This window comes from Pyrgilauda ruficollis, unplaced genomic scaffold, assembly GCF_017590135.1.
Source record: "Pyrgilauda ruficollis isolate IOZ18807 unplaced genomic scaffold, ASM1759013v1 scaffold58, whole genome shotgun sequence".
Classification (NCBI taxonomy): Eukaryota; Metazoa; Chordata; class Aves; order Passeriformes; family Passeridae; genus Pyrgilauda; species Pyrgilauda ruficollis.
The window spans coordinates 4,009,806-4,153,984 of record NW_024527488.1 but is presented as its reverse complement, the minus strand read 5'-3'; positions in this window follow the sequence as shown (position 1 = coordinate 4,153,984).

Genomic DNA, 144,179 nt, shown 5'->3' with positions numbered 1-144,179 from the left:
GACTGAGCATCTCCAGAAGCTGGGCTATCACACGAGCCTGATATACTCATCTCAGGTCTTGCCAGTGCTGGTTGTTTGTCTGCAGAGCTGGGTCTGCTTCAGCGTCAGGGCCAGCAGCTGTTGGGCTCCTTCCTCTGCTGTCACCAGCAGATACCAGGGCAGTGATGTGGAATTACTATCAAATGCCTCAGACAGTGACATGGGCATATCCTTTGTTCTTCCCTGGCAGCTGCCCAGAGGCCATTAGTCCATGATGGAAAGGAGGAGGACTTGGCAGTGATTTGAATTGTATGTTGACAGAAGGCACATAAACAACTCTTTATTTCCAGAGTCTTCTTGGGTAGCTCTGAATATATCCTTCCTGTCATGAAAATATAGCTGATTATGATCTTGAATCTAGGGAGAGAGGATGCTGCATATTGATGTTTCTAAGTACCCCTCTTCACTGTTTTGCCCTCTTTATCAAAAATAAATGTAATTTAAAATTAAAATGCTACATTTGGGTTATTTTATTAAATTTAATTTGATTTAATTTAAAATAAAATTGCTGAAAAGTTAGATTAACATTAAAAAATGCATAATAAAATATTTAAACTGCAGAAGTCCTTAGGGAGAAGTACTATCATAACCCGCCTTTTCCTTCTCTTCCACCCATCTTTTCCCCAATGACTGTATCTTGTGTACTCAGATTCTTTAAGAAATTATGCACTTGAAAGGGTAACAGGCTTTTCTGAATGCCAATAACTGTAAAAACATGCATTTAAAAATGAGGAAACTGATATGTAAAGGTTCAATGAGTTCTTCAAAAAACAAATTAAGCTGGTGTTAGTCATTATGTATCATTGCTTTTACCCATGGAAGTGGGTGTATCTATCATGCTCCCATTCCTAAATAAATGTATAGCTAGACACCTAACAGGATCAGCTGTAAATGCAATATTTACAGTTTAGGTTTTTTGGGGGTGAAAATCTGCATATCACAGACTTCCACAAATGTAAGCACAAGATAATCCTTCATCAGAATTAGTCATAATGATTGTGAAGAGATCTGAATTTTTATATTGCTCCTGTCCCTGTTGTGAGTTTCTTTTGAATGAGTTGATAGTTTCAGTTTTTAAATGTGTCAGGTCACCATTTTTTATACTAATGAGTAACAGAGGTTTTTCTCTGGCAACAGTTACCTTTATCTTTCAGGGCATATATAGGTTTGATGTGCCATTAACTAATATTCTTGAGGTGAAAATTTATTTTGCTGTTATGTAAAGCTTTGAGTATTTTAAAGAAAATTTCTCTAGCTGTCTATTAGATGAAAAAATGCTTGGTCAACATTGTGTAATACATTTTGATTGTCAGTTATTTAATAATTGCATTAATATTGTTAAAATTATTTTAGAGCAGATTTAGGGTTCTGCCCTTACAATCCTGCTTGTAAAAAAATGTGAATCAGTCTAAGGAAGGTCTGGCATATTTTTGATGTAACTGAGCCTACCATTCATTCTCCCTTGGTTGGCTTAGGATAATTATTTGGACCTAGTTTCACCACAGATCCAAGATGTGCATAAAAGTTCATAACAACGTGTGACAGACTACTTTAGGACTGTGAGTTAAACTTTCATTCTATGTTTTGGGGATCTGAAGGCTTCTCTGTCCCAAATAAAATCACTTTTAAGCAAAATATAAAGTAATCATGCAGCCATTAGTTGAACTTTTAAAAGTAGTGGTCAGAACTTAAGACTTGTGATTTAGGAGGAGCACTGGTTATTAACTTGAGGTCAGGAATCACTTATAAGGCTTTTAAAAATTCAAGAAGGGGTGAGTAAGGGAGATTTGAAAATGAGAGCATTATTACCTTCAGTTAGTTTATATATATATATATGTATATATGGTATTTCTATTTTCATGTGGCTGATGTAGCCAAAACATCGTAGGTTTAAATCTTAGTTCTTGCTTTTGTACTGAAGCACAGTGTATAGTGCACAGAGCTAGGTTCCTTGCTGGCTCAAACTGAGCAGAGTCCAAAAACATGGCTTTTCCAAGGCAATAGAAAGGGAAATCTATGGCATGTCATCCAGTGGAACTGCACCAGAGGAGTTTACAATGAAGGGATAAGACTGGAGTTACTGTCTGTGCTGTATGGCAACTATCTGGGATCCCTGGGGATGTCCAGGTATTGGAATTACAGCATCATTTACTTCTTCATCATCTGCTATTGTCTAGTGGATGCTGCCTCTCTCCTTCTGGTCCCCATCTCCTTTCAATAGATGTTTGAATATTTCAGTTTGCCACCAGCAGCCTCCTGTCTAATTGTGTGGAGATAGGCAGTCTAAACAAGTTCTGCTAGGAAATCCATCTCCCAGCTGAACTACTGAGCCAATAAAAGACTTGGCTCTGGTTCCCTCTGTGCTGTTCAATGTATGAACACAATACTGTTCACTTTGGTGGATCCGTGAGGGATAATCATTAATTTCCTAGCCCAGTGTTTTCCCTGAGTTTGGGAAGAAGGAGTAAGAAAAATCTACCCTCATCTGAAACCAAGAGCAAACATATTCCCATGTAGGAAACAGAAATATTTTTCTTATAATTTTAATTTTGATCATTTTAATATTAGCTAAGAAATCTTCTTTATCCCCCTTTTTTTGAAAAAAAATTACTTGAAATACAGGATTTTGTGGATTATTTTGAAAATATTCAAGTGTTCTTTTAGCTTTTAAGCTTCCTTTGTTCTCACTGTCCCAGTTACCCTGACAGTAGCACTGTATTCCATTTATTATTTTCATTTTAGGATGGTTTTTTCATAAGGAATAAGTTCAAGGTTTACCAACCGTTCTTTATCCCTACATCTGTTTCCTTCCTCAAGTGAAACAACTGGTAAGATTTACATGCCAAGAAGACAGTTTGGACATAATTGCATCAAAATGTGCCCTTTCATCAAATCAACTAGTTAAAAAAAATTAATCATGTTTAAGAAAATCAGTGTCAAGCTTTATCTAACTTCTGTAGCAGAAACAAAACTGAATACTAAAGTTTGTTCATTTATTTTAAACCATGTTATTGTGATAACTGCTCTGCAAAGTGGTTTGGGATATCAGTTTTGTCCTCAGCAGCCTTAGCTGTATTGCTTTCTATTTGGTTCTTAGTGTTCAAATATCACAACACAGATTACCATCAGTTACTGTCTCATTAATGCCTCCTGATTGGATACAAAGTGATGCTGCACTGAGGAGTACAGAGGTAGACCTTGCTTTAGATGCTTTATTTATATTCTTGCTTTCTTTGGAGAATTGGTGGATACCAAATACTTGGCTCTCAAATTGAATATACAAACTGTAGCTCAGAGGAGGCAAGGCTGGAGCTGAAATGCTTCCCCTTGGTCCTGTGCCAAACAGGCGTTTGGCAAAGAAATTAACCGGCAAACACTTATTTTAGTGAAATAATGCTATTCTGAATCAGAACTTTCTTACATGGTGCTGGAAAGAGTAGCTTGCTTTTTACTTTTTGATTTTTACTTTTCGACTTTTTACATAGCTGTGCTTGTATTCTTCTGCCTTTGTGAATTTAGAGAAGAAGATACAAATCTCCACTTACACCCCTTATGATAAATCAGAGCATATTGTAGAATCATAGGATGGTTTGAGTTGGAACGGACCCTAAGGATCATCCAGTTCCAAGCCCTCTGTCTTGGGCAGGGACACCTTCCACTAGGCCACATCTAATAGACTAGTTTGGAGAAATGTCTCAAAGGTGTCTCTGCTTCTCATTTGTTTTACTGGAACTGTTTTGTTCTGTTTCTGCTCTACACTAGTGCTTTAAGAATGCTCAAAGTGTTTTGAGTCCAGAATGGAGAGATCTTTCCTTCCTATTCATCTGGTGCTGTTTGAGGTGTAAATGAGCAACTTTCAGCCTTGACTGTTGACAGCTTTTCATGTAGGTATAACTTCATGACTGTAAATTCATGAAATACAGGGACCAGAAACCATAGTCTTACATCATAAAGGAAAAAGTTTTCCAGCAAAACTGAAAACATGTGCTTTTGATTCTTGGAAAATGTTAAAATAGTGGAAGGTACAATTACACTTAAAAGATTTTAGGGGGCTTTTTGAAGAAAATTTCCAAGCTCAAATGGAGACTTGAAAAGTTGCAGTCCTTTTACAGAAAAGGCTCAACATATGCATAGAAAAGTATTCCTTGTTAAACATAGCAAGACCAAAGAAATAAACCATTATCTTGTGCCACTGTGTAAGATGCCATTACATTATGCTTCAAGAAATGACAGCAGATGAATGGAAGGAAAAAATTGGAAGAGCTAGAGATGGCAGTCCATAAAAATTGTGCAAGGGAAAATGGAGTGACTGAGTTAAAGAGCAGGGAAATAATTTCTTCTGTAAGCTCATGCATTAAAAGAGAAAAAGAAAATCTGAATTGAAACTCAACTGAAGCTTTTCAGATGGCATAGCCTGTTTTACCTTTTTCAATCCAGACTTCAAATAATAGTTCAAAATGAAACATTCTAAAATGCTGTACTTTACATTTTTGACTAAGGTGAAAGCAAAGGATGGAATTTCTTGCTGTTATCTTGGCAGCTCTGCTTGTTACAGCTCTGACTGTGTTCTCATGTTAGATGACTATTTTGAGATTGCAAAGCAATGTGGAATGAGGAGATAACTTGCCTTTCACAAAAAATTTAAGGAAAGCACATGAGACAAAGTTTTAAAACAACATGTTGAAAATTGCAGGCCATTTCAAAATTGGAAGAAAAAAATGAACAATATCAGGGTAATTTTTCATTAGTTTTTCAGAATTACAAATACCTTTTTTTTTCATTTTTTCCTTTTTCTTTAAGGAAATTTAAAAAATAAAACTTGCAGTGCTCTTTCAAGTGTATCTTCTGCTTTTACTTGCAGGTCAAAATTGAAATTACATTGAACAAGATATTTTGTCATGAGCTAGAGGCCTGGATAACCTTAATAAGAAGTGGTACAGTTTAATAGAATAAATGGTCTTTATTCTTCAATCCGTCTGTTTGGAGGGAATAGAGGTTATCATTTCAATGCAATTCCTACATAAACTAAAAGTAGAAAAAATAACATGGTAAAACTAAACTAAAGGAACTTAAAGTTCACTTTAGAGAAAATATTTGTCAAAGCAGCATCAAAGTCTGCAGTGTCATGAACTGATACTGAGAGAGAGTCTTTCCTGAAGAAAGGCACTATACTTGAGATGTCTTTTCTCTTCCATGCCTTCTTTGAAATACTTTACTTTCATAAAAGCTAGAGATTCATATTTCATTTCAGGGACACACAACATGATGTCCATCAAAAGTTTCCATTTTTTAGATTAAAACGAAGTTCTGAAACAGGACACCTGTTTATATATATATATATATATATTTTAGTGCCTGCGTGTCTTTATTTTTCCTTTAGTTCTGAGAATCACAGGACTATTAAGTTTGGAAAAGACTGTTAAGGTCATCAAGTCCAACCATCAATCCAGCACCACCACTATGTTAACCACTAAACAGTGCCCTGAAATGCCATATCCAAGCACTTTTTGAACACTTCCAGGAACGGTGAATCCATCCCTTCCCTGGGCAGCCTTTGCCACTGCTTGACAACCCTTTCCATGAAGAAGTTTTTTGTAATGTCTAATCAAAACCTCCCTTGATGCAATTTGACACCATCCTCTATTTTGGTTATAAGCACTCTGGAGCAAGAAGCCAGTTTTGTTTCCTGCTTGTACCTTGCTTGGCTAGTGGTGTGCTGCAAAGTGGACTGGTCCCCACAGTGGTAAGAGGTCCTGTCTGAGTGCCTGTGCTAGGAGCAGTGTAATTCCAGAAGAGCGTTGCTAAGAATGGCTTATCTGTTTTTATGGCTTCCAGAGAGACACTGTGTGTGTATTTTTATATATGTATGTACATGCAGTGTGAAGATGACTAAAAACGTACTTGTATCATCTTCAGTATGTATGTACTTAAGAGAAGGGGATGTGAATAACAAAGTGCCCAGGCTCTTTTTTCAGGCTCTTGACAGGCTCTTCCTTGTCACACACCCAGCCTGCAGAGGTGAGCAGCAGCCATGGCACTATGTATCATGTTGTGATACCAGATTAACCTTTGGTGTACTCTTATTCATTCTAAGATGCATACAGAAAGGTGGCTGCCTGAACACAGGAGGAGAGGAGATCTTGGTCACAGCTGCAGCTCTTGCTTTTCTCATTATTGTATTTGCAGAGACCCTTGTGGCAGGAAGGAATGATGAATCTGACTCCATGTTCTCAGAAGGCTAATTTATTATTTTATGATACTATATTATATTTAAGAATACTATACTAAACTATACTGAAGAATACAGAAAGGATACGTACAGAATGCTAAAAGATAGTAATGAAAACTCGTGAGTCTTCCAGTCTTGAAACAGCTTGGCACTGATAGGCCAATGAGACAAAACAACTCACACCGGAAACCAATCAGACAATCACCTCTGGGAAAACAATCTCCAAACTCATTCCACACATGAGCACAACTCCGGAGAAGCAAATGAAATAAGAATGGTTTTCCTTTTACTAAGGCTTCTCAGCTTCTTAGGAGAAAAATCCTGGGCAAAGGGGTTTTTCAGAGAATGCAAATGCAACATCCCACCTTTCCAAAGGGGGAATCCCCTGCAGCACTGTCCTACCAGCATTTACCTGGGTAATGCTTTTCTCTCTGAGCCATTTATCTTCTCTCATGTCTTCCTGATGGACAAAATAATTTCCAGGTAGAATCTCTGCCCCTGGTTGCTTGATTTTCTCAGCAGGTCATGCTTTGGACAGCTTGGGAATACCTGCATTTGCAGCAATCTTAATTAAAGGTGGATGTATGCAGCTGAATTCAACAGTTTCAGTGAGTTCCAGTGTCAATCTGAAACATTGTATTTTGGCTTCACACAGAAAAATTGCTTTATTTTAATGGCCATTAACACTAAACTGAGAAAAGGTCTGGTTGGTGTGCTCAGAAGACAGACAATATCAGAGGGAGAAAAGGAATAGACATTTTAGATCTCTATAAAAAAATTAGTTGTTTAAAAAAAAGTTTGTAAATGCAAGTTTAAAAAGTTTTTGCATACACAAATTCTCTGAAACATACATTCTTCTTTTTCAACAGCATTCTGGCTCATTAGTTTTCTTAATACTTAAATTATTTATTCTGGGAAACTCATAACTATTTTTTTATTGCTGTGAACAAGCAGCTAGTGAAAGATTACTAGAATTTCATGACCACTATTGCATGGCTTTTCAGCCTTAGTATATTTAAATGCCTGAACTTGCATTAAGTTTTTTGGCTCAATTCCATGACACATTTCTTTTTTTTTCCAGAGTGACCAAGTTTAGATTTTCAGCCAGAAAGCCAGAAGGCTTTGGAGAACAGGTAAAACTTGTTTCTTGAGCTGACTAACTTTGCATGAGTTTGAAAGAGATTTAAAACCTTTGTGCTTTAACCCAAATCCAGCTTTCAAATTCAAAGTTAGCCCATCTAATTGGAATTTGGATCAGACAGGTGAATTTCTGTCTTTAACATTTTTATTTATACATGACACTACCTTCTCCTTTATCTTGTTTTAGGTAAAATTAGTTCTGAATAAAAAATTTTTATCACATCCTGAGGCTGCATTTTTAAAAAAAGAATAAAATGACCACTATGATTTCCAGTCAGTTACTTTAGCTGGAGCTGGTTTGTTAACTTCCAACTCATCAGTGAAAGAAAATGCTCCAAATCTAGAGCATTATTTTAACATTTTCCTTTCTTTAATACAAGAAGTATCTTGGCATGAGCTGTGCTTACCTCTCCCAGGAAGTCTGTAGCCATGTGATTTACATCTAGACCTGTGAGGCTTCCTAACAGCTGCTTCCTGAAATATGCACAAATAATTTACAGCAGCCTGTGATGACTTGTTTAATAGTGCATTAAACCACCTGAAGAAGAGGTATTTATGCAAGCCAGTAATGTAGAGCATGTTGCCAGCTCTGGTTTTAAGGAAATAATTGTTGTAGTTCAACTCATTGCTGTGCCAAGTTTTACACAGTAATTTTAGAGACAGATTAAAGAAAAGAAGGGTTTTGTGCATGTGCTTTCTGTAGGTATCTACCTGGCCCTTAGTCAGTGAACCTCTGTTAGAAATTAATATAGTTAGTACTGGCCTAAATTACTTTCTTTTGTTGAAAGTAGGCTTTGCACCAGCACTTCATTTTATCAAAACTGTGTGAGTACTCTTAGCTGACTGGCCTAAGGTATTAGCTATTTCTGAAAGACCAAGTGTCTTTGTTCAGCTCTGTGCCCTGCAGAATGTTGCCACTGCAAGCTTCCCTTCTCTGGAAGGAAGATGGATATTTTGCAGCGTTCTGAACCAAGGTGACTCTTGCTGCCAGTGTCTAGATCACCTAGAGCAGTGTGGAGAGTTTTGTGGCTGAGCATTCAGAGTTAGTTTCAATTTCTAAATTTTATCCTTACTTCTAAAGACCCTGTGTGCCTCTCAGAGACTTTATAATTGCTTATCTACCTTGGACTCCACTTACTGCCTTCAGAATGCTCTTTTCTATTCAAAGGTTTTATAAGATAAGAATTGAGATAGAGATAAGAAATAGAGAGAGGTAAAGGCTTTAATTGGTTGCTACTTTGTAGTGTTCTGTATTTCAATGTCTATTTATAACATATCTCTTCAGTCTCTTAGTATTTACTAAGGGAAATATTTACTGTCCTCCTCCTACTTCCACTCCAGAAAGCCAGGGTATATTCCACAGTCTGGAACACAGTAATTTGATAAATTGACTGCTTAGCCAATAATCCCTGCAAATGGTTCAAAACATTTGTTGTATCACTACATAATAAATCAGTGACTGAATACTGGAAAAGAGCTCTGGCTGCTGAAGTCACTGTGTCCCCTAACTCTTGGAAACTGCACTGTCTATTGAAATTTAGATAAGTCAAGTTGCTGAGTAACCTCACACTGTGCACAGGGAGGTGCTCAGAGTGTGATACAGAGGAAATAGCAGACAATAGCAGGGAGGGGAAATGTCTAAAGCTAGCAATTAGGAAATGCTGGGGTGAGAAGTCAGGGTCCAGCTTCTCAGAGTACTGTGCCCAGCTGAACTGGAGGCTCCTAAGAAGACAGTGCCCCTTGGACTCTATGCCAGGTTATTGCCCTTTCGTGGCAAAAAGAATCATCTGCATCACTGGCCTAATGTCCCAGTGGAATTTTTATAAATGTCAGTCTTATTTAGTGCAGAATTTAGATTTTTTTTGCTTTCACGAAGAATGTCCCAACACCACGGTCTGTGTTGTTGTGGGAACCATCTGCCTTCTTCTAGAGCTGTTTTTAATCTCTAATCAAAGATTAATAGGGCCAAGCTTTGGGCCATGAAGACTGTGGAGGAGAGAAAAAGAAAGTGCCTACAGCATTCACCAATGACATGGAAAAGTGAGGTACAAGTCGGTGCTGTGATTTATAGTTGGGATTCAGCAGCCAGGGATGCTGAGATAAGCCCTGAAACACCTCTCTAAGGCTGTGAACCTGCCGTTCCCCACCTGAAGTACTTTTCCAAAGTATCACTTAACACCTCCCAGATGGTATCTCTCTACCTGCACTTGCAGCTACCCAATGCTGCCTGCCAGTACTTAACTTGGAGGGGTGTTCCGTAACTCTTGCATCTCTGAAGGATGTGTCAGTATCCTGGATGTGCCTCCATATCCCAATTTTGTTCAGATTTCCCAGGGAGAGGGCTCCCCAGGGTTTTTCCCTTTCACCTGGACGTGTATCCAATATTAAAGTCCAGTCTGAGGTTGAACTGCTACTTTAAAATGTAGAATCCACAAGTTAGGAGACTAAATAAATGTAAATTTAATTCTGATCGGAGCTGAACAGTCAGGTTCCTCTCTGACTGCTTTCTTCACGCAGAGCTGGGGCTGAGCCTTCAGTGTCCATAACAACAACTTTCCCTGCAAATGGTGTCCTAATTCTGTCTAAAACTGTCCTGGGGGACTTTGACAGCTCCTCTGAGTTCTTTTTGCTATTTCTCTTCATCTGTTCCCCTTTATCCAAAATTCTTTTCATGATGCCAGTCTGTTGGAAATACAGTTTTGATGGGTTATTTGAATATTAGCTACGGTTTGAACAATTCCATCCCTGTGCTTCTTGGGTTACTGCTGAAGTTGTTGAAGTGCTCAAAAAATCATTCATGCTTTTATATACATATTCAGAAGAGATTTTTATCTTTAGAATATTCTATATAGCTCTCTAACACTTGACTGATATGAATCATCTGATCATTGGACTGTTCTTAGGTGAATGGAGAATGCATTTCCATTTCTTTTCCCTCCTTCCCTGCCCCCAAACATTCAGAATTGGAAAAACCCGGTTTTCTTAGAGAATGCCCACAGCCTGAGGGTTGGGCTGTTTTCTTGGGAGTTAGAAATCACTGTCCCAGAGAGAGGAATTCACAATTTCAGCAGAATTAGAAGCTGATTCTTTAGTATTCAAAGGGTTCTTGAAGCACTGGAGTTTTAGGACAACTTTTTCCACCTCCACATTTTCTCCCGGTTTGTGTGATGAGATATTTTGAGATCACCTATCACACAGATCTGTACTAGGTGGAGGCAAGGTGACAGATGAAACTTGCTGCCTGTACCTCTGGAGCTGCAATCATACTAGCCTTGATATCAAGTGTGGTTTTATATCACTTGAGCCAGAAACACCAATAGCTAAGGAATTTTAAGGCAGCTCATGAAAAGTGTGTGTTTTGATATTGTTGTACTCCTAAAGAGTTCTTTATTTGCCTGAAAGTCTCTTGTAATGTATCCCAAAAATTATCTCTGGGTTTATGTTGGATATGCTTTTTTGGTTTGGGTTTGGTTGGTGTTTTTTTTTTGTTTTTTTTTTTTAATTGTGTTCCTACCTGCAGTTTAATGTTAGCCTTCCTGTGATACTTTGAGAGATATGTTTGGTGGATTTCTTTCAACTTGACATTTAAATCTGATTTCACACATAAGATTTTTTAAAATTATATAGTTACCTAAGAGAAATGATTAGATGTAATTTCATAACTTATTGAAGCAAATTATTACCTAGCATAAATACAGGAGTCATTTGCTGCCCATAATAGTCTCTAACTGAGAACTTGGGCTCCAGTAGAAAAATAAACATGATTTTCTTTCCTTTTTCTTTAATATTGATGACATCTAGGATCTCTATCATCATTACCTATGTTTGGAACATAGAGGAAAGTATAACCCCTATTCACCAAGACAAATACAAAAAGGAGATAGAAGAACCTCTTTTTAGGAATGAAATTATTCTCATCTTTGGCACAAGTAATAAGCAATTGGAGAACATAATCTGCCTAACCATTGTCAAGTTTTGTAAACATCATGACAGAGATAATTTTTAAGAGTAGTTTGAAGAGAAGGACAGCTGTTGCTTTGTGAATACTCATTTGTTGTTGTTTTTGTTGTAAATGCTACAAATGATAGCATTACTGAAAACAGAGATGGAATATATCACTTGGTTGCTCATCCTTTTAGTGCTTTTCTACTGTCAAGGCCCAAATCCCCAAAGTATGCTTATGGGGAACATGTGTCATCTGCCAAAAGCCATTTGAAATCTGAAAGCACAATAATGTTTGTCTTTACTTTGTTTTTCAAAAGTAAAACATTTACATTTAGGGGAAAACGCTCCTTTTAAATACAGCATACTCTAACTATAATAAAGACATATTCTCAAGAAATAGGGATCTCTCAAATTACTTAAAAACTAGAATGATTAGAATAGGATCAAGAATTTGAGAAGTGTTTGTGCTTTACAATGAAAGCAAATTCTTAGCAGGGTTTCCTGCTGATCCCTGCAACTCTCTCCTGTCCATGACAGGACAAGAGGGAATGGAATAGAAAGAGGGGGAATGGCTTTAAGAGGAAAGAGAATATGTTTAGATTAGGTATTGGGAAGAAATTTTTTGCTGCGAGGATAGAGAGGTCCTGGCAGATGTTGCCCAGAGAAGCTGTGGATGCCTCATCCCTGGAAGTGTCCAAAGCTGAGTTGGGTGGGGCTATGAGCAGCCTGGTTTGGTGGAAGGTGTCCCTGCCCATGGCAAGGGTGGGGGTTGGAACAAGGCAGTCTTTAAGGTCTCTTCTGCCTCTGATAATCACATCAAAATCACTCTTTCTTTTCCGGATGGAAATAAGATGAACTTCTGTGTGGGCAATGAAAATGCATGTTCTGGAACCAGAATCTTTCCTAAAACGTTTAACAAATTGTCGTGGTTTGAGGCTGGCACAATGCCAGTACCCCCATGAAAATATACTTTCTCTGGTGGCTGCTGTGAGAAGCGATCAGGAACAGAGCAAAGCAGGCTCCAACTTAAGAATAAAGAAAAAACTTTATTAAGTACAATATCTAAAAAGGAACAGACACAGAACTAAGAATGAAAACCCTCCAAATACATTCCTCCTCCTCCCCCCCATTTCCTCCACAGCATAAAATAAAAACTTAGATTTTCACCCAGTCACCATCTTTCAGATAATCAACTTTCAGTCCATCACCACCCCTCAAATAATCAACTCTCAAGTCCATCAGGGAGAGAGGAGTCCCCCCTTGCACTTCCCCCAGAAACACAATTGAAACATCTTGTGTTTCCATGTCACTCGTGGCACCGCTCGGAGAACATCTGCCCTCGTGACTTCTTCCCTCCATGTCCAGTGCTCTCACCACTGCACATGGACCAGGACTGCTTTTAGGGTTCCCCTTTTAAGGATGCTCCACCCAGTTCCAAAAAAGTGACAGTCTCTCAGCTTCAGGACACCAGTCACGCCCAAATTTACCCCTTGGAACTGAGGGGCCTCGTGAACAGAGATCGTCTTCTCTGAAGACAGAAAGTATTCCACACTCTCCTCAGCCGTCTCTGTTCTCGCCACTGCTTCACCACACTCTCTTGGCTCCAAGGCATTGCCTCCCCCTAAATGCAGGCTCTGTGTCACAGGAAAAACATGGGTCTGTCCATGGCCATACAAGAAAAGAGTCCAGCCCAAGGCCACTCCATCATCTCCTCCCACCTAGGATTTTTCTCACCTCTTCGGACATCTCTCACTTGCACCAACTTTCCTCATACTTGCCCATTTCCTCCAGCTTCATTGCTCTCCTCCTTCAGATTCAGGAGGTTTCCATTATTCTAGAATGGGGTTAAAATCTTCGCCTCTGTCTGCCCAGAACTCCCACGGCCGCCGGTTCTCGGTGCCGTATCCCCCGCTTCTGGCCGGCCGTGCTGCCAGCACAATATCAAACCTCGAAGCAGCACAGGCACTGGCTCTCCCTCTCTATCTATCTCTCTCTCGGGGTGGAGGGGGGGGGGGGGGCCCAATTCCTCTCAGGGCTCCTCCACCCTTCCATCTTGCAAGGCCGTCACCCCCCTCCTCTGCCCAAGGCTCCGGCCTACCTCACCTGGCTGCATGGCTTCCCCTCCCCCAGCCAGCCCCAGCTGGGCAGGGGAGCTCTGACCTCCTTCATTGACTGGGATCAAGAGAGAGTTCTCCTAGGAGTTCTCTGCTTTTAACCCCCTGTGTTCTCAGAGGTGGTCCATACCTTCAGTGGCCAAACCAGGTGCCAGGCACTGATTGGTTTGACCACAACCTCCAAAAAACTCACTTCCTTCTCACCCTAGGACACAAATGGAGTCAATAGCTGCTAATAACATTTGGGTGTTTTGCAAGCCCAGAATGTCTTGGGGCAGAGGTACCTGCAGTGGGAGTACAAAGAAGATATGCTCCTGCCAGCTGCCTTACCCACAAGAGAAATGCAACCCAGCTCTCAGCTAATTGTATAACATAAAAATCCTTTCAAGATAACTTACCTGAACAGGTAGCTCAAACGGAGCTCTATTTGTGGCTAGGGTATTCCTGATAAATGAGAACTAGATGATTTTTTATATTTTTTTATTTTTTAACATTTTATTCATCTGTCTGCATGTAAGACATGCAGTTTTTCTTGCATGCTCCTGTTCTTAGAGTATCTACTTTGCTTTAAGGGCAAAAGCAGAGACAAAGGTAGTGGATTATAACTATTCATTGCCAACTACCATTTGTTATCGACTAGCTTCACCAGAAATTTCACCCCCAAAAGCTCCTTGCCTAAGTTTAATTGGGAAAATAATCTTTCTTGTTTTGTCCCAAGCTTGATAGACTTTTGAAGTTATTTACTATAATCTTCAATAGGAGAAAGATTCCAATTGCTCAGGTTTGTCTTTTTCAGAAAGTGTTTTATATGAAAACATATCTATGTTTGACTGTCTCTATAAGATATATATTTGTCCTTTCCAGAAAGCATGTTAAATTAAGACATATCTATGAATGTATATAGAATATCTGTATATAAAACCTTATACATATAGTAATGTGCTTTATAATACTTGGAGTGAGAGCCTGGCTGTGTGAACCACTTGTGAATATGGACATGAATTGCTCTGTTGATTATATAAACTGCTTCAAAAAAGGTGTTGAGGCCAAGTGAGAGCACTGACTACTCTCAGTAGCTCACAACCCTGTTAGAATGCCAGAGATGTAAAAAGTACCAATATATCCATGCTGAGAAGAGCAGCTGCTCATTTTTTAATGATGCACTGCTCTGTCCTGGAGGCAGCCAGCATTCCCACTTTCATTGCAGAGTGTGTGACCGCAGTACGGCACAGAAAGGTACAAACCCCTCAAGGTGTGCAATTAGGGGGAAGAAAAGGGAAATATTTCTCTGAGATTGTCTGCAGGGAGTGAGGTGTCCTACAACAAGATCAGCCAGTTTGTTTCTGTGATGGGACTGAAGTTTTAGGTAATTCCAGTAGTCTTCAATTTTGCCTGAAACCGAGCCTCTCAGATAAGCAGTAAAAGCAATCCAACATTTACATTTTATAGATTTGATGTTTCCTCAGCCTGATTATAGCAATCAGAATGAACTCTTGACTTTGTTTAGCTGAATATTTGTTGACAATATAATTTTAAAGTAGTGGATATCTTACTGCGTCTTTCAGCAGATAGATGCTTCAGAGCTTTAAGCACTTTAAATAGTTCAAGTGGTACAAAAATGCCCAGTGCACAAGCTGATGCTGCCCTGCTTTTTCACAAGGTGGTCTAAAGTGCCAATGTAGATGCTTATGAAACAAGTTACTAGTACAATAAACAGTATTTTAATCACCTGCTATTCATTTGTTAACTCTGGGGTGAAGCTAAACTACAATATAGGCATTACATACAACTACCTCTGAAATATTTAATTAAGTTCAAAATATCAATGTCTTTAGTTTTCTTATGTTCATAGAAGTCAGATAATGGAAATGGAGAAATTTGAAATAACAATCAGTTTCTTTCTGAGAGTTTTTCTCTATCCTCACTGATGAGATTTACAATGTAGTAATGCTGCAATTTCATCATTATTTTGTAATCTTCTTAAATGTCTCATGTTAGTGCAGGCAATCACAATAACTACTTGAATAGGTTTTGCTGCTGAGCAAAGCTGCTTGTGTTGCAAAAGCAACTAGAGGAACGCACAAGCAAAAAACCCATTGTGTAAAGTGTTTACTTTCCCATCGAGTTTACAGTGAGTCCTGAGAAGGGAATTTAGTGATGACTTCACCTATGCTAGCAAGATGTCAGCAAATTGTCAAGGAAGGAAATAATTCTCTAATAGCAGCTTAAGGCAAGTTCAAAACCGAAGGAAATTGGTAACCACAACACTTATTTAATGCAGAAGGCTGTCATATTTCTGTGGAGTGAAAAAGGAAATTCTCTTGGCTTCACAATGCCTACTGCTCCGTGGTCTCTAAGGCTAGGAGAGGACTTGAAGGGGGAGAAGTGTGGTGTTTGGCTGGCAGAAGATACCTGATACTCAAGAGCTGTGTCCCAGGGAGACAGGGTTCTGCAGTTTCCCTTCCCTCAGAGGTGGCAGCTGAGGTGATGGAGGCAGAAAAAAGTCACTGCATCAGATTGTGCGTGTTCACATTTGGACATGCTTCTCTTTAAAATGACCCAATAGTCCTTTTTTTTTTTAAAAAAAAAAAAAAAAAAAAAGTTTCCTGATTCCCATCCCAAAGGCAGGTTGGATGGGGCCCTGAGCAACCTGATCTACTGTGGGACATCCCTGCCCATGGAGGAGAGTTTGAAACTAAGATGATGTTTGAAGTCCCTTCCCATCCAAGCTTTTCTGCCATTCTTTGATTAAGGTTGTCTCAAACCCAACCTTTCACTAAGCATTATTTATTCATGCTACAGTGCACTTATTCCCTTCAGATGAATATTGTATGTTTGGTATATGTTTCATCCCGTTGAAATCTTTGAGACTGTTGATATGGGTAAAGTGATCTATGTGAGACTGTAGCTATAGAGTCTGAACGTGGTTCACAGCTACTAGGTCTTAAACATCACAGTCCTAGGTTAATTTTTAAAATATTTTTTTCCCCAGAAGAATATAGCAATATTATCAACACAGAGCTGTTGTATCACAGTTGTTCACTTATTTTCTTCTTCAAACTCAGCTAAGACAATATTGCTACTCATTATGTCTTTGACTGTATGCAACCTGCTTAATTCTGCTTTTGTTCTTTTTATCAGAGATAGTGATCTATGATCTGATGTCCCTGGACTGAGTCATAATTCAGGCTGTTGACCCTGGGCTAATTGTTCTTCTGGTTTCAGAATTCTTTGTAAAATCTGCCTGGAGGTGTCTCCCATTTAAAAAATCAAGATCATAGCTGCTGTACAAGTATTAATGTTAATGGCATAGTACTGATGCCTCTTATGGTCTATTTGAATTCCAGATTCCTAACAGCAAATATCTTATCCTCATTTTTATTTGCAGATTTTTGAAGTGGTGTGAAGAAAGAGTGAGAACTGTTATAATCCTTATTAACTTCCTTAGAGCCTTATGGGTATTCTCTAGCTATTGAAATAAATAACCCCTTCCCACTCAAGTCCTACTCAAGTCACAACTCAAAATTTCTTCTTGGTAAAAGATTCTTTTTGGGTGCTTGATGTTTTTAAGTCAATGATTCTTGAGGCTTCATTTTATATTTAATTTTATGTGCGAAATAAGTAAAATGGTAAGGAAAAATGACACGTTTTCCTCCCAAACGCCATTAAAAATATATTCAATTATTGCATCTTGATTTTTATAAATATGAAAATATGTGCTGATTTCAGATAGAAGTGTGCTAATAGCTATTGCATTCAAACATTTTTCTCACATTATGTTTATCAGCCATAATTAATGTTGCAAAATTAATGTTGCATTGGAGCTACGGGAGCTGGAGGGTGATTATGTACCAACATGTGGTGATGGATTTGGAAATGCAGCTGGTCTGCCCCTGTACCTGTGTGGGCAGGGGCTCTGATGGAACAGGGTAAGACAAGTTAGGATTTCATCACCACATCACACTGCCACTTGCTGTCAGGATCTTTCTAGCACTATGTAAAGCTAATTAACCCTTTTTTGGATAAAAAGGATCCACAGCAGTGGCTCTGGAGGTTACATCTTAGCACAGTAAAAATATAATTTCTTTGAAAGGAACAGGTTTTATTTTCATTTTCAACTCCTGGATTTAAAATTGAATTTTATTTAGACAACCAATATTTCTGTTACTGACAGCAGTTCCTATTAATTCCTCAAAGGTACCTTAAGCAACAGCTAAAAGGAGGGATGATGAAAATTTTCAGGGAGTTTGCTTACTTTGTAGGCAGTTTTACTTGCTAAAAAATGTACCTAAAAAGCAGGTAAAAAATATGCAGGCATCTTTCTTTTATAAATACAGGGACAGGATAAGACCCTTAAGGAATTTAATTATTTGATGATCACCTTCTGAAAGCACTTTCTTGAATCAACCATAATTTTGCCTGTTAGGAAACACTGTACGCTATTACAAAATGTACAATTAGGAAATATTTGGGGGGGGGGGGGGGCGGGGGGAATAAAAAAACAAAACAAACAAAAAGTTTTAAAGCTAAAGTCTCAGAAATTTTGTTACATTTCTAAGCTGGGTGTGAAAAGATTTCTTTTTATAAAGATAGTTACAGATACATCAATGCCTGGTCTTAGAGGCTGATTTTTGTATGATAAAATGCAGCAGCTTTCACAGCTAAATACTCTCACATGTGCCTTCTTAAAAAAAATGTAGAAAATTAAAGGGGATGAAAATTAAGAGGATGTGTGTTTTTTGGGAGCAATGGATATGAGGAAACTCCATGGGAAAACACACTTATAGGTGATTGCAGCAGACATCTTTGACCACCAACCCTGAATGAATACATAAGGAAAGGTAAGGATGTGTTAAAAATGAGATCAATGTATTTTTCAAGATAATCAGAGGTGTTTTATGTTAATCTAGGTAATGAAGATTTGAATATTACCTGCAAAACTAGAATATTATTGAACATTCGAGTTGTTCAGAAGTGATCTCTTTCCCCACTTTATCTGCTTCCTTCCTTTCCCCTCCATACTTATGTTGACATTAAGGTCTCCACAACTAGTTACTAAAACCTTAATGAGAATCTGCAGACACACAATATTTAATTTTCACGTCTGAAAGTCCTGGAAAATTCAGGAGATAGAGAAGGGGAAGATTGGTTATTTGTTATTTCACAGCTGGAAATGCAGGTTTTCAGAAGGAGCAAGCGTTGACAAGAAACAAACTCCAGTCTGATTTGAATGTGAGAAGGCAATAGGTAATCACTGCTAAATGTAAACTATACAATTATTACTGGTTTTAAGCAGTGGTCTCTCAGTTAATTTTCAGCTTTTGAGATAGAATGTGTGGCAGATTTAAAGAAAGGACAGGGCACAGAGAAAGAAAAAAGGACAGGCTGAAGTCAATAGCTGAAATTATATTTTGAAATTACTTTTAAAAAACAGATTGTTGATAGAACATTGATTTTAGCTGAGAGTAGTAATTTCAAACAGCTGAAAAGAGATCTTTTGGATATACCTTCAGCCCTTGGTTTGAATTAGAACATGCAAATGGCTATGAAAAGATGTCTGCCGTTAAAATGTCAGAAAGCTTTGGAAAAATGAAAGCAATTTCCAACAGGACACATAAAAATATAAGCTGTAAGGTGGCTTTGTAGGTATTTCCAGTAAGTAAAATAGTAAGTAAGTAAAATAGTAAGTAAAATAGGCTGTCTTTGTAATACCAAATTTACTAGTTTTTATTACAAACATTATTTGTAGTGGGGTTTTATTTTACTGGAGCTTTTTTTTTTTCAGCTGTTTTTGTTTCTATTGGTGTACTTGCAGCATTTTCATATCAGGAGATGTAAGGGAAAAAAGAGATCTTGGTGGAAGGGGGAATCTTGGTTATGCTAAGGTGAAGAACGAAATTCTTCACTGAGAGGAGGAGGTGGGAAACAGGACACAAGACTAAAGCTGTCCAGAATGACTTCAAGAGTACATCTGATTAACTTCTGTAGCTCAAAAAATGTGTTATTTGCACAAGTTATTCTATTATTAGGACATAGAGACAATGATCTTAATTTTCAAACCAAATGAACAATCTCTTATTATACCTGAGTATAAGACATTTCAGAGAGAAAACACTCTTTATGCCTGCCAGAAAATACAATTCATACTGAATTAGAGAAGAATCAAAGTTTAAAATAATGTAACTAAAAGCAAGAGACTTTAATTCAAATTATATATCCTTATGACAAGGAACAAGTAGTCCAGTCTTTTATATGTCTGTTTCAGTTTTATGAATCAAATTTGAAGAGAAACTTTCTTTGTACAAGTTTTTCCAAGAGTTGGCAGTTTAGGTTAATGGTGTTTATGATTTGTGCAAGAAGCACTTTCACCTGATCACAACTGCCAGCGAAAAAAAAAAAAAAGCTTCCTCCCATGAGCGAGGAGTGAGACACTAATAAAATACTTAATCGTAGGTCAGGCATGTAAATTGGTGTCTTATACAGAATGCAACATACTTTATGCTTTTTTCTTAGTAATATTTTTTTTAAATGCTTCTTGCAAATTCCATGAAAGTAAAAATATATGTATGGAGAAAGTATACTTTTATCAGTATTAATTGAGGTAAAAAATAATTATTGGAAATCAATGCATTTTAGAAAGAAAATTAGCTACTTCTTTTTTTAAAGTATACTGAACTGTCATCGGCAATGCTGATTACAAATTTTGTTTAAAAAAAAATCCTTACAATTTGTATGAATTTTTCTGGAAGGTTTCATAAAGAACAAATTGAAAATGAAAGTCTGAGGCACAGTAAATAACCTCCTTAACATCTGCACAATTATATGGAAGAGCTTTCAAAAGAGTCCATTACATTATATATCACTACACTATTTTACATATTTTCTAGAAGCATTCAATTTTAGGTAATGGTTCAATTCAATCTCTAGGTCAAGATGATGCTAAATCTATTCTGATTCAATGCAAAGGAAGACAAAGCAAAAATCCCCTGATCATCAGCTCCTGTAGGGCTGGAAAAGTCTCAAAGTTCAAAAGTCACTGTATTTCTTGTGGCAGGATAATATAACTGGGAGAGATGAGCTAATGAACTCATACGTATCATTGTGAGAGGTAATGTTTTCCAAAAGATCATCAGATTTGAACTATTACTTGTAAAGGAAGAATATCAGGCACAGTGGTTGACACAGGGAAAAGGATTATGAGGTTTAACAAAAAGAAAAGAGCAGAAAATGGTTGCTTGCTTTCTTTCTTTTTTTTTTAAGGGAAAAATCCGTATTTTCAGAGAAATTAAGCAGCTAAAAAGAATGAAAGAAAACAGATGCTAGAGAGGAAAAAAAGAGTAAATGAAAGTGCACATTGTGAAATGGGTAGACAAGCATAAACACTAATTTCTTGATTACAAAATGGCATTTAATATTTTACTTTATTAAAGTTCTTGATAGATATCTTGATTGTATGGCTGTATATGTCATATAAGAGGTTTTTCCTCTCATGAAAGGAAAGCAAGGATGACTAGATGGCTTTCAGTCACAGTGTCATCAATATATAATTTAAAGAATAGATTTTTGACTCAGAGGAATTTGTGGGTAGGGATAAAGTACTTATTTCACAAATTTAAAGTCATAATGCTTCATATCAACCTATTTTTTTTCTAATCAGTTTCATGGACATTATTAATTTAGATTTTTTTTTTTTTTTTTTTTTTTTTTTTTTAAGGAAAAGCTTCTGCTTTTTGTAAAAGCACCTGCTGTTCCTTGGGGATTTCTTGATCTCATCTGCATTTTGGAAGCATTTAACAACCCCTTCTTTGCTTTGTTTGTTGTATAGTATTTAGATTTGTAATTTCTCTGGAGCTTTCTCAGTCCAGTTGCAAGCTCTGTCATATTCTTGACAGCCTCGGCTTTTCTTTCTCATGTCTTGTGGTTTTGTCACATTTCTTGCTTCATTCTGCTCCCCTGGGGTCTAGCTAGCTGTTTCCCTCTTGTTTCTGTGGATAGTGAGAGGGAATGAATGCAGGTCCTGCATTCTTCCTGTCAGAATCACCTTTTGTCCCTTGTTCCGTGGCTGGCAGATGTCTGGCTGTCTTAGCCCGGGACTTGCAGCTCAACAGCATCATCCTGAACACACAGCCCAGAGTATTGAGTTTCTGCCTCAGGGTTTAGCTTTTATATTTTTCAGATTCTGTTCTGCTTTAGTGAGTAGTTCTGAGCTTCATATTAAGGGATAGTGAGCTCTCTTCACAGAGTAGGGAGACAGAAAGAACAATTCCTTCTCCAGCTGGGAACCAAGGACAAATGATCCAAATCTCAGGCCCAGAGCATAAACAATGTGGGCTGAAGAGAGAAAAAGAAGAAGGATGGAACTTAATAACCGAAAGCTGTAATTGGACAATAAACTCCGTTATGCAAAGAGACCTGAACTTATAAAAGGAAGAGACCCCATGACCGGTCCTCCGTTTTTTCGTGGCCATTTTGGGTTCATCTTGGCTGGGTTCTTGTGCTGCCCAAGGTGGATCCATTGAAGCCTCTTACTAAACCCCCACTTTATTCTTCAGCTCCATCTAGTCTTTGTTCTAGGTCAGCCTTCACAAGGCATCACAGTACGCATGTAGAGACACAAATTTAGGCATTTTTAGAACACCAAAATCCATCTGGTTATTGTGTTTTGAGGCAACATATGTTTTTAGCACACAATACTGCATGCGTTACTGCTTGTATCAGTTGTTGCCCTGCTGATGGGTTTAACACTAATTGTACATCCAGATATGCTGCAAATAAAGGGAAATTGAGCATTAGATCCAATCAGGCTGTTCACACATGGATTTCAAGCCATGTCCAACTGTTTATAAAAGTATTTTTATTCCTTACATGGATGACTCGTGCTACAGTGTCTTCCCTACTGCCACCAGGGTTTTCCAGGCCATCATCCATACCCCCATGCAGCTCTGATTGCATATTTTTCTCTTTGGAGGACTTTTAGTTTCCTATGTTTTCTTTCCATTTTTTACTAGTTTTTGGTTTTTGAAAATACTTCTTTCTCCATCCACTCCCCTTCTCCCCCTTTTTTTTTTTTTTTTTTTTTTTTTAATAGAATTCTTGTAGTACACTTCTGGAATACTAAAAATAGAAAGTAAGGACCATATGTCTTGACCCTACCTCCTCTTGGAATTTCTATCAGCTGAACGCTGTTGGAACCAGGACTGGTAGCTATATTTGTTCTTTTCTATATCTTTCTCTCTTTCTTCTTCTAATTCTTTCTCCTCAGAATTTTTAAGTAACTTAAAATCAAATGGGCTTAGAATTTGCAAAATTGAATGGGTCAAGTTAATGCTTTGAGAAATGTTTTATGTAGATTGAAGTTTTCTGATTTTCTAAAGTTGCCATTAAAGTTTTTATTGTTGTTTTGACCTCTTGAGAATATCTTGTCAGTATTTCTCCCATGCCTCTAACTCAGAGTACATGAACAATTGTAAAGCCCTTTGAAAAGTCTCACAGTGTGAGTTTTGGGGCCTTACAGGATTCTATGTAACTTCTGTGTGCATGCTGCAAATCAGATTTTCTCCAAGCAATTAACAGCCATTTGCCTTTTTGTTTCTTTGAGAAAGATTAAGAAACAGTGATAAATTAAAGGAAGAAAACAATATATGTGTATAGATAGATATCTACCCTGAAACAGAATAAAGACATTTTTATAATAGGAACCATGATACTGAAGGAAAAATCGGCTAGAGAGATAAAGCAGTGGCTGGGGATGTGGAATACTTTCATCAGATGTGTTCAGGGCTGGGCGTGTTATTGGGGAAACAAACGGCTTTCAACTCCGGCTCCTCAGAAATGTGTGAAATCAATTATACTTGAAAAGGTAATAACAGGAGGGAAGAAAGAGTGAGAATGCGTTGTTGGTGTCTGTTGTGCTGGAGAAGCAAAATTTTTCTTCCTAATGATAGGCCTTGTCACGTCAAACAAAAGGGTGTAGCCCATTTAAGCCCTGAAGATGTTTTCTTGCTTGTTTAGTCACAGCCATTCCATATTCCCACTTTAAGACCTGGATCATTCCTTTGAAAATTTTTACAAGAGCTGTTTTCAAAGCACTAAAGATCTTATCATCCATCCACTGAAGGTGACGTTCACATTTTTTGAAGATTTGGAACTGGCTAAAAATAAAATAAAATAAAATCAGTTTCTTTCCAGAGCCATTAACAGACAGTTTCATTGTTTATTTTATACTAATTAATCCAGTCACAATATAATGCAGAAAATCAATTTGTCAGATTATATCATAGCCTGTGTAATATTTACTAATTTGTTTTTATACTTTAATTATTTTTTATAGTCTAGGAGTGCCACTTCAAATGAGTAAATAATATTTAAGATGGAATGGCATTCTTGCCTATCATTATATGCATTTAAAATTTTATTAAAACTATAAAATATTATAATTAAATATTCCACATGAAATTCAGTTTTACATAATATTACATATGGCAAAAATCACGTGTTTTTTCCAATTCAAATAGCTGACTTTTTTAGGAGATCTTCACATGTAGATGTTTTTTAGTATTAAACAATGAAGGTATGAAACAGCCCACAACTACGGTGATATTTATAAGTGCTCTTTTCTTTTTTAAAAAAAATTGTATTCTTGTTATTTAACTTGGAGTGTCTGTGCCTGTTATTCTTATGCATTAAAATTCCTGAAAATATTCATGGAAGAAAGATTTTAGTCCTAGTCATCCCACAGGTCAAAAGTTTATGAACTGGTCTGGGTGTCTTTTGAAATATCCAAGCTGCAAATATTCTTGGTGATATCCACATTTAAAAGAAATAGCAGTAAAAAAAGTTTATGGTTCACTGTTTTTCTGCAAATTAAAGGCAACTGCATTAAAGGAAACATCATAGCCTGAACTGATATTACATGTACTATTTTCAGGATATGCATATTTTCTAATTTCTAGTTTATTTTTGCCACTCTACAAACCCAGATGGGAGCTAATAATAATAAGTGAAAAAGCAAGGCAAGGCATTTTAGACTCTTCCAGTCCTGTAGCCATTAAAAGGTATGATGCCAAGAGCAAGTGGGTCAATGTGAATAAAACATGCAGGGTTTGTGTGACCTGCTGCAATAGCAGTTTGGATGGGAGGTGAAGCCTCAAAACCTGAGAAGAACTGAGCAGGAAGAGCAAACCTGAAATGCCACTAGGGAAATTGCTTGGACCAGGCAGTGTTCTACTGGTCTTATCCCTTCACCTTGCACCAGGGATCAAAACTCCAAGGGATCTTGGTCCCTGAGCCCTTTCTTAGCAGTGAAACTTCCATAAGAAAATAGAATTTTGTCACTTGGTCAGTTTCTTAGGAACCAGCATGGCAGCTGGAAAACTGATTAGTGATTGTACTCAGCTCACTTCTTCCAGCTCCTGGAAACCTGTACGAATATCAGCTTGAAAGCCACTGGAGTGTGTGTCCTACACTTGTGTCCTGGTGAAGACACTAAAATTTGTCAAACCACCAAAAAAATACCTGGTACATATGAACTAAGTGGTAACAACTGAACTGGGAATAGAGGAGGTATGCAAACTCAGAACGTGGTGAATATTGTTGCTTCAGTTTCTGTGTAGCTTCATCAAGAGAACAGCATGAGAGAATGCCATCAATCAACATCAAGATTTTAATACTTGATGGATTGAGCAGTAGCAGTTTAAAATGTAAAATTACGGCTCATTTTCAAGCTGCTGCTAATTGTAAATCAAACTCTGAAGTGTTCTGTTGGAACTGTAACTGTGGATGAGCATCGTTATTGTTTTCAATTTGCCACTTTCATTTTGATAAGAAAACATATCATAAAGCTTTGATTTTTAATTTATTTTTATTACCAAATGTTTATTATCATGTTTGTCATTTTGACTTGAGCATCCAAGGAGCGAATTTTATTTTTAATGGTTATTTAGTAAAAGAGATTAAATCAACCTTAAGAGTGTATTTTATTTAATTTCAATCATGGTTTATTGCTCAGAATATATTTAAAAAGATACGCGTGATTATATGAATCATTAAAAATTATGTTACCAAGGAAATGACTTAGTGAACCTTTTCTTCAATGCTTATTTGCTTTAAAATATTACCAAATGGGGGCCGGAGGGCCCAAGTATGAGATGACTCAATTAAGTAGGGACTTTTCTGAAGAATAATACAAATGTTGTGAGCGTTATTTTTAAAAATACCTGGAAATTAAGACCACTCTTAATGAAACTTAGGTTTTAATGACAACAACAAGCTGTGAACTCTCTGAAGGAAAAATAATTGCACTTTTCAGGCACTGGTGAGTAATGCTGTGATGCTGATAATTTTTAGCCATTCAAACAAGGTCACTTTTAGCTCAAATAGGTTGAACCTCTGCTATACTGAAAGATATTGGAATAGATCTGAATGACACCTTGTTGACTTTAAGCAGTATTTTATTTTGAATACGTAGGCTGGTATTTAACATCCAGTTGAGCATTTGTGGCTCATGGACAAATCTGAGAAGACTGAAATTTGGAAAAGAAAAGAATGTTCAGTCCAGGAATTACGTTTTTTGGGGATTTTGGTTTGGTTTTTTTTTTTTTTTTTTTTTTTTTTTTTTTTTTTTTGTGGTTTTTTTTTGGTGTTTTTTTTTTTTGTTTGTTTGTTTGTTTCTGTTGGGGTTTTTTTGGGGTTTTTTTTGGTTCTTTTTTTTTCTTTTTTTTTGGTGCTGTCGTTTTTTGGTGGGTTTTTTTGTTGTTTTTGTTTTGTTTTGTTTTAGGGTTTTTTTGCGGGGTTATTTTTTGTTTGGGTTATTTTTTTGGTTTTTGTGGGGTTTTTTTCTGAGGCTGAGAAGAAGAAGAGAAGGAAGTGCATAGCACAAAATTCAATAGTATGCAGTGGTTCTGAACCAATGAAAGAGAATGCAACTGCTTTTAAGTACTTTATTACTTCCTTAGGTTCTGCTGAAACATGTAATATATTATGAAGATGTGTTTGAGCACATGATTATGATCTCAGTTTACTGTTGGCATAAACTTTGGGCTGAAAAGGTGTTGATGATTAGTCAACAGTTGATATTTTCATACAGTTGCTCTTATTTTTAAGCATCACGCCCTCAACAACCCCTGCAAGTTAATGCACTGTGAAAAGACCTAACTAAAGAAAGGAACATTTCTTTCAGATAGCTTTCAAGGGACCTAATGTTTGCATCTATTATGTAGAATGCTGAATTAATTTAGTCAGTGTGGAGAGGTATCAATGTGGCAGCCACAGCCAGCAATTTTACTGGACACCAGAGTGACTTCAGTGTTTCTAGGCAGATGAACAGATTTTTGTCATGAATAAAATAACCAGTGACAAAATTTTATCTTATTTTTCAGGTATCTGATAATGTGAACATAAACCAAAATGAACTGTGAAAAATATGGTACCAGCATATCCTGAAAATACCAAGGGTCAGCATTACAAGAAGTGGAAAAGCCCAAGAATTTTGTGTTTGGCCCAAAATGTGCTGAAGGTTTTCCTTCTAAAGCTGAGCACAGACATTTCAAAATGAAAGTGCTAACTCAGCCTGGATTATACAGGATTTAAATTACTCCTCTGCACAATATTTTATTTATTCATGAACAATTTGTTTAACATGTTATTTTCCTTCTGGTCATTTTAAAAGAGTGGTCTGTAATTTTTTTTAAAGTTGGTTTATTCTAACATCAGCTGGACAGACCTGCTAGGTGTCATCAAGTCTCTATTCTGGTCTCAACAATATCACCCCATCCTTTTCATAAACAGATCAAAGATCCTCTGAATATTATTCCATGCTGTTGAGGAACTTCACTGCTGAAGAAATTAAAGACATTCCTCTTACAGGCAATTATCTTCATTTTTTTTTTTTTCCATAGGGTGATCTTTTTCTGATTTCAGAAGTATTTCTTCCTCCTCATGTTTCAGTCTCCCAAATTATTTATGAAGGACAAATATGTGCCTTCACAGACTGTGTTTGGAAAGGGAAACATAATTTTTAAAAAACCATATATTTTTTTGTTATCAGCATTTCTATTTTAGACCTGAGTTTTATGAACCTCTATTGATATAGCTGTGCTGAATACTTAAAGGTAGGTTACAGGTCCATGCAACTTAAGGAATATCTTAAACCCAATCGTTCTGTATCAGGTGAACCTGTGGTGTGACAGAATTGAAAACATTTCAACAACTCTGATAACACAATATTGTGTCTTACAACATAATAATTGTTCTGCATGATTTGAACTTTGTGTCATGTGGATTGACATAGCTGTTCCAACAGTTTTCATCTGGTGGCTCCTGTTTCTCTGTCCTTTGACTGTAACAGGACTGACTGTAAAGGTGTTAGCAGTTCCTTTCAGGGTCTGGCTTGATCTGTGGTTTGTAATTGTGGTTAATGACAAGATTCTTTATGCTATGGCTCGTGGAGTTAACCTCTATATTAGGGTAGGTAAAATTCTGTCACAGAGAAATGATTATCTATTTAAGTGCTCTGAGTCATATCACTGAGATAATACTTTGGTTTTAATACAGTGCAATCAGACAGCTTATCAACAGGTTTGTTATGAAGCAAAGCCAAACTCGACAAGAAGTTATCGTCACCTCGTGTTTCTTTGCCCTGTGTTTGGAGGAGAGATGAGGAAAGGCACGTTAACATTGCTATTTGGGAAGGTTTCCTGTACTCAGCCCCTTGATGAGAGGTATATTTTGTGCTCTGCTTAAAAAACTTGCTTCCACTCCAATTGCCTGTGTGGAGGTGGGAATGTTTTCCATTTTCCACACGTGGCTGTGCTTGGTGTGCTCACTCTGCGTGTTCCCTGTGGCTACCTGTGATTGTATGCCAGATATGTGTTAGTGGAAACTACTGGAACACTTTCAGGATTGTACTTCTCATTTTAATTAGTTGCTGTCATTTTTCACACTGCTAGTAAATCACTTCAAATATATTGCTTGTGGTTGTGGTTGTGTTTGAGACATAAATCTTTAGTTAAGAGATTAGTGAGTCATCTATCCCGTGGCCCTCATTGCCACCCATTAGTCAGTTATAATAAAGCTTTCTCCACTATAGATCCATAAGTCTTCTCCTTCAGGGATTGCAGGATAGCCAAGTGGTGTCTGGAGCAGCAGGATGAAGGGATTGTAGATGGATGATACAAAGCAATCCCCTTTCTGACACTTTTTGTTTTTCATGGAAACTTCACAGTACAACCGTCAGTTGTGGTGTTTTATCTCAGAGCCAAAAGCAGGACCAGAGGCATGGATGAACAGAAGTAGTTTTAGTTTTTGGTAGGTAGAAAGTATGTCTGAAATCTGCCTTTAGACAAAAATATGGTGTTTTCTTACTGCTGACGCAGGACCTCTGTGCTCCCTTTTTGTCTTCACAGAGAGTGCAAGTAGAATAATATATATTATCCACTCTGGGATAAAGAGTTAACTTGTTCCAAATTGTTGCATCAAGACACTTAACTTCAAATCTCCTATTTATAATCTCAAGGTCTCTAAGGAAAATTTAAGTTGCAGTGGACTGAATGCATATGCAAACTGTATCTCAAAAAAAAAAAAACCATTTAAAAATTACATTGCCAAAAATATCAACCCAATTCCTATGAAATTTTTCTGCAGAGGAAATTGAAACAAAATATTTGGTTTTCATAATTATTATGAAAAAAGTAAGAATTTAAGAAAGAGACAATTTTTATCAATTATTTTTTAAAAGCTTTTAAATTGCTATTATTATATCATGAAATAATTTAGTGAGTACTATACCATACAACTCCCAACACACATTTGAAAGAGACAAGAGAGGTGAAAGCTGGTGGTATCCAAGCAAAGTGGAATTCAGGAGAGTTTACCTTAACAGAACAGCTCTTCTTAAAAACCTTGCACCATTTCCTATATGCAAAAATATACACAGAGCATGTGTAAACATTGAGTTCAGTGACGTCTTTAGCTGGTTTCAAGGTTTTCCTTAAAAGATTGAAAATATATGCAAACACCTGTATATATTGAGCTAAATTCTGTTAATCACAGATTAAAAATCCTTTTTTTTTTTTTTTTTCTGATTGCCTAGAAGAGAAGCTTGAAGTGAAATCTGTGGACACAAAGAGCAGGATCAACAGAGGATGTACCAGAAGAAAGGAAGACCTTTTCCTACTACTACAAATATGACTTTTTCCTATTAAGCATCAAGTTAACTTAAAGGTAACATTTCTTTTTATAATCTTCAACATGACTTAAATTCTGTGGTAGTCATCAAATAATCCTCACTGCTACCTATTTTAAAATATTAAGCATAAATTTGTGATTTGGATTTAATGCTTTACACTAACAAGTATATTTGGACTTTGGATTAATTCTGTGGTCAAACAGGAGCAGAAAAACACAACAACTTTTATTTAAAGTAGCTAAAAATGTTAGAATGCTTTTTCCTTATACATCCTCCTAGTAAAAAAAGGCAGTGTAAACCAAAATATTCTTCATTGATGTTAGTCATGTCCTCAGTCTAGATTAAAGAAATGTAACAGATTAGGTAGAAATCTAAAGGTGAAAGAAATGCATTACAAAAAAGGGTAGTTGAGCTCAATGTTTACAAATTCTCTCTGGATATTTATGCATAGAATAAATGGTGATCGCTCATTAAGAAAAAAATATATAAGAACACTTATTATGTTATTATGTAAGGGTATCTAGGAACTGAGACACCTGAGACACTACCATTTTTGCAAAACCATATGACAGCACCAGAGCTTCACAAGCCAGAAAATGCATCCCGATTTAAATAGGCAAGTTCTGTGTAAAAAAAAAAAAAAAAAAAAAAAAAAAAGCCACCAAAGCAAAATGAAAAATCCTCTGAGTCAAGAAACTCTCTGAGATCTGCAGTTCCATGACAAAGATGCAGGAAGACATGACGTATTAGGTAGCAGAACTTCAGGCCTGATAAGGAGAAATAATAATTGAATCTCTCTATAGATGCAGCAGCTCATTCCCTCAAAAAATAGAAAAATAAAAATATTTTGAGCTGTCCAGGTAAGTTGCTACACTTCTTCACACAGTATTGCTCCAGAAAAGCTAGCTACACCTCAGACTGATCTGTGCAAGGTAATTTTCACCAATTTTAAATCTTCTGGTGTGTGACTCTCCCCAGTAGAGGGATTTTTTAAAAAAAGTACACTAAGTATTCTGCTCTATTACCGTCTGTTCTTGAGAGAACTTAGCCTAAAAAATATGCAAGAAAATAGACAGCAATAAGGAGATCTGATAGAGTAATAAAAGATGAAATGCTGTCTGTCCATGCTTGGATTTTGGTCAAAATTCTAGTAGGGATAGAGCCATGAATCCAGTGGAGCAACCTTCAGCAACCTATTTATCTTATTTTATCAGAAGTGTTATCAGAGTGTGACTTCTAAAGAGGGAGAACATTGACCTTCTCTAAGACTTTACTGAGGATCATCTATCAAAAAATACATATAGTCCCTCAGCTGTTCTACATAGACATTACATAAAAGAGGAAACACACCAGAAAATAACATTTATTCAGTGTCAGAGTGCTGTTTATGAAGCTCTGTGTTTATGAAGATATTTAATATGCCTAAGTGCCATTGATTTTGGAGTAAAAATTAATTCTCTGGTGTTTTGTGCAGTCTGAAATATGGCCTTAAAAGCTGGAGTAAAGAGATTGATGGCTATTGACTCGCTGGTGTCTCCTAACGTGTGCAATTAAGGAGGTCACAATTAGGGACAACTGCAAGAGGTTATGGCCCTTGCTGAATTCACAGAGGGCTGTGGCCAGGTCACTGTGTAGGGCCATTTTAAAGTGGAATTCTATCACAAAAATGAGGTCTAATGCAAAACCATTGATTGATGCTATTAACCTGAAAATTAAAAACATGTCTGATTGCAGAGAAAAGTGAGCACAATGCAAACACAGCCAAGGAATTCTTAGATGTTTTTAGAAAACTACATAGCCTAGAATAAATATAAACTTTAGGGAAATAAAGATTAATTTCTAGTGAGAAATGCTTTTACATGGAAGATAGCCTAGCTGCATGAAGATATTGTGTAGATTTGGGAACAAAACAAGATAAACATTTGATCCTTCAAGAGATTCTGGCCCCAGAAAGGGCAGAATTTATGACATCAGGAGGTATTTGCAGGCCATTGTAGCTACAATTTCACCTACAGATATTCCAGGGGGCAGGGCATTTAAAAGCATTTTTCCTTGAGTTTTCCTTGAGTTTTCCTTTTCCAGGATCCTGATGTTCCCTGCACTGTGCATAGGAATCATGTCTGCTGAACGAATGTGAGAATAATTGATTCTACTCTGTATAATCTTTATACTAAAATAATTCCTGTATTACAATTAATATTGCTTTTAATGATTCTTCAACTAATTTCACTATGTGCTGTCACTTTCTGGATTTCATTTTGTGTGTGTTTTGCTGATTATCTTTAGAGAAAGCTTTCTTTGTCTCTCTGTTTTTATTTACACCCAGAGATTTAAAGAGATAATTTTCCTTCCTACTTTGATGTTTACCTTGGAGTAGGGGATGCCTCCTGTGTGTGCATATGTAGTAGTCACTCCTGTCTCATGGGCTTTTCCTCAGCTAACATTTCAATTACTTGGTTTTAACCCACACTAAAATTTCCTGAGTTTTCCTGTTATTGTCCCAAACAGAACACTTTAATTCACTGGAACATTTTAATTCATGTAGCCTCATATGCTTCTCGTTATTTCTCATTATTTCATTTTGCTGAGTTTTGCTTTTATCTTTCTTGCCACTTTCTAGAAACGGTCTTAAATTACCTGCCTGCTGAATCCCAGTTTGGTGCCCTCTGTTCTTTCTTTGATTGATGCATCTTTCTTACTGATTTTCTTGTATACTGGCTGCTTGTTTATTTTTTTTTTCCCTCTTTCTTCCTGTCCTCTTAGTGAGGACTTTATTATTTCTTGCCAATTTAAAATCCTTTTGCCCAGACCCATTCGTTTTCTCTATCAGCAAATTGGCGACCATGGTCCTCAAAAAAATGTATCAACACTTTGAAGCCCCTGCTTTGTGTTTCTAAGCCCCCCACCTTTTAGACTCTGATTTACCACCACTCTTCTGGGAGTTTTGGGGTTTATTTAACCTTGACAGTGGCAATGAATCACCTATGACATTAAGCAGATTAGACTGAACCTAATTATGTTGTACTTTGGGAATTACAAACCACAAATTCCTCTGATGGATTCCTAGGTCTGGGGTTTAATGAAGCAGCAGTATTTTCTGCTGGCTTCAGGACTGTACTGTGGCATCAGGCTTGTACCACCTTAAGGGGGAATGTCAGTGATCTATCCTTGCTCCATGTCTCCTAGCTTCCTACCAATTCTCTTCTGCATTAGCTTCCAACATTTGCTATGTCCTAATAAACATTTTCTATATCATGTGCTTTAAATAAAGATCACAAAATACTGCCTAAGCAAAAGGGGTGAGCTGAGGTTACTCAGCCAACCTTGATATTTTTCATTCCCCCCTCCCATTGTCTAACTTGTGAAACTTTTCCTTTGCAGTTCTGTAAATGTTATTTTAATGTAATTTGTGCCTAACATATATATTATAGATAAGTCTATCTAATAAGCAGTTGGGAATAATATATGTAGATTTTTCTATTTTATATTCTTTTCTGTAAGTCAGCAGAGTGGAATTCATTAACTTGATATGGATCTTTTTCAGTCTTTTCAGTAACCATTCACCAAAGAATGGACTTAGGAGCATATTTATATGGTAAATGTACTGATACTGCTTACTTTAATATAAAGTTCATCTCTTTAATGCTTTTCCATATATACCCATTTGGCTCTTTTGGAAAGGGACTTGTAATACAATCTTCTTTCTTCTCATTTTAGCAGAATTATTACTTGTAAACTAACATAGATTAGTTGCAAGTATTAAAAGAAGACTATTTATTTGTGTAACGCTTGAAAAATACTTGAGCAAACTATTTATTAAAAAGAGTGACATTTACTATAATACTTTAAATAGTAAAGACTATTGAGTTGTGGTGGGTTTTTTTGTTTGGTTGGTTTGGGTTTTTTATGGGGGAATATTCAAATAGAAATTATGCAATGAATGTATATGAAAAAACCTGTTTGATAGAGAGCTTTAGTAATACTTAATGGAGTTTTCACTTTCCTGAGAGTGAGAGCACAGCATGTAGTATATAACTGACTAATGGAGATTTGCCACTCAAGCAAGTCAATCAAAAATGTAATTTAGCTTGAAACTCTCATAGAAACAGCTATGCCTCTTGTATCTGTCCCAATTAAATACAGCGTGATGATGATTGCATGTGTGTTACTAATAGGGTTGTTAGGAGAATTTCTGATAAAGATTTTGATGGGGATGCAAAAATGTAAGTTTTGAATCTTCTGAATTAAAAATCAAACCACTGAACACACAGGATATTTACAACAATTTTCAAATGGACTGTATCCTTATTCAATTTTTTTTTCATTTTGAATATATTTAATCAAGAGTAAGGCAGAGTGGGGGTGGGTTTTTTAATATCTTTCCTTTTAAAATCATTAATGAAATTATCATATTCTAAAATAGATTTGTGATTTTAATTTTAGAAGAATCAAGAACATCAACTTAGCAACTGTACCACTTTCAACTGTCTCTGGAAACTCTTCACGATGGTGCTGTAGGTGAGTCTCATAAGGCAGAAAGAACACCATCTACTTTAAGTAAGACCAGTATATTTACCTCAAAAAAACTGGCAGTTACTTAAAGCATACCAAGCAACCTTGGCATGATTCCAGCCCTTCTTCTGGCACTCAAGTGGCTTACTAACCTTGTGTAGAGAGGTGTGTCAGAGGTGAATGTCCCCCAAGTGATACCAGCCTGAAAAACCTGAGAATATGCAAAACTTTGGGCATATCTTCCAAGTATTAGGTGTCTCTCAGAGCAAAGCTATCAGAAATTAATTTTCCTATACTGCTGATGCCTCAGGTTTTAGCTTTTATATTTTTTGGATTCTGAACTGCTTTAGTGCGTACTTCTGAGCTTCATATTAGGGGATAGTGAGCTCTCTTCACAGGGTAGGGAGACAGAACAATTCCTTCTCTAGCTGGGAACCAAGGATAGCTGATCCAAATTTCAGGCCCAAGAGCATAAACAGCAGTGGATTGAGGAGAGAAAAACAAGAAGGATGGGACTTCATAAGCTAGATCTATAATTAGACAATTAATTCCAATATTCTACTAGATGAAAACTCATAAAAGTGTGAGATCCCATGACCAGTTGTCCATTTTCATGACCATTTTGGGTTCACCTGGGGTTTAGCCCTGGTTGGGCTCTGTTGCTGCCCAAGGTGGATCTATTGAAGCCTCCTAAAAAATGCGTACTTTATTCTTTAACTCAGTCTAGCCTCTGTTCTAGGTCAGCCTTCACAAGGCATCACTGAACCAAAAAACCCCTGTAGATGTTCCATGGACAAAATCAGATATCCAGTAGCATGGCCTTCTACAATCAATTTATGAAGGTAAAATGTGTGCACTCGGCAGAAGCACGTTATCTCAGAAAAGGAAGACTGCATTTCTGAATTTTCAGCCCTGATTCTTAAGGTTCTACTATCAAAAAAAAAAAAAAAAAAAAAAGTATATTCATAGCTAACATTCACAGCTGTACTTGACATTAAAAACCATTAAGATACTGGCTCCCTGGTATCTGGCCTTTCTCTCCAGCTGGAACCTCTGCCTGACTTCTTTGTCCCATCAGACTACTGAACTTATTATTGCTTTGCTTGCTGATTTTTCCCTTTGCTCTGCTGGTACTAATCACCACTTTCTTTAGAATTGTTTAAATAATTATCATAACAATTCTCCACTTTGAGTTTACTTGTTTTATTTTAGGTCTAAGGAAAGACTTGTACACCCCAAAAGCTGGTCTGTTACACCCAGTAAGTGCAACAAAAAAGGAGAGGAAAAAGTGCCCACAAAGTCTGACTTTTTCTGAAGCATAGATGGAATATGTGTATTTCCACAAAATTACCTCTTAAGTGCACTTGTATAAAATGAGTACTGCATATCTGAAAATTCATCACAGTTTCACTGTATTCAGTTAAATACTTTGTACAAAACACAAATCACTTTCTGGTTGAAAAGATTTGGTGATGAGAACTCATTTGATCCTTCTAGGACAGATTGCAGCAAGTTTATGATATTGCTGTTTTTAATGTCTTCTTTTTGCTGTTGTTTACAAATGAAATAACCTCCCAAGTTACAGCTGAAATGAGAAAAACTATTTCTGCAAAGTTTTGACAGGGTAAATACACCTGTGATTGAGGAGCTATAGGGGTTCACACATCTCTTTTAATTTTCTAATATCCTTTGTCAATTAGAATGATGTGCATCTTTTAAATACATGGTTGTGAGCTCTGTTTGGTGTTTGTTTTTTTTTTTTATTGTGTGTCTATACATATATATAGAGAAAGTCATCATGCTTTATGCTTATTATACAAAACTCTTGCTTGGGCAAAAGAGGAACACAGTCACAGGTGAAGCTGGGAAATTATTGTTACTCCAGTTAATGATTTAACAGTATAATAGTCTGATTTATTAGTTACAATAGTATGTATTAATAATTCAAATTAATATAAGGAAAAAATCATAATGCAGTTACTGCTTTTTTGGGGAAAATAAAAAATCCTTTCTAGAAACCTTCTGGGTTCAAAGACTGGTAGCTTCAGCCTTCCTGAAAGAAAGAGATGGACTCAGAATGAGCTATCAGCATCCTGAAATCATAACTGGGAGGCATATGGTCTTTGGGAGTTTCTTCCATTTTCTGGGAGAAGACAGATGATAGTCCTGTCCTCCCCAGACTCTGTTTTTGGAAGTTTTTTTGAACACATCTTAGATGCTCACTTTTGTCCTTAGTTCCTAACCATTCACTTTTTGTTCTAAAGCTGGGTTTACCTGAGCAATGGAAGGCTGAAATCCCATAGTGACCTCTGAATTACAGCTATGGTTTCTGTCAGAACCCCTGCTCCTCTGGTACTGTTTTGCACACGTGCACCCTTTTGCGCTTCATTTCACTCTGGAAACATGAGTAGCTGCTCGTTATCACTGTAAACCAAAGGACATCTGAATAAAAATGTAGTTGGTAGGTAGCTGACCACCAGGCAACTGCTATCAAAAATACCAATTTTTCTTTTTTTTTTCTTTTCTTTTCTTTTTTTTTTTTTTTTTTTTAAGGCTAAAATCTGCTCTAGTGAAGACAAACCATACAAGTCCTGAGACCCTGAGCTGTCAGGTGAGTGGCCTTTAGTAATGGAAAAATTGTTTTGTTTATCATAAAGATGTTGGGAAAGTTCAACCAAGCCAAAGCCAAAATAACACTGCAGAGATAAGGTGACCTCCTGTGAACTGCCTGTATAGCAGAGATCAAACTGTCCTTGTTCAGGTCTAGTCAATAAAAAAAATCAAAATCAAAAAATAGGATTTTATCATATCTTCCATGTAGTTCACTTATCATATTGTGATGCTGGTCTTTAGTATACTTTTAATGGGTGTGCAGAAAGTATTTTAAAAAACCAAGTTCACTCCTAAATTAAGTATAGAAGTTCATGAAAAGCTACTCCAGCAGTGAGAAAACAGCTGCCAGCAGTGTCTTGGGTAACAAGACATGGGGGTTTTAAACAGTGACTTTACTTGTTGAAAGAAGTTGACAAATAATTAAAAAAAAAAGATATAAACAAAACCAAAAAATCAAGACCTTCTTAACCCAGAAAGAGAAATCCCAAACCCAACAGAATTTTCAAAAGATGTCAAAGTTTGGACTTGACAATCTCGCAGGTCTTTTCCAAACTAATTGATTCTGTGGTATGGTGACATCAGTGGGCTAAAATAAGACAACTTTCTTTTAATATTTAGTTTTCTGCTAGTTCCTGTCTGTAGAACTAACCTGTCATGTATGATATGATGCTTAAGCAGTCTTTGTTTCAAAAAGACATAGACCTTTAGCGTGGTCTTTGTGAAGGGGGGTTAAGTTTTTAAGCAACCATGAAGTGAATGGGAATGAAAAGTAGATAGTGAAAGTTTGAGTTTTTCATGGAAGAAAATTCTTATGGTTTTGGTAGCCCAAAGACAACTGTGCTAGAGCTTAAATGGATCTTGAGAATAAGAATAGCAATAGCTGCATGACCGCAGTTAGAATATTTCCATTATTTTTCATTACCCAAGTGAAGTGCATTTGAAATAAACCACCTTGAGATTTCAACAAAAAAAATACCATTTGTTGTCCCTGGGTCTTCTGCAAATCTTCTGGTCTCAAGCTTAGGAGACATGCTGTGCTGACATTCCTTACCTTCTGTCTCATACCATTAGTGTCTTAAAAGAATTTCTCTGGTAAAATAAACTGTAATTGCAACTGTTCAGTGCCCACCTGAGAAAAATACTATTACTATTAAAACTGAATGGCTCAAAAAGATTCAGGACATTCCTTTTCTACCATGTATCTGAACAGGACCTACAAAGTATGGGAACAGGCAGGAATAGCATCTCACAGAACATTTATATTTAAACATATCAGGTTTTTTTTCCCTTTAAACCTATTAATCTCCTCCATTCTTATGTACTTTCTTTGTATCTCTCTTTTCTCTTCTTCAGTGCTGTTGTGTGATTTCCAGATTCTTTTAATACCATTTTAACATCAATGAGTCAGAATTAATTTTTATTTCCTTAATAAAGGTCTTGTTTTTAAGTGTTCTCAGCATTACAAATTAGAGTCACATTTTCACAGATGCTGAGATTCTTCAGCTTTCCGTGCCCTGGTTTTGAAAATATTTTAAATGCCTATGTGGTTTGCCTTGGAGTGTAAATCTGTCCCTCAAAGGAGGATCTTAAAATTGAGCATTCCCATTAGCGGCTGTTTCAAGGCCAGCTTTAATGAAGATGTTCCTTTCACAGAGTTTTTAAAAGAAAGTGCCACAGAAATATGAAAGCTTTCTTCTAATAGTTAAAAAAAAAATCCAGAAAGTAGCCATGAACTGAAAGGTTTTAGCTGCTTCCCCCACCACCACCTCCCTTGCTCTAAGAAAACGCAGCTATTCCCTGAGAAACTTCGTAGTTGGAGGCCCACTTACAGTAATAGTTTCAGCCAGTCCTAATGATCATTCAGAAGACCAGATGTAATAATGGTTTCCAGGAGGAGATCTGCTTGGGCTCCTAAACTTGCAGATGGATATAGTTCATTTTATAAAAGTAGGAATCTGTTCTCCTAACATGTTGTCTGAGGATGGGAAAAAACACACTAGCTCTAATTTACGTTACAAAAGCAAAAGTCACCCAATTTCCTAAAATACTGCTATTTCACCCAATGAGGGTGAAATAGGAGTATTTTAGGAAAGCCTGGTTTCCATATTATTGTAGAAAGAGAAAATGGATACAAAGGATTCAAGTCAGTAGTGGCTGGTTTCCTTTTTCCTTTCTGAGGCAGAGAAAGATCAAAACCCTTGAGGGAGGCCAAAACCCCTGAAGGAGGCCAAAAGCAGATTTCAGCCCTGTTTTGATGTTTCTCGTCACGGTTGGAGGAAAGAGGAAGAGCTGCAGAGATCCAGGACTGTCTTTTGCTGCGTTTGCTGTTTGGGCAGTGTAGCTGAGAGGCTTTGGTGTGGCATTTGCCATCTGAGCAGGATAAAATATATGTTTTGGGGATGGTAGGACTGTCCCAGGGTTGCATGCTCCCTGATGGTGCATCTTCGCTTGACCTTGCTGAGGACAGGGCAAGACATAGAACGTTTCAGGTTGGAAAGGACCTTCCAAAGGTCAACTAGTCCAACCCCCTGCCATGGGCAAGGACACCTTTCGCTAGACTAGGATGCTCAAATCCCTGTCCAATATGGCCCTGAACACTTCAAGGGTAGAGAACCCACAGTTTGTCTGACCAACCTGAGCCAGTGTCTCACCACTCTAGTAATGAGTAATTTCTTCCCAATATTTGACATAACTTATCCACTGGCATTCCCCCTTGTTCTATCACTACATGCTCCTGTAAAAAGTCCCTCTGTGGTTCTCTTGTAGCTCCCTTCAGGTACTGGTGAACACTCTAAGGTCTCCCCAGAACCTTCTCTTCTCTAGGCTGAACAGACTCAGCCTGTCTTCACAGCTCAGGTGTCCCATCCTTCTAGCCATTTCTGTGTCCCTCCTCTGGAGCTGTTTTCACAGGTCCATGACCTTCCCTGTTCTGAGGAGCCCAGAGATGGATGCAGTACTCCTGCAAAGTGCCACCTCTCAGGCTGGCAGGTGACTTCTGTGACAGCCCAGTGCTGGCCCCATCAGCATGTCCGCCTGGCAAGCCACAGGATCACTGAGTTTGAGTTTTGTTGTGGGTATTTTGCTGTTTCTTTGTTGAGGCAGAAATTCTTCCAATGAAATGTCTGACTGCTGTGCTCTGTGTGCCAGCTTGTAAAAGAAAGGCAACCTCCTATTACCCATTAATGAACAGTGTTAACAAATTGTTAGGGTTGAGAAATACCCAGGTAATTGTATGTCCCCAGTTTTCCCTTGCTCTATTAGTTGTTGTGTCATGGCATGAAATGAGACACTCTGTCCCTTGAAGGATCTTGGGCAAGTATTTTTCACATGCATAAAAATGTGCCAGAAAATTACTCTGTCATAGTTTACATAAATCTGAGTGGGTTGGAATCTACTGCCAAAGCCTATGTGCCTCGTGCAACTTTAAGTTGCCCTAGGATGTCGGAAATGTTTTTTATAGGGATTGGAAACATGACAACGAACTGAGGGGAGACCATGAGCCTTGTGGAAAGGCAGTGGAGTCCAGGCAGGGTGCCCAAATTTTGTCTGAAATGGAACCACATACTCGGCTTTTGTCAACTGAATCCCATCCTAGGTGCACACACAAACAATACACTATAGACACAAACATTATTGTAAACTTATGTGAGTTCTGATGCAAAACAACAGAAATTAATGTTCCTTATTTTCTGATGAAAGTACCGAGGCATCAAGGGAATTTGCCATATGTAAAATCACTACAAGACACAGTCCTCACCACAGTTTATTTCAGTAGCCCAAGTTGCTTCTCATTGTAGACTCTGAAAAGCTATTATTTCCCAAATGGATCCAAAATAAGTCTGAACATGTTTGCCTGTAATGCAACAAGGTGAACTTAATTACAGGAAGCTTCAGAAGTGTTCAGCTCATGTGCTGCTGACACAGCAGGGGTGGGTCGGTCTGAAGGGAAGGGGAGAGGCGAGGACAATCCCTGTGTGGGAACCTCCTTCAGAACAAAACCTGAAACTTCAAAGCAGGGAAGAAAAAAAAAAAAAAAAACAAACCCAACAAACCCAACATAACAACCAACCCCCTGTAACACTTCTAAAATGTTATAATAAATTGAGTGAAAATAACATGCCCATTTACATTTCTTTGTTCTCATTTGCAGTTTGACTTAATGTCAGGAGATTGCCAAAGTTTCAGCATCAGCATCTGTGCTCACCAGCTTCAACAAGATTTTGAAGAAAGACAAGAAAGAAAAAAGCAGTTTATATTTTGTAAATTACCTGTGCTCATGTGCAGTTTACATACAGGGGCGTTGATGTATGCAATAGAGAGTTACTTTTAAGCAGAGCTGCAGCTTGAGATGTGTTTCCCAAGTTGGAGACCTGGTTTTGGGCCCAAAATTGCTGAATGCTCCAGTACTAATCCTTTGTGTCATTTTTAACAGCACCAAACCCCTGATTAATGTGGTATCTAAAGAATGAAAATGTGTCCTCCCCCCTAGCTTTTGCTACTTTAATAGACATTTACTATAGTTTTAAATAATATTTTTATCAGCAGAGATCAGCAAAATTCCCATGGTACAGAGCCCTTTTTTTTTTTTTTTTTGTTTGATGTATAGCAACTTCTGTAAGAGTGTTTTTACCAGAACTTCCAAATTTCTTTTAAACACAATATTTCAGGTTTAGATTGTTTTATTAGCAGCCAAACATTTTTTTATTTGTACTATTTATTATGTCAAACAGACAGAGAAATGTTTTTAACATCCAGCTGTGCTTCAATTCATTCTTGATTTGATTAAGGGGGTCTGTTGCATTTTGTTAGTATAGAACCATTAGCTAAGAACTTTTTTAAAAAGTGTTCTTCAGGTAGTCTAATCTACTAAATTCAGATAGTCTTTATGAAAGAGCTGCATTTTATTCCTTTTGTATGATATTTCACCATAAATTAAGATGAAATCTGTTGGTCTGCATCTCCTTCTCTTAATATTTCTTCATGTTTGAAAAACATCTACTCCTTTTTGTTTTTATTTATATAAATGATGTTTATATTCATTTTAACTAGTGAGGACTTAACATCATCCAGTGCAAAAATATAATGAAAAAATATATTCTTGACCACCACATCATTTTGCTGTGAATTTCGGGGTCATTTTTAAAAAATATTATTATTTGAATCATCTCCATTTACACTGATAATAAAATGCTTGCTGGTGTTCTCAGACTCAAAAATTTATGAAAATAAAAGAACATGATGCAGACACAAAAACATAAGTTTCTGAAACTGGAACATACTGTACCATTACTTGAGATAAAGTTCTTAGTAAAAATATTGCTGAAATTATTTCCTGAGGAAGTTATTTTGGAATTTTATGGTTAACTACACTTGAATAAAGCTTATTCGTGTGAACAGCAATATTTTAAGTATTTTAAAATGCTCCATCTTTAAATAAATTGATGACCAGTGAGATCATCCCTAGACATTCAATAGCAATGGTGTTACAGGAGTGTCACTGAGACAGTAATAATGATATCATCATACTAGCAAGCAAAGTGTATGCTGTATGACTCACTGCTGCTTTTTTATAGAAGTCTTAGCTTCAGAAATGAGTATTTGAGATGATTGGTTTGGTGGATGAGCATAGAAAACAGAGAGACATACTAAAAAATAAAATCCATGTAATTTCAAATTTTGTTTTTTCTGAAGTTTCAAGACACTGCCTGAAATCCAGACTTGGCACAAACTGAACAGGTAACACAGTAATTTTTCTTATTCAACTCTTCTGTGGAAGTAAGTTTTAAGTCATGTTCATGGATGGCACAGTTTAACTCAAGAACCTGACAACAAAGGGAATCTGGTAAAGGAGTTGCTTAAGAAGGATTTATATGTTTATAAATATGGTTATAAATATGTTTATAAGTTGTAGTAAATACTTCCCAGCTTTCATATTCTAATTACTACTTCAAACTACTGCTTGAAAAGCTGTTGGTCATTATTACATGGTTTTGGTTTGTTTTCTTTCTGGTGCCATCTCTTCCAACTCTACAGGGATATATATATATATATATATATATATGTATGTATGTATATACACACATTATATATGTATGAAACATTTTCCTTTAATTTAGGGACATATATTATATATGTATGAAATATTTCTTTAATTTTTTGGTTACAATCATCATGCAAATCATTGTGCTTATTGCATGACACAGTTCACTGAACTGGAAAGAGAGGTGATTTTGTCATTTGGAGTTGCTCTTGGTTTATTACCTCATCATGTAGAGTGTGCACAAGCACTATGTGTGGCTTTATGGAGTGGGAAAAGAGTGAACAAGACAGACTGTTTGGGTAACAGCAGAATTTGAAGAATCTACACAGGCCTGTCCTCCTTTGCCCTGGGTTAATCTTGAATGCTCTTGACCATAATGCAGAAGAGGCCTGGGTGTGCAGCTCTGATTATGTGTCTCAAAACACTGCTTTTATTTATTTTAATCCCATGTATTAGCTTGAATGCCTTATGAAGGCAACCAGATCACTGCAACGGCATTGAATTCATCATGCAGCTCTTCTGCTACAGGGAGAACTGACAGATAGGATTTCCACCCCTATTTTCTCCCACAGAAACTCTGAACAATAATCTTTTTACTTGCCTAGGTAATAGTGTGTGATTTTTCCCAGACACTTAAGCTGCTATAAATCAAGTACATGTGTGTCAGAGGAAGACATAACCCTTTATTTATGAATGTGTTAGAAGAACTGTCAGAAAGGGATATTGATTCTGGTTTTGTACAGGGAACTAGTGAGAATAACCAATCAATGTAACACAGGGAGAACTTAACATTGTTGTGAAATATTTAGGTTGTAGGGAAGTATAAAAATTGAGAAAATTTCCAATGGACAACAGCAGCATATTTTTTTTGCTAAAGAGAAGATGAAAAGCAGGGATTAGTGATTAAAAAAAAGGTAAAATGAAAGAGTAGAAAAAACATATATCGAGAAACTAACATGTCATGAAGACTGTTACATAAAGACCCTGTCCATTGATATACTTTTATTAGAATATTTTGACTAAGAGAGCAGCTGTTTACCAAAATGTATTTTATAGTATGCAAACCTGGATTTTGCTTTACTCAAGCATTCTATGGTGCCCTGAACTGAAAGGAATTAATAAACAATTGAAAAAGTACTTAAATTGGTAATTAAGTGTTGTGTAAGTAAGGAGAAAATACATATTAACATAATATGGGTTTAGGAAAAGAAAAACACCAAAGCCAAACACCAAGATCTCAACAATTATTTAAAAAATCATCTGCAATATTTTTTTTCTTAAGTTTTTTCTTAGTGTACTAATGTCCTTTTCAAGCTCAGTTTGTTAAAATCTTGGAGCGAGAGGTGTTTTGTTGGATCTAATTGTCTTTTTTTAAGAACTCATTAGGTGTGCTTGAAATATCTTTATGGTCGATGGCACTGAGGGCAAAAAAATTACCCTGTAATATCAGTAGCCAACCAAATTAAGCACGTGGTCTACTTGTATTCCACCTGCTGGAGCATTGGAACAGCCATCTGCTCTCCAAGATGGAGTTCATTGAAGTCTTTCAAAATGAATTAACACTTGAGTCATGGAGTATTTGACAATGGTAATTTTTGTGTGTAAATAATGTAATTGACAAAATAATACAACTTAAGTGTATGTGGTGTTTACTATTAGAATTGGCTAACAATTTTCTGAGGATTTTGGTGTTGAAGTGGTGGCCTTTCCATATTTCTGAAATGTATGCCCTAAAAGCACAGTGTACAGTAAAGAAATAAAGAGAGATTTTCCTAATTTGACTGCAGACTTCAGCATTGTAAAATAAAGTTTCTGCTTAAATGGTAAAATCATAGAATCAGAGAATGGTTTGGGTTGGAAGGAACCTTAGATTCCACCTGGCTGCTATGTGCAAGGACACCTTCCAGTAGACCAGGTTGTTCAAGGTCTCATCCAGGCTAGCACTGAACACTTCCAGGGATGTGGCACCCACAGCTTCTCTGAGCAAGCTAGGGCAGTGACTCACCACCCTCACAGCGAGGCATTCCTGCCTAGTGTCTAACCTAAACCTGCCCAGCTTCAGTTTAAAGCCATTCCCCCTTGTTCTGTCATAACATGCCCTTCTAAGAAGTCCCTTTCCAGCTCTCTTGGAGTCCCTTTAGGTACTGGAAGGTGCTAAAAGGTGTCCCCAGAGCCTTTTCTCCAGGCTGAACAGCCCCAGCTGTCTCAGACTGTCTTCACAGGAGAAGTGCTGCAGACCTTTCACCATCTTGGTGGCCTCCTCTGGATTTGCTCCAGCAGGTCCTGATGCTTGCTGGTATTTCTGTGATCATAGAACGGGTGAGGTCAGAAGACACCACAGTGGGTCATCTGGTCCAACCTCCCTGCTCAAACAGGGTCATCCTAAAGCATCCAGACATTTCTGGAATATCTCCAGTGGGAATATCTCTACAGCTTCTCTGGGCAAGCTATTCCAGTGCACATTCACCCACACAGTAAAACCAATTCTCCCTCAGGTGGAACTTCCTGAGGTTTCTGCCTGTTTCTTCTTGCCTTATTGCCTGGCACCACTGAGCAGAACCTGGTCCATCCTCTTCGCCTTTCAGATTCCTGTAGGCACTGGTGAGGTCCCCTCTCAGTCATCACTTCTTGAGCCTAGTCAGGCTCAGCTCCCTCAGCCTTTCCTCACAAGAGAGATATTCCAGTCCCTTCATCACCTTCCGTCTTTGCTGGATCTGCCACAAGATCTCCACTTCTCTCTTGGAGTGAGTAACCCAGAGCTGGTCACAGTGCTCCAGATGCAGCCTCACAAGGGCTGATCCTCTAATTGCTGAGCTGCCTAAGGAATCCTGCTGTGCTTTTGAATACTCAAAAGGTGGTGTTAACCTGGAAGAAACATCATAATTTTGTTTTGCTCTAGGGTTGAACATGAATCTTGTGGCTCAGGTCTGTCACAGGCAGGGGGGAGGAGATGCCAACCACGACACGTCCTGCTCATAAAAAACATGGCCTTATTTTTCATCAGAACAAATTGTTTTGCTCATGTCCTCTTTAACTGAAGCAAACACTTTATTTTAATAGGATTTAGATGTGTGTTTAAGCACTTTGAACTGAGTCTTAAAAACAGTAACTGTCATTTTGTCATCCCGTCCTTTCTAAAGGGCAGAAAGGGAAACTTTAAAAAAAATACGATGAACCAGGAGATCTGAGTACTGATTTGAATAGTTTTGTGATGTACACTAAGGATCTGATATCTCAAATATCTTATCAGAGTCCATGATCAAGGAAGTTCAGTTTTACTATGAAAGATAGAGACACAAGATATTTGTGATAATAATTTTAGGAGGGTTGGTGCAGAGAGGAGGGTAGAATACTTCCAAAAGTTGAACTTCAGAATAAATAGCTATAATACAAAGGGAAATGTGATTTTTCCCTGTGGATTTTTTAGATAGGGCTGCTTGTTCCAGTAATATTCACCTGGATCGAGAGCTTATTCAACTGAAAATTACTCATACGTTGTTGTCATTGTTGTTTTAACTAACCATGGCCAGGAAAACTTTTTTTTTTTTTTTTTGTTGCTACTAAAGAAAAAATGTAACATTTTGCAATAAAAAAGGATCATAAAATTGATTTAGAAACTTAAAATGGAAAATCTCTGGAAATATTCAACCTTAAAGGTAAGATTTTGAAAAATAATAGGTTTAGGCCAAATTTGGATTAGCTTTCCAAGTGGAATATACTTAGGCCTTTTTAAAAACCATTAAACTTTCCTTCCTCTTACACTACACTGATGTGCAAAAAAAAGACCATGTTGTGATGTGGAGGAAATAATTACTGTTAAACAAGATCATTATTAACTATAATGTTTAATAATAAATGGTCTTCCTAAAGTGATGTTCTAGCAGTGCAGTTGTTGTTAAACCCTTCATTAGTTTGTTAATATTAATTCTAATGACTGAATTTGTTCTTTAATTTAATAACAGTATTAATGGAAGGGAGAGAGAGATGCATTTTCTAATAATTTGAATAAATCAGTGTGAAAGATTATTTGAGACATTAGGTGTAGATCTAAGAACATAATTATATTTACAAATGTATTTCTCACTCTATTTTACATTAAAATAAAGGAAATATTAAATAAATGCTAAAATAAAGCAAATGTGGTTTTGTCAAAGTTGAAGTTTTACTGTTTTGTATTAACATATAAAAAATGGATAAAAATATGTTAAAAGAAACATCTGCTATCATAATTCATGATTAATAGTAGCCTCTCTCTTCAGTCATGAGTATTCCATGTGCATAGTGAAACTTAATAGAGTTTGTCATTGGAAATAGTCTGGAAACTGAAGTAACTTCAGGAAAGGAAAATGTCAATATCTTTGTTTGTAAACAGAATGTGATAGACATCAAAGAGACAAAAAAGGTGTAGAAGGAGAACAGGTTGTGTGTAGGTTACACGGAACATGCAAATATTAAAGAAGTCAGCTACCCACCCCTGAGCTAGGGAGAGCCTTGGATACTCCTCTTTACATTGGATGTCTGAGCACCCACCGAGGTTTGCCCTGGAATGTCCTTGAGCAATGGTCAAGCATCAGGCCAGAACCAAACCAGTTCATCCATGTAACTCTAGGGAGCACTGCAGTGCTGGAAATCTGATAAAAGAGAACCTAAAGATGAGGTTCTGGCAGTTCAGAGTTGTTTAAGAGTCCCTGAATCTTTAAACAAGAACAGCAGTTGTTAAAATTAAAACAAAGTCCTAAACTGAGTTGTAACACTTTGCTGCTTTGCATTTCCCTATTCTCTTAAAATAATGTGCTGTGATGTTTGTTAAAACAGTATCCTGTTTTTTTTATTTCTTTCTTTTGCCCCACTAGCTCTATACTAGTGTTAACAGTGAAGAAGAACTGGGGATGAGAAGTGCTCAGGTGCAATTTTCAAAGTTGATGGGGAGGTTTGTTGTTTTGTTGTCTTCAAATTTATTTTCTGGGATCTTAAAGATGGCCTTAAAAATGTTTTTGGCTTACTAATCTAGAAATACACTGCTACTAAATTTCAAGGCAAAATACCAGACATTATATATGTAATTCCTAATATTTATTATACCCAGTCAGGCCCATTTGCTGTGACAAAAAATTAAGGGGAAAAAATTAGTAAGAGCAACTGCCCATATTTACTGAAACAATACAAAACATAATTCTGTGACTTGATTTGTCTGTTTTTCACATCTGAATTTTGATTCTGTATATGCTCTGTTTCTTTTGAACTTGGCAACTGAATACATTCCAAATACTTTGCACAAACTCTTTCATATTCCCTGATGGTGGTCAGGGTGGCTTAGTGACCTGTGACTGTCTTTATTTCAATCTCAGAATCATAGAATACTGTGTGCAAAGAACTCCCCTTTCCCCTTTCCCCTTTCCCCTTTCCCCTTTCCCCTTTCCCCTTTCTTTTCCCTTTCCCCTTCCTCTTCTTCCCCTTCTTCTTATTTTTCTTCTTCTTCTCCTTCTTCTTCTCTTCTCTAATTTATTTCTATTCCAGCATTGCACCTCACAATTTGATATTAAGGGAGTAGAGCACACAGACTTGCTGGCAAGGTTTCTCTGGAGGGGTGGGGAGTTCCAGTGGGCAAAGCCACTGGGATAGTGTTCCCTCCTATCCACTGCCTACTCACCGCTGTCTGGCAGTAATGCCTGGTGCCCTACAGCACCATCCTTTGAGAGTAACAACAGCAGCAAAGAGGCTCTAAAAGAGGGTCTGGGGTGCTGCAAGACTCTTGAGGGCTTGATAGAAAAATGTTATGTTTGTGCTGACCCTGCTAACTTGGATTGACCCCTGTGGGCTGTCCTCTGCTGCCTTGGACTGCTGGAACCTTGAATGGACAACAGCCTTGAGGAAAGACACCCTTTTACTTCTCCATATGTTTTCACTCCATTCACTGGTGGAGGGAGGTTTGTGCCGTAAAACCATGAGCTTTTCTCCCAGCAGCAAGGAAGGGAAAGGCACCAGCCAGGTTCACTCTGTTTCAGAAGAGAAACTCAACTTATTGTCACAGACCAGTATCAGCAAGGTAAAGACGAGTCTGGGGAATCCAGATAAATCTGTTCAATCCTAACTGGAATTTCAGCTCAGGCTATGGGGATATAAACTGTAAAATGCAATGGATCAGGACTGTCACTTCTTCCATCAAAACCAAAAATAAAGCACTTTTTTTGTCCCATTATTTAGTTTCAAACTGTTTCTTACAGTGTGAAGAAAAATCAAAAAGAAAAGGTTTTATTATAATACATTTGAGGTGTAACTGATTGAGTAATCAATGTATTTGAGTTCTTTGTCACATAATAACAAAAAATAAATCTAATGAACTTCTCAAAAATTGTATTTCTTGAAAGGATGAAAGTATGTAATTAGAAATGGATTGGTGTAGCAATGAGATTAAACTGAGGGTTTAAAATGTAATGGTTGAAAATTAGTTTTTAGGCTACCCAGTCATCACAAAATAAGAGAAAATTATACACAGAGTCTCAGTTTGCAACAGCAGTCCTTTGATGGCCAGGAGGGAAAGAAAACATGTAAAGTATAGCAATCAAAGTCCATCACTTCCCATGAAGCCTTCTGGTGGAATAATAATTGTAAATATAAACAAAAGCTGTGAAATGGACCATACCCTCCATTGCCTGTTGCATCTTCTGCAGGACCATTCTTCTCAGTTCTCTGGTCTCTCTAGTACTTCTAAGCCTCAAGAATTCTGAAATAACCTCATAGATCTAGTTCTGTATTCTTGTCAATGGAAGAAATTACTAGATAATTAAAGAGATTGCCTTTTATTTTGCATGTTTAGGGGGAAAATTGCTAATATTTAAGTGATATAAGATTTTTATTACTAGTTTTGATTACAGTTTCTTAAATGAGAGACATTTCTTACTATTCTCTTTTTAAGAGATATTTAGAGGGAAAATATAATATATTTTTAAAAGAAAATGAAGTCTTAACTTTTTGTGTTAGAGGTATCTTCATTCCTTTTTCCACTGTCAAAAAGGTCATTAAAAAAGCCACCAATGGAAAAAATTCCTTAATTATCTTAAAAGTGAAAATGTTCTTATATTTTGTTTGAAAAATACAGGGTGATAAATTTAGAGTCTCTGTGAGAACCAGAGTAAATTGAATTTTATTGTAAAAGCAATGGATTTTTTTTTTTTTGTTCCTTCTGCCTTGGAGAGGATGAGTATGTCAGCAGACCATTTTGACCAATCAAAGCTGATTGTTACATTGAAATTCTGCATAAACATGTGCAAGTTAAGGAGCAATATTAAATTAGATGCCTGAAGAAAACTGCTGCAGAAGAAGGGGTTGAGCTTTATATTCAGCACCTAACATTTGTGAGTCTTCATGCTTGATGAACTTACATGAGGTTTTGAAATGTAGCAAATCTCTTCCCAAAATTAAGTTATGCTTTTATAAATGTCTTTCTAGCAAGAAGCAAAAGCAACTAACATAATTTATTTTCCATATTTCATCACAGGAGAAGATTTTTCTTCATTGAATTTTTATCTGTGCTAAAGAGCTTTCTTTTTTAAGTGACTCAGTACCCCAGTTTTATTGTGCAGATAGAGGAGTTTGGTTTGTGCAGCAAAAGCATTATTCATTTTATTTTAGAGGTAATTTTAAAATATGGGCTGTATATTAATGTAGCCTATTCATTCCAAGTGACACATAAAGCAGGCTTATCTTGACTTAGCTTTTCAATGGTGCAACCCTGTGTGCCTGCTTTCTTCATTGTTATACTAGTAGCATACTGGACCCATTTTCTTTACATCATCTGATAGATATTCTTTTTTTTTTCTCCCTCTTCCTAATTCATTGTTTAATGTTAAATAGTGTGGTCTGGTATTTTCTCCCCAGATCTTTTATGCATTATTTCTCACTTTTAAAAGGTTATATGGTCTGATTATTTTAATTTATTTCTCATGTGCTAAATATGGATTGGTCCTGAACTTTAGGCTGCTAAAATTTTGGACTAGAACTTTGCATTTAAAAGAAAGTAGGGAGGGAGTGACACTAAGCAGTTGAGACACTCACTTAAAATAAGTTAGATTAATGGAAAATTAGTTTTCTGAGTAGAAATGAGCAGAAATATAAGGGTTTTACAGAGATTTGTAACCCATATAGGTTCTAATACTTTTTCAAGCAGTAGAATGTAATATGTAGGCAATTCATTGAATGCTATGAAAAAAAAAAAAGACTTTCATCATCTTATTTGCTCATCTAATTAAAACTAAATTGCTGTGGGATATCTGAGGATTCTATAGAAATGCCAAAAATAAAATCAGAACTGCAAGAGAAATTAAGATCAATCATTGTGTGTTCCTCCTACCACAGAAATTATGTGCTATATATGATCACTAGTCAACAGCCTAATAAACTTCACTTACTTCTTTATAACCCTAGAATTTTATTAGAATGTGTCATATATCTTGAGATATGTAAGGCATGTTTAATTGTACTCACTCACACCTTTTAATGAGATGAAACTTCTTAGCCATCCATTTTTATTTGTTATTAAAGTGGTAGGACTGCTGAATTAATGGAGGTTAATAAAAAATCCCTAACGCCTTAGTCAAACTTTGCCAGTCCTGGAGATGAAGAATTGACTTAAGCTGTGTTTGCTATAGACACAGATAAACTCCATAAAGGGCACATTTTCATATTCTTACCTATGAATAAATTATTTTAAGGAGAACAAATGATTTAGACTGTTATCTCTGCTGGGCATCTGTGATCATGTGGGACATAATGAGCTCTTTCTCATGCAGGCTGTACACCAAGGCATCACAGAAGACACAGCAGGAATTTGGGACTCAATTTCTGATGTGCTAGAAATGTGATGCTGTTACTTCTAGGGCTCCTCTAACCACGTTTAAGATTCACTAAACAGCATTAAACTGAATTTGGGATCACCTTTAAAAAAAATCTTTTAGGCCATAGTTTTAATTTCCTATCAGTACATTTTTATTAACAAGCTTTGAATGCTTTTAGTTGATAGGTTTTCTTGGATAAATGGTTACTTTTTTAATTTTTTTAATCAAATGCACTATATGAGAACAGTCAAATGTTCTTTTGTGTGTGCTTCTGGGTTGCAGTTTAAGTTCTTTCTGACAACAGAGAGTTTTTTGACATAGCATTGTACTCTGGAATGAAATATACCAAGATCTCCCGTATCAGATCAGAAGAAAGGCTTATGTAGACCAATTTTCATGTTTATCAGAGAACAACCATCAAGAAAAAAAGCACCAAAATAAAAGGAGGACATGCTAAAAGTGATCTTTCCCCCTTTTGCAGTCCTTTTCAGTTTTTTCTAGTTTTTTCCCTCTCACCTGCCTTGTGCCAGCACAGATCACAGGATCCCTGTGTTTGCTCTCTGGATCTGTGAAAGGGCTCAGACCTGGTAAGTGAGAAGCCAAGTGCTGCTGCAGTTGATGTACTGTGAGACAGCACAGTACACATGTGTGTTTCACATCTGAGCAATGAGTCTGTTTGCCTAGTTTTGTCAGGGTCCATGGATAAAGGTTTATTCCTGTAAATCCTAAAATGGGGGACTTGCTTAATTTACAGAGCATATGCCTGATAAACTTTATATAGTCTTGAAAAGAGAATTAGTGTTAAATAAAAACTGATAATAATTTACAAATATTTTAGCTCAGTTCAGTTCTTCAGCAACATGGTGACACACAAGCCCTCAGCTCTCATGTTTTGCTTTTCCCTCTCCTGCAGCTACCCCCAGCTCCCAAACTCTGCCTTTTTCTCACATCTGAACAGAAACAATTTGAAAGACAGCTTTTAGCAGCATGTCTGCATGCTGTTGTGAGAGCCAGGGAGGGTGGAAGGCATATTGCTCTAACTGTGTGTGTTTAAATTGAGTGCAGATGACAAGTAACTCAGGTGCAAAGGTCTGGCAGAGATTTCATAAAAGTTATCAAGATTTATGTCACCTCAGATCAACGCATTTTATTACATCTGTTCTGAACAAGGATGTTTTTTTGCATCCACACCATCTTTTTGATGAAGAGGCACCAGAATACCCACAGCAGAAGCTATTGGGTGAGAAAGAATATGAAATTGGACTTGGAGTGTTTGACTCATCCCAAACCACATATCTTTGAGCTGAAGACTCTCAAAGAACGCTGTTCTTTCCCTCTCTATACTCCTGGATGTTTCAGCTTTATCCTAGGATAATGGAGTAGAGAAAACTGGTAACAGATACAATGTGGGATTCTGTTTAGTTGTTGTTTACTTCAGCACAAAAAGCTGCAAAGTTACATAGCTGTGAAATGTCCCATTTGCTTACAAAATGGTGAATATCCTGCTACCAGTTGTTGAGCTTGATCTAAGTGCATTTCTGTTGTTCCTATTAATTTTCTTTATTTCTAGAAGGCAAAGGTGATATTAGCATTTAAATTAAAAAATATTTGTTTTTCTGATTCCCTATTATTTACTGTTCTATGGACCCATTTAAAACTACTCAATTGTTTTTCCTCATTTGCTCTGTAATTTTCTGAACCAACTTTTTTTTCTATAATGTTTGCCCTTTACACACAGACATTGCCCTCAAACGCTGAACCTCCATCAAAAGCACTTTCCAAAGTGGAAATAATTTTGTCATTAGAAAAAGGGGAATTGTGTTCTGAAATAATTCCTCATTTAATCTTCAAGATTATCAGCACCTTTCTTCCATACGTATTAATTTGATTTCTGGCTGGAATATTCAATTATATTTTCCTGAAAAGAAATGAACTTTCTAGTGCCTGACTCAGTTTTGGGTTAGGGTTGCTTACCCAAACATTGTAAAATACCTAATTTTTAGGTCAGATAACCTTTGAAAGAGGTGCTTAAAATGAAAATAAAAAGCACCTTCAAACAAAGATGATATTACATGACAACAATCATCTTACCATTAGAAGAATCATTCCTGCCTCTACTTTGTTGAAAGATAGGAAATTTGATTCTTTGTTGTTGTTGTAGTTTGCTCCCCTGTAACAAGCACTCTAGTTTGGACGTATTTTAGTCAGCTTTTGGTGCAGAGCCTAATGTTTCCTAGTCAGAACATAAAGATGCAGCTGTTCCATGTCTGGGCTTAAATATGAAGCTCAGCTTGATATATTGCTTTAAACGTGACAAGAAAATTAAAACTCAAAAGGCTTGACATACACAAATGCTTTAGAATGAGCTGTATAAGAATAAAAATATAATGTATCAGTATAGCATATGTAGCTCAGTTATCGCTACAGCTGTCTACACTTTTAAAATACATGGAGTACACACCAGGCATCTCTTTGCAAATCTGTATGATGATGTAAACAAGATATTATTCCACACATTTTGGCTAAATTTTCCTTGTACAGAAGCTGATGATTACATGTTGAATTATATAAAAGGTTACTACAGGTTACATAATCATTTGCACCACAAAATAATTCTACACCACAAAATGCATTTCAAAGTCATTTTCTTGAACAATGTAGATTAGAGGATCAGAGCTGCTCAGCAAGTTCCAGTCATCTTGTGCTGTACATTCCACATCAAAAACAGGTTGGGGAGTCTTGTGTGGGCTTTTTTCTTTTCAGTTTTGCTTTGAACACTTGAGGTGAAAACCTTGTCCTTTTGAAGTCATCATCAGGAGTTAATCCAGCATGAAAATGGAGTCTACGAAGATTGGATCCCAACAGACCAGGGATTTGTGTCTCCCTCACAAGCCAGTTTCTTCAGCTTTTGTAGATTGGATATATATAACTTTTTAAAATTTCTTTTTCTTTCTTTCTTTCTTTTCTTTCTTTCTTTTTTCCTTCCTTCCTTCCTTTCTTCCTTCCTTCCTTCCATCCTTCCTTCCTTCCTTTCTTCCTTCCTTCCTTCCATCCTTCCTTCCTTCCTTTCTTCCTTCCTTCCTTCCATCCTTCCTTCCTTCCTTCCGATACTTCATGGAAGAGTCAAACTTTCTGTTGTTTATTTTCCCTATTTTCCTTGTCTGAACAGAATGACTAATGATATCTAAAGAAACTAAATATTAAAGGCAAAGCAAGTACTTTCAACAGCGATATATACACAAAGAGCAGAACATCAGATTTATCACAAGCTCCTAATTATGATGAATGACAAAATGTTGTCAGACTGTGCTTGTCAGCGTGTGTTTGCTTGCTATCATAAAGTTTTAATGTAATATCAGTTTGGTGAGTTATAGCCTGGTATTTTCATTGTTTAAAGCATGGTACCCATGAGCAGGAATGCTTCATTTAGGCTCATGCTTGCAAGGTACCATTAGATAGCCACGGTCGGTGTGAGTGAACGCTTTCCTGTTGTGGTAACCAGGAAAGCATGGTCTTGGCTTTGCTCTTTGCATTGTATGAAACTGATGCCTTGAGAAGGCTGACCTAGAACAGCGGCTAGATGGATTTAAAAACTAAAGCAGGAATTTATTAGGAAACCTAAATAGATCCCCCTTGGGTAGCACAAGAGCCCAACCAGGGCTACACCCAAGACGAACCAAAATGGTCACAAAATGGATGACTAGTCATGTTGTCTCACTCTTTTATAGGTTTTGGTCCATTTGTATATTGGAGTTAATTGTCCAATTACAGCTTTAGCCCATGAAGTCCCATCCTTCTTGTTTTTCTCTCTTCAGTCCACGTTGTTTATGCTCTTGGGCCTGAGATGTGGATCAGTTGTCCTTGGTTCCCAGCTAGAGAAGGAATTGTTCTGTCTCCCTATTCTGTGCAGAGAGCTCACTATCCCCTAATATGAAGCTCAGAGCTACACACTAAAGCAGTTCAGAATCTGAAAAATATAAAAGCTAAACCCTGAGGCATCCAAACAAGTTGGAGCAAACCAATGGCTTCTTTTTTGAAAAGGATAAATTAAACTAGGCCTTCACTTGTGCTTTAGTGGTGGTGGGTTTTTTAAAGGCCACAAAAGTAGAAGGTGATGGAAGACTAAAGGCTACGAAGTCTGGGATCTGATGGCTGTGTCTTCTGCTGATAGCAATCACAGTTGATAGAGGTTTGCAGGCAGCTCAGAGAATATTATGCACAAGAAGAGGAATTAATTAGTTGATTCTGAAGTGTTTGTTCTACAGAAATTAAAAATGCTGGTTTGTATAAAGTAAGTTGCATGTGTGGTTCTACCTGCAGTATGCTCTAATTTTGGGCAGATTAGAAGAAAAAATGAGTAATAATTAAAAGTTAAATGAAAAAAAATTGCAGGTTTTATCTAATGCCACATCTAGTAACAAAAGACAACCTGTACAGTATCAATCTCTTGACAGACGGCAACTCTAGCTCTTCTACCTTTATATTTCACTAATGATTTTTTCTTATTATTCTTCTTCCTTTGCATGTAAGAATGAATAATGAAGGATTTATTTTCCTGACTCATTCTATTGAGGGCCTGGAGTTACCATAAAATTGTTGTCTGCAGTGGTCTCACATTACAGCAGAAACTTTCTGTCCAAGCAGATCTTTTGAATGCCTGGTGAGGAGAAAGGAAAAATCCCCTCCCAATCGAGCCAACTTTTCTGAACAGTCAATAAGAAAAAATAAACCACAGTCAAGAATTCCATTGGCACCCCCAGGTTTGGTTAAAGCGAGGCACATAATAGCATGCCAAAATGCAGAGCCTTTGTACTCCCAAAATGAAAATTATCAGAGACAATAAGAGGGAAATCAGAGAAGGAAAAGAGGAAAAGAGAGAAGAGTAAAACAGAGCTTGCATTACTTGCTGAAGATGCAAAAAACTTTCTGCAGAGAACTTCAGTGAGCTCGTTGTATGGTTGGGAATCCAGCCAAGGAAAATCCAAATTTCTGAGAGTTTACTGACTGTAGAAAGACAATTAAAAAATAGAGGATGAGGAAACTGTTATAGGAATAAAAATTTTGGTGATTTTCTTGATGTCTTGTGTCCTTTTTCTTTGTCACAAAGCAGATTGCCTCTATTTCTGAAGCTGGTGGAAAAGGTGGTGGAAAAGCAGAGCAAGCACCACCGCAGCACAGCAGTTCTTTGACTGATATTCTTTGTCATACTATGAGAAGTCAAGTTTTTCCAATGAAAAATACCTCAAACTCTTCATAAGCTTATGGTTATGGAAATGGAGCCACAAGAGGACAATTTGGACTCAAAATGATGAGAAATTTGTCAGGAAGCACAGATAAGTCTTAATGCTGTTGAAGATGTACTTGATATTATCAGTCTTGTAACATCTGTGCTTGTTTTATGCTGAAACAAGATCTTTCCCTCTCTCACTTTTGCAATGTACTTAATTATTATAGTGAATATTGGTGTGTTCATTGTCTTCTCTTATGACTTATTTTTTCTCCTTGTCATTTCATCTGATTATTGCTGCTTGAGTTCTGTTTCCCATGATGCCAGATCCTTATTAGCTGTCAATGTTTATTTCTAGAGTAAAACTGTCCATGTATTTTATTTACAAATTTTGGGCTTACTGAATAAGTAGCGCCAAATAAAAATGCATTTTTTTACGGAAGAGATCATCAACAGTGACAACATGGATAAGAATTTTTTTTTTTTCCTAAACCCATATATTTTTTCTTTTGGCCTACTTATGAAAAGGATTAATGTCTGTTTATGAGCTTACTCTACATAATAATAACATTTTTCAGTACCATAAGCCACACAAAACTCCAAACACAAGTATCAGTGTACCACCAAATAACAAATGAAAACAACCCAATTTTCACAGAGGTTCATATGAGACTTCTGATTAATCTATATTACACTTTTTTATAGAAAAAAAAACCCAAACAACTGCACACCCTCCCTGGCCCTTTGACTGAAAAAAACGCAAGGCTTCTGTGTGCAAAACAGCAAATGAGATCATTGAAAATGTACCTGTCATGTTTTCTTTGATAAACATCACATCTTATTTTAGCATTATATTAAATCAGAAAATACTTATTGTTCTCTTGCTAACGATTTGCTTGACTAGAATTTTGATAAAAATTTTATTTTTTCTAAGAAAATAAACCAGAAAAAGCTTGGGAAACAGCTGTCTGTTGTATGCACAGCACAAATCCATTTTTCTCCACATGTTTTACACGTGGATTTTAAGAAATCTTTGTCTAAATTTACTGTGGAGAATCTAGTTTCTAAAGTAAAGACCACACTGGCTATATTTATGTAATTCTTGGCTATTATTTGTTTTGTAATATAAGTTACTTCAGAGCATTTGTTCTCATCAATTTTTGTCATGTACAAAATAGTATTTACATTGATAAGAATGGTACAATATGCTACAATCAATTTTCAAACTCTAGACCCAGCCTATTTAACCAAATATATTCATGTCTGCACAGAACTTATTTTTCACTAATAAGCAGAGGCATAAATGGGAATTTAAGGGGTAGTTGCTTCCTAAAAATAATCAGTAGCAAAAGAAACCACTCCAACATAGTCACAGAAAAGAGGAACTCTCAGTAAGAGGAGCAGCATCTTTGTAATCATTCTCTTGTCTTTCAGGTCCCAATTGCTTCCATTCCCCCCGCACCCCCCCCCCCCCCCTCCCCATTCCCCACATGGAAATTTGATTTTGTTTGAATACAAATGGTATTATTCTTATTTATATTTTAATATATGTTAATATATTTATATTATTTATATTTTAATTAGTTCCTTTTTGGTCCCATATCTGTTGTCTTCTTAAGCAATTACATTGGTCTGCTGTCTGTTTTCAGTTTTATGGCCTTAGCATCCTGAAGACTTTTCTTCGTGAGCTATCAAAATGCTACAAATACTCAGAAAAAACAGCACAAGGTTAACATCTTTGCTTTTCTTCTTCTGCTCACCTTAGTTGTCTTTGCCTGTTTGGTTGAAGCATGCTGTGCTTTAGCTACAAAAGGCAATTTTCTCTCACTCGTTCTTACAGTTTTTATTAAATCATATTTTATGCAGCACTTTAGTCTAGGCTTTCTTTACATCATTGCAAAGGTTAATGGCAAAGGAAAGGACATTTAAATGGAAAAAAAAAATAAAATAAGAAGAACAAATCTCTTAACAATAAAGTAGAAATATAGTAGTAACTGTAAGAAAAATAGGTGGCAAGAGACATTTTTTTGGTGTACAAAAAGCCCCAAAAAAACTTTCCATTGTTGCTGTCATGCCACGTTGTGCATGGGAGTGAAGAGTAACAAAAAGAATACTCCTTGAAGTGCTCCATTTCTGTTTTCTAATTTTGAAAGCACTTTCTGTTTTCCAGTTGTCATTTCTAAGTAATAACTCCTTACAGGGAACACTTCTCAGCCATAGATATCAAGGTACTTAGAAATGACATTAGTTTTTCGTTTCTGTATATAAGCAACCTGAGAAGCAGGGAAGTGGCAATTCTCACCTAAAGTGACCTGCAGAATCAGTGCTGGAATCAAGAAGAAAATCAAACACATCAGCTGGGAAGCATACAGTTCTATTAAAAATAAAAAAAAAATCATGGGGAAACTGGATTGGAAGGTAGGCAATTTTTGTCAGTCTTTCACAGAAAATTAAGGAGAGGGCCACAATTCCGAAAATCAAATACCTTTTGAAGGTCTGGACAGAAACCACCTCTTCTTTCAGAATTTGTAAAGTCTTGTTCCACCCACACAATCCTTTGCTGTGATGTGAACATTTGGGAACCCCTTCCAGTGGCATTGTTGTCAACTCCAGTTGTGCTGTTTTGAAGGGTTCAAGTCATTGGCTTACTCTTATTTGAAAGTAATTGTGTATTTAATAGATGAACTTTGGAAAACCCTGAGTGCCATGAAAAATTAAGTAGGTTTTTTAGAGACTGGTGGATGGCTGCCAAAATATTTGGCATTCATGAAAGTTGTACATTTTTATTTGATGTGTCTTTGGTAGATGATAGGCAGTAGTAATGGTTGACTCGGATCCAGCAAAACTTTGAAATGAGAATAATTGATTTGCTTCAATAATAATCAAAATAAATGTCCTTGTTAAAAGTTCTTGAGTGTTCAGGATGTCTCCTGTTTTGTGGTGAGTGAATGGTCCCCAAACATTTGTGTGACCAGGACTATCAGTGTAGGAAGGTAGATAGGCTGATTAGATTTAAACTAGGAAAGGAAGGATCCCTGAGAATTGAGGGATGACATCGGAGAACTGACCTATCTGTGGTATAAAGGGCCAGTACAACATTTGCCATGATAAATGTATGAGATTTAAAACATTTAAAAAGATAAGATAAATATTAATACATCAGCAACGAAAAAATTGCGGGATTTTTTGTCACTTCAGATAATGAAATTGACACCAGAGACTGAAAATAAATGTAAAAGAGGTTAAGACAACATTATAAAAATACAACTAACTGTCTATATAATCTTTAAATTATAATTATAAATAATAAGCAAGGCAGAATCAGTTTGACTAGAACCAATAGCAAATGCACAGAGTATGCTGCTGGCAGATAAAATTCAGAAGTAGCCTCAGAGTGGAACTGTTCCAGAAGGGAAGGACAGAAAAAATTTGCTCTGTATTTCAGTTCTAATGGAGCTTGGTTAAAACTCGAGTATCAGTTGAGTGGCTGCCTGCTAATGCATAATTTATGGAGAGTAAAAGATCCATGTATTTAATTGAATTCATATTGCAAGGCTCTTGCCACACGACCAATAATTCTTCATAAACCCACTTCAACTTTCTTCTCTAGAAAGTTACTTCTTCCTCTCCTGCCAGAAGAATGGCTGGTGGATCCCAAAGCACATTTTTAATCCATTCAGGTTGACCTCTCTAGGTTTTGGGGTGCAGAATCTGTGGCAGGAAAGGGGGATGGTACTTCTTGGGGGTAGACTAAGGAAGCATAGAGAGAAGAGGAGGAAAACCATAGGCTCAGGACCAGACATGACAGGGCATTTTTGGAACAGATGTGTTAGCTTGGGCCATTGTCTTTTCGTAATACTATATCTTCAGCTGAAGGAAAAAGAAAGAAATTTTAGAAAGTCTCCCTTTGGGGTTTTTAGACCAGCTCAGCCTTTGGTTACTTCTTTAGGATGGCAGTGGGACAAAGAGAAGCCAGTCCCTCTTCAGACCTTATGGGAGTGAAGGATCTGGGCTGAGCAGTCTCACTTGAGCGAGCTGGAGTGAGATACCACCTTGCCTATCTCATGATTTCTTCCTGCTGAGAAACTGTTGTGGGTCAGTCTCTGCCCATAACTCAGCAAGGCCACATCTTTGTTTTGGCTGAACAGAGCATCTGCAACATCGAGGTATTATGTGCTGTAGTTAGGTAGAGCATATTAATGACTCTATTTTTTTTTGTATTATTATCTTCTAGTCTGGTATTAGATCTGCAAAGAAAAAATGGGTAACAGTTTATCCTCTCTGTGATTTTTCCTCTTCAGTTCCCCTTTAATTCCCCTACACTTCTTTGAGGCTATTATGTATTTAATCTTAGACCCAATAAAAACCTCTTTTAGTGCTGAATTCTTTCTAGTAATTTAAGAATTGACTTTACATAGCACCACTTATAGTGAAGGAGAATATATAAAGCACTTAGTGAAAAAACTCCCAGTGGGTACATAAGCAAGTTCCTTGTTTATTTTTTGTCCTGAATTGAAGTCTCTAAAAACCCTGAAATCAGTCCACTGTACCTAAGCAGGTAAGGAAGCACATTTCATTCCCTTCTGTATAATTTAAAGATGTACAGATTTTAAAAACCTGAAAACACCTAGACTATAAAACACAGGCCATTAAAATTTCACAAAGCTATTGGTGCATGGAAGTTGTACTCATGTGGAAGGGTATACATAGAGATATAAAGCCATCAAATAATGTGAAATTCCCTGGTGACTTGGTCTTTACTGACTAGATATTTATTAACCTATTCCAGGGCTGAAACTTGTTCATTTTACTTTGCAGCAGCTATGCCTTGCAATATTTAAAAATGCTTTAAAATGTGTCAATATGTTTTACCTTGGAATATGTATTACACTTCTGGCAGCTTTTTATATGGAAAGATTTAATTCCTGAGTTGGAGGATTTTATTGTCTTTGTGACTAATTTTGACAAGTGGATTGTTCTCAAGTGGGCTGGCCTACATATTTTTTTTTTTTTCATAATCACAGCAAAAATTATACCAGGGGTGTTTTGAATGTGCCCAAAAATCTCCCCCATACTTTTCAATCTAGAACCGTGAACCAGAAACATGTGCTGTTGGCATCAGACATTTGGCTATTGCCCACTAAAGGTGAAAGCTAGTGTATGTTTGTTTTGTTACAGAATTCAAATCCTTGAAACCTAGAAAAAGGTGAGGGTAATTTTGAATTGGCAATAGAAATTTATTATTCCTAGAAATTTACCCAAACACACCACATCAGACCATTAAATCAATAATTTTATTAAAGGTTCAGGAGCTTGATACACCATCACTCTTTTCCTATTACCTCTTTTTGAAGACAAACATTAAGTTCAATACACACCAGTCTATAAAAAAGCTCTTGGGATAAACCCATCTTTTTATTTAGAAGAAAATCACACCTATTATGCATTCCAAATTCAGTTCCAAAAGGAACATTAATGTTCCCAGCACTAGATAGCATCAGAACGCTCAAGACATGTTTCAAGAAGGATAACTTCCTATTTTCAATTGCACCAGAAGATGGCAACAGTAATTTTTAATAATCAATAGCATAATAATTTCACCAAAGTCAGTGAGATCTCATGAGGAAATGAGCTTGCAAGATGGTTCCATACTCTTTAGGTTAACTTGCATTTCTACTTTCCAATTTCAATCAAAATTTGACATGTAGAGAGTTAAGAATATGTGTTTAAATGTAACTGTTCAAGACAATTTGTATTTATTCTGTTTTAAAAGTACAATGAAATAGAATATTTGGAAACTGCAGTGCTTAAATCAGTATTAGTTTCAGAATACTGTGCTTCCATCACTGGTGTGTCATCTTGCTATGACCTGCCCCTGAAGGCAAGGGTAACAAAGCTTCTTTTTAGTAGATCCCTAGGGGCTGAATAGAGCAAAATAACACAGATTGACCTGTCTTTATACATATATGTAGGGTTTATTTTAGAACAGTTTAATTGCAGTGGAAGGTAGATATACAGCCATCTTGGTTGTTACATCTAGAAATGAAAAGATATAAAAGTATAAAGATATTTCTTAGGAAAATACATAAGGAAAAGAAAAAGAAAGGGTAAGAGTAGACAGCAGAAATATGCCACCACCTGTGGCTGTGTAAGGACTTAAAGAATGCAGTTAAAGAAGGAACTTCCCATAAGATAAACCCCCATGACAGGAATTTGATATAAGCACAGACAGCACAGCCAGAAGAAGATAATTCCAGGCTTAACAGAGGTGGAGGTTCAGTTAGCATCCGGACAAAAGTTCCCACCATGGCAAACTGTGGGAAAGGAAGGAAGTGCTTATACACATACCTTCTCAGGTTATGGGAATGGCATCTGTGCCCCAGGAAACCTGGAGCTTGGACTGTATAAGGCAATACCCCAGGAAAACAAGTCCAGGATCCCCACCACTGAGATGGCTGGGGTGAAGAAAGACCAGTGGGATGTCATAGGGCTCTACATGGGAGTTATATCTCTTGACTAATCTCTCCTGTCTTAGGTTAAAAATGTGGGATGTGTCTGGGGGTGCGTAATTCTATTGCCATCTGTTAGAGGTGGGCAGTTACCTTCTGTTAATTGGGGCCACCTGTTAAAACCAGGTGGGGCAGTTTGCTTTATCTCTTCCACAACCAATCCTCCCTCTGGGAAATATCTCCTGCTAATGAGCCATTGAGTGTCACTGCATGGCTGATAAAATTACATCATCCCAATGGGAGATGCTCCATCCAGGGAGATAATCTGAGTTCTGAAACACCAGAGTGAGCCTTTATGTTTTTTTTTTTTTTGTACTATTGCATTTGCATTTTTAATTTTCCTATTATTATAGGAAAATTATTCCTATTCCCATATCTTTGCCTGAGAGCCTCTTAATTTCAAAATTATAACACCAATTTCAATGGGTTAATATACATTCAGGTTCAGGTGGGAATGCCTGGCAGGGGAGGTTTTTTTGTGCAGTCATTTGCAACACTGTGGATTATGTGCAGTCCTCTGGCAGAAGGCCTCAGAAATTAGTCTGGAGGTGCTTCAGGGGTCTTTGATGGTTTGTGACCCCTTCTAAGACATGACTGCTGTGTCTCACATCAGTCTAGTTGAGCCAGTGATTCCCCATCAGAAGGGATGAAAACCCTCAGGCCTGTATACCTGATACCTCTCCTGGAGGGGAGTTTACACCTGAGCCGTTGTGTTAGGGAGGACATTGCCGTGATAAAAAGCAGAATCCCAGCTCCTCAGGAGATGTTTCTTATCTCCCTTCTCTGGCTAAAACCCCAGCTTGTTGCTAAACAAAGGTTGGTTTGTCATGGCCAGCACACCCCAAAAACTCCTCCTCGCCTTCAGGCAAACCTGGCCTCAGCAAGGCACCCTGATGATTTTGCAAATGTCTGATTGTTTTGAGTTATTAACAACGTTTCAGTCTCTCACACAAGTGTGTATCTTTGCTTTTATTTTTTTCATCCTTATTTTGAGGTAAGTCATAGTACCAAAGTCTACTTCAAGACAAATGCAACAATCTACCTTAATTACTGCAGATACTAGAATGTGTAGAACCACAACAAATTTCAAGCACTTTATTAGTCCATGTAAGAGCATGTGAAAGATCATCTTGACATTTCAAAAATGGTTCATAAATTCTACTGTGTATGTTGTGATTTCTGACTGAGCCCTTGGTAGTTCTTATTTTACTGTGTGCTGTAGTGACTTACAGTCCTGATACACAAGTATCAAGTAACAACACAAGTGGTTCCTCTACTTCCCTAAGGTGTAATTTCTGTGATTGCTGTTGGCTTGCTTAACAGCAACATCACTAAATTTTTTGGTTTTGCTGATAATTTCTTAATCTGGCATCCTGAGCAATCCTAAAGTGCTGACCTCATCTTCTAATATATATTTATATAAAATATATAAATGTTAACTTAATCAAAACCATAGCTCAGGGTGTCTTTCAACATTAAAAAAATTACTGGGCAGCAATATTGGGTTACAATATTTCATCCCCACTCATTGCTCCTACCCAAAGACATACTCTGTTGAGAACTGTTTTGGGGTCCAACTAAACTGTTTTCCTCTTAAGGAAAAAAATTACAAGTGTGTTGTTGCATGGTTGAATCCATTATCTGCTGTGGTTGAGGGCTGCCCACAGAGGTGGTTGTTTCTCACATGTAGGAACAAGAACTGTACTGCTTAATGTTTTAAAGCCCAGATAATATGAATAGAAATGAGATGTGTGTTTCTGCAGCCTTGTAATACTGTCTGCACAGGGGCAGCCCATGCTGAGCCCTATCACTATTGTTCTGATGCCTCTTTACAACCATGTTGACCCCTCACGTCCAAAAAGACATTTCAGCTGGTGAATTAAGGCATCAATCTCAATTCTCCACATTTATTTTCTGTTATGGAGGCGTCAGTAATGAAAAAAGGTTTGTGCACTATATATCAGGCAGGTGCAAGTGGATATGCCTGTGTTAAAAGCTGATTTGTGTCATGTGAGCACAGCCAAGGGCATAGTAAACCCATGCTACCAAGCAAAGCTGAGAGGCAGAGCACAGATGTCTGAATTTGGAGCCTTACAAAATTTATAGTCAGTAGACAGTGTGTCTGGGACCTCTCCACATCTGCCCAGATCTGTGCTTGCATCAACACTTGTTCAGGTAGTCAGCACAGTGGGTAGGGCACAGGGTCATTTGATAGGAAAACCCAGACAACAGGCTGACTTAAGTCTGCCAAGAATTTTAAAATTTAATTGAAATAGCTTACAGATGTTTTAGGGTAGACTCTTGATTGTTTAACTGAAGCTGTAGAGCACATTACTGAGAAGAACCACTTTGATCTGGGTTGTGTACGAATAGCCAGTTTCTTTGCATCCACACTTCCCTAAGCATGCTTGTAAATTAGACATTCAAATATTTAAGATCACAGCAGACTGTAAAATAAAGATGTTTTAGAATGTACTGTGTATTTCCACAGGGACTTCACATAACCAAAGTAAAAGTGCTGGCCCAACAATTTGACTTAAGAGCTGGGAAGGGAGAGAGAGAGAGAGAGGTACTGGTGTCAGCAGGGGGTTCATAATCTGAATAAACTTTCAAACGGAAACAGTATGGAAAAGCTCTGTACCTTAAGGGCAGAACAGCTTTATTGTATCAAGTAGTTTATTTGGTTTGTTATAGCTTTCTCTGCAGAACAAAATTACCAGTGTCTGCTGGCTAAATGGAAAACACTTGGATCATAAAAATATCAAATGAATCTCTTTGGCAACCACTAAAAATCTACATGTTTATGTAACTGTTATTTTTTTCCTGTTATATACTGTCTGGAAATATAGCCTGAAGCTTCCTTAGATCTCTTGGAAAGAACTAGCATTCAGATCCTTGCTGCAAAAATACATTGCTTAGTACAGGTTAATTTTTATTAAGTTCTTTGAAGGTTTTTATTTGCTCCTTCATAATGATTTTTGTATTAGAAGATCTCCACTTTTTCCTAGCAAACACAGATGTTGACAGGAAAGCCCTAACATCTGCTTTCCAGTGGCCATCAAGCTTTTGTGAATTAGTAAATATGGAACAGATTGTGAATTTGTTTTGAGTGCTTTAAAGTGGGAGTATTTAATACCTGCCTCAGAGCTTTTGGGTCCCAGAGAAAAAGCGAGCTGCTAATGAATTTCTGATTGTTTGAAAGGCTTAAAAAGCAGCACAAGGCAGCCTGCAAATGGGGGATTTCCCAACTTGTTAAAATGAACCTTTGTATAGTTTCTATATAAAGGAAAAAGCCAACTAAAGAGAATTATTTCTGCTAACAGAGTCAGAGGAGGACTTTTCTACAAGGTGATAGACGTGTATCTTTCTTGCATAGGTCATGTGTCCCCAGAAGAAACCAAATCTTTGCTGCAATTTATCTTTAATCTTTCTCGTTTAGTACTATTGTTTCCCAACAGATACAAAACTGTTATGTGACTTACAGATATGATCTCAGCTTTTGTCTAGACAAAATAATAAGCCAAACACAGCAGAATCATGTTAGACACCCACTGATTTTATTTAGGTCAGTGACAATATGGCTCTAAATTTAAGAAAAACTAGTTTGTTGGGGTTTTTTCTCCACAGACTTTTTTCTATTGATTTAAAAGCTCCAAGTGGTTAATATATCTACTAAAACAATTTTCTGGTTTATATCTACTACCAGATTTTCTAGCCACATGGAGCCTTTTCCATAGTAGTTGTTTTAGTGGTTGAAAGTAATCCTGGTTTTTTATCTGATGCTCTTTCTATTACCCTTGGCTTTTCCACAAGAATTTACGCTTTCACTGAAGGCATTTGCTCAAAGCTGTAAATTTTATATTTAGAGAATATGTGCTAGAAAGATCTAGACTGATGGGACATCTACATTAATTTTGGGATGTGGGAGATATTTATCCTTAGAGAAGAAAGAAGATAGGAGTGTCAGACTTTGAAGTGAAATCTCAGTTCTATATCAAGATGTTCACTGGTGCTTACACAACTTCACAACTTTCCACTTAGGAAAGTGGCTTGCAGTGTGATGTCAAATTCTGAAACAATACTTTTGATCAAGTGCCAGCATCTCAGCACCCGTGTCTTTCTGCAGTTAATGTGTATTGTCCAATTCTTCTGCACACTAGAGTCATTTTTCCCAAATAACTATTGATTACTTTTGATCTCTAAGATGACTCATTTTGCTATGAGGCTTAGGACAAAACTTCCCATTAGTGTTGATCAAGAAGGTGATGGTTGAGAAGCCAGGTAGCACCTAGCCTCATAGACCCTAATAACCTTACAATAACTCATCAAATTTATGAGGACTCTGATGCTTTTGCCATTTTGATTAGAAAACTTTGTGAGGAGTAGGCATTTAAATTTTTTGTTTGGGAGTGCAGTTGGAGAGAGATTCTGGGAGGATTAGTGAGCTGGAGATCAAAAGTGTGTTCTGCCACTTAAAATGGAGCCATGTGCTGCATCTGAAAGGCAATCAAACCCACTCTGTCTGGGGTCCTCTGACAGACAGAGGATCCCTTCAGAGCTCTGCCTCTTTAGAGAGAAAATGCCTTCTCCCTGGCTCTTGCATGCTTTGTTCTGGCTTTTGTGATCTTCATTCTCTGTGTTCCCTCAAAAATATCTCTGTTTCTGTGATTTATAGATCAAAATACATTCTCTGATGCAGCTGGTGCTTGATCCCTTAACTGCTTTGAAAACTTGAATTAAGGCTTTCAGCTTGTGTAAGAACGTGCCTGGATGCCAGTGGAAGTTTTTCAGCATAAGCTTCATTTTCTACTCAACCCAAAGCCCTGGAAGGAGGAAGTCAGTCACATAGTCACCATCAGGATCTGTAACTCTGAATTTTGGACTTACCCAACAATTACAAAAATAGAGCACAAGATTATGAAGCCGTGTGCCAGTTTAACTATGCCTTCATCCAGGAGAAACAAATTTTTAGAAAGGTATGGATGGTGAAAAGCATTTTTGGAAAACACTGTCATTCAAAGTGTAACTTTGCATTATTTCAAGTGGCAGAGTTTGCTGGTATTGGAGGAAAAGGTGGATATAATTTTGAATTTTTTCTGATATCTAGAATGACTTTGGTATTTTCTCAGTTCTGTATTTTCATTCACAAGCTAAGAGGTCTTCTGTTTTGAAGAGGGTTTAATGATTGCTTTAGCTGCAAATAAATGGTATATAGAGGTATGTTACTGGAGCACTGCTGACAGCTAAACCAGCCTGTCTCGTGTCCTCTGCCACAGGTCCAAAAAGAAAAGGATCAATAATGTAATAACTCTCTCCTTTGAAGCTTCTTATTTTTTTTTTCTTTTGATGCAAATTTTACTAAGCAAGATTTTGTTTCTCTAATCATCTGTAACAACATTTCTGTGTAAAAATGGCCAAACCCATTTTTTTTGGTTGTAACTTATGTAGTTGTGGTTCAGTTTCATTAGCAAAACCTGCCTACTTCCAGAAAAAAAATGTCTAATCTTTGGACCTGAATGTAAACATGATATCCAGAGATATTATTTCACGTTTATTATTTATTCAGTGCACAACAATAATTCCAATACCTTAAACTGCAGTAATATCAATGCAATTCAGCTTAATTTTCTCTTGGCTCCCTCCCCTTTTTCTATTTGAAAACTAGAAAGGGATAAAGTAGGGGAATTGCATTCTGTAGAAAATTGCCTTGCTGATTCCATATTTACAGCCTTTATTAACCTGACAGAGAAGAGTGGAATAGCCAGCAAATCAAGGACAGGGTTGAAAATGTCAAAGTTGTGGAGCATAATACCATCATTACCAAAGTACATCAGGTGTTATTAAAAGTTTGATAGTTCCCTCTTATGACAAGTACAGTAATGAGAACAGAAAATACACAAAATTAATTTATTTTTATGCCAAAAATAATAATGAGGTGAGATGATTGTATCCAATTTGCAATCTCCAACTTGTCATTTCCCAATGGACTGGACCAGTAATTTAAGTAGCTTAATTAAATCAGTAGTAATAATTCCTCCTCCCTTCCCTCATCTGCTCAGAAGAGGGAAAATTTAATGGAAAGGGAAGAAGATTTCCACAATAAAAATTGTCTTTAGGTTTGCACCCAAGACAGGGATTAAGCAATTTAATATATATATTTTATGTATGTTCTTGAACACTTGTTTCAGAATTTGTGAGTTAATATTTGGAAGAGACCTCAAGAATTGTTTCTACACCTTCCTGAAGGTGAATTACTTATGCTGCATAGGAAAGTTTTATAACTTCATTGTTTCTATAAACACTATATATAAGTCTTATTTTCCTAAAATAACAGTAGAACAGTTTTCCTGTATGCAAAATATTTGAGGTTGTGATCAAATAATACTCTTTGGCCTTAATATCTGTTAATATTGTGGACTTCCTGGTGCAGAATAATTGAAGGTTAATAAAGTAACTGGCATACACTTCAAAATCATATTCAACAGTACTACACAAGCCTCCAGAAATTAGTATTTTAATTAGTCACTTAGATGCATTTTTGTTCCTATATTTCATTCCATTTCTACCCTGATATGTCCTGTAAAATGGAAGTGTCTATTTTATGCCACCAATAACCATTAATTACAAATTAGGTCATCTTAGTGCTTTAGGCTTAGCAAACAAGGGCTACAGGAGAAGACAATTTAATTCCATCTCACATTTTTTGAAACCTGTATGAAGCTTATGCTCCTTAAAAGTTAACTGTTAGCATCATCTCCATTTAATTCTTGCTGATCAATAATTTTTTTCATTAGGATCTTCCAATCAACATAAGCTTCTGAGTATAAAACCTAATTTGCAAAGTCTCTTAGGTTTTCAGTTCACCATTTAGATATCCTAATTATTACATAGATAGTTATATCTGATGGGTTTTTCTCTTAAATTCAGCTCCTCTTAGAAGATGGGCACAGGGTTAATGGAAACAACCTTAAAAGACTAAAGTGCTTGGCTGCACTACTTAAATTGTAGGTGGCAAAAAGTACTTTATCTTGTATCATAATCTGCTGTGGGTATTTCTAATGAGAATCCTTACCAACTTGTCCCAGTGCCGTTAGATGCATAGGAAAAAATCTGGAAGAAAATACATGGACTTATTACTGAGAAAATACGTAAATGACACTAAGGCTGATTGAACAGTTATTAATTATGAAGATAGCTTATATATATAGAATGGTCTAATTTGCTTTTTAAGGTGTTCCTTTTGGAAATTTTTTTTCATATTTAGTTAAAGGAATTTCTACATAAGAGACATGGACTATTTGTTATGTAATTAAAAAGTCACAGGTTCAACAGAAGCTTGAAGTACTGGACAAGTATTTATCTACCAGTCTTTTAAAAACAGTGTTTAACTGCTTTGCAATCTTTATCTGCACAAATGTGCATGTATTTTGTTTCCCTGATCATACATGGGAGAGAAATTCCTCAATGGAAGTTTTTACAAGCAGATTAGGACTGCACAAGTGGCCCTTGGTGTGACTGCACAATCTATTTGCATGTTTAGGTTATGGGGTTACCTAACCTCACACTGCAACAGAATTTATTGAACTGACAGGATAATAAGGGGCTGCAGCATGCATCCAGTTAAGTGCCTTTAAACTGTTAAATTGAAGGTCTTCACTGGCTTTGATTATATACATATACAGAGATACATAGATATGATATATAGTATTATTGTGGTTTTTAAATAGTCAATAAAGAATATACATAATGTATTGCTACAGTAATGATGATAATTCCAATGCATGAAAACTCTACCAAATCAAAAGAAAATAAGGGTGTTTTTTTTTTCTTGGATCATTTGTATTCGAATTTAATTTTGAAGGTAGCATCTGCTCTTTCCTTTTGGAAAAAGTGCTTTAAATCCAAGGTCTGTTCCCAACTAGTGCTTCAATTACTAATGCTTTCTATACAAGAAGTAGAGAGGCACCACTTTTGTATAAAAAGGCATTGCTGTTCTAAACTCAGAGGTTAATTTGAGTACTGAAAATGTGTACACTACTTTGGCAGTTTAACAGGTACTTTGAGCCCTTGTAAATTGGTTTATACTAGCAAGGATAAAAATTACAAGGGTTACTAATCTTCATGCTGAAATCATTAAGCTAATTACCACCAACTGTTTTATTATCCAAGCATATTAAGGGAAATGTAGTTGCATCCTGGAGCAATGAGTAAAACCTGAGTAGGTATGTATCAGCCTGTGCTTTAAATGACGTGCTGAAAAATGCAGACTGAAGCTTGTGCATGTGCCTGACATAACTTTCCCACAAGTAAACTTAGAAAGTATACATAGCAAGTGGAATATTCTCTCCGCAAGCAGGTCCATTATTTCTCACAATATAACCACATCATAGCTCCTTTTCTGGTATTTTTTACTAATTATTGTTCTCCCTCTCATTTGGATTACATCTCTTCCTCGCATCAGATAAGGCTATTATGTGTTATTATTTTTTCAAGTCAAAACTCCACACTTGCAAAATCTATTTGTAACACTGTAATTTGAGTCTTCCAAAGGAAATGAACAAATCTTGGATGATTCTCTTTTTTAATTAACGCTGCAAGTAGAGTTTTGATTTCCTTCCTTTTGTGTTTAACACTGAAAATATTTCCCATTCTCCCAAAAATAAAGTGCAAATGCCTCCATGATGTCTTCCTAGGCTGTTGTAAAATTCTGAAAATGTACAGAAATTATTCTGAAAGAATGTGTATGTTGTGCTACACCTTACACCAAATATATGCCACTACCTTTCCCAGCACAATTTGGCAAAATATGTTCTCAACCACATAAAAATAGTTTTTAGGCTCTTTTCTTTTATAATTAATAACACACACACACAAAAGTAACCTGAATTTCCCAAAACATATTTTAAATTTTTTTAAAGCAACAAGAAAGCCTTTAATGAATTAAGGTAATAATTTGTTTCAGTAACGGCATAAAAGTTGTTAATAAGTAAAATTAATTTTCAGTTGTTGTATTATTTCAATATATTTATATTAAAGGCCAGGTGGTGATGGGGAGTTTGTCATGTAGCTTTAGCAATAAAGGCTATGACAACCAGACTAGGCAAATTGAACATCATGAGGAAATACATCAGAAAATGAGACTTAATATGTAACCTGTGTATATTTAAATGTTTCCTTTTGGGTTTTGGGCCCTTGTAGTCAGGGCAAATACTATAAAAATACAGGGGGATTAGAGGAGGGAGTTAGAGGAGAGTAGTGAAAAACAAATAACAAAGAAAACTTTAAACTGTTTAGAATAATTGAAAAAGGGATGATTTTACTTTTCTGTTCACGTTTCCTGCTTACAGAGAACTGCTTCCCAAAGCAGAAGGACGTATGGCACAGAGGAGCAGCAGACTTGTTTTAGCAGCCCAGCATGTCTCCTTTCAGCCCCATATCTCAGATGCTCCTAGCTCGCTACAGGTGAATCACAAAAATGAAAGGCAAATAATCGGTGGGAAAACAATGAACTAAATCAATACAAATAAAAGATATAATTCCAGGAAGTTTTTGTTGGTTTGGGTGGGTCAAATTTGTACACAAGACTCAAATTTCTTCTTTTCCTAGCATGCCCTCAGGTGGCTACCATAGTGATTTCTTCCCAGGGTGTCATACTGTTGCTTTACAACATCTGGAAAAAGAAGGCAGACAACAATATATTATTCTTATAATGTAGACGTTTTCAACATTACTGTATCATAACCAGACTTTTATATTGTTTCTTCTCCTTTCCCCCATACATTTCCTCTGTATGTCAGAAGAAATCCTTTTTATGGGAAGACCCACAATCACATTAAAGGCTCTCTCAGCCCATGAAGCTGTCAAACCCAGGACAATTAGGCCAAAAAATCTTCTGTACACACTGTCATACCCTTAACTAGTGTAAATTGACTTAGCCTCATTGACTTTAATGGCACTATATTTGCAAAACACTTATGTCAACTCTGAATCTGAGCCACTGTATTAAATCCATTACAATGTGAGATAACTACCCAGGGACTATATTTACACTTTAGATGTTCCTGTGTAAATACATAGGGAAAACATTTCCAGGAAGCTCTGCATTTAACCATTAAACGACGTCCGATTACTCTGTATATCATTAAAATTACCTTCTCAAAGAATTAATGAGAGGAAAATAAACAACCCTTAGAGCTTCTATTTGTGATGGGTCTGCCACAGATTCACAGAGGATCCCTTGAGTTCCTGCCTCATTGAAATTTTTTTTTTTTTTGTCTTAGTGTACAAAGTTCAAGCTTTCAGTCTCACAAAGGAAAAAAAAACAAACCAAATAACATGATGGTCTTACAGCTGTATAATATTATGGAGCTCAAACACATAGTAAAAACAATGATTCCCTGGAGTTTTGCAGAGAAACAGGGAAAACAAAGGTTAGTTTGTTCGCATGTGACACCTTTCTTGTTTTTGTTTCAGCTGTTTCATTGTAAGGGATGTGTACAAGCCTAGTGCATTAGTCTGATGTTGGGAAAGAACATGTAGTTACAGAAATGTCTGACAGATGGGAAGTGCCTGGGGGATCTGAGGTCAGAGGATAACTGATTGCTCATACGTTATCTAGTAAAGTAAATAAATAACTGACATTTTAGTCTCTGAAAAATCAGTGAAAAACCCGCAACTTGACTGTTTCAGACAATATATGGATTCCTGAACACAACTGCTCAGAGATGGTATTAAGTGATCTTTCTGTTAGGAAATAAAATATTGAATGCTGCCAAATTTTAACTATTGCATACAAGTTGGAAACTATGAAAAATACAAGCAGTATAGATTTTTACACACTAAATAATACATTAAATTTCTGAAAAAAAGAATGGTTCTTTTGAATTACATGACAATGTGGAAATACAACAATTTGGAAGTTTCTTATTTCCTACAGAATGCATGTGAAACTTAGGTAAAAATGTTTCACAGGGAATCACTCTTTTCAAATGGATAACAAAAGAAAATGTATGCTGGCTAGATGACTGTTTTTACTCTTAAAAACAATTAAAATCTGTACTGCAAGTCATACCAAACATCCCAAGGCCTGGGCTATGACTTGAAGTTTACAAGAGCAATTCACAATCATAGGTGAAGAATAAACTCTTGACAGAATGTACTTGAATCAAATTGAAAACTCTTTCTGTGCTTTTCTATCAGTTCTCTTTGGATTTTCCTCTCCCATGACCCTCTAGGAACATAGGTGACAAGACGTGTGTGTTCAAGCATAACATCTGTGAGTAGAGGAGAAGAGAAAGGAGTGGGTTTCTTACCATTCCTTGAACAGTGCTTTGTCAGCCTTGTCAAAGGGCATTAAAGTATGGGATATAGTATCCATTTGCTAGCAAAATAATAAAAATCTGAGTTTGCTGCATATGAAAGAATAGCTGCTGCCCGCTCTCTAGTTGCAGGCTCAGCCTTTCCTTCAAAAGCTTCCTGCTAGATCTTTCTTTAGTCATGCTTACAGCATTTATTAAATGAGGGCTTGGTGATGCATGGTAAAGCTCTAATATGTTGTTATGGGTTTTACCTTTTTCCCCTGAACATCTGACAGCCATGATCTGTAGGTTTGAGGGAATAACAGTTTTTAAGTTAGAATCCCAGCTGGATTTGCATGTATGGAAAGGACATTACCTTCACACCAACCTGTGAGTTTATACTGATGGTTTATCTTACATTGAGGCCTTGCTACTGCTGAATTTGTTACTGAGGGCTCTCACAACACCATGAACTAACCAATGTTTGCTTGCCATAAATCAGAGTCAGAAATCTTAGGTTGCTTTTACCTCACATCTTCTAGGAAGTCACTGTGCTGAGACCATGCAACAGCCTGTGTACAATTCAGAGATTAAAGATAATCCTCTGCTTTCCACTGCTGTCCAAAAATACTTTGCCCTGGAAACTCCTGCTGGAGTGACTCATCTGTATCAGAGGATAGAAGAGTGGTTCTGTTGTGATGCCTGGGGTTTTTTTCCTTAAGTTTGTCATATGATTTTTGTCATTGAAATTTGTGGAAAGAAAAGATTTCTGACCCAGTTCACATCATGCCAATGTCTAAGCATCCCATTGTCTGTGACTCAGAAGCTGACTTTTTACTGAAGACAAGCTACTAGTAACTCCAGGTTATCATTATTTATGTATTCTGGTGGCTTATGTGATAACTGTGTGAGTTAAAGTTCAAGTATGTTGTCAACAAGTTTCTTTATATAAATAGCATACAGGCTAAATAACTAGGTAGTGGCATACAAGAATTTATGAAGAGGTTATTCTGCTCCATTTCAAAGTGTGAGCACACAGCACTTACCACAGACAACTTTAAGGAAAAAGAATAAAATTGTCATATTGTACTCCATTATAATTCCACCTGTCCATTTAAAAGGAAATATAGGCTTTATGCATGCTGTCAAAAGATTTGTAGCCTGAAAACCTTCAGGCTATATATTGAGCTGAAAAACTTTTAAGATACTTTCAACTGCATATGTAATTATTACTGTACAGATATAATTCTAGAAAATACAGTGAAAAAATCATACTAATTCCAGATGCAAAAACTAATCAAGTGAGAGAGTAGTTCTATCAATGTCAGTGTGACCTTTTGTGTAAAAATGTAAAACTGGATCTTCAGTCTTTCTTGCTCTTTTTCAGAAGTACATTTGACAAGTTATTGGTGAACATTCTGTAAAAAGAAAACGTAATTCAGGGCTAAAATTCAGTATGAATAGTATTTCAAGGTGTCTTGCAGGTATTTCAACAGGTGGCTGCGACAACATTGTTAACATGTAGATTGTAAAATTAAAAATGGGGAGGGGAAAAAAGAAGGAATTTTAACTTTTGATAATTTTTGGTTCATACTGTAAGTTACCAAAATATGAGAGCTTTACACAGCCTGTTTCACAAAATGAGCAATTTTAAAATAATTCTGGAAAATAAGCACATAGACTTACAGGTTGAGTTAAACATAAAGGTTGACCTCTCATCAGCAAAGAAATATTTCAGCTTTGTTAAAGTTATCACAATGAGAAAATGCAGCTTTACGAATATTATCTTTTAAAATCCATTGATTTGGCTCAGGTTGCTTAAATGATGAAATGATATCTGGCATTTTAAGCTGTTTGTTTAATCCAGACATTATAATATACCTTTAATTGTCAAGAATAACAGAGAAGAGCAACGGTTGCAGATAATCTAGTTTATTCTGAGCAAAATCTAGCCTGAAGGTGGGCTTGTCTTTCAAAGAGGGGGAAGAAACAACAATTAAATGATGCTTTCAATTTACTAGGCTGATTAGAAGTAATTCAAGCACTTCAAGTGATGTAAAGCTTTAAATCTATTGATTAAATTTGCATATCTTAATTTTGAAATGATCATTTATGTGGAGTGTAGCCTAAACTGCAGAATCTTTTTACAACTTAAGTATTGATTTTAGTATGTCAAACGTACTAATTAAAATGGATATTTTGTAGATTGCATTTTTAATATTAATATTTGCTTGCATTTTAACCACTGACATCAAACATATTTTGCAGAATTTTATGGGTCATCACATGTTACTCCACTGGACAAAGAAATAAAACCAAGCAGAAGTAGCTGCTTTCAGTACAGAAAAACTTGAAGACTGTGGCACATAACAGAAATGCAGAAAAACTCCAGTTTTGGTTGAATGCAATGGTTCTGGCACTGCATGGTATTGGCTGCATCCAATCTTTAGTTCATTCCATAGTAGAGACCCATGAATAAATGGGTTGAATAAACTGACTGCATTATGTCCCTCACAGTTGCAATCTGACAGGGCTGGGCTATATGTTTAACAGTTTTTGAACTGGTTCTTGCTCAGTTTAGAGATTCTTTCTGAAAATTTTGGATACTTTCATCAGAGAGATACATTCTACATCAGTTTCTCTTGGTGATTTAGACCAGTTTTCCTCAGAACAAAGCACAGTAAAATTTGAGTTGCATTTTATGTTGGTGTTCGAGTGTGCCAGGACAAGTGAAGAGAGGAGAATCTTGACTCCATGTTTCAGAAGGCTGATTTATTATATCATGATACATATTATATTAAAATGCTATATTAAAACATTACTAAAAAGAATAGAAAGAAAGGATCCATCAGAAGGCGAGAAAGGACAGGAGAGGAATGATAACAACAGCTCATGGCTCTCAGAGCCTCGACACAGGTGGCTGTGATTTGTCATCAAGTGAAAACAAGCCACATGGACCAATGGAAACTGCACCTGTTGCATTCCACAGCAGCAGATAGTTATTGCTTACATTTCTTTCCTGAGGCTCCTCAGCTTCTCAGGAGAAAATCCTAACAAAAGAATTTTTCAGAAAACATCATGGCTACAGCATTTGTCCTTCTTCAGAGACGTCACACATTGTGTGATTTGCCTATTGAAGTTCAATTTCACCTCTCCTTGGAACCATAAGAAAGGATCCATCAGAAGGCGAGAAAGGACAGGAGAGGAATGATAACAACAGCTCATGGCTCTCAGAGCCTCGACACAGGTGGCTGTGATTTGTCATCAAGTGAAAACAAGCCACATGGACCAATGGAAACTGCACCTGTTGCATTCCACAGCAGCAGATAGTTATTGCTTACATTTCTTTCCTGAGGCTCCTCAGCTTCTCAGGAGAAAATCCTAACAAAAGAATTTTTCAGAAAACATCATGGCTACAGCATTTGTCCTTCTTCAGAGACGTCACACATTGTGTGATTTGCCTATTGAAGTTCAATTTCACCTCTCCTTGGAACCATAGACTTGAAGTCTATACTTTTTTTTTTTTTCAGCTGACAGAACACCTTTCAAATTATTTAATATTGATTAAAATGTTTTTATCTTCATGTGAAGGAGTAAGACAGCACAATTATATCAGTTTTATAGGCAAACAAATATATGTAGCTGCCATTTGAACCCAGGGCTCTTCCAAGAGTGAGTCCAGTCTGTGGAGTAAAAGAGGCTCTCAAAGGAGCTTCTAAGTGTGTACAGTAAGTTTGACAAATATAACTGTCTTTTTCTAGTCCTTCATCTTTAATATAGACCCAGAAACAATAGACCCTTGAAATCTATTATATGGATGTAGCATGTTCCCTATAGACAAAGACAGTTTAAATTAATAAAATATAAATGAAAGCTATATTGCATGAAATATTAAGAAACCTGTTGCTCACCATTATACAAGGACATAAGAAGAATAGGATCTATAAAAAGGCATAGATAATTTAAGGAAAATGAGAGTGAACTTTGGCAGTGTTCATACTTTGCTAATATCATCTGAAGAATCTTGTTATTGAAAGATTTCTATAGGGGACAGAGAATAAAGGGACACTGTATTAGTGAACAAGGAACAATGTTTAAGGAAAGACATAGAAATTCATGGAGAGAACAGGTAAATAGTAGAACTTACTGGAAAATGAAATATGTTCTTTGCCTCTGAGCTGCTTGGTGGTTCGGTGGCAGTGATTTAGATGTCCTAATTTAGTGTAAGATAAAATAAGGTTACTGTAAGGGGCATTCAGCCAAGTAGTTTGATTGTACATGCCTAGACTGCACACTTCAATACTTGGCAGATGGAATTATCTCCTGTAATCCAAACTAATTGAGCAGAGATCCAAGATCACCACTTTTGGGAAAGCTCTGCAATATGGAAAAGAGAGAAAGCCAAGCTTCTGCTGCCTCTTAGCAAAGGCCTTGGGCTACACTTCCCTGAGGGATGGATGGGCAGGGACTGGGTGTGTCTGTGCACGCTCAGCATCCTTGTGCTGTCCTTTTCAGGGAGATCTTCCAGTGATATCAACAATGGGAAGACATGGAAAAGGAAATTTGCTCTTGAAAAGGTCTGGTGTTGTTCTATGGGATTTCAGAATACACAGGGTGAGTTAGCCAAGGTTCTTCCAGGGGTGTTGACATGTGACTTTGCCTTGGATCCAGTGGGTCAGATGGAGGCTGGGCTATGCCTTTTTCTCTTTGTAAACTTGGACTCTGTAAAATTATACAAGCAAATGGTGAGCATGGACATGTGACTCTAAAGCCCTGCTTCTATCATTGTACATCCTTAAACTGAATTGCTGTGGCCTCAGGTGGATCTCACTATGTTTTTATGTTCTGTTTAAATGTGTTTTATATTAAAAAAAAATGGAAATGTAAGGCGGTTTTTTTTTTTGCTAGCAGAAAGCACAAACTGGAGATTTGTACCTAAAGACGACTCCAACTTCTTTAATATTTAGCATGAAATTATTCTTCTTTAATGAAAGGCTTTGGTTGAAAGCTTTGAGTGCATATAAGTGATACATTTCTCCCAATCATAACATTCTTTATTTTCAATATGTAATATGCATATTTCATTTTTAAAAAGACATAAAAATGCTCAAAATCCTTGATTACTCAGGAATTATGTGCAATGAATTTATGAGATAATGTTTTCAGGCTTGTCAATAAAGCCTAAACCCCTGCTGTGATGAAGCTTATGTCATGTGCTGCGCACACATTTCTGGCACAATAATGTGACCTGGTTTTACCTTCCTGTATTTAACTCTTATCAAATGGGTCGTTTATCCTATACTAAAAGCACTGAAGGAACAAAAAGCAGCAACTGATAATCTCATAACAAAATAGAGCTGCAGGTATTATTTAGATTGCTATTTAGAGCAAATAACAATCTGTAAATAATAGAAAAGCCACATAGAGCACTGCTGACTTGGGAGTAGCCTTTGGTTAAATGGATGCTCTTTCAGTTATGTGATTAGAGGAAAACATTTAAAAGTGCTAACAACTATATTTCAGTTCTTGTTCAGTACCTTTCAAACACTTTTTCTAATTTCTGGTAGAAAACAAAAACCCAGTGAATGTCTGCTGAACAGAGAATTTAAGCAGCTGAACATGTTCCCCAAAATTGAATTACAGATGATTAGCAGATAGAACTTGGCAATAGAATCGCTTATGTGAAGGGTGAAATGTTTTCCAAAAAAGCAATATATTTGGGACAGGGAGGGGATTTAGCAGACACAGTAAGGATTATTTCATTTAAACCCCACTATATATTTGCACGTTATGTGTGATGTTCAGCTGGTATATCTAATTTGTGACCAACATTTCACCTACTGTATGGAAATGGCTTTGGCAGTTGCAGCTCTCTCCAGTCTTATGACCTCACCAGACATCAGGGATTCAGAGATCTCTCAGGTTTTGTATACTGATAATTTTGCAGGGGAAGTAAAGCAGTAAAAGAAACAAGTTTCAAATTACTTTAAAATACACCCAAAGTAGTGTCTTATATCAGCATTTTTTTTATATCCAATCCCTATTTGAAAATTGCAATAGATATGCCTGATATACTAGAGACTGAAAAGTGATTGTAGATGCAGTTTTGGCTCTCCCTTTATGTAGGACTCTCATTTTGATAAGAAGAGGTCTTAGCCCTTTAACTTTCTGTATCTCTTACTACTGTATCTTATTTATAGTCTCTCTGTAGAATCTATGTTTGCAGTTTCTTCTCTGTTTTTTTTTTCTTCAGTCACACACAAATATTTGTTACCTCAATGAAGGCAAGGATTCGATAATTCTGTCTGATAAAGATTTCCTCTTCTCATTATGCTGCTTCTAAATTCTAACAAAAAAGAAATACTGTTATTTAGCTGGTTACCAGGCCCAAATGTTTCAGTGCTTAAGCAAACACAGCTGGGAGCATGAAAACTGTAGTGGAGAAAGAAAACTCCAATGTAAATGAAGCTGTGTTTCTTGCACTCACCTTAAATCACTACATATGAGCTAGTTACACTTACATAATCACATTTTTTACAAAGCCATTTGGCACACTTTAAGTCATGACAAGCTTTTATAAATTTTCCATTGTTTTAACAGTTTTCAGTGCGGACACCAAGTAAATGATCTAATTTCTTAGAGTAGTTGCCTATATAGAATTTAGATTTAAGCTCAGGCTGTCTAAATACCTGCAGCAAAATCTTGTTGCTCTAACTTCAAAAAATTTTGTGCTGCAGAGTTTAGTGGAAAGGGTGGATATAGTAAAAGGGTTTAAGAAAATGCACAATATGCTTTGAAATGCTTGATATAATTGCTGAGCATTTGCTGATTTTTCTTCAGGATTTCTGCACGAATTCTAGAATGGGGACTTGAGGCGGATCCACATTAAAAACTCACTATGAATAACAGAGTTGGAAATCTACCTGAAACAGGAATTGTTCTGTAAACTAAACTAAGGCTACTCCCCTTCTCATCCCACCAAGAAAAGATAAGTGTGAATTCAGTTTTCTTCTTTTGAAAATAGAGACATTAAAGTGTTGCAGGAACACTGTCAGAAGGAGGCATTGTAGTATGCAAGTAAAATAAGAGTAATTGAATGTACCTTGAGAAAAAACCCCCAAAAATGTAGAGAATGATGAGTTGGAGGTTTTGTATAAAGCAATACACACAAACTAGGTGGGAAGCAGCAGGTGCTTAGAAATAATTGATATTACACAGTAGACAGTGGAAAAGAACCCGTGCATATAATTTTTGTTTTCCTTTCAAAGCTTCTCTTTTATTCTTCCCCTGTTTTATATTAAAACGTGAAGCATGTTAATACTCCAAATAAGAAAATGTTGCAGAGTAATGTTGATTCAGTAACACTTTATATGCTCATTAGCTGAGTACATTATAATTGAACTCTCTTACGTGTGACAGCCACAGGAACGAAGAATGAATACATTATGATAAATGCTGATATGATGAATACCAGATTAATTGACAGTGAGTGAACATTTCCCATTTTCCTATTGATTTCATGGCATTCAAAGTTTAGACTTTTTAAATATAGGGTTTGGAGCAGTGACACGAGAGGCTTACTGTATTATGATATAGAATATGATCTGCTGGTGCTAAGTTATTCTCCGAGTCTTCATGAAAATGTTGTTGGCATTTTAAAACAAGGAGCAGGTAAAGAAACTATTTTCCTAGAAACTGAAAACAGATGAAGGATTATTCACTCACATACCTTGTAAGATTTGCTGGACAGAGGTCCATGGACACTAACCAGCCATCACAAGGGAAAATGGGGATAACTGCTAAAGCAATAAGTCATTTTTCATTTTGCAAACCATGGCTCTGGAATGATGGGAAAAGAGAAGTGAAAAGTTTTATTGTTGCCATGCTTGGATTAAATGCTGCTTGAATACACAAACAAAATGTTCACACCTTAAACACAAGCTTTGTTCTTTATTCAAGTAAGCAATGCTTCCACCAGGTTTCTTAGCCTTCAGGTAGTATATATTTGCAGGGAGCAGTTGTCATGAATGCTGCCTTGCATGCACAGTAATTTGTTGTATAAATGGCCTGACAGAAATAAATGGACCTACTCTGGGGAGTGTTTACCAATGACTGAAGAGTTCAGCAGCCATGTCTCTGATGAAGAAAATATAAAACTAAAACCACATCTGTGCTTCTGGGGGACAGAAAGAGCCTAGGGAACACAAGGTTAACACATGACATGCTTATGTAAAGTTATTTTTACTGTGTTTTCATGAGCAACACTAAATATCCTGTGAATCACATGCCTGTGGACTAGTTGATCTCTTCTGACATAACTTGTATGAACTTCAAAAAACAATACAGATTTGCTCCTTAGTTCAGTAACACCAAGCTGTTACTCCTTCTCTTTGACTCATCTTGGAATTAAACCTCTAAATTTGTATAAAAGATTATAGGGTTGGTCTGTATACATTTAACACAGGAGTTTATAAAAATAAAACAACATGAGCAAGAGTAAGCAGGTGGCTAGCTAGGTATTCCATGAGAAACTGCTGTAAATTAGGAAGAAACTCGTGCTCCATAAATGACTGACTGCAGAGAACAAGAATGCCACTCCTCATGGCAGCAGCTGAAATGTCTGGTGATAATGAGAGAGGAAAAAACTACTGGGGTTCTCAGGCAGAAAGAATGAAAGGTCAGACCTGGACACTTCTGTGCATTCCCTTTTCCTTCCCTTTCCCCTGCAGGAAATTTTCAACCTCAGGGGTTGTCCTGGCATACAAAACACTAAGGTGTGTGGGGATGAAGGCAATTTTTGCCCGTTTCTTTTGACACTGGGTGAATTTTAACTGCAAATGAAAGCAAGCACTTTGTGTTTCAGTCTATGAGGCTTTCAAAGTGCAACATTTCTCTCTTTTTGCCCTCACTTCTCTTGATATGCTGCCTGAATTGCATCTCTACCATGATATTACTTTGATAGTTTTTCTGCTTTTCTCATTCCCCTAACATATTAAACTCTCTCTGAAAGTTTTTCCATCATCCAAAATACTAATTTTCTGATGTTTTCTTTCCATGGCCAATGGAAAGCTATGAAAGGCCTTATATTAGGTTATTTTCTCCAAAAAACTGAGGGACATAAGGTCCTTCAAATAAAGTTGAAAATCATCCAAGCAGGAATGTTCATGACAAAGATGAGTCCAAGTGAGTCTGGAATTCAGTGAGTTGGCCCTGATTAGGAAGCACTTGATGGCTGGACTTGGAGGTATTTTCCATCTTTTCTGATTCCTGCCATCTTGCTTGCACAGAAGAAAATCAGTCTCATTTTAACTCCCTGCAATATCTATACAGTTCCATCACATAACACTTATTTTTTTACTACAGATTGCATCTTTTTAGGCACAGCACAAAAGGAATTAGTCTGAGGGAGGTGCAGTCTGAACAGCAACACAGAGGGACAGACAGATGAGCAGACCTTACAGAAATGTGTTATAAAGGGGAGGACTTGAGGTACAAACACTTGTTCAAGGTCACCAAAGCTATCTGCTGCTGAGACAAATCTTACCCTTCCCTGATCTTCTCCAGTATCTTATGCCTAAAATCACCACTCTTTTCTTATGCCAAGCCCAGACATTTTTCTAACCCAGTTAAATTTAATCTCTGATGTACGCTGAGGTGTTTTGGGACCCTGCAGTTACAGGTGGGCCCTAGGGTATGTGAAAGGTGCACATCCTGGGTAAATTTGGAAAGAGCAACATTTATTTATACACATGCCGACAAGTACTTGTAAACTTCCCCTGCAGAGTTATTTTTGTCTGCTAGCACAAATTTGTCAGCTGCAGAGAGGTATTTTGGTGAGCTGAGAGGAGGATGCTTTTCAGGGATGGAGCAACACTGGCATGGACCAGAGGGCTTCCCACTCTGAGGGATTCTAGGGACAAGTGACTGCCCAGCATCAGCAGGACTCCTCCCTCAGGTCTGGATTTGAGGCTCTGCTCAGCAAATGCCAGCAGTGCAGCCCTGAGAGAAGCACAGGAATTCAAAGACTGGTGTTTTACTTCTTGCTGTGCTTTTTGTTTTCATCAAGGGATGCAGCAATTAAAGGGTCAGCAGAGCTACCCTGAAGTTTGGAGTTTTTGTGCTTCCCCAGAAAATCTGCTCATGCCATTACAAGGGCCTATAAACACTTCATGAGTTCTCTTAGGGCTGTCTTCCACTTTTCTTCTATGCCATGTGCTCTTACTGTGCTCTTTAACTTTGTAACATTATTTAAAAAATACTATCGGTTTGAATATTAGGTCTCCATTTATAATATTAATTTAATATTCCAAGTTTTTTCTCTTAAAAGGTGATGGTGTCTCACTCTGTGGGATTTTCTATGTCTCCAAGCCAAAAAAAAAAAAAAAAAAAAAAAAAAAAAAAAAAAAAAAAACCCAAAAAAAAAAAACAAAAAAAAAAAAACCACAAAAAAACACCAAAAAGAAAACCAACAAAAAACCCATCTAAATAAACCAGCCAAAAAAAGCTGGGATATTCTTTGTCGCACCTAATGGTACTATTGGTTTGCTGATTTTTTTTCCCCCACTAAATAAGTAGCCAGCACTGCTGTCATGATTTGCAACATGGATTCAGATATTAGCAAGCCTGTTAATCTCTAAATTCCATGTTATCATTTTTCCTGGTAATTTACATAGAAGGAGCTTAATATTATTGCTCCTACTTTCACTATGTCATGTAGAAATTATGAGGAAGATTTTAACTTGGAATGTACAATAATATCCACTTAAACTTATTACTTCTTGTAAATAAATATTGGTGAAAGCTTCTCTTTTGAGATGGTATTTTCATCATTTCCTCTTGTGTGTCAATAATTTCATGGTTAAATATGCTAAAAAACATATAAACTGCTTTTGAAAAAGGCGTGTTCCTATTTGCAAAATGAAGACCTTTTGCCTCCCAGGTTAAAAGTGTGAGGAGGTCACTCTATTCTTCTTTTAAGCTCAGGAGTCATCATAGCTTTATGTGTAATTCATGAGCAAGCTCTAAGGAACCAATAAAAACCCATTTTGTGCAGACAAGTGGCAAGAGATGGATGAAGATGAAGAATGAGCAGAAGCATAATTTGCCAGCACACCTGATGGCACAATGACACTGATGTTTCTTGGCTCATACATCACCCCAGGTGGAGCTGTATGTCACTTCACTTCCATCCAGCACAAGGGAGAGTCTGTGAGGGATATTATGACTTTTTAAGTCACTCCCTCTCTGCCAAGTTGCTTTGGGGGAAGTGCAATTATGTGCTTTTCTGCCTGTGGGCTTGATTTCAAGCTGACACTCCTGCTTCCAGCTAGAGAGGTGATCAGTTAAGGATCACCATAATCAGATAAGTTAGTCCTGTATCTGTCTGTCCTGTGCTGCTTCACCTCTGCTGGAGTGCAGCCTGTGAGCTCCTGTGGCTAACACCACCCCTGCTCAAATTTCTGTGATGCAGACAGGGGACCTTTAGATTGCATATTAGGGAAAATTTCATCAGTGAAAGAGCGGTCAAACATGGAAACAGGCTGACATTTCAAGGGGTGAAATCACCATCCCTGGAAGTGTTGAAATAATGTGAGGATGTGGTGCTTAAGGATGTGGCTCAGTGGTGCTACTGTTAGGTTGATGGTTGGCATTGATGACCTTAGAGGTCTTTTCCAGCCCTAATGACACTATGAAACACCTAGTGCCTACTACAAGGTGTAAATCGTGATTTTTCCCTCTGTATCACAAGGGTGTATGTAGATCAAATCTGTTTTTCCAACTGCGGCAGACAAAAACCTTGTCTAGATACTTTATGCAAAGCTGTTGACAACTAAGAGTGGCAGGCTGAATTTCAGATATTCTTAGAAGATCTTAAATGTTTCTTATAGGTCTGACCTTGTGTTCCTTTCTCCCATAAACATTTTTTTTTTCCTCCTAACGGACCCATGTGGAGTTCTGTCCAGGGACAACACATGATGAAGAGCTGCAGGCTGCAATTTTTGTGATGTTACCAGTTGCCCATATCAACACATGTAAGAAAGAACAAAATCCTGATTTATACTGAGCACTGAATTTTCACAGTAAGTCAACAAATCTAAGTAGAGTCAGATCTCAATTACTTGCACTCATGTTGATGTTGTCCACAACATGCTTTTTTTCTCCTTGCAAAAATCCAAAAAGGCATTCAGTTTTCAACACCTTTAGGCTTTGTTATGACATAATGGCTTGGTTTTGTAACAACAAGATGAAATATTGACTGTCATGGAATTGACTGTCAAACTGAACTTTGTGTGGTTTGGTTTTTTTACAAATTAAAGCTGTCTTTTCATTTTCAGCTCTGCATACAATACCTGTGTTCTGAGAAATGCATAGTTTGGAAAGTCTGTGTACTGTGACAAGAAAAAGACTGTTCCTATTCATTCTGATTAAATTTAGGACTACAAAGCTACAAGTGCAAGCTGCATGGGACAGGTGGCTCATCTGTAATACCAAGTATTTCTTTTACATTTAATGTCCAGACAACAAAAAAAAAAAAAAAAAAAAAAAAAAAAAAAAAAAAAAAAAAATCCAAAAAACATGGAATGAAGTGTAGTTTTAAAAATAATCTAAACATATTGCAACAAACAAGAGCATTGATTATGTGATTAATTTTGCTGCAAATCTCTAACATTAATAAATAGACTCTATTAAATGTCTGAAGAATGCAGTCACATGGGTAGCTCTTGGTATAAATAGTGGACAGTTCTCTAGCATTATACCATGATTTTCCAAAGCAGGTTTCTTGGGCAAATAAAATAAATGAAAAAAAAAAATACAACAACTTCTAGCAATCTTCTCAAAAACCCACACTTACAAAAGTTTTTAGAGAAGAGGACACTGAAAAGCAGTGGTTTATTGAACATCATATGCTTGAGCCATCTCAGTTTTTTTCACAGTAGGAAATTTGATCTAGACCATATGGTAAATTCACATGCAAAAGCACGACAGACTTAAAATGGCATTTCCTAATTAGCACCTTATTAGTGTTCAGGTTCTGGCAGTGTTAGCAACAGCATGAAATATATGATCTAGATTTTTGCATTTAGGATGGAATTACACCAGTTTAAACAAATTTTGTGAAATTTGGATTTATTTTAATGACAGCAGAGGATAGCATAGATCTTCTACAATGCAAAATTACATTAGGCTTTTGAAATTCTTGAACTTTTGGGCAACTCTACACTAAACACAATTCTGTGTTAATATACTACAAATGTTCTACAGGCTGCCTTTGCTTTTTCCACATGCAATTTTCAGACAAAATATCTAAACTTGCCAAAAGTTTGCCAAAGATAATTGCAGTGCTGTTGTTAAGAGTTCTCTGTAAGCAATCTGTATTTAGTTTACACAAAGTAACAGTCAGTGAGTAAAACAGGAAAATGATTTCTAGTTAGATTTGTGAAAGATTTTTTTTTTAATATTGATTTTATCCAAGCAAATATTAAATTACTTGTGACTTGGGCCTGTCATAGGGACATGTACAGACTAAGAACAATGGGATGAGTAGGGATGGAGAAAAAGTTATTACTTACAGAAAGTGCCCTAAAAGGTACCAGAAAGCTGGTATTGCTTATAACCAAAAATTCTTGGTTTGCCCGAGTGGTTTACCTGCTGGGCATGTCTGGACTGCTCATCTAAGCTATCTCACAAGGTATATTCTACCTTTCCATTTGACATTTAAATAAAATGTTAGAGAATCACTGTTGACAAAATTGTTGTAAACAATGGCAGTGAGAGATCAGTCTGCCCAGCAGTAGGTAACAAGAATGTAAGGTGGGTTTTTTTTGTTTGTTTTTTTTGTTTGTTTGGTTTTTTTTGGTTTTTTTTTTTTTTTAATGCAGCAACCACATTGGGAAACTGGTTCTACCAGGCAACAGAAAAGTATATTCTTGCTAAGTGAAACCATTACATACAAGTTTCCAACACACTAACTCTTTTGGGGAGTTGCCTGTCTGTTTAAACCTAACCACCCCAACTATTCAGCACTCTGTTGCTTAGCCAGAATGTCTTCAATTATTCAGGGTGGGGTTGGGTTGGGCTGGATTTCCACCAAACAGTGACTAGAGGGAAAGTCATGAGCTGCAAACATTGTATATGACTCTTAAGGGAGCAAAGAATAAGGTAATGCACTTGGCCTACCTGAAAACCTAAATAAAACCTAAACCAAGAGATTAAGGTAAAGCACTTGGCCTACCTGAAAACCTAATTGCTATTGGCACTTCTGCTGGTTGCTGGTTGATCTCCATGAGGCACAGAAGCTGATGGGATGGGACAGAGAAAATAATTTGCAAGGCCACCAGAAGTGGTTCTTTGACTGATTAAGAAATAGCTGTCTCCATTGATTTGCATGTGGTAAAATACTTTGCTAGCATGAAAAAAATACCAAACAAAAGCAGAACTAGTTCTTTTCTTAGTAACAATGTGAGGTCTGCTGTTCTCAGGAATTAGCTCTGTAGCTCTGGGTAAACTAACTGAATTGTCAGAGACACATAACATGAGGACAGGTATGTATTCAAATTTGCACTAAAAGTCTTTCTAACTTGTTTAATGCCTGGAACAGGGTGAAAACAAAACTGAAAAAAAACCCCACCTGTGATAAATTAGGTGTCTGGCTATTTTTTTTTTTCTGATATTGGCAATTTTTGTTTAATTCCATTGGTGGCTATAGTAATGTAATATCACTAAAGTTCCTTAAATTAATAAATTTAGGGAATATGAGCACTTCTAGCACAAGCTCTTGCCTAAAATGGCAGCTTGAGTAAGCAAAGAGAGTGTTATAGAGATGAAATGATTAAACAAAAGTTTAAAAAATATCTTATTACATTTAGAGGTTTGAGTATTCACGAAAAATGAACACAGAGGCTGCATGTTTTTTCATTAGTTTCACTAAAATGTAGTGTGCCTAAGCAAATTAGTTAAAGCTGTTTAGCGAATTAAATATGACTGCAGGAGGATAATTTTAGTGTCTAATCTCACATAGTCATGCCAAGATAATTTTATTCTCCCTTTTCCCTTTTTAACTCAATGCATTTATATAAACCCATGATAACTTGCTTTCCCTCTTTGTAAATACATATGTATATATGGAGACTGATATATATATTTATGTATATAGTGTATATATATACATGTACAAATATTTATAAAGATATGCACCATCATCTGTAATAATAAAATCCAGGAAAATATCTCAAGTATACAGAGAGGGAACAAAAATAAATGTCAGATTAAACTGTGGATTTGTTTCTTTTGAGTGCTGTGCATTTGGTAACAATTCTAACCTTCCACCAGTGAGTTTTACCATATTTGGGGTGTAAGCCAAAAGAAATCAGTTATGTTTTCTAACTCAGATAATCAAAAAATATACATTGATATGTCTCCATTTGAGTAACTTATATTTTATTACTAGTGCTATGACAAAAGTTAAACTGTGTTTTGTTCTTTATTTCAAGGCCCTGTATTGGTAAATATTGGCTTTCTATGATATGGGAGGACCGAGGATAATCCATGCCCTGTGAGTAGGAAAGAAATTAACTGTAATTTATTTTAATGGACATTCTCCATTTTCAGACCCTAGCAATTATCAGACATGTGATCTGAAAATAAGATATAAAGAATAGGATTTCTTAAAAATAATTTTAATGTAATTTTTTTTTCAGGTAACAGTAGATGAAAACAAAAATATTTTCTCTTCTTTCTGGATGACTTACCTGAGGATTATTTATTTATTTATTTATTTATTCTTAGTGTTCTCCCACACTTCCAAAATAAAAATCATCACTTCTGGTATTGTCATTAGAACATAATAGTACAGGAACCATAAAGACAAAAATATGTCCGAGGACCTAGATTGATCATTATGTATATAATAGGTATAAATTATGTCTATATGTGCATGTGTGTATATAAAATAATGATCATGACTTTTCTTGCTAAATAGGGGGATAGTGACTTTGAATGTAAGCTGCAGGATAAGGGCATGCAAAACCTAAGCAGGCTGTACAAAGGAAGAAACTACCAACAGAAATCTTCATTGCACAGCACAGTCTGCACATTTTGATGTTTCTTTCTGATGAACTTGTAGAAAAAAGTTGTATTACTTTTATTACTTTTTATTACTATTACTAATATCTCTGTTAGAAACCATTGCGCCGTAAGGAGGAAATAGTATGATTAGCATTTGTAAGAAAAAGGTAATATTGCAGCTTTACTGCTATTTACTTAATACTTTTCTATATAGAAAAACTTTTTCTGTGTGTTATCAAGAGCTGCTGTTCTCAGCAAGTGACTATAGAGCTTCATAGGCATTTACCCTTGAAGACTGGCTGCTTTATAGCATCTAGTCAGAGTAGCAACAAAACTGTATTTGGGGCTGCACTTGTAGTATCTACAGGCACAGCAAAACAAGTTAAGGACAAACTAATGTGTGTCCAAGTACAACTTCACCCTCTGCTCTGGATTTTTCTTTCTGTTGTTGAATGAAGCCAAATACAGAGCCCTTTTTGAATGTTTTGTTTCGATTGAGAGCATTTGAATTGTAATGGTTAACTTCCCTTTGCCCAACCTGACTGACGAGGGGGTAGCTGTGGGGTAGGAGGGACAGGACTAGCTCTGCCAGTGGCAGTGAGCTTAAAACCATCCTGGGCTAGCAGCCTGAAGGTCGCAGGACAGGCCTTTCATCCTTTCTTTGATTAGAGGTTTGGCTTGCATAGACCCAGCCTTAATGATTTTAATAATATGAAGTGACAGCTTTGAGAATTTTTTTCCTAAAGTTGATGTTGTTGGGGATGGGGAATTCAGTTGCAGCATGCAGCTGATGTCCTTAAACTGTTCCTGTGATGTCCTTGAAGAGTTTGTTGAGGAGGTTAAACTTAATTAAATATAAAGAATTAGATTAGAAATATGTGAGGAATCTGCTCAATCACTTTTCTACCTGAAAAACTATGTTTTCTTCTAAAATAACTCTTTATAGTTTGATACACACACACCTAGCAGTGGGCTAGGTAAAGTAAAAGAATGCTGGCTGCTCCTGGAACAAGCCATCATTATAAAGGAAAGAGTAGCAGTCCTCAGCACAACATGAGGAAAATAAGAAAACAAACAGGCTGTAGTGATGGGTGATTTCAATTTCCCAGTATGAACTGGGAAAACTGAAAAGCATGGAACAATGGAAAATAAAATTATAGAAGAAATAAAGAGTTATTGACCTGTGGTGTCAGAGTACTAATAGGACTTGTCCTTTCCAATCTCAGCAAAAATGTGCAGTTAGTAGATTAGAAACAGCAAAGCCACTTGGTTCAAGTGACCCATGATTAAATTCAATATAACTGAGAACACTAAGCCAAATAGATCAAAACTACAATATGAACTCTCAAAGGTCTATATGGAAAAAAAAAATTGGAGAAAAGAAACGATAATGGAAGGTGTTTCAAGTGATGAATTAAGTTTTTTCTAACACTGCCAAGATGCAGATTTCTTGGGGGAAGGAAGATATGAATGTGGGGAATTAATCCTTACAATGTGACCATTGCACTTTCTGTGAACTTTATATTAGATACATGTATTATATTACTGAATTCCTGCTAAAATTATTGTGCAAGATCCATAGTTACAGCTTTACCTGAGAGAGTGGGGACAAATATCACTGTCTATTTATATCCATTTGCTAATCACAGGAGGGTTTCTTGGGTTATGGCTGTTCCTCTATTAAGTGATTTAACCTCAGTCCTTGACTACAGCAGGGGAAAGCCTTCGTAGATGTTTATATTTTATTGTTCTGGCATTGCAGAAAAAGATACCAAAATCTAGGAATCACAGTGGAGAGCTCCTAAACAGGCACTGAACATGGTGATGCAGATGTGGAATGAATGTATTTGTGCTATGTCTCTTCTAAAATATCAGTGTAGACACTTGAGCCATCTTTGGTTAGATTTTAAACTTAGTACACCTCCTTGTTCTGTCTCATTAAAAAAGTGCAAACTGGAATTGAGAAGGAAAGGAGAAGTATCTCCTTTTCAAAGAATATATCACAAATGGTCAAAATACTCAGATGTGACCTGAACAAGGAAGTATAGACAAATCTTGGAAGATGATTTATGCAGATTCTTGTAGAACCTTTCATTGTCTTTCAAGGAAAGAGATAAAAAAAAAAAGCACCTCATTGCTATGAGGTTTGATGCTAAGGCTGCAGTGTTGTGCCCTTTGTTGGACAGGCTGTCTTTGTGGTTGTTCAAGCTTCACTCTCCTCCTCTACACACACTGATAATTCATTTAATCTTGAAATGGTATTTTCTCTGAGTGGTATGCAAAGTATTCCACTTGTACTCTCTTACGTAATTTTTACACTTCTATGATCATTTGTGTAAGTAGAATATGTCATGGAGATGTGTAAATCATAAAACCCTCCCTCCCAAGAAGTCGGTATACAAAAATATCTCCAGGGATCAGAGACTTTCTTATGGCTTGTCCAACATTTCAATGAGTGTGGGCTATGGCTCTCTTTGTTTTTTGTTTTTTAAAATTATATTAAAGTATTTTTTTTACCAGTAAGCAGTCTCTTGTCTTACTTTGTACTATTTTTTTTCTTTAGTCCACATTACTTAGAATTTGGTAACTTCCATTTTCTCAGTACAGTATTAGAGTCAATGCCCATAAAATAGAAAGAGAAGGGAGGAGTTAAACGACACTTTAGGAACTGAGAGGAAGAAGTATCTCTGTACCATAGAATATAATGAAAAATGCTGTCAATATCAAATATTATGACATTATATCAAAAGAAAATGTCCACCTAATTTCTAAACTTTTCTCATCAGACATTTCAAAATACTTTGTTTTTAATTGTTTGAAAAATAAATGGAATAGAAAAAGCACTTCACTAAAAAACACAGTGTACATAAACCTAGTATTAGATTACTTGAACATGAGAGTACAAACTGGGATCTCCTGATTCTTGATAAAGGCCTTACAGGTAAGGTAATTGCCAAGGTGGATTGGTTCTCCTTTTCACTGACCAGAATTACTGTTCAGCACCCACAAAGGGTTGTGGATCAAAAGTGTAGGAGGACTACTTTGTGCAACTTTATTTTTCATACTGGAGTTTTCAGGGCCTTTTAGAGCTAGCTCTGCTCATTTTGTTGTAACTATAGGTTATGACAGAGCAATGCATGTCTGAAACCTCATTTTTTATTGTCAAAATAAAGATCTGAGTTTAAAAAAAATATAAATTAATCTGCTTCAAATATTGTCTTGGGGGTTGTGGCAAGCATTCGTAAGGACGTACCTGACAGAACATTTGTTCTATAGCTCACAGGCATAATGAGGTTGAGAGGCTCTCCACTTGTTCAGTTTGTGGACCAGCATCCAGATCAGCTAAAGGATGACATTTTTGTAGTGTTACATCTGCAGATCACATCAAACATATGTAATGCCATATGGTCACCAAGTGGTTATGGACTTTTTATTTATTAGGTAAGCTACCAGAGCTAATATTAGGTATGAAGCAGTTTATATGGCCTTCAAAAGAGAAAAGAACTCAAAATATTAGAAACAGGATGAAAACTCAAAGAAATGAATCTTATTGAGGTGTGCCACGGCAATAATGAAACCTGTAGAGACAGCCAGATCAGACTTCATCCTGAAGGAATCATGCACCCAGGTACGTTTGGTTAGCCCTCAAACTTGCAGCTATGCCTTTTATAAGCAATTCCTCCTGCCAGGCAATGCACCAATATCTTGTACTAGCGAATGGGTAAAGTTGGCAGCAGTTGTCCCAGCTTTAATCAGCACCTAGTTTTAAATCTGTTGTATGCAGCTGTGGTCCTGTTATTCAAGAGGTTAATTTATCTTCACTTCTTCCTCCCCAGTCTTTCCCTCTTCCCCTTTAATCTCTCTTGAGTTACCCTCATACCCTCAGCTATGAATATTGATATCCTAGATATCCCTCAGGTCAGGGAAAGAGTGATGCTATTCATCTCACCAAACCCATCACCTTTGGACATAGCAGTCCTAAATTCAAGCCTAACCTCTCTGTCAGCATGCTAGAAAGCACCATGAGGCAGGTCTTACTTTAGTTTATATTTTACCAGGAGTAAAAATATAATAGTTTATATTAAACGAGGAGTTCATAATTTAGTCCTTTTCAAAGGCCAGGATATATTCTGGCATTGCTAGGCTCCTTTTTTCCTAGACATTGTCCACAGTACCTGCCCTGACACTACAACATGAGACGTGATGGTCTCAGGCACTGCTGCAAGGCTTACAGGTATCCGTCTGAGCCTGAAAAGCGTCAGACCAAAAGAGCCTCTCAAAGTTTCCCAGTAAAGGACTTCAAATTACTAATTTTTGCTTCTGTTTCTCTTTCAGCAAATGCCACAAAATATAATGCACACTCCTGTCCCCAGACCATATGAAACTACACTTATCCTTCATACCCTCTGCACTGAAATATCTAATTATCTTCTCAACTTTCTCTCTCCTTGTTTTGTTTTGGTTTTTTTTTCCCTTCTGGACAGAAACCATTGTGAGTTGCTGTTAATAACAAACTTAGCCACCTGTGGGCAGGTGCTAGATGCTTCAGTTGTCTATGTATAGGTGCCTACAGGTACTAAATTTAGGTGAAATTAGGGTATTTCTCTTTCATAAACACCTGAAATCAGCTCTGTGCCAACTTTAGAATGACAAATCTGGCCATAAATTCAATATAATCCACTGTGAACATCTATCTACTCCAAAACACTGGAGAATGTTATAACAACTTTGAGACTTAATTTGGGGAAAAAAAAAAAAAAGGCCATGAACCAAAACAATTTCCAGAATCCTAGATTCCTAAAGGTTTTTTTTTTTATTTTTGAGATAGGATGGAAAATTTTTTGTTTGGCTTTCTGAATCTCAGAATTATTCAGGAAAGATTTTCTTCTGTCTATGATAGTCCAGGGGAATTAACACCATTAAAAGAATTCTCGATATACATGGCTAGACACTGGTTGCAATTATTAAAAAAAATATTTGTAATTGTTAGTTTATGCCTAAGTACAGATAGTTTCTCATTAAATCAGTTCTTTACCATTTATCCAGGCTACTTGTTTCAAATTTCTGTGATTTTTGCATAGTAATTAAAATGTAGTATATTCTTTGGTTTTGAAAATCTTGAGTTATCACAGCAAGAAGCAAATGTTCAGCCAATGGAACTTATATGTATTTGAATTAGGAGTAAGCTGAGACTTAAAACACACTTACTAAAAAACAAATAACATATAAATAGCAACATTATTCAATATAGTTGGACATAGTCCATCTTGTATTGATTGATGTTTTCCTTGAGCAAGAATTGTTTTGAAAAACCTGAGATTGGTGTGTTTTGTTTGCTTCATTTCAAAGAACATTATTTTGGTTAGAGCCAAAAATCACAATTTCTATCTAGTGGGAATTGTTTTTTTTTAATTCAGCACTTAGTTTTTTCTCAAATCTGGTCAAACTTGAAAGTCTGAAATTTCACACAATTTGTTATTGAGCACCTGGGGGAAAAAAAAAAAAAAAAAAAAAAAAAAAAAAAAAAAAAAAGGGGGGAAACAGTAAAACATATTTTTCTGGGTGATTTCAATTTTAAAATGCATTTTCTGTGCTACTGGTTTGTCCCAATGAGTTGCAGATCAAAAATCTCATGGACTCATCCTCCTTGCATGGCTCCCTGAACTGACAGCATCTCCCTAGGTGCAACCTGCATGAACTGGAGTGGAGAATTCTCTAGGGGAAACTTTGATTGACAAGGCCATGGGGGACAAAATGCAATAAAAGAAGAAAGGAGTTTTCTTCAGGACATGGGTGGGAGAACACCTTGGAGTGACTTGCTATTTAAATGAAATAACAGGGAAGGAAGCAAACATCATTCCAACATAAAGAAGTAGAATTTGCTGGAAAAAACCCAAACCAACTCGTTTCTGCAAGTGAAACAATTTAAAAAATAATAATGGCAGCATAGAGGAGAATGATGGCATTGCAGTGGTTTGTCTTTTGTTCCTGTTAGTAATTTTTCTGGTGACTGTGATATGCTGACACATGGATTTGGGATGTTTATACTAGATGACTATCGATGTTTTGATTGAGTAGTTATGAGGCTGGATTTTTCTGACCTCTGCAAGTACAACAAGATATTTATCAGATCCCTGTAACCCCCAATGATGTTATTAATGTAGGTATGCTATACACACAAGTGAATTATAGTCCAATAAATAGAATAAAATTCAGTGTAAAACAAATGCTTTATAGCTTTGAATGCATATATGAAATAATACATGGATGTGTTTATGAAATGGAAGGCTTTAAAATGCATTCTTCACTTCTTTCCCTGATACCCTGGTTTCATTATCAATTACCACCATATCCTCCCATGCCAGGGAGACTGTGCAGATGAAAATCCTAACTTTTGCTTTGTGTCAGGGAGGGAGGCAATAGCTGTTACAAGTGACTGTGGGGTTTTTATGCTGAAGAATAGATTTCTGTCCAGCTGAATTTTCTTCTGCTGAAGAAAATTCCTGTCCAGCTCTAACACTTTTTGATCACTATGCACAGTAGTTTCCTGGAAGGCACAACCAGCACATGTGAAGCCTCAGTCAAGCTCGGGTGCAGAAGCAGCTTCCAGTGTCCTCAGCTTTTCCCAGCTGGAAAACAGCTTCAGGACACACTAATTAGCTCCAGCAGAGGACTCCACTAGGATTTCTGGTCTCACTTCAGGTTTCACTTCACTTTAATTTGATATTAAGTGTCTAAGGAAAACATGTCCTTTAAGCTATACTCAGTGGGCAAAAGGTCTATTCAGAAGCTCAGGAGTTTTAGTTTTTTTCCTGAAGACTTTAATAGATGACAATAGAGAGTTAGTCATATATCTCTTTATTAGCTTATTTATCGAGCTTTTTTTTTTCTCTTTTTTTTTTTTTTTTTTTAAAAACAGTGGAAAACTCTTTTTTAGCAAAATTAATTATAATTTTCTGCAGAGTTTTGTGTATGCTGACAAATGCTTAACACATGCACAAAATACCAGGAGATTAGTTAGATGCCTAAAATTACACCTGTCCTTAAATAATGTGTTTGTTGGACACCTGAGATATTCCAGGAATAAAGTGCCCATGCTCTGACTAGACAAAAATACATCATTTCAGAGCTCATGCCTTGCCCATCTCTCCTTTTTGATCCACGTTACACAATAAATGCATGGCAGGATAAAGGCAGCCAATCCCCAGCTCCAGGTGCTTTCAGGATGGTGGCAAAGCCCCTTGCCATGGCCAGGGAGCCAGGGAAGAGCAGCACCAGATGGCCCTGCAGGCAGTGGCATGCAGCCAGCAGCAGCTCAGCCACAGCCCCACCAGGCAGAGCTGGTTTCATCCTACACAGCTGAAAACTCTGCTTCTGGGAAGTTCCATGCCATGGGAATTCATGGCATTAGCTCAGGAGCACCCTGGGACTCAGGGCAATAAGATCCTAAAGGAGCAGAGAGCCAGAGGACATGGAGAAAGTGGCTGTGCAGAGGAGCAGCTCGGGTCAGCTGAGGACAGATCTGAACCATGGCTTGCAAGCCCTGCTTGATTCCGGCTGAGTCTACAGAGCCACTTAGATCCCTGCAATATGTCTATAACCTTGGAGTGATCATTAACCTGACTATTTCAGTCCCCTAGTAAGACAGAGCCGACTGTAGCTAGCAGGTGTGGACTACTTGCAAATATTTCAACTGTATGACTCTCTTTCTTAAGTGATTTGTCTTGTGCCTTTGCAGTTGACTAATTTAATTTTCCTGATAGTTGTTACATTTAATATTCTATTTGTATTTTCCATTCTGTTTCTACCAAGATGTGCACCTTCACCAACATTATTGCTAATGATTTTCTCTTCTTTTCATCAATAAAACACATATTTCTGGAGTAAGTTCATCTGTTATAAAATGCATTACTGTTAATAAGACAACACAAATAAGGAAGAAAATTTATTTCAGCCTGGCAACAGTAGCATCGCTTTACTTCTGTCACTTGTGTGTATGTTGGGGAGGAGGAGTAGGCTCTCTTCGTCTTTCCATTTCCAACAGAGGTTTTGTGGTTCAGTAGAGGGATAATTTCTTTCTGTAGTATCTATTTACAAAATGTGTCAAAACCAGAAATTATAGATAATGGAAGTATTTTGATAGGCAGCATGATGTGGGATGAGACAGTGGTGCTTATCTTCTGGTAGCTAATTTCATGGACATCTTTGCCTACTCAGGACGTCCATCTCTCTCTCTTATCATGGAACAAAAGCAATATTTATAATGAAAGTTTCCCCATGTGCAGGATCCCTACAGATGTTGATGTCTCAGTAAGTAGGAATGCTGGGGTTTGGTTGTACACCTGTCTCTGTCTGATTGTGCAGGTTTGTGCATCAGCTTGCTGTGGAATTACATTCCAAGCACACAATTGTAGCATGGTTTTGTTTGCTACAGATGTTGGCCTTTGACAACTGCTCTGGCTCTTACAGGACAAAATGAAAAATTTCACGGCACATTTTGTTTTCTGTGTGTTTTATGGTGAATGATACATGAGCCTGTAATCTTTTTTATAGTCAAAACTGCTACCATGCTTATTTATGGGCAGCATAACCTGAGCAAAATAGTCTATTGTCTGTGTTCCCTCGTTTGGACAAAATCCCCCAAATCCACAGAAATGTTTATTAGTCATATAAATCCCCAGCTTTTGCAAAGTTAGTTTAATAATATTAATTCATTAATTTACATACATGAGAAAGAAAGTGGCCTAATGATTAGCCAACAGACAGTGGGCTGAGTAGGAGGCACTGTCCCTCCCATGGTGCAGTACAGAATTCAGTCTCCAAAGGCTTTCATGCTTGGGACAAGTGTTGGGTGAGGTTGATTTTTTTCCCTGCTTCTGTGCCAGCTCTGCTTTTTCCACCTCTCTGCAGCAGCAAATGACTGTGCACATGGCTGGGTGTGAAAGTAGAAATAATAGGTTTTGTCAGCTTGAATTTTCAATCATTTTTTTTCCTTAGGAAAAACTGCGTCTTTTTCTTGGTGTAAAGTTATTCCCACAGCCGCATTCTCTGGTGTGTGTGCACTTGTGTGGGAATTGCAAGGTAATAAAGTGCTGGACAGTGACTGGTTGTTTATTAAGAAGCAACCAAACAATACTGGCCAGTCAGATTGCTGGCTGGAGTGTTTGGGTAGGAAATGGATGCTCAAAGGGTGCTTGCTGCCAAGGCTCTTTGATGTCTGTGATCCTCAAGCCTTGGCCATTTTTAGTCCTGTTAACTTTTCCCTACAAGATGACCAGTAATAAGTTAGAACACTTTCAAAATATAATAATGATTAAACTGGTTACTGCACAGCAATGAATAAACACCTCTGGTTATCTTTGTATTCCAACAGTAGTAAAGAAAAATAGATCTTCCCTACTCTAATGACTCAAGGTCATATTATAATATCCATGATGATTTTTGCCTGTTGACATAGATATCCTCAGTAGACACAAACATAGGTAGCAAAATTAAAAAAACAAACAACTCTCCTATGCCTTTAACACCTTTAAACCAAAAAAAAATTGCAATAGAACACTGCATCTGGAGACTGAACATGATAGATCCCTAAAATATTGAACATTAATATGTTAATGTGTAAAACAATATAAAAAGGCAAGATTAAAAAGCTCATTTGACTACATGCATAAGAGGAAGAAAGACTACATCAATATTTTATTTGTCTTATATAAAAAGTATTGGCTTACAAGTAGGTTGTGTAAAAAGAGCATAATTTTGTTTAAGTAGATACTTTCAGACGTTAATATAACCACTTTCCATATGTTTCTACAATGATAATTATAAAAAGGACCTTTCAGTGCCTGAGATTTTGCCTAGAAACTGTGCCAACTCCTATAATTCCTCAAGTATGTGCCTTCTTTGGGGCATTAAGTTTCAATCCTGCTGGGTTTTGTTAAATAAAATTCCTATTCATAAAGTAATTCTAATTAATTCCTGACCTTCCCAAAAGGAATTCCCCCTTGTCCAAGACCTTTCCAAGGTAAAAGAAATATCTTTCAGAAGTACTGCAGTAACTCTCTGAAGCTGCAGTAGTTCTAAAGACGTTTTCAGGTGTGTAGTAAAAATGTGAAACCAATTAGCTTTCAGAATGTGGCTGACCTCAAGATAAGTCCTTGTATGAGCATTAAAGCTGGTTGTATGTTCACTTACCGTCTTTAAGGGATTTTAGTCATAAAATTTGAAATCAACATAAAGTATTGGAAATGTTTTTGGTACAAATTTTACATTGCCTCGAAGAGTCAACCTGTGTCTTCCCTTGAGTAGTACAGCTTTGACTATGGTATTCCCTGGGCTCTTTATCACAACAGTAAACAAATAGTTAAATATTCCAGCAGCATAGTTTTCTTCCATCAGTGATCAACTTATGCAAGAGGACATGGAAGCTGTTTGAGGAAGAGGTATTCTCCACCTGATGTGCTTAGGAAGAATTGCAAAAATCACTCATACTACTTTTTATTTTGTACCTACTGTCTCAATTATGCTTTCTTCTTTAATTTTGAAGACATTTGTTTAAATATATATAGGCTTATGTCTGGGAAAAGGATGACAAATAATTTCTCTACAAGTACAGAGCTCCAGATGGTGTAAGAGTGTACACAAACAACGCTTGTAGGAATCCTGCCATTAAAATGCATAGAATCATAGAATTTCCTGAGTTGGAAGAGACCCATCAATATCATTGAGTCCAACTCCTAGCACAGGAGAGCTCCAAGAATTACATCATGTACTTGGGAGAATTGTCCAAACACTTCTTGCACTCTGTCAGGCTGGTGCTGTGACCACTGCCCTGGGGAGCTGTTCCAGTGCCCAACCACCCTCTGGGTGAAAAACCTTCTCCTGATATCCAGCCTAAACCTTCCCTCACACAGCTTCAGGCCATGCTCTCAGGTGCTGCCACGGATCATCAGAGAGATGAGATTGGAGCCTGTTCCTCCTCTTCCCCTCACAAGGAAGTTGTAACTGCAGTGAGGTCTCACCTCAATCTCCTCTTCTCCAGGCTGAACAGACCAAATCACCACAGCTGCTCCTCATAAGGTTTCCTCTCTAAGGTTTACAAGGCTGATCTTTTTCCAGTTGTCGATTTGGATACACAGACTCCTCAGCTAACAAGTAGTGTGTGGTCAATTCCTAGGGATTTTGAGCCTAGGTATGAGGATTCTGACTTCCCCTGAACATGGAAGATGCTGAGTGAGTGTGCTGCCACCCAAAAAGGTGCACATGGTCCAACTCTATTAGCTCGAAAGTCAAGTTTTCCTGTTACATCCTTCATGTGCCACTTCATGTGCTTTCATGGGTGAGCAGATGCCTGTTTCACACACCACATCAATTACCCTTGTTTATGTTTTCACAATATTTGTTCCTTAAACTGGAGATTTTAGCAAGCAGTAGGGAGAGCAGGTCTTGGGGTGAGTTCCTGTGCAGACACAAATAATTTGGCCTTAGATACATGGTGAAGTTGAATAGACTAAACTAATGTTTTGGAAAGCATTTCATGTTGACTGAATGCTGCTTGAAACCTTTTGCCAAAGTTCTCTGATTCTCTAGGGTGGCCGGTAAAGTCTTTTTTCTTACTTTGTTGAGAACATCTTGTCAGTATTTTTCCTGTGCATCTAATTCAGACATCATGAACAACTGTAAGTCCTTTTACAAGTCTTGTCATGAGAGTTTTGTCATAGGTTAAGAAGGAAGTGAATTTTTTGGGAGGTTGTGGTCAAACTAATCAGTGTTTGGATTTGAATATTGGCACCTGGTTTGGCCACTGAAGATATGGACCGTTTCTGAGAACACAGGGGGTTAAAAGCAAGAACTCCCAGGGGAACTCTCTCTTGGCCCCAGTCCATGAAGGAGGTCAGAGCTCCCCTGCCCAGCCAGGACTGGCGGGGGGAGGGAAGCCATGCGGCCGGGTGAGGTAGGCCGGAGCCTTGGGCAGAGGAGGGGGGTGACGGCCTTGCAAGATAGAAGGATGAAGAAGCCTTGAGAGGCATCAGCCCGCCCCACACCCCCCGGGAGATAGAGAGAGAGAGCCAGTGCCTGTGCTGCCTTGAAATTCGATATCATGGACTGGCAGCACGGCCGGACAGAAGGAGAAGGTGCCCGGCCGCTGTGGGAATTCTGGGCAGACAGAGGTGAAGATTTTAACCCCTTTCTTAAATAATAGAAACCTTATAAATTGTGATCCTCCTGAATCTGAATGAGGAGAGAGAGAGATGAAGCTGGAGGAAATGAGCAGGTGTGAGGAAAGTTGGTGCAAGTGAGAGATGTCCGAAGAGTTGCGAAGAATCTTAGGTGTGAGGAGATGATGGAGTGGCCTTGGGCTGGACTCTTTCTTGTGTGGCCATGGACAGACCCATGTTTTTCCTGTGACACAGAAACTGCATTTAGGGGGAGGCAATGCCTTGGAGCCAAGAATGAAGCAATGGCGTGAAAGAGACGGCTGAGGAGGGTGTGGGATGCCCTCTGTCTTCTGTGGAGAGGAAGATCTCTGCTCACGAGGCCACGAGGCCCCAGGGAGTAAATTTGGGGGGGGACTGGTGTCCTGAAGCTGAGAGACTGCTGCTTTTAAAACTGGGTAGAGCATCCTTAAACAGGAAACCCTAAAGGCAGTCCTGGTCCATGTGCCGTGGTGAGAGCACTGGACATGGAGGGAAGAAGTCATGAGGGCAGATGTTCTCCAATCGGTGCCACGAGTGACATGGAAACACAAGAGGTTTCAATTGTGTTTCCGGGGGAAGCCTGTGGTACAAAGGGAAACTCCTCTCTCCCTGATAGACTTAAGGGTTGATTATCTGAGGGGTAATGAGGGACTGAAAGTTGATTATCTGAAAAATGGTGACAGAGAGGAAATCTAAGGTGTTATGCTGTAGAGGAAATGGGGGGAGGAGGAGGAATGTATTTAGAAAGTTTTCATTCTTAGTTTTGTGTCTATTCCTTTTTAGATGTAGTTAATAAAGTTTATTTCCTTTATTCCTAAGTTAGAGCCTGCTTTGCTCTGTTCCTGATCACATATCACAGAAGCCACCAGAGAAAGTGTATTTTCATAGAAACACTGTCATTGTGCCAGCCTCAAACCATAACAGTTTTTTGTTACAGAGAGCTTCACTTTCACATTAGTCACTATGCTTTGTTTTACTTGGTATTTGAGTAGAAGGAACCTCTTTCATCCAACCTCCCAAATGGAAATAGAGGACACCACGGAAAAAATTCTGTCTGTCCTAGTTAAAACAAACACTGAGGAAAAATGAATTTGCAGGAAAACCTTAATGAAGAGTAGTGATAGCTGAAGGCAGTGGTTGAACAATTGACAGTCCTCAGTGTTACTATTTGTCCCATGTCTGTTTCTGAGGATAGTGAAGACTTCGTGCCTTCAAACTGATTAAATCCTACCAATGAAGTCAGAAATGGTTCCGAGCAGGATGTAGGAGTTGTCTAAGACCTGGATGAAGCAGGACTCATTTGAAATTGCTTGGTTCTTAGTGAGCAGGAAAATGCTTATAAGTCGTTGAACAATCACTGATGTGATAAATTAATAAAAAGCTCTTTTGAAGAATTAATTTTCATATTTTTACTACTCCAGTTACATTGAAATTTATATACAAGTGAGTTATGTCTGCTGTGGGAAACAGCTTTAAAATTTCTAGTCGTTTTTGCATTTAAATTCTTAACCATAATGTTACATTAATGTAGTTGCATTGAATATTAAATTGATTTAAAGGTATTAATACTATATACAATATGCACTCTTTAGCATGTAAATATCTTAATGCAGTAACAAAATGCAAATTGGAAAATATTATTCACATTCTTGATACAATATTAGCTTTTTCATTAATTCCTGATGGCTTATAATCATTATAGCAAAATTACTTGAATGGAATTCTTTAATTTATGAAAGTGTAAATGAGCTCTCATTCGATTGTTGGACCTTGTAGTGTCACAATATGTCTATTAATTTTGAGTGCAGTGAGTGAACCCTTATAAAACCTCTTACAAAATAGCTACCTCTGGCCAATGTGTTGAATTGAAATTATGAATGCTTCAGTAAAAAAATTGATGTTGTCTTGTGAGCTAGAATAAAAAAAAAAAAGTCCCAAACCTTAACCTTAGGAAAAAAAGTGCAGTTCTAACAGAATTAGGAATTTACCAAAAGGATTGCATCTGAGTGCTCAGTAGGAGCATAAATGAACTGACCCTTTGAAGGCATTCCCTGTTGGCTGTCTGTAAATCTGTCATCTCTGTGCTTAGATCCCTAAAAGGACAGAAGATTATGGTGTGGCAGTGCCAACACCAGTGAAAAACAAACCAAGCAGAGAATAAGGCAGTCAAAAACTTTATATACCAAATATCCTATGTGGCTCTACTAGACCTCCATTCCAACTGTGGTCACTTGGCTTCTCTTTCACCTCTGATGTTCCATCCCCCCTCCCCCCCACACACATAATTTTTTCCCCTTTTTCCTCAAAAAAATTTGAAATGCTTCAGGGAGGAAACTTTTTGTCAGCTTACCACCTTGCCCTGATCTGGGCTGAACCTCGGAGTGCTGCTGTGAACCAAGCTATTCTCTAATCCAGCGTTTTTACCATGGCCAATTCTTTTAGGGAGAAAACACTGCATTTACAGCAATTATGAAGAATATTTCTCTTCTCCAAAACAACAATTCACCTACTATGAGAGTAGTATGCACCTCCACCACAAATGCAGTTGGCAAATGCTGTCAAAAATAGATTGTAACTTTTACTGAAATTTTCCGTGCTAATATACCTTTTACGCAAAACAATCACTAGAATTTTTTTTTTCTAAATGTGTTTTCCTTATGCAGAGAGTGTCAATGGAAACACATTCTATACTGGAAAAGATTTACTGTTTGCTCCTAAAAACAGCTTCTTTAACACAGATCTCTTTAATGAACACATATTGTAAACACAAAGTCTTTACAACACATTATAAAATACTTTTCTGCTGCAGCACTCTTCAATGGAACTGTCCATATCTACTCACTGATTGTTTTCTATTAAAACACATTAAACAACTCCTGTTTGAAGCAAACATCTAGGTCAGAATTTATACGAACAGTTTTAGCTAAGCGTTTTAAAAACAATCAACTTGATACAGAAAGAAACGTTTAAGGTACTTCTTGTTGATTCACTTTACAGTGACTCTTTTCATTTTCAGTGGAAAAAAGTGGGGAAGCGGGGTAATACAACTAAGTTTCAAGGGCAGTCACATTAAAATATGTTTTATTTTCAGGTAAAATTGTTCTCAAACTTATTTATATAGAACTGCCTCTGTAATCGTTCTTCTCTACTCTTGGGCTAGGAGACTTCACCATTACTGCCCTTAGGCAGAGCCTGCATGTAGAAAGATTCACATACTAGAGGCCAACAACGTTGAAAACAACCCCACTGGGTAATAATGTGAATTTGTCAGTGACCTCTCAGAAAGATTTTGGTTGTGTATTCTCTCAGGAGAAGGTGGGTTAATACACAGCCTTGCTTTTTAAAAGAAGCACTTCCCAAAGAAGTTTTGTGGCTTTTGCCCACAGCAGCAGTCCCACTGCGGCTGACAGGAACCCTGTAGTCATGACCCTGTGCTGCTTCCCTGTAACTTCTCCTCCATAAAGGTATTCCCATCCTCTTCATTGCAGCCCCTGAGTCTGTGCCAGGTGGCCATGCCTGGGTCTTCCTTGCTGAGCCCCTGCTTGAAGAGGAGCTGTCTGTGACTTGAGCAGGAGTTTGGTACTGAAGAGGGACAGAGTCCTGAAAGGTTAGGAGTTTGAGGTTCAGATGCATCCTAAGATGCCACCAAGGAATTTGATGCAAAGTAAGGAATTTGGTCACCGAGGCAAGGAATCTTTTTTTCATTGTCAGACCTTCCCCTGTCACATGATTGGGAAATGCTAAAAATGCAGCTCCGAGCCCTCCTATTCTCACTGTTTCTGCAAGTGGTAGTAACCTGCAAGAGCAAATTGCCATTTTTTCTTTTTTTTTTTTCCCATTAAAATTCAGGATTTAAATCTAAAAGAAACTAAGCAAATGTTTTATTTCAACAAAATAGGCTTGTGGGTCCCCCCCAGGGTGACTTATCTGTCTTTGAGTTCCATGAAATGATACACCAGGAGCTACCATGTAGTTCAAGCTCGGAAAGATACACTCTGCTTGTTAACTTAATAGGAATGGACTGGTTGCAATTTGGAAAGGATTAGTTCCTCTTTTAAAGATTAAATGTTATCATTGACCTTATTTAAGGATCACTGTTCTTTAACACATTTGGGTTTTTATAGTCCTAGCAAATATGCTGCAAAGACTGATTGGTGGTGAAAGTTTTGGACGTGTGAAGAGGAGCACTGGGAACACACAGGGGGAACATGGGCCAAAGAACAGGCTTGCCCTTTGATTGTCAGTGTCCAACATTCCCACTGTCTCACAGAGAAGAGAGATATTACAAGTTCTGTGTTCTCTCTAAGCCTATTGCAGAAGTTTCCAGGCTTTGGCATCACATCAGATACAGCTGTATTTGAAAATTCTCTAGGTGACTTTAAATGGAGTCTTTCAATATGTGAAGTTATCGCTTCCTATTGTAGAACAGTGGGAAATTGAAATGCTTGGACAGAGAGCTATATTTAAAATGCTAGCATTTTCATACAGCTAGCTTATTTCAAGGGCTATAACAGCCTTGAAGCAAATTATCCTTTGTCCTGGTTCAGGCTGGACATGATAAGCTTTCCATCCCATTCTGTTCAGTGTTATTTCTCTTTTTGTTTTTTCCCTCTCTTAAAACTCCAGCAAGAAAAGAAAACAACCCAATTTGCAAATATTTTGCATCTTGTTGCTACCATGAGTCTTTCACCCTTAGCCACAACAGGAACATTAAATCAGTATTTAGCAAGGATGAGTATTAGGAAAAAGCTTCTGTGCCTTAGTTGATCATGATTTTTCTCTACAAATAACAGGACAAAATTTCAAATATGGCTTTTGTTTCAGTGAAGCGTTACAATAGATAAACATTCAATAACAGTGAGCTGTGACATTTACAAAGAGGAAAACATTTGAACATAGAGATTTAGCAAATTCTCAGGATTCTCAAGAGCAAATCTAAAATATTGCATCTCATTGTCCCCAGCTGAGCCCTGTGGACATTCACTGAGAAAAAACACTTTCTGTCTGTTATAAAGCAGACTCCTGAATGTGTCCATTTTTTCCTAGCCATTTTACCCACACAGAATTTGTTTCATGGTCTGAATTTTGGTCTTCTCTTTGGAGTTGTTATAAATGGTCTTAGGTAACCAAGAAGGTGACTAAGTTTTGGTGCTGAAAAAGGTATGATATATTTAAGTTCTGTCTGCAACCTTTGAACTGTGGTGTAAAAATATGACCTAGATATAAGACTGAGGAATTGAGTAAAGGAGCAGTATCTATTGATCTCTGTGGACTTTAAGGAAGGTAAAATGGTTTATAGGGTCTCTTTACTCTCACTGCCTGGAACAGCTGGGCAAAGAGAGAGGAAATGGCTTTCTCCCAGTACTTGTCAAATAACTGCTGCAAATTATCCCTCCAAGGGACAAGATAGACAAAGAGAGTATGTTCATAAATCAAGAGTAAAGTGGCAAGACTGTGGCCAAAATCCAGAGAGAAGGATTAAATAAAAATTTATGGGATAGAAAATTGCCTTATAAAAATTGAATTTTTTTTTATTAATAATCTACATGGACTACCAGATCAGGATTAATTAAATGCAATCTCTGTTACAGAATTATCCAATAAGAACAAGATATATATATAGACATTATATGTCTATATATTTCATACAAGTAGTGTTCTGTAAATGAGCGTGTGCCCAGTATTTCCAGGTAGCTTTTGCCCAAGGCAATCTGATCCAATGGCCTGTGTAAGCTGCAAAGAAAATGGAAGAAAATTCCTGCAAAAAAGAAAGCTTGTAAAAGTGAAATCTCTTTTTTTCTTCCATATTATGTGGGAATCAGTCATCATGTAACTCTGTCATATTCTTTGATAGGAAATAACTAATTTCTTGAATCTGCTATTTCTTGGTTGAATGACTTTAACAAAATGTGTAACAGTATAGAAAATCTAGTTATTCAATTACACTTTCTGTTGTGCAACAAAAAAACAGGGCACAGCCCAACAAAACATTTGAGTGTTTACAAGCTGAAATATATTTCAGTAGTATCTTATTAGGAGTTAATATCTTAGGTGATATATCAGCACTAAATGTACCATCCCAACTGAAATAATAAATTTTATTTTACTTGTGCTTAATAGCAAGCATGAATCAGAAAATGTTTCCTGAATTTTATTAAAATTCTGTTGTAGCTCATTTATAACTGAGGACAATGAAGTGCATACAGAATACAGAATGGTATAATCAGTGAAATGATAAAGAGCTCCAAGCTACCTATTCTATATTGTTAACATAAATGGAAAATAAAATTGGATGAAGATAAAAGTTTTGCAAGACTGCCTACGTTTTGTTCTCTACAAATTTTTTTCCTCTATGATTTGACATGCATTTTATTCTGTGTAAGGTCCTAATCTAGAAGGCTTCGCCCAGACAATGAATGCAAGAGCTGCACGTGGCCTCCAAGCAGCATGTATGTGTCTGTGACTTGCTGGAATAAAGGCACCTCAATTAAATAAAATCTCCAGCACTTCAGCCTGAGCCTGCAGTACTTCAGAAGCAGCTGGCAGAATCCTTCACTTGTGTCTCCTCTGATCTGTATGAAGTAGAAACTGTGTGGCCTACAGAAACTGAGTGATCAAACAGCATCACTGGGTTTCTGCAGTAAAAATTACATAATGTGCTTCTCAATTCAGCTGTACTCAAGAAAATTGCTACGCTATTTTTGACGGGCAGCTGAGAAAAATTCATATTCCATTGAAGCTTCTTTTGGAGTAAAGCCCAGTACCTTGAACTTGTTTGCAATTGAACTGAATTGTTTTTCCTTAGTTTTTGCAATACACCAGTCTCCAGGCATGACTATTATCCTTTGGAATTTACATTGGCCTCCTTGAGAAGTGTATGTCTGTTCATGTGTGTGTGTGCATACATGCATGTAAAAATCCTATATGCTTGCAGCTATTCTATTTCTGAAATACTCAAGATAGAGGACAGCAATGGTAGACAAAGATTTATCAAATGCCTCTGTTTGAGGGGTTTTTTTCAGTAAGATATCAGAACATTTTGATCTGCAGGTAATGTAAAGTAATAAAGAGCTTTATTTCTCACAGCCAATGCAGTGTTGGCTTTGGCAGAGCAGAAGAGATCAGGTGTTTGTCACCTGAAGCAATATTTTCAGTTTGGAACAAACAGCATTTAGTACTGGCCAAGATGGTGCTATTAGATCTGTAGGTGAAGAACTTAAATCTACACCTGGATTTTCTTGCTAACAAAATTCTTTGTCTATAAGAAGCACTTTCTTGAGGCTTTCTACGTTTGAGTATTACATTTTTACTGAAAGTAAGTGCCATTATAAACATTAGGCAAGGAAAAGTGAAGCAGCAAGAGCTTCAATATCAACTATTTAAACTGTTAAGCCATTTTGTAAGGGCTTAAAGGTTGGAAATGTAAGGAATTAAAAATACATTAAAATACATTTGTGAGGTCTAGAAAGTACCACTGGAGTTCAATGACTCCCTTTTTTCTCAATATAATGTTACCTCTCTTCCTTTTATTTCTCTATTTATGTATTTAAGCATAAATGTGCATGTGCACTTATAGTGTATCAGGTCCCCAGTTAGAGAACTGTGTAATTTAAACTGCATATATACATCATTATCAGATCTCTACTGCTTACTGCTGCTGAGTTGTATGTAGGTGATAACAGCTGGACACTCTTCACTGAATAGCTGATGCCTGAACTAAGAACAATATAAACTGAACCAATCCTGTAAAGGCAAAAGTAGTAGGGTTGTTTTCTTATTTATTTTTTAAAATTTAATTCCATGTTGTGAAGGTGGGTAAGAAGTCTCTGCTTCCCTGTAATGTCTTATAATTTAAATAATTTCTCAGTAGTCAATAAATTAATTGCTCAGCCCTTGGAAATAAATTATTATCTTCTCCAAGCTTAAGGGAATGTTTATGAAGTTTTTTTTTTAAGAAATATCTATGAAATTATTTTCTTTGCAGAAATCCTTATTTAGAATGTTTAGTGATGGCTGCAGATTTATCACTTTGCAAAAAAAATCAGTAGTGGAATTCCTAAGGAAAAAGAAGAGGATATATCACCATATATATTACCACTGAGAAGTCTCTCTTGGAAACTGTCCAAGAGAGAAATTCTATCATTACCCTTCCCTGAATGATTTTAAATGCCCTACCAACATGAAGACATTTTTTTAGTCTATGAAATAAAAACTCCAAAATATCCAGTATCAGAACAATTTCAAGTCTGTTCTCATCTGAAGAAAAATGCACACACACTTAAATATATAAGTATTTATACATATATGTGAAAAAAATTCCTATTCGTCTTTATCATAGACCTCAGATTATTAAGAGAGCTCACCTAATGCTGGTTCCAAGTTTAATGTCCAAGTTAGAGGTTTGGATGTTTCCAGGCATTTGTTGTTACAGCCCAGTAACATTTCACAGCAAAAAATATTGACTGTCAGCGGGAACTTGACATTTAAAATCCTCTTGCATTGATCCTCACTGTAAATACCTTTACAATAATCTTTTTATTAAAAAACTTCTAAGAAAGATGAACTAAGGATTGGAACAGAGCTATTAATGAATTAAAAAAAAAAAAAAAAAAAAAACCAAAAATGTAACTAACCCCAGACACAGTTTAGATATTTGATATAAGCTGTTTGGAATATATTTTAGGTATTAGATTGTCGTTGTGTTCGAGGGTCCCAGGACAAGGGAAGAGATAAGAATCTTGACTCCATGTTTCAGAAGGTTGATTTATTATACTATGATATGATATGATATGATATTATATTATAATAAAATGCTGTACTAAAAGTATACTAAAAAGAATAGAGAGAAAGGATCCATCAGAAAGCTAGAAAGGAAAGGAACAGAATGAATAATAAAAACCCGTGACTCTCAGAAAGTCCACACAGCTGGACCATCATTGGTCATTAAATAGAAGCAATCCACATGGACCAATGGAAGATGCACATGTTGGTAAACAATGTCCAGACCACATTCCACAGCCATCAGATAATTATTGTTTACATTTCTTTTCTAAGGCTTCTCAGCAGAATATCCTAGCAAAGGAATTTTCATAAAATACCATGATAACATTAGATATTTGGAGGATTACTGTGGATGATTATTGACCTCCTGCACAGAAATGGTCTATTTGTTAACATCTCACATCCTAATATAGTTCCTGAATTCATGCTATTTTAACTTTTATTCTTTAAATAGCATGAAGTACAGGTTTTCACTCCTTTAAGACAAATGATTATTCTTTTTCTAGGATTCCAACAAAAATAATAATAATTCTATTTAACTGGCATAAATAAAGGCTATTTGAATCATTAAAGAAGTAAACACACTTGTTAGAAAGATTAAAGTAATCAGAAAATTAATTAAACAGTTTGTCCCATTCGGATACACGGGAATCTTCTTACAGGAATCCATGGAGGTCTGTGTGGTAGCAGAGCACAAGAAAACCCTGCAGCTGGCACTTCTAGTTTATTGTTTCCTGTGACTTGAGTAATCTTAGTACGGAAATCAGTATTGGCTTCTCCAGATGCTGATCCCTGGCCCTCTGAATTTGTGCTCTTTGAGGAAGAGCTGGGAAAAGGACAAAGCATTTTCCACGGCCATGTATAGACATGTGACTGTTATGAAAAATAATTAATAGCTATTAATTATAGCAAATAGGAAAGGCAAGATGTGGCTGAGGGTGTTCTATTGCCATCTGTTAGAGGTGGGGCAGTTATCTTCTGTTAATTGGGCCACCTATAAAAACCAGGTGGGGCAGTTTGCTTTATCTCTTCCACAACCAATCCTCCCTCTGGGAAATATCTTCTGTTAATGAGCCATTGAGTGTTACTGCATGACTGATAAAATTTCATCATCCCATTGGGAGATGCTCTGCCCAGGGGGAGGAGCCGAGCATTCCTACCTGGAAATAGTCTGGGCTTTGGAATGCCACAGGCAGCCTTTTCCCACTGGGTTCCCAGAGGAGCAGCTTTCTTCTGCACTGGATTCTCAGAGGAAGACCAGGCCCATCTACCCCACCGCTGGACCTCCTGAGGAAAACTCCACCCTTCTCCAGGATCACTGCTTCAACAGAACCACATCTGTCACTGCAGGAGGGCTGCAGCCACCATTTAATGGGACTGCTACAACACCCTGACCCACATGGTGTCAGGTCGTATTCTGACTCTGTCAGTGGGTTTTGTATTACTGCATTTTTATTTCATTTTTATTTTCTTCCCTAATAAAGAACTACTATTATTCCTACTTCCATATCTTTACTTGAGAGCCCCTTAATTTCAAAATTATAATAGTTCAGAGGGAGTGGGTTTGCATTCACCATTTCAAGCGAGGCTCCCACCTTCCTTAGCAGACACCTCTCTTTTCAAACCAAGACACTATTAATTACCATTAGCAGGTAAAAAGCATCAATTTCAGTGACAAACCTCAGTCACACAAATCTGATTCACATGTACTGACCCTCACCTTGCTTTTTAAACCCCATCTTTTGTCACAAGAGGCATCTATTCAGATGGTTAAGAGTTATTGCTGTCATTACCACCATACAGGACAGATTTTTTCCAGCCTATTTCATAAATTCTGTTCCCAAGCACTTTTCAGAGAGCATTTTATTTGGCCCATTTTGGCTTCAAATGAGAGTTGAGTAGTTTTGCCTCCAAATCCATTCTGCTTGTCCACTTTGTGTATCTCTTCACTTTGACTGCCAAAATTTGGATTGTGTTTTGGTAAACAAGATTCCACATAACATGGGCACTGCCCAAATTTATAAAGAAAAAAGCCTGTAGAAGATGGAGACCTTCACATGGCACAAAGACCTTGATCCTGAACTTTTCCATATGAAATATGAGGACAGGTGTAATTCTGATGAGTGTTAGCTCTGATGGAAATCAGGAATATCTTCTCTGAAGTTAACAGAGTTGTACTAGACTAAAAAGGATGTGGGAAAATCAGGGTACACATACATTACTAATATAAATATGAAACTTTCTGTGTCTTTGTGTATGCATAGATATCAATATATTTTTAATTTCAGAATTATCTCTGCTACTAGGAGAATTTTTGTAAAAAAAAAAAAGTAGTTAGGTCTAGAACATAAAATGTTTGATTCTGAATTATTTGAAGGTGTTGTCCAGGTAAAACACCATAGGTTATATTTTTTTAATCTGTTTTCATTTGTACTTCACTACTTAGATTTTAAATGTAATTCTACTAGTCTATCTATACCTAGACTACATGAACAAAAATTTGCCAGAGCTATTACCAGAGTTAATTCAGTCTAGAGTTGCATTTTCAAACACTGTTAATTGGTATGTATGTATAAAATGGATTGCACTATGCAAATTTTCTGAAATTGAAGATCTGGATCCTAGAGATTGTTTTCAAAGATGAATGAATCAAAAAAGTTGCAAATATGTCTCCTGGATAATGTTGCATAAGTTTCTCTAGGAATAATTATACAGTATCAAGTCAATAGTGCTGGTTAGCTTTAGAAGAAAAAGCCACTCACTGTGTTGGTGTCATTCACAAGATTTTGAGTGAGTCTGTTCAGACTGAAAAAAACAGCTGCATGTGAGACTTGGTAATTTTCCATAAAACCAAAATGAACTTTATTGACTTAATGTTGTGTGTACACCTCTATATTTTCTTTCTTTGTTTGTTTGTTTTAATACCTTCTTATAGATTTAACCTAGGCATGAAAAAATATAAATAACAACAATGGGATTTATGTGTGTGTGCAGTTGGTATAAAAGTGGACATCATTTGGAGCCAGCTGTGCCACTACCTGTTGTGATGGAAATGGAGTTATGATTGCTAAATATTCATTTGGTTGCTGAGATGTTTATTAAATGAATGTTGGTTTGGATTAATATAAGCCTTTATGGAAAAATCAGCAGGGTGGAAACAGGACATCAAGGTAAGTCAGGTAGTCAGAGGTTCTTAAAGGGCATTGACAATGTAGAATATCTCTGCAGTTAAAAGTACTTCAGTAATCAAAAGGAGGGAAAAAAACAAAGATGAGTTGTTTTGGGAGAACATAAAAGTTACAGGATCACACTGATTTCTGCAATATCTCTGACTGCTTTCTCAGGAGGGCAATTTGGAAAACAGAGTTAGGTTAACTGCATAGTGCCTAAAGTGGCAGTTTGCTATTATTATTCTGAGTTTCATTACCATTGGCACAATCACTAATAATTTGTAAGAAAGCTGCTGGGAGTATCTCAGTGATGCACAGACGTAACCAAAGGAACTTAGGTGGGGTTTGCCCAAAGGAGAGGAGGAGAAAAGTCTGTCCAAGCAGATGGCTGAGGCTGTAGGGTCACCCACGTCCCCCTGCAACATCCTGTTTCTCCAGTGCTGAGAGGAGACACTTGTGCATCCCTTGCTTTTCGTCCCCACTTTGGGAAAAGTAGGAAGAAAAGTGTTGTTTACTATATGTGGGCCTTGAAAACCTGAGAAATGCATTTCACGCCGTGCTGTGCCTGAAGAAAACCTTGCTTCCTTCTGATGCGTGAGGCCGAGCTATTCAAGAGCCACTGTTATGTAAATATTTACATTTGTAAAAAATATTTTTTCTCGTCATAATTATATCTATTCAATGCATACCATACTCGCTTAGCAGCAAACATTAAAACAAGATCCTTGCAAAGAGTCATTTGGCAAAGAAGACTGCAATAATCCTCTGCTACTTGCTCCCCCCTCCATTTTAATTGTTAATAACTTTTCAGCATGCAGGAGAAGTAATCTCCCACCATGCTAAAGCAGTCAACCTAATTGAAAAGAAATACAAGTCATCTAGTGCACAGCTGAAAAATTCAGCTAAAATGCAATCTGTCATTATCTTTCCAATGCCAATTTTAAATAGGTATTAAAGTAAATGGGAGAAACATCTTCTCATTTCTCTTGCGGTATCATTTCGTTTTTACAGAAATCCCTAATCCCCAAATAAAGATTCTGCTTGATACCAAACAAAACACTTAAGACAGCCTCTAGTGCCTTGGAAACCAGATCCAAAAATAGAGGAAAAATTTCCCTATCATGAATTAATCTCATTTGAAAATGATTTTAAAAATACAGTTTATGCAATGCAAATACTCACTCCCAGAATAACCTGTATTTGTGGTTGTTATGCCACAGTCAAGAGATAAATTACTGCTCAGTGAGCTGTTTCAGCACAGCAACGTGAACTGCAGCTAGGATTAAGGAAACTGATGAAGCATAACGTACCATAAAAGAAATGAAAACATTTTATGGGACATATGGGTATTATTGACAGGTTTCTACATTTTGATACAATGAACTCTTTCAGCAGGGGATAGTATTTGCAGAGTATCCTGCATTAGGAAATTATATGCCACATTTAAAAGTATTCACACTTTTAGTCCCCAAATTATTATTTGCTATATAACACATTTCAATTTAATTGGAAGAATATTGTATCATGATGCTGAAAACTTGTTTAATGGAGATAATATTTCAGCTCAGTAGGGAAAGTTGATTCATTTGAAGCTGAGACATCCTCAAATTTGTAATTACCAAAGCATGCTTCTGAGTAGGTAAAAGTATATTGAAAATATGTCAGATGGGGCCTTATAGAAAATCCATCAAGTCCTTAACAGGTCAAGCTCAAACAAAATCTTACTGAAGCTGTTACCATCAAAGTGTATTTAGTTCTGGTCTCATGACAACTTTCTTCAGACTCCTCCACTGACTGAAATTCCCACAACTGCAGAAACCTCAGGATCTGTACTATGCTGCATGTGCTCAGCAAGTGTAAGAAAAGAGCTGGTTTAAAAGATCCTGCTATATGAAGCTTGTCAAATTGAAAAAGAGAGTTTTTAACATTCTATCCTAAAACGCAAGGGATAATTATTTTTTTCCTTCAGCAGCCTTGCTTTTTCTATTCCTTCCCTGAAGTAGTAACAGATTCAGCCAGATTGAACAAAGTCTATGCTCTCAGGAGAAATCATCTGCTGGTAGAAAATTATGTGACATTTCTTATGTTATTCTTTCCAGTGTTCACAAACTGGAAAATTTTGTACTTCAAATGAGACCTCTGTTGTAGCTACAGTTGTTGTGGTAGAGAAGAAGAAAACAAGAAACAGGGTTAGGAAGAATCACATCCTACTGTGTGCATTCTACACAGTCCTTTTATATGAATCAATAGCTACTAGTGTTTTAGAGGGATCTAATTCAGTAATTTTCAAGACTCTTCCTGTGAGGTAGTGTGTCTTCTCACTCAGTGTCTGTGTTGTCCTAAATTCATGAGGCACAGATGTTTAGACCAAGATTTCTTTACATGATGCTTCTCCAAACTGTGTTTTTGGTCTCTCTGCATTCTGCTAGGGCTTGCACATAGACGTCGTTGGTAACAAAGTTTATTGTCTCACTGGTGGGAATGAGTACTAGAGAGTAGGTTTTGGATTGGATAATAGGAAAAAAAATCTTTACTGTGCAGATGGTGAGACACTCACTCAAGAGTTGTGGATGCCCCATCTCTGGAAATATTCAAGGCCAGATTGGATGAAACTCTGATATTGAAATATATCTCTGTCCATGGTGAGGGAGGCTGGGACTAGATCGTTTTTAAGGTCCATTCCAGCCCAAACCACTCCATGACCCTATAAAACTTGACAGACATTTCGAGTAGGGTGAAAAAAGCACTTCTTCTTTGACTTTTGCATTTGTTCTGGTGATGTTTTATAAGTCGAAGCTGAAAAACAGATACATTTCTGGTGGGACTCACACAGGGACCACTGGAACGGGCTCCCTAGGGAAGTCACCATCCCTGAAAGTGTTCAAAACATGAATAGGTGTCGCACTTTTTGATCTTTTTTTAGTGGGCATGGTGGTATATGTTTGAAGGTTGGACTCGACCTTGGTGATTCTAAGATGAAGGAAGATAAAAGAACACTGAGGAGAATCATGGAGAAGACTGGAATATGAACTACATGATTTTCTATAAGCTGTATTATTCTTCACTGGAACTCAAAATCTAAAAGATGTGTTTTTCATGCTCTCTGTATTTAATTTGGAATTTGGGAAGGGACAAAACAATGACAATAATAATAAAAGTGATATTAATAATAATCTCTCGCAGGGGCAGAGAGGAAAAAGGGAATTTGGTGATATTGTAGTGAGACTGCATGTGGAATGCAGATTAGTATGAATTAGGTAAAAGAAAATGCTTGTGCAAAAGGCTGCCCATCTGAATACAGATTTCATAATCAGCACAAGAAGAGGTTGAAAACAGAGAATGTTTTTCTATGTCCTACAAAATGTCATTATTTTCAGAAGTTATACTGTGTTGAATATATCATACTGTACAGCACAGGATCTAGATAAGAAAATCAAACCTGTAAACTCATAGCACCCAAAATGCCTACTTTTGAAAAGCAGAGTACTAAACTAAAGAGAGAGCCAAGGCAGAAGAATGATGTTTCATTGACATTTGGCAGCAATGCCTTGCCCATGGTAATAACTGTGGCATATGGAAAATTTTCATTATCATCAAGCTATCTGCACTTCTAGTGGAAACTACCTCTTCTGCCTGTTACACAACATGTAAGTCAAAAAGTAAATTGTTAGAAAACCTTAAATTATAGTTCTTATATATACTTATTTATACTACTTACTTATATAATATTGGAAAGGTGCCAACATGCAATTTCCCAAACAGAATGTGAGTTCTGTATATTTTGTTGTGGTCTGCCAGGGCTGCAAGGTGGTCAGGTTCTCTTGAAGGGAAAGAATATAAGAACAAGATATTCTAGAACTCTGATTAAGTGCTTGCTAGTTATACTTATCACAGAAATTTCTTAAAAATTTTAAAATACCTGTTACCAGTTGGCAGTTGGTTAAGTTTTCATAGACTGTTCAGAGTTCTAGTAGGATGATTGGGATTTTTTGGTTTGTTTGGGGTTTTTTTGGTTTTTTTTTTTAATGTCTAGGGAAATGCCCTCAATGTGTAGGCTGAGTGGCCATAATTCTGTTTCTTTTAAACCCATATTTCCCAAACATGTTCCACAAATTCTTTCAGTTAACCTCTTAATTAAGTTTTTTTTTGCATTTAATGACTCTGTGCTGGGGCTTAGTGTAGTAATCTATACAGGTTGGTCCTATTTGACACATATTTTGGGGGGAGTGAGATAAAATTGTTGCAAAAAAAAAAAAAAAACAAAAAAAAAAAAAAAAACCCTGACAAAAAATATTTGCTACTCCTTGTAAATGCCAAATATCATTAGCTGAAGTTAACTGCCACAGAAACTGCCCCCAGTGTCCTCATCACTAACGACAGGACAAGTCCCAGCTGGAACTATTTATTGGTTTAGTCAAGTGCTCCACTGCTTTGTTCTAAATATGTCAACTTTGATTCATCCTCGGGCTTAGTTCCTGTCAAACACTGTTAAATGGAACTGGAATCAGCATTGCACCTAGGCATCCACTAAGCCAAAACCATAATCACTTCTGCAGAAATGTTAGCAATCTGTGGCTCTAAAGAGTCATGGCATTCCTGTGAGGGTATCTTGTACAAAATGGAAGTCTGGTCTCATCTTTGGCACCAGCTAGAGGTAAGATGTTCATAACATCAGTATTGAAAGCTTTGGCAACAAGCTTTGTGACCTCAGAAGAGTGAAACTTCTTTTTATTTGTGTGATTGATATTGTCAGGGCATGTGCAGGAGTACATCATAAGGAGTTAGGATTGTCCTCACCACCTAAAGCATTGAAAGTGTTTAGCGTAACATTTTATTGGAGCTTGTTGGTGTGAGACTAAATGGAAGAAAAAATAATAATTTTGAGAGATGAGTGGTAAAGCACAAAATATTTTGAAGTGGATAAGGGAAAAATAGGTGTCATCTCTAGACTGCAACAGCAGTTAAAGGAATCTACTCAGAATGGCATGATACCTTCCTCATGCAAAGGTAGCATTTACACAGATTTCAAGGGGTATTGTTGAGGAAAGCAGCAAATACTTGGGTGCCATGTAAGCTATTAGGAAGGAATGCTACCAGTAATTGCTAATGTAGTAATTTACATTACGGTGAAAAGTAAAATTAGAAGGCAAGCTGGATAAATGCAGATTCACAAGGTATCTGAGCACAATGTGATTAATTTTGAGCAGGGGTCTTCAAAATGTGGGAATGAATGCCAAGGACTTCTAGGGATGCATACCTTTAGGAACCTATTCAGATAAGTCTTTGACTGTATGTTTATTTTCTGTGAAACAAAGACTGTATGACATGTTCTCAAAAGATATTTTAAGTGGTACAGAAAGGTGCATTCTCAGTAATTTGTTGTAAATGTCATCAGGATATGCCAGGAGAGATAGAGGCTGGGTACTAGATAAAAAATTCTTCACTGAAAGACTCTTCAGGCACTAGAACAATCTGCCCAGGGAAGTTGTGGAGTCACCATTCCTGGAGGTATTTAAAAGATGGATAGGTGTGGACCTTGGGAATATTTTGGGTCCTTTAGCAGTGGACTTGGCAGTGTTAGGTTAACAGTTTGAGTCTACGAACTTAGCGATATTTTCCAATCTAAATTATTCTATGATTCTGGATTATTTTATTATGCATTCAGTCAATCTTCTACATAAAGCTATTATCTCCTTCATGTAGTCCACAGGGCTCTGGATGGTAAAGTCACCTTCCCTTCACCAATGACCAAGGCTTCTCTTGCAGTTGGCTCCTAACTGTTGCCCAGCTCTCCTGTGGAATTCCAGTACTCCCTGCCTTTTTGAAAAGGTCAAAATTCTTGGTGTGGAGAAGAGAGATTACTGAGGAATACTACAAATATGGTATCTGAAGATTTCTGTACTTCTCTTCCATAATTTCTTCTAAAAACCTATTCTGGACTTGGAAAGTCTTTCAAATATGTGTCTGATTTCATGGCTAGGTGAGTCTGAAGAAGAGGAGTTCCCAGCTTCTGGCATGTCAGCAATTCATGCTGTCTTCACTGCATTGCTGGTTTACTTTTTTGGTGCATGCAGTGTGTGTGTATGTCTGTGCACAGGGATAAAATAGTGAGTAAAAATTCTTTACTCACTCTAGCACAATGATTTGAATAGTTTGTGCTCTGGGCAAAGCACAAGAAGAGTTAAGGCTTGTTTAGCTGTCAGCCTGCCATGATATTTACTTTTGTATTTACAAGTATTCAGTGCATCTGATTCAAGCAAAGCTAAGAAAGATTTCATGAACATTTCATTTCATGAACCTTAAATCATGAACACAACAGAAGCCAAAAACTTGCAGTACTTTTTATTTAAAAAAAATAACTTGAAAGCCATGTAGTGGTTAAATGTGCTAAAAACCATTGTGAATGCAGTTCTTTTTGGGATTTAATTTCAAAATTTCTAGATAATAATAATTTAACTCTTTTTATATTACGTGTATTCAATTTTATAGCAGACTAATTAGAATCCTGGAAATTGCTTAACCAAGCATTAGACCAGAAAGCTCAATGCTATAATATTTCATTCATGAGGAAAGCATTGTGAGTAACTAATGCATTTGATTAACACTGTTATATGTAACAACAGGAATAGCTGGTAGGCCAAGGAAAGATTTTTAGGAAGCAGTCTGTAGAAGTAAAAGTCACTGAAAGGTAAAATAATAAACTTGTTTGACACACTGAGGAGCTGGTATAACTTTGGCAGTCATAGGGTGAAGGCACTGTAGTTGATAACTCAGTAGCTAGAAGTGTCCTGAAGTAACAGCATTTGACATGCCTGGGAGAGCTCATCAAAGGCAAAGGAAGATCCCTGACAAGAGAAATACTAAAAATGACTCCTGGTGGGAAAACTGCTGCCATGCAGAAAACTGTTTCAGATAAAGATATCCAAGAAACTCCTGCCCCCCTGGGAGGCAGCAGTGTTTCTAATAATTGATGGATGTTATTAAGATATGCTGGTACAGATACTTTTGGAACAGTATGAATAGCACCAAGTGTATATTAAAAAAGTAACATTTCATTAGTTTACTTTTTTTGTTGCTTAAGAAACAAGTTTTGAGCCTTTTGTGGCATCCAGGCAGTTATTAATTTATTGGCAATTAAAGTATATCAGAAGTAGAGTCACACTACCAATGCTGTAGCCTTTTTACCCAGTACTTTAATAAATTTCATACTAATGTGTATTGTTAATTCAGCTCTTGTAAATATGATAGTTTTTAATGCACTTATTTACATTGACCTAATGTTCCAGACCAACTAAATGTTGCACTGCCTCTTCCCCAGGTTTAGTGCTAAAAGAGAGCAGCTTAGTTAATCTGATGGATAAACCTAACTTTAAACACATCCTTGAGTCTCCTTAGTAAACAAACCCAAACCTTTCTGGCTGATGAAAAAGCCGAGTGTAGCTCAGAGCCATTCCTATGTTTAGAAGAGGTTGGCAGGTCATCCAGCAGCAAATACAAATGAGAACAGAAAAAAAGAGAGGAATCTGTCCCTGGTGCAGAATTACTTCTGCAATGCCACCTGGTCCAGAACTTCTTATAAAACCCCAGAAGGTATCACCTATCAGCTAAAGGGCAGGCTGCAACGCAGCAGACGGTACATAGGGGAACAGGTGTAGAATAAGTAGAGAAATAAAATGTACTAAAAAGAACCCATACATGCAAGAAAATTTGTCCTTCTGCAGAAAGTTAGTGACCCAAAACCTGTTTTTTCCATCTGTCTGGTCTTGGTTTGAACTTTAGGTGTGAACAGATGATCTGTATATCACACCGCCTTTTGTTCTAGGTCTTTAAGATCTCTGACCACCAGAAAAAAATATTAAAAAAAATCCGAAAAGTTACTCTTCTGCTTTCAAAGCCATGTTACAATTTTTAAAACTTTTGGTCCTTTTTGTTTCCTGGACAAAGTTGGAACTTTGAACGCAAAGTTCAAGAGAATTAGACTGTTGTTAATTTCTGGAATCTCAAGTAGTGTGTGCAATCCAAAGGCAAAATATTGATAGAGAAAAGATTAAGCATTTTTTATTCTACAAGCTGTGTTTTACAAATAAAATCCTGGGGAGGAGTTAATTAGCTCTTTAAGACACAGGACACTGTAAAGTTTCAGTTGGAGACTATAAATCCAGAAAGCAACCATAACTTATTACTTATTTGTCAGTGGCCATTATGTTCCCCAGTTAGTTCCAATTTAAAACAGTTTATATATAATTTAAGATTTAAATGAAGATTTGAAGAATTCAATATTCAATATTGTAGGTCGTTTGATTGGTGGCTCTGTGGTGGAGTAAATTTGGTATTGCCACTGCTAGCCAAAAGACACAGATATTGCATTTGCCCTGCAAATCACCCTAGCTGAGCCCAGCCAGGCTTGCTTTGGCTGCCCTTCTTTGGCTTGCCTAAAGATGTGGTTTAGCTTTTTTTGTCTGATGAGCAGTGGAATATTTTCTAACTTGTTTTTCTTTAGGCTAGCAATTGTGTGGTGCAGTGTTGTAATAATTTTGTGTCATATCCGTAAGTAATAACCAGTAATAGTAGTATGTTTTTCTTTGTACAGTGAAATACTTCTGACCCTCCAAAATAATATGGAGCTGTGGAGAAACAGGCAAAGGATGGTAGCAAAGGCCTTCCTTGAAAGGCACAGACTTGGGATAACAGCAGATGTTATAAACATGCAGTAAACAAATTACCAATATTGCCAAGAAACGTACCCTTGGTAATCACATAAAAATAGTTACAGGGCAAAAAAAAAAAGGAAGAGCAAGTGTCTAGAATATGCAGTACACACTGTGTGTGCCACAGTATTTGGGGATATCATGTGAAGGTGTAGATTAATGGAGATAAGGTACAGCATGGATTAAAACTAATCAGAATCAAAGTGATGCAGACCTTAAAGTTGGGAGAAGAGAAAACCCACTGTCAGCATCACACTCTTTGTGGTGTAGAAGGCTGACCTCTGATCCCAGTTTGCCCACCTTTTCCTCTTGCAAGAGTTCTCATTTCATTTCAGCATAACACAAGTGAAAGGTTAGATATAAAAAGTGCATGGATAAAAATTTCAGATGTGTTATTAATGAGGCTTTTTGTATGATAATACAGTTTGAACAATCAGCATTAGTATTGTTGTAACTGGAGTAGTAGTAAGTCTTTGAATAGACATGTAAAAGTTCAGAATAACAATGAATTCTTGGCTGTAAATATAAGATTTTTTTTTTTTCTCTAGCACACAGAAGATGGAAAAGGTGCAGATTCTACTATTAATTAGCTTCAGTCATAAATCTGCGTTTTAAAAAATTGCTATATTAGTCTAGATTAACAATTGCCACCCTGTCTGAATTTGTCATGTCTGGCTTCTGCTGTATGAATCTCTGGGAGATTGTACATTCCTCTGTAATCAAATCAATATTCTACAGGCAAGTTATATACAATTCAAGTTAGTTTTTAAATTTTTGTTTAAAAGATGGAATAAATAGACTCTGATTTACCACTGTTTTTAAAAACAAAATGTGACTTCTAGTGTCATTCTCATATCTCTTTACTTTTTCAATTTTACAGAATCTTCTGAAATCAAATGTAGTAGACTCAGACAGATTATGTCAGTACTTGTTATTCATATGGTAGGAAATCATTTTTGTATTCCTACCTGGTGTCCTCTGTACATGCAGCTTTTTGTTCTTTTTGCCTCAATCTGACTCTAGAAATGAATGTCAGACTGATGATTTCATTTGCTGCCTTAAAGGAGCCCCCACCTACCCGTAAAATACAAAAAAAATTTCTAATCGTAATATATGCCATAAAAGCATGTTTTGAAGTGTGTTTTCTTTGCTGAGATCATCTTTCCTTCCTTTTTTTTCCCTTGGTATTTTGCTAAATCCCTTTCTAATATTGTTTGTTGTTGTCTGCTTCCCCCTTTCCCATTTAATGCATGTTCTTTAATTTAAGAATCCTGGGAATTTGTTCTTTTTGTGTTAGCATGATCTCTTGTTCCACAAAATTTTAAGACAGGGACAAAAGCTCCACGTGGCTATGCTTTCTCCTTATCTAGTTTTCCTCATGGATTATTTGATAATGATTACTCCTTTTGATAATTACTTCTTCAACTGTGAGTCTTTTCTTTAACATCTTAAACTTACAGTTTGTGCATGTTGAAACAGCTGAGCTACATGGATGGCACTTGAGCAAGCAGTCTTTAAAGCTGTGATATCCAACCCTCTCTGTGAGAATGAGATCTGACACAGAGTCCACTGTGCCGATAACTCGCTTTAGGAAGTAGCTCCCTATTGTTGACAATTGTTTCAGAAGCTCACAAATTATTTTTTATTATGGGAAGAATGATATGTCATGAGGAGATCATAGCAAAATCGTCCCTGATAATAAAGTTTGGATTTTTTTATGGGATGTAAAGCATAACGAATAACTTGTTATGACTTTCTCTCATTTAGACGGTGGCTTGGCACAGAGTATATGCTATTTTAATATCCAGATTTCCAACCTTTTCTTCTCTCTCAATTTCCCTTGTTGCCTCAGTAATCTGATTCTCAGTGTAAGTGATGTACAGTGTACAAGTCAGCACTTGTTCTTCCCTTCATTCTTCCTGTTTGCATTAATTAGTATCATTCAGCTGGCTCATCCCTGCCAGATCCAAGTTTTATTGAAGATAGCAGATAGACTTAGGATGACTTTACTCGGATTTGAATGAAACGGTTATTTAGGCATCGAGAATTTTATGTGATGTCAACCATGTTGCATGATGAGATGGTGCAAATACTTAGCATGACTGAGAGCACAGTGTCCGTGTTCCATACAGAGTTCATCAACATCTCTTTTAGGTGCTAATGTGGATAAGAAACAAAAATAAATAATTGACAGCTTGTCTGGTTTTGGCAGGCAGTCACTGGGATTTGTACAGGAAATATGCCTTAGTGAATCTGGGAAAAACCCATTTTCATAATTAGAAAGCACTGAACTCTCAAGAAATATTGATTTCTAGCCATACCATTAAGAAAAAACAAAACCAAAACAAAACCCAAAACAGGCTGAATTCTAAATATGCTGATTTTAAAGTAAATTGTAGGTATTTTCCTGCTGGAAACCCTTATGGCTCATGGATCATTTTGTTTAAATTAAACGTCTTTGAACAAATATTGAGAAGTTGTTTTGCCATGAATTGAGAACAAAGCATCTCAAAGACATGATCTGTTGTCCTATCCAGCAAACTGGATTTTTTACTTTATCCACAAATATTATCACCTTCCTTTTGTGCATGGTAATGGATTGACCTAGTGGGTCAAAATATAATTTACCTACACAGTTTTCTGCTTGCTGACCATGATATGTGTTCATCAGTGCAGATCGAATAGCTGTTCATTGGTAAATATTCCTAACAAAATCATGGTAATAGTTTTGCAGCACTGAAGTGCTGCTCAGTAAAATGTGTTCTTTCTTATTTGATAGAGACCTCTCAGCTTTGCCTTCTTTAGGTACTTGAGACCTCCTTGACATATTATTGAGTTGATTACTCCCGGGATTGCCCTGGCAAAGGCACCAGTCACTGGGAGAGATGAGCTGGGAAGCAGTGGGGCCATGAGAGGAAGAGGCAATTCATAGAGCTCTATGCAGTAATGGAGAGTCAAGAGGACTGTGCATAATGCATGAGGCACAAAAGGCATGTGCTGTCAGATACCTTTGAATGCTATGTGGGAGGAAGTGTGAGCTAAATAACCCGGGAATTTTTTAATCCAAGATCAGAAGCAGACCACAACAGAGGGTTCATAATCACCTGCTCACTTGCAAGCTGTTAGCTTGTATTGAAAAATTTATGCATTCTCATTTCTTAAAGCTACCTTTGAAAGTTTGTCATCAATGGGAAATCTATCAGGTTAAATAAAAGTCAATCACTAGATAGAGCTTAAATGCACTATAAACAGGAATTGTGCATTATCAGCTCATACAGTGCCATTACAGTGTCTCTGTGGAAGAGATTCCTTAAACCAGCCTGGGCTTTTTTATGTTTTTCTCTTTTTTTAGTACTTACCAGTAGGAGTGGGAAAATCATAGAATCATAGATTAACAGGTTGGAAGGGAAGGATCACCTGGTCCAAAACATGGTCAAAACGAGATGGACCAGCACTCTGTCCAGCCAAATCTTAAAAGGGTTCAACACTGGGGAATCCAGCACTTCCCTGATATTATTCTAGTGGCCGATTCACTCTTTGAAAATGGGATTCTCCATCTTTTTTTGTAGAGAGCATTTAAATACTGGAACTTGGTGATAAGGTCTTCCCCAAACCTTCTTTTCTCAAGGCTGAAAAAAACCCAGCTCTCACAGCCTTTCCTCACAAGGCAGATTTCCCAGTCCTGTTGCTCTTATATTAAACCTGTTTTTATTGATACCTCTGCAGTGATTCTTTAAGGAACCTTAAAATACTCATTTCTGACAGTCTTCTCTGGATCATCATCAGCCTGTCCATGCCTTTTTTGTACAGCATGGACCAAAGCTTAACAGTATTCCAGGTATGGCCTGTAAAGCCCGGGGTACGGTGGAACAATGACTTTATCTCTGGAAGTGATGTTTTCTTGATAAAACCCAACATCCTCCTGGGTAATTTTTTTTTGCCACAGCAGCACACCGTTCGCTTATAATGAGTTTTCCCACTAGGAGTAACCAAAACCATCTCCAAACAGCCACTCCCCAGCTTGGGATATCCCAGCCTGTGTTGCTCTCCTGGATTATAGTTTCCCAGTTGTAACACTGGGAGCAAGAACTACACTTATTCTTGCTGGACTTCATAAAGTCCCTGTCAACCCAGTCTGGGTCTTTCCTGCAGTATAGGTCTTCCTTCCAAAGTGCCCACTTCCCCACTCAGTTTGGTACCATCAGCAAACTTTGTCAGGCTGAAGCTTATCCCATCTTCCAGATTGCTTATGGAGATATCAGTGTTGGACCAGTATTTATCACTTGTGATAGGTTGCCAGTTTGGAAAGGAACCATTTGCCACCACCCATTGGGTGCTGCCTGATAGGATTTCCCCATCCAGTGCCTGGACCACTTGTCTAGACCATAACACATCAGCTTCTCTAGGAGGAGGCTGTATATTGAAATTCATGGAGAAATTCAGGCGTCAATGTCCATCACTTGTCCCACATCAGCTGAGCAGGTTACTTTGTCACAGAAGGCTTGTCAAGGACGATTTGCCCCTGGGTGAATCCAAGCTGAGTTTTCCCAAGCATGAGGTTTATCTGACTTGTTCTAGCCCAAGGGAGGATTCCCTTTCTCTGGGAATAGATAGATTTCTCTGGGAAAGGACTATGGGACTGTAGTTTCCCTGATCCTCCTTTAAGCCCTTCTTCTTGATGGCAGTGACATTAGCCTCCTTCCAGTCTTTTGGGGCATCCCCTGATCTTCATGACTTCTCAACCATTGTGGAGAGCAGCCTCTCCATGACATCAGGCAGTTCTCTTGATACCTTCATGTGGATATTTCCAGGGCCCATTGACTTCTAGGCACCAAGCTCTTATAGCAGTGTTTGTCCTCTTCTTTCACTCTCAATGGCATCAAACTGGAGATTCGTGTTTTCCTCTTTGCTAATGTGTGGACAAACTTTTGCTTTTCTTTTTTTTGCTTTAGTAAACTGTCCTTTTTCAACCTACTAGTTGTTTTCCATCTTATCTTCTCTCCCGTGTTCTTCTAGGAAAGGGAGTCGTAGACAGGCTTGGTGGGCACTTGGACATTTTTTTTGGGATGAAAAGCTATTTTGGTGTCTCAGTAACAATATAAGTATTTGGCCCTATGCTGTTTTTCAATGTCTGAAATCAGCTTGTGTGAACATTAGAGGCATATTTACCTAAGACAACTAACCAGTTAACCACTATATTTGCCTTTGTCAAAAAAAAAAGAAAAAAAAAAAGTTATAACTTTATGCATTAAACTATTTAATTCAGAATTCCTTCTGGAAAATGAATCTCATAAAATGTAACAATTTTACGAATGTTAAATCTCTCATGCACAGGCAGAATAAAGTTTAAGAACCTTAAAATATTTGTGTTTCCATTAGCATATTTTAAAAAAAGGCATGGTAAAAATCACATCTGCAGACCTCTGTGGTGATTGTTGTGGGATCTCCCCTCCAGCCACCTGAGATGCTTATTGTAAATCTGGATCACAGGGTTCTTTAATACCTTGCATCTTTCACTGTACCTCAGCAATGAAATTATATGTACATAATATTCATAAATAAAATAATTCCAGTTCAGCTGCGAGCATGTAACCCAGTGACCCACACTGTAGAAGTAGTCAGAAAAAGATTACATGCTTGTTTTTTTTTTTTTTTTTTTTTTTTTTTTTTTTTTTTTTCCTGAGGTTGGGCTTATCAACATCCTTTCTCACAGGACATTGCTTATGGAAGGAGCGTGGGTAATATTCTTGTTCTACACACTCAAAGTCTGCTAATAAGGATTAATGTGAGACTTAGTCATAGAATTTTAAATATTTACAGTGCACTTGTTTACACAGTATCACTTTGAGGTTAAATACCCAGCTTAATACTTGTGCCTGCTCTTTAGTGTCTTTCTACCAGACTATTTTAACAATTAGCAAATAAACGAAAAGAATAATGAGTGTAATTTTGCATAAATGCCTACTCATAATACAGAGTTTTTTCATGTCCTTTTTTGTCTTTGTTATAAGCAAAGCTATGAGTCCATCCTATTTGACTGCAAAGCATTGGATGGTGTCATCCAATCCTTTGAAGATTAATTTTTCAATAATGAATTATATATATTACAGATAAAGTCTAGGCAGTATGTGTCTCTATACTGTTATAAAAACATCTAGCTGAGAGGGACCTTTAGAAATGTCTTCCTTAATCAAAATGGGATCTACTATATTAGTGTAATTTTTTGACAGAAGTTTGACCAAGCTGATTGCTCATTATCCTTACTATTTAAAAAGTGACTGAAGATGGGCAAGTGAGGCAACCCTTTAACTGTCTCAGTATCTGGCACAGGCATGGAGAAAAAATGGTTCCTTTTCTTTTCAGTAGGGCATTTCACGCAGCAGAGGTGGAAGATGGCACTGTTTCCCCTGATACTCCTTTCTACCCACCTTTCTCTAGAGGAGAAAGCCCTGCTTGTTTCAGAAGTGCTCTGCAGGTCTCCCTCTTCACACCCCTCATGCCCTTAGTTTCCCTTGGGGTTTGCCCTTCTGGTTTGTCCTTTTACCAAAACCAAGTGCTGGAGGCAGGCTCAGTATCCAGCTGAGGTCTTGCAAGCGCTTGGCAGAGCAGGAGGATTGCTTCATGCATTTTTCAGGTTGAACTTCTATTTATGCATGCCATGGTGACATCTGCCTGTCTCATGAAGACATGACACTGTCAATTTTGCTTGAGCATGTAGCACCACATTACCTTCAGGCCCTTTGCTGGAGGAGAGCTGTCTGCTTGGCTGTTCCCTGCTTGGTACATCTGCAGCTGGTTGTTCCTAAGTATAGCAACTTGTACCTCTCCCTCCTGAACTGCTTCTGGAACATTTCTCTACTTTTTTGAGATCTCTTTGATGGCTAGTCCCAGGTTTCACCATGGTCATTCCTGTCTTCATGTTTTCTCTAATTCTGCACAGAAGCTCTCTCTTCTTTCATTAATTAAGGATTGAAAAGAGCTGTTTGAAAGCTGGGGCCCTGTGGGGAGGCACTTAATATTTGCTTCCCTTTTGACAGACTACATTTGGCAAGTCTTTGGGAGGTACTATCCAACTACTCTTGCACCCACTTTATAGCATTCAATCTAGACCATGTTTCCCTAGCTTAAAAGATTGTAATGTGAAATAATGTCCTGCTTTAAAGGAAAGATACATGATGCTTATTGCTTCTCTCTAACCATATAGCTGGATACTGTGTTGCTGAAGGAAATGAGCCAATTTTAACATGATTTGTTCTTTACAAATGTCTGTTGGTTCATCTTGGCTTTGCTTCCCCAGTTTTAAATAATTTATAACTTTTTCATTTTACTAAACAGGTCTCCTCATCCCTTTCAAGACTCAAAGTAATTATATATTTGTAAGAGACTTGATAGTTAACTTCTTTTATTGTACCTGACAAAGATTTTCTTTAGTACAAATACAGCATGTAGTTTGAGGCTCATGGCTTCTACAGGATGTAGACGTAACTTGCTTTGAGGCTTAGATGATTAAGAAAATTTATTGTTGCAGTATATTTCATGAATATCCAGGCCTAAAATTCATTGTAGTTGTAGCATGGCCAATCTGAAGCAGGTCAAGTCTGAATACTCGGAGTCATTAATTGGCCATAGGAGAAGAAAAGAGTGCAGGAAAAACATCAGTATTGTGTCTGTGTAATGCTATATTGTGAATAGCCATTAAATGCACAGGTATGGTAAGAATAATTCTGGATCAAGAACAACTGCAAGTAGTCACAAGTTTTCTTTGCATTAGCTAAGGGGCTTGTGATTTTCTTTTCTCTTTGAGGTCTGAAGCTTCAGATGTGAGTCCAGTTTCTCATTTGTATGCGAGATTACATTTCTCTCTTTTGGCCTAATAAAGTGGAGTGCATTTGATTTATATATTATTTCTAAAAATGCTGAATATTTTAGGTAACAGGGCAGAAAATTATATCCTCTATATGAGTGGAGAGGTGATGGAGTAGGAGAGAATAAGGTTTAATTTCTTCTATGCAGCGCTATTTTCCACTGATGCAGGACATGCCTAAAAATTGTTATTTAAGAACTCACATTTTGTATAGATTAAATTCAGCAGTTCTTATATTCTCCCTTGGCACTTCTCTGCCATGGAAACTGGAAACTGAGGTCAGTCAGAGCTATAAAGGTTAGAACTGGCCTAGAGTGACACAGCGCTTGTGCAGATTAGGAGAGCACAGGAAGCTGAGCAATCTCATCCATTATTTCCTTGTGATGTGCCCAGCAGCAATAGGCAAGGTCCACAGTGCACATGGAAAGGAACTTCATTCACAAATATTGAGTTTTGTTGTAGTTGGAAAACAGACACTTGGATGGGAAGTCTGAATACTGAGCTAAGCACTGGCTGCATCTTGCAAACATAATTTCTGGTAGCACTGTTTTATTTCATGCTATGATGTGTTAGTAATTGGAATAGTTGAACCTTGAAATTCCAAGACAAAATGCTGAAAATTCTGAAAAATATCTTTAATATCAACATTCAGATATAGGTATGGAGAAAGGGCAGGTGGTGATAGGAAGGGTTTCCATGGCAAAAATGTTGGAAGAGAAGCAACACTTCTCTGTCATGACAAGACATCACTCTGTAAAATGAACATCCACTTGATGAAAGACACTTTAAGCCCTACAAATAAACTTGCAACCACTAAAATTACAAGGTTAGTAGCTGTATAGACAGAAGTGACTAGGAAGGACAAACAACAAACACTACAAAAGTCTCTATCAGGAGCTTGAAGTTGACTGCTCCAGTTCAATTTTATGAGCTTTTTTATTCTGGACTGAATCTATACATTTATAATGATATCATTTTAATAGTGGTGATTCACATCTGGATGATCTTAAGATGCTAAAAAGAAGTGTCAAACTTCTATTGCCCTAAGGTAATTCGAGCTAAATCCATCCTCTAATTATTTCTTTCTGACTTTAGGCATACAAAAAACTGACCATCAAGAAACACTGGTTTCAGAGGCTCATATTAGTGGACATCTGAATTTCCTGAAGTGGTAAATAGACTTAAACTGGATGAATTGAGTAAGAAAACCTAGAAAAACCAAGCTTCTTAGCTTGGTATAAAAGGCACTCAGTTAATGTCCCTTTTGCTGAATATCCCTTTTTAGAGGGAGGACTAATAGTGACTATTTGCTGAGGAGGACAAGTAGTTTGCCAGATGTGATTAACTGACACTTTGAAGGGGCAGGTTGACACGTATTTAAAAATGGACATCCTATCTAAAGATTCCCTTTTGCTTAAACTCTGCCCTTAAGATAAGCTAGTGTGCAGAACAGGCAGCTGTGTTGTTTATCTGCATGATATAGATAATCTTACAGACGAAGCCTTTTATTATGGTCTTTGTAACCAGTATTATATAAGCAGCTTAAGGTTCCTTTTGCCTATGTTAAGTCACCACACTTGGAGAGGTTTATGACTCTTACCTCATTTCGCTACTGCTGTATATCAAGGCTCTTGTACAAATCAGTGGACCTGTCATAAAACTGTATTAAGTTCTTAACTCAGTAACCAGATATGTCTTGGAAATCACATAACAAGCCATTTGTTATGACGCATGTAGTTACAGCAATTACAGCAGAACCCATTTTAATTAACAGTAAGTTTCAGGTTATGCAGTTTGAGATCTTGCATTTAGAGCATAACTCTTTCTGTTGCAAACGTCTTTTTCAAACACTCTGGAAAAACCATTTGCACTTAAAGTTTTATTTCCATCACGTTCTCCTACCAAATAATTGCAAACACAAGGGCAGGGTTCTCCTGTGCAGGCACAGGTGAGTGCTTAGTCCAGAGCACTGATCCATTCTCTGATTCAGTGTCCCATGTAAGAAATCTGTGATGTTGGGTTTGTTTTTGCTTTGCTTTATATGGAAAGAACCAAGATTCCCTAGACAGGAGAACTTCCTTCAGGTAAGGTAGATAATTACTAGGACATTTTCACAGGAGCGAGGGGTCCTAGAGGGGAGGCTGGTTTAGGCTGAAGGAGAAAAGTTATCCATCCATCCATCCATCCATCCATCCATCCATCCATCCATCCATCCATCCACCCTTTCTATGTCCAGCCCCACCTCTGCACTCTCTTTCATGCCTGCTACCCCTTCCTTATCTCCATGACTTGTTATTTATAGCCTGAGTGCCTTATAAGAGATTATAAACCTTTCTTCTGGAGACCTATAAGTCATACAGACCTATTGTAAGGGAAATTGAAATAATGTTGTTTTCAAGCTTTCTAGACTTATGATTTCCTTGATCAGCCACAGGACCTCTTCTGCCTAGTTATTCCTCATATTTAGAATATGGTTTGAAAAATAGATTTTGCCCCAAAATATTTATCAGTCAACTGAACTGTCCTTTAGCAAAAGGACAGTTTTAGTTACTGTAAGTTATTTTTAGAGCTCCAAACACAAATTATTTGAATACTTTGAATAATTTCTATTTCAAAAATATTTTTTCTTTCTTTGTAATTTCTTTCCTATTAATACACTTGATGTCAGCAGTAATGCAAAGAAAAAAGGCATTCATATTCTCTGCAGCTGCAGCTTTGGCTTTTGTTTTATGAATTACAATACTGGAAGCAAGACGAGAGCAGTGTGTAAAATAGTACTCTGGAAATGCTGCTTATATGGTTAATGAAAAACTTTCTGAAATGGAATCTGAATAGATTAATTTGGTTGTCAAGTGTATAATAAGATGCACAGGAAGTTTTTTGTGGGTTCTTTTGTCTTTTTAATTACATAATGATCACAGATTTTGAATTTGAGAGCTTTTTTTCTTCTCTTTTTTTGGTCTATGTTTCTGGGGTTTTTTTTTTGTTTTGTTTTTTTTTTTTTTTTTTCAAATTTGCAGAATGAGACAGAGTAAAGAGTTCAAGTAGGTCCTTGGTTGCTTCTAGGAATAAATATATTCTGTGAACTCGTGCATAAATGGCAAATTTACACTGAATTTAGTGTGTGAACATTTAGTAAACACTCAGAATATCTTTCCTGTTAAAAAAGTACTATATCAAGATAAGTAATTTTGCATACAAAAGGAAGTCAGAATAATTTTTTTTTTTTTTTTTGTGAACCAGCAGGTGCAAATATTGCAGCTGGAGTTGCACTTCAGAGGGGAAAATAATCTGTCTTGCTGTGGATGAGTGATGTTGATTACATTATCCCTAGAAAAATCTGTCTTAAAATCAGATCTAAGCATGTGTGTATGTGATGATAAAAGAAAGTGCATGTGAGAAAAAGAGAGAGAGAAACTGAGACTGACAAACCTTACTTTCCTTGGGTTTATTTGTTAATAAGGTTTGTAGCATGTTTATGGAATGGAAGACCTTCATTGTTAGGAAGCATTTTATCTTTTCCTGTTCTTCCAGTAAGAAACTATTCATCAGCTTTCCTGGGATTTTCAGTATTTAGCAACTCAAGGAGTCAAGAAAAAGTAGCTTTTCTGCCATGATACAGAACACTGTAAGCGAGTCATGCTTCAAGTCACATGCAATGGCAAGTAGCATTGGAGTGCAGTTTGAGTTACTAGCTCAGTGCAGAAAGGTGTAAACCAAGCACTTCTCTCTGGCACCCCAAAATCAAGTGCAAATCTCTTTCTGGGTTGAAGTTCCAGCTTACCTCTGTAGGCATAATACAGGAGAAAACCTGAGCAAATGTGAAAATGTGCAGTTAACATAAATAACGCTGATTTATCTGGGTCTAAACTCCAGGGTGTCCTCTGTGGGCAGAGAAGGGTAATTTGGCAAAGGTGCAAAGAAGCAGCAGGGTGGCACTCAGAGGATATGAAAGTGGATATGGCCTTTCCTGTAGCCCACTGGATTCTTAAAAATATATGACATCAAGAAATGCTGACAACCTTTTTTTCTTTTTTGGTTGCTGTTAAGACTACCAACAGCTACATTTCCCCTTTATGTTTTTGTTACTTTATTATTAATTTTTTTCTGCATTTAAAAAGCCTTAATTCATCTACTGCATGTTTCTGAAAGGAGGAAAGGCAGCAATCGTATTCCCTACCAAATTGATGGTAAAATATAACAACAAATCATGCAGTTCTGGGAGTCAGTTTTGCCAAGAGAGTAATTTTACTCTCTGATACTTCAAAAGCACTTTTTAAAGCTCTTCCTAGTCATGTACTTATAAAAGCAAAACAAATATGAGACAAACAGTTTCAAACAGCTAACAGAGAAAGACCTGCCAACAAACTAGGTCCAAAACTAGTCTTGAGAACTTCAGTTTGCAGTAAAGTCGGTGGTCCCCCTCATAACTCTGTGTGATAAGTCTGATAACTGTGTGTGAGACTGTTTTTATGTAAGCATGTAGGTGTAGGCAGGACTTTTAAATCCAGTGAGACTGCAGTAATACCAGATCTATGGTCAACATATTTGGAACTTTCCCACTGCTATCCAGAATGGCAAGAAATTCTGTGTGATGTTGCCTTTTATCTTGGGCTATTGTTTGTACATCTGAAGAAACTGTGGGTAAATAAAATGCTTGAATAGTAACAAAATTATATGTCAGACAGAATAATGTGTGTATAAAATAACACTGTTGCTTTTTCCTATTTGCGCTAAATCTAGCAATTTCTAATTCCTCATTTTAATTTTTTTTATTTAAAAATTATTTTTAGTTATACAGAATTCTCACATACATGTGGGCATAAGTTTTTGTGAGGCAAAATTTTCTGTTTCATTTAAGAGTTTGTGACTCTAATGATCTAATGGTCTTGAAACTGTTGTTATATGTTTTTCATGTTACAATAGTAGCTTCATATCACAGATTTTATTCAATTTTTTATACTTTTTAGATTGGAATTTCTTTAGCAATGCTTCCAAAGTTTGTGGAAATTAAAGCTGTAAAACCATCTAAATGTACTGTTGGGATAAATTACTATACCAGAAAATTGAAAGCTGAATGAGGCAGCCCTACCAAGATGCTGTTCTGATATTCCATATCCACACACAGCAGACTTGAGTTTCATCCTCTAAACCCAAATGTTTTTCCTCCTTTTCTATTCTGTTGTATTTTAAACTCCTCGATGACCACCTTAACAAAATCTGCAATGCTGTTTTAACTTGGGAAAACAGCATTTCTGTACACTCAAATAGGTATTTTGACCACTTGAGTTCTTCAAAGTACTGTTTTTGAACATTTTACCAATAGCCTCCTCTCCCCATCAAACAACAAAGTAAATCATATGTTGTGTTGATAGGGCTGCGCTACAAAAGCAAACATTTTGTTTTCTGAAAAAATAACATATTTTTGCACATCCTAAAAATCTAGCCAGTGGTATTTAAGTGAGAAGATTGACTAAAAGTGTTTAACTGGAAGGCTGTGATTGATTTGGAGAACGGCTTCCATAGGAATGACAACTGTTACACTGCTGCTTACATTCTCCAGCCATTCCTCCTTGTTCTACTTGTCCTGTCACTCTGTGTCTTTGTAAAAAGTCCCTCTCCAGCTCTCCTATGCCCCTTTAGGTACTGGAATGTACTTTAAAGTCGTCCCAGAGCCATCTTTTCTCCAGGCTGAGCAAACCCCAGCTCAGGCTGTCTTCATAAAATTAGTGCAATGTGACAAATTTTGCTAATCCTTAGGTGGACTAAAGCAAAGAGGTGGATTTCAGTTCATGGTCATTTTACTAGGCTGGACAAAAGTACGTGGGAGAGGAGGTCTCTTTTATCTTTTTACTTTTCCTCTTTTTCTCTCTTTTTTTCTTTTCCAAAAATTGACATTCTGCAGGGCTGTTGTTCTAGGATACGTTGTTGGTTTACTTTCAAGTTTCTATGATTTACCAAGGACTAATTCAGAACCTTAAGCATTATTTGAAGTGTAGCATGTCAAGCCAAAAAGAAATGCCCAGCAGCAACTTGGAAGAAATCCCATTTTTTAATAAGTATTAGTCATCATTTTCAAACTCATCAGGAAGATGAAAGTCTTGTTTAGAGTAAAAATGAAAACAAAGGTTAAATAGCACTTGTTCACATTATTCAGCTCAGCAGGTAACTCATTGCAGTGCACTGCAACAAAACATGATCTTTTGAAATGGAGAAAAGGTAAAGTAAAATTATCATGAATTAAAGGCTATATTAAAATTATTTATGTTTTATATTACATAGCATTGTCAGACAAAATTATAACATGATGAAATATAATATTATTTTGAATGGAATCTAGCAGTCAGTTTTGGAAATATATATATTAGAAAGCATGGAAAAGTAGATTACTGCAGTAGTATGGTTATTGTGCTCAAGTCTTTTTAAAAATAAAGCAAAACCACTTCTGATGATTCTGACAAAAGTCTAGATGTTGTACTAATAGATTAGGATTTTGCTAAATCTAATGGAACTGTAAATTCTTAATGTTTTGCCTAATAATTCATTAGAATTTTGAGGCATGAATCATGGTGTCGTCGTCATGTGTCAGCACTTATCATTGCAATGGTCTGCAAATTTAAAAAATAAATATTATAAAATAAATAATTTTTCCATCTTGACTAATATAACTCCCATTTTTATGATCTCACTAAATGTTATCTCTCTCACTTTTAGGGTTTAGTAATACTTCTACCAGACATATCAGGCAGCCCACCTCATGTCTGCTCATTTTAATAATCTAAAACATGCTACCCATTTTTAAAATCTAATTTAATGCTGCCATCTTCATTTTTCTGTGGCATGACTTCATAACTGTTTCTGATGGTAGCTTGATCTTGTGCTTCCTTCTCCTTGACTTTATATGAAAACCTTTCCCACTGGAGTTTTGGTACATTTGTGGAAACTTTCACATTAGAGCATTCTCTCTTTCATGGTTGAGTGTCTTCAAACATCTTTCCTTCTTTTGCTTTTTATGGTTTCTTTTTTTAAAAAGTTTCCTCTGCCTGTATGGAATGAATGGTATAAAAATATGCACAAATTTGCATAATTGCTGCTAGATGTTTTTAGGAAGTCATTACTTTCTTTAAAGCAGCCTGAGGAATATTTTACGTTGCTGTCACCTCTCCACTATTATAAAGAAATAAAATGCATAGAAATAGAAATAGGATTTACCTTTTCTGCTGGCATATGTAACTAACTGCAAGTGCTTTGGGCTCAGAGGCAAAAGAAAACAGGTGAAAGAGAGAAATGCAAGGAAGTTATATGATTACTGCCCAAAGGTCATGTTTTGTAGTGGCAATAATATAAATGGAACTGTGGAGCAAATACTTGTCTTTATGAGATTTGCCCATATGTACCTCTGAGGTGAAAGAGAACGTGGTGCTACCAGCCATAAGGGACCTGCTTTATTATGACTCAATTTTCTAATTCTTATTGAGCTCTTAATTGGGCATTAAGTTCCTTTAGCCGTATCAGAATTTGCCTAGTTCATTGGCTTGATAAGACCTAGGAGACAAAGCCTGTCCCTTATGTGGCTACATTGACTTCCATGACACCTCAGCAGGGAGAAATTACTTTTATTAATATGATATTAGTGCTGCATACTGAGGGATGTACGTGTGTTGACATAGCATTCAATTTTAAAAATATCAGTTTTATATATAGAAAATTAGGATGTATCTTGAGATTATTCCCTCATAGAAATTATTATTTTTTTTTTAAACTCAACATTTGCTTTTTGAACCAGAAGTCCTATTTTAGCAGGGTGGGTTTGTACTGCAAATAGAAGCAGTCAGGCTGAGCAGGCTCTCTGTAAACAGCCCTGCTAATGGAACAGCACTCCTAATCAAGCCAGAATCGTGGCTAGTGTAAACAGTTTAATAGTTAATGAAATTTACTTAGTAAAATGCAAGCTAGTGGATTTACATGTGGACTCCATATAGACAGAGGGCTCTCTGTCCATCCCTGGCTTTTAAACCAGCCAGTTAAGGTGCTGGACTTTGCTGTGCATCAGAACAAACCCATCTTGCCTCCTGGTATCTAAATACTGGGATAGACTGCAACATCCTGACTTTCCTTGTTTTGGTATTCAAGATTTAACTCTGCCTACACTTCTACAAGTGTGCTCTGGCTTCTCATGTAGACTTACTATCAGAGTTGGCTGAAATAAGGAGTTGCAGAACAAGGGAGAAGATAGTAATTTCATCAGTTTGCAAGAGACATTAAAAAAGCCCGAACAGCTTAATCAGGCTTTTGGGTAATCATTCCTAAACTACGTAGTTATTTTTGTTCCTTGACAACAAGCATGATTCAAGTTTTATTTTATCTGTATCTTCTATTACAGAAGAAAATAAGAAATTCAGAGCCCAATTCAAAAAGTGGAGAAAATTAATTAAAAGGTCAAAGTGTGTTTAAATCTGTCTTTTGAAAAATATCCCTGTACTGGCTATAAAATATTCCTTATTTGACTGAAGAGTTGATTTTTCATATGGCAATTTCCTGTGCCCTGAAAATCTCTCCAGTCATTCAAGACGAATGTCCCAGGGATTTTGGGACAGTTCCAACAATAGTATCAAATGTTCTTGGTGATACCTACTGGCCTTTAAGTTCCCCTTTCATCAGTGAAGTCCTGCTGTGGTTTTTTGTTTGTTTGTTTGTTTTTTTTAATTTGGGGGGGCGGGGGTTTGTTTGGTTTTGTTTTGTTTTGTTTTTTTGTTTAGAAAACCTAAGCCCCGCGAAACAGGAAGATGAAAATCAGGTAGTGTTGGGTTGGTTGGATACAGCTGCTCTTCAGCTGTGGAAATTCCACACACATTACCTGTGATCCAAGAGCTTAATGGCCTCATTTGCAACAATGATGAGACTCAGTGGAAAGCAAAGGCTGGAGTTTCAGGCTTATGCCTGAAACAGCGACCATGGAGATCTTGACTCACCCCCTAGTAACTTTGTATGTGTCATAGATCTGTAACCATCTTAAGGATAATCCCCCCTAAGTTCCCTTTATTTCCGATTGTATGGATGACAAAGTGCCTCCTTTTTAACATTGATAAGGATCTTGGATCTCAGCTTAAGGTTAAGCCTGATAAAATATGTTGAAGTAGACCAGCCTTGACAAAAAACTTGATTTAGGCATTAATTTAGTCTGGTTTCCAGAGCTGGTTATAACAAAAAAAATTTAAAAGAAGCTAAATACATCTCTTGTACTGAGAAAAAGGGGAGAAGATCATCTTTTCTCTACTTGTTCAGTGGTTAAAATACTACCTCGGGATTATGTGGCTCACAGAAAGATAGAATGTTTGCATTACGTTGTCATGATACTGAACCATCATAGATTCTAAACTGTTTCTAGCAAAGAATGACAAAGGAAAAAAATTGAAAATGTGGGCACAAGGCTCACACTCCATTATTCATGCTCAGTCATGAAATATTTTTCTTGAGGGTGTCAAGTGTGAAAAATACCCGCTTGGAAAATAAGACACTAGCTGGAGCCCCCTGGGCCTTGCAGGGAGATGGGCCCTCTTTTGATTTGGGAGCTTCCTCTTCTTCTGGAAGACTGCAGAAGCCATCCCTGCCCAGAGAAGTCCTGGCATTACCTTTGGGCCAGGACAGAGTTAATGTTTGCATTAGCCAGGAAGGCTGGTTGTTCTGTAGCACTGCATGTCATTGACAGGGGAGGGGATAAGAGAGGGGAATCTTGTCTCTGGCTGGGGATCTTGGCAGCACATCTGGGTGGTTTTGTTTCTACATGGTGTCACATTCCAAAGAAGGAACCATGAGGGGATTCTGAAAATCTCTAGGGCAAAGTTAGAAACAAATGAGGTTGATATTACATCTATGAACAGTATATGAACAAGAAAGTTGGCTGCAAGGGAGAAGATAGAAAAGGCAAAAGCAAAAGAAAGAAAAAGAGATGCAAGAAAAAAAAAGAGTGCTGGAGGGAGAGGATGTTACCACCCAGGCTCTTATGATGTCCTGCCAGTTCAATTCAGTAGTGACACAGTGCTGGCAGCAGTGGGACAGCCCAACGAGCGGGCAGGTCAGGACTATGGCATACAAGCAAGCAGGACAGCAGCAGGAAACTAGGACAGAAGCAGGGACAATGACACTAGGGCTAGTGCTGAGACGGCAGCAGGGACATGGCAACAAGCAGGGGCAAGGGCAGGGTCAGTGAAGGCTGGGCTAGGGCCAGTTTTGAGTGAGAGCAGCTTTGAGATAGTTCTAGGGCTGCAGGCTGTGCTGGGCAATGTTACACAGTCCCTAACTCCTTGTATACCACATAGGCCCTCCCGTGGTCTGATCATGCAAGGAAAATAATTGGGAAGTCTAGAGAAGCTCTCCTTATCATCAGGAATTCTCTCTGTCCTCAGGGGGAGTAGCTCAGAGAAATCCCCCTAGATAAAGGCTTTCTCCATCCCCCTGTGGGGCTGTCTGGAGAAATCCCCGCCGAGACAGAGCCTTTGTCTTCCCCCTGAGTGGGTTGCCCAGCAGCAGAACTTTTCTCTGTGCATATGCTGTCACATGCACTCACAGCCAAGACACGAGCAGCTTTTCTAGTACTTTCCATTTGCGTGAGCAAAAACAGATTTAAAACAACAGTTCAGAACAAAATCCAAACAATGCTGAGGCATTCTTATTCTAACATAAAACAGTCCCTCACACACCATGATGGGTATTTCCATGTGTGAATCATTTGCCTTTCTTGTATATCCTTTTATTAATATTGCTGCTTTTACTGCTCATTTCTTATCTGATTGCTGTTTCCAGTAAATTGTTTTGATCTCGACTCATGATCTCTGCCTTTTGTGCCTCCAATACTTCTCTCCACCCCACCACAGTGGGAAGGGGCAGGGGGATGGGAAGTGAGCAAGGAGCACATGTTTTGAAGGATTGGTTCAGTGAGAGCACCAAACTGGGGAACAACATTCCTAAATCTCAGCAGGGTGGAGTATCTTTTGGAAAGGATCAGAAGTACATTGCACCCAGTAAAAGAGAAGCACTGAGCTAACTGGATGCTAACTAAGGATGCTGTATCTCTTTGTAAGAAGAGATAAAAATACTCACTTTGCAAGGCAAGGCTGGGGAGAGGTAGGCAAGGCAAGGAGAGTCCTATAAGGAGAAGGAAAGACAAGGCAAGATCTGGAAAAATGAATAGGAATTTCAAGTTGGGGGAAGGAAGAGCAAGAGAAGGGCGGCGGGGGGGGGGGGGGGGAGAAAGGAAAACCAAGGTGGGGGGGGGCAGTAAGGCAATGCAAGGTGCATGGAAGCAAAGCCAAGCAAACGAATGGTCAGGAATGACAAGGAAGTGCAAGGTTGGATTGAAACAGCAAGGCAAGGCGAGGGAGGGGTATTCCATCCAATAAATGTTGTGAGAAGAACAGAAAACACATGGCACGACCATGCAGAAGCGCTAGGGAAGTCAAGGTGGGGAATTGGTGAGCAAGCCAGTGCAAGGCAGTGGAGTGGTAGGAAGGCCAAGGGAAGGAAGGCAAAGGAAGGGATAATCAGGAAGGCCAAGGAAATGCAAGATTGGGTTGGAATGCCTAGGCAATGCCAACGAGGTGCAGGTCTGGCAATGCAAGGCCAAGAAAGGAAGCAGGTAAGCATGGCAATGGAGGCATGGGCATGCAAAGAAATGCAAGGCAAAAGAGGTTTAGCAGAGGAAAACAAGCTAACTGTGCGGATTTCATATTGTAACCACAGCTATAGAGTGAACCAGCAGCTGGGTAAACTGGGACACCCACCTCTCTGGAGCTAGTGCTGCTCCTCTGTGTCTGAATTTGAGGAATCATTCCAGTAAATGCCATCTTCTGTTTCAGGTCCAAGGGCAACTGAAAGCTGTTCTACTATTAGATCTGAGAGAAAAGTGCATTATTAAAAGTGGTAGGAATGAGTCCCTCTTAAAAGAGAAAAAAGGGAAAAGTTGATTTAAAAGCCTATTTTGATATCATTAACATTTTTCCTACTTCAGCAAACCCTCTTCTCCTTGCCCTAATGTCATTTTTAACAAGAAGGAAGGAGAAAGAACATTTTCAGAAAATGAGGATATCAGAGCTAAAGTTTTGATAAGTGCATACTTACATATAAAAGAACTCAAAATATAACTTATTTGCTAATTTTTTCCAAAACAGCTGAAACATTGCTTGGAATTTTCAGGATCATTGACATTTTTGCATGTATTATCTTTTTAACCAAAAAAGTAGATTAGTAGTTTGTATAAAGCTAAATAAAGTTATTTTTAGTTAAATAATTCAATCAATAAAGGGCTGAGATAACACTTCTTTGTATACAAGGTCTTTATAAATTAGTTATGTGCATAATTTGTCTTCCCTGCAGCTGTCTACTAGTACATTTTTAGTGACAACCTATTTACATTCTTTCTAATTGTATGAGCAAGATCTCAGATAAACATCACTTATGTGGCAACTGAATAATTGTTTGACAGCATTTTGCATCTTTGATGAAACATGAAGGAAAAAATCCACTAACAATGGCACTTCTGCCAGGACCAGTTATCATGCTACAAAATCCAAACTTCAATGCTATGAAACTGGGATTATAAAAACGACACATTTTTATGGATGTATCTATTCTTTCTATTGTACTTGATAATTTGGTTCATGGATTGTACAGAAAGAAGTACATGTTTTTAACAAGCAGTCTTAAATGAGCAGATTAA